The sequence below is a fragment of the Primulina tabacum genome, chromosome 1 (assembly GCF_025594145.1).
Source record: "Primulina tabacum isolate GXHZ01 chromosome 1, ASM2559414v2, whole genome shotgun sequence".
Lineage (NCBI taxonomy): Eukaryota > Viridiplantae > Streptophyta > Magnoliopsida > Lamiales > Gesneriaceae > Primulina > Primulina tabacum.
In genome coordinates this window covers 3,938,243-4,064,054 of record NC_134550.1, presented here as the reverse complement: position 1 = coordinate 4,064,054, position 125,812 = coordinate 3,938,243, and the positions used below count along the sequence as shown (strand labels likewise).

At 34.7% G+C, this 125,812-nt stretch overlaps 13 protein-coding genes across 23 annotated transcripts in view; 9 read left to right on the top strand and 4 right to left on the bottom strand.

The window, feature by feature from the left end:
- Positions 1–4,193: 4,193 nt before the first annotated feature.
- On the bottom strand, positions 4,194–7,329 carry LOC142526425 (WUSCHEL-related homeobox 8). Of its 2 annotated transcripts, none has more exons than XM_075630938.1 (3): positions 6,944–7,329; positions 5,247–5,648; positions 4,194–4,687 (listed from the first exon to the last, which is right to left on the bottom strand). In XM_075630938.1, the coding sequence occupies exons 1-3, from the start codon at positions 7,131–7,133 to the stop codon at positions 4,608–4,610; spliced, it is 672 nt and encodes a 223-aa protein (XP_075487053.1). In that variant the 5' UTR covers positions 7,134–7,329; the 3' UTR covers positions 4,194–4,607. The 2 variants fall into 2 exon arrangements, with proteins under 2 accessions (XP_075487053.1, XP_075486976.1); XM_075630861.1 differs by having other exon boundaries at positions 5,115–5,648; positions 6,944–7,327.
- Positions 7,330–8,221: 892 nt separating this feature from the next.
- LOC142516618 (uncharacterized) lies at positions 8,222–10,755 on the bottom strand. Of its 2 annotated transcripts, none has more exons than XM_075619872.1 (2): positions 10,308–10,755; positions 8,222–9,085 (listed from the first exon to the last, which is right to left on the bottom strand). In XM_075619872.1, exons 1-2 carry the CDS (start codon positions 10,369–10,371, stop codon positions 8,460–8,462), a joined length of 690 nt encoding a protein of 229 aa, XP_075475987.1. In that variant the 5' UTR covers positions 10,372–10,755; the 3' UTR covers positions 8,222–8,459. The 2 variants fall into 2 exon arrangements, with proteins under 2 accessions (XP_075475987.1, XP_075475988.1); XM_075619873.1 differs by having other exon boundaries at positions 10,365–10,755.
- A 3,067-nt stretch (positions 10,756–13,822) lies between these two features.
- LOC142526274 (uncharacterized) lies at positions 13,823–23,070 on the top strand. Of its 3 annotated transcripts, XM_075630742.1 has the most exons (25): positions 13,823–13,914; positions 13,995–14,066; positions 15,981–16,111; positions 16,491–16,575; positions 16,732–16,785; positions 16,901–16,992; positions 17,076–17,179; positions 17,353–17,425; positions 17,609–18,008; positions 18,373–18,690; positions 18,785–18,988; positions 19,177–19,272; positions 19,368–19,431; positions 19,601–19,728; positions 19,850–20,096; positions 20,212–20,327; positions 20,419–20,537; positions 20,714–20,837; positions 20,923–20,981; positions 21,390–21,486; positions 21,567–21,756; positions 22,000–22,101; positions 22,172–22,287; positions 22,505–22,564; positions 22,765–23,070. In XM_075630742.1, exons 2-25 carry the CDS (start codon positions 14,019–14,021, stop codon positions 22,876–22,878), a joined length of 3,141 nt encoding a protein of 1,046 aa, XP_075486857.1. In that variant the 5' UTR covers positions 13,823–13,914; positions 13,995–14,018; the 3' UTR covers positions 22,879–23,070. The 3 variants fall into 3 exon arrangements, with proteins under 3 accessions (XP_075486857.1, XP_075486703.1, XP_075486779.1); XM_075630588.1 differs by having other exon boundaries at positions 13,830–14,066; positions 17,076–17,176; XM_075630664.1 differs by lacking the exons at positions 13,823–13,914; positions 13,995–14,066; positions 15,981–16,111 and adding an exon at positions 16,182–16,335 and having other exon boundaries at positions 16,463–16,575.
- Positions 23,071–23,917: 847 nt separating this feature from the next.
- Positions 23,918–26,393, top strand: LOC142526130 (uncharacterized). 2 transcript variants are annotated; one of them, XM_075630472.1, is made up of 2 exons: positions 23,918–24,071; positions 25,540–26,393. In XM_075630472.1, exon 2 carries the CDS (start codon positions 25,674–25,676, stop codon positions 26,223–26,225), a length of 552 nt encoding a protein of 183 aa, XP_075486587.1. In that variant the 5' UTR covers positions 23,918–24,071; positions 25,540–25,673; the 3' UTR covers positions 26,226–26,393. The 2 variants fall into 2 exon arrangements, with proteins under 2 accessions (XP_075486587.1, XP_075486531.1); XM_075630416.1 differs by having other exon boundaries at positions 25,451–26,393.
- A 749-nt stretch (positions 26,394–27,142) lies between these two features.
- Positions 27,143–35,493, top strand: LOC142526058 (rab escort protein 1-like). Its single transcript, XM_075630352.1, has 8 exons — positions 27,143–27,901; positions 28,622–28,744; positions 31,276–31,375; positions 32,999–33,037; positions 33,244–33,484; positions 33,583–33,658; positions 34,623–34,709; positions 35,082–35,493. Exons 1-7 carry the CDS (start codon positions 27,237–27,239, stop codon positions 34,675–34,677), a joined length of 1,299 nt encoding a protein of 432 aa, XP_075486467.1. The 5' UTR covers positions 27,143–27,236; the 3' UTR covers positions 34,678–34,709; positions 35,082–35,493.
- Positions 35,494–39,465: 3,972 nt separating this feature from the next.
- LOC142525990 (putative serine/threonine-protein kinase PIX13) lies at positions 39,466–43,460 on the top strand. Its single transcript, XM_075630286.1, has 6 exons — positions 39,466–39,692; positions 40,157–40,482; positions 41,500–41,635; positions 41,723–41,865; positions 42,316–42,439; positions 42,820–43,460. Exons 1-6 carry the CDS (start codon positions 39,623–39,625, stop codon positions 43,236–43,238), a joined length of 1,218 nt encoding a protein of 405 aa, XP_075486401.1. The 5' UTR covers positions 39,466–39,622; the 3' UTR covers positions 43,239–43,460.
- A 1,383-nt stretch (positions 43,461–44,843) lies between these two features.
- LOC142525770 (phosphoinositide phosphatase SAC7-like) lies at positions 44,844–56,530 on the bottom strand. The gene is made up of 21 exons (XM_075630084.1): positions 56,371–56,530; positions 56,084–56,287; positions 55,906–55,989; positions 54,664–54,791; positions 54,490–54,581; positions 53,286–53,343; positions 53,051–53,107; positions 52,926–52,959; positions 52,751–52,831; positions 52,384–52,490; positions 50,385–50,471; positions 50,205–50,282; positions 50,039–50,109; positions 49,847–49,945; positions 49,347–49,446; positions 48,276–48,384; positions 48,070–48,142; positions 47,268–47,361; positions 46,766–46,858; positions 46,546–46,612; positions 44,844–45,209 (listed from the first exon to the last, which is right to left on the bottom strand). The coding sequence occupies exons 2-21, from the start codon at positions 56,226–56,228 to the stop codon at positions 45,079–45,081; spliced, it is 1,788 nt and encodes a 595-aa protein (XP_075486199.1). The 5' UTR covers positions 56,229–56,287; positions 56,371–56,530; the 3' UTR covers positions 44,844–45,078.
- A 2,588-nt stretch (positions 56,531–59,118) lies between these two features.
- Positions 59,119–63,646, bottom strand: LOC142525837 (uncharacterized). Of its 3 annotated transcripts, none has more exons than XM_075630227.1 (7): positions 63,480–63,646; positions 62,146–62,283; positions 61,941–62,040; positions 60,259–60,408; positions 59,642–59,711; positions 59,487–59,576; positions 59,119–59,447 (listed from the first exon to the last, which is right to left on the bottom strand). In XM_075630227.1, exons 1-7 carry the CDS (start codon positions 63,500–63,502, stop codon positions 59,335–59,337), a joined length of 684 nt encoding a protein of 227 aa, XP_075486342.1. In that variant the 5' UTR covers positions 63,503–63,646; the 3' UTR covers positions 59,119–59,334. The 3 variants fall into 3 exon arrangements, with proteins under 3 accessions (XP_075486342.1, XP_075486305.1, XP_075486256.1); XM_075630190.1 differs by adding an exon at positions 63,376–63,395 and having other exon boundaries at positions 59,119–59,576; positions 63,500–63,641; XM_075630141.1 differs by having other exon boundaries at positions 59,119–59,576; positions 63,480–63,644.
- A 388-nt stretch (positions 63,647–64,034) lies between these two features.
- On the top strand, positions 64,035–67,885 carry LOC142525604 (uncharacterized). 2 transcript variants are annotated; one of them, XM_075630035.1, is made up of 8 exons: positions 64,035–64,278; positions 64,358–64,490; positions 65,954–66,057; positions 66,153–66,324; positions 66,457–66,597; positions 66,718–66,806; positions 66,942–67,077; positions 67,156–67,885. In XM_075630035.1, the coding sequence occupies exons 1-8, from the start codon at positions 64,193–64,195 to the stop codon at positions 67,624–67,626; spliced, it is 1,332 nt and encodes a 443-aa protein (XP_075486150.1). In that variant the 5' UTR covers positions 64,035–64,192; the 3' UTR covers positions 67,627–67,885. The 2 variants fall into 2 exon arrangements, with proteins under 2 accessions (XP_075486150.1, XP_075486080.1); XM_075629965.1 differs by having other exon boundaries at positions 64,036–64,278; positions 66,942–67,885.
- Positions 67,886–68,190: 305 nt separating this feature from the next.
- Positions 68,191–69,998, top strand: LOC142556478 (thiol-disulfide oxidoreductase LTO1-like). The gene is made up of 4 exons (XM_075667937.1): positions 68,191–68,268; positions 68,354–68,466; positions 69,239–69,386; positions 69,894–69,998. The coding sequence occupies exons 3-4, from the start codon at positions 69,249–69,251 to the stop codon at positions 69,996–69,998; spliced, it is 243 nt and encodes an 80-aa protein (XP_075524052.1). The 5' UTR covers positions 68,191–68,268; positions 68,354–68,466; positions 69,239–69,248.
- Positions 69,999–82,134: 12,136 nt separating this feature from the next.
- On the top strand, positions 82,135–85,230 carry LOC142516592 (uncharacterized). 2 transcript variants are annotated; one of them, XM_075619871.1, is made up of 6 exons: positions 82,135–82,279; positions 82,357–82,435; positions 82,541–82,665; positions 82,736–82,783; positions 83,096–83,161; positions 84,017–85,230. In XM_075619871.1, the coding sequence occupies exons 1-6, from the start codon at positions 82,157–82,159 to the stop codon at positions 85,124–85,126; spliced, it is 1,551 nt and encodes a 516-aa protein (XP_075475986.1). In that variant the 5' UTR covers positions 82,135–82,156; the 3' UTR covers positions 85,127–85,230. The 2 variants fall into 2 exon arrangements, with proteins under 2 accessions (XP_075475986.1, XP_075475985.1); XM_075619870.1 differs by having other exon boundaries at positions 83,075–83,161.
- Positions 85,231–102,520: 17,290 nt separating this feature from the next.
- Positions 102,521–105,617, top strand: LOC142516566 (uncharacterized). Of its 2 annotated transcripts, none has more exons than XM_075619868.1 (6): positions 102,521–102,665; positions 102,743–102,821; positions 102,927–103,051; positions 103,122–103,169; positions 103,482–103,547; positions 104,404–105,617. In XM_075619868.1, exons 1-6 carry the CDS (start codon positions 102,543–102,545, stop codon positions 105,511–105,513), a joined length of 1,551 nt encoding a protein of 516 aa, XP_075475983.1. In that variant the 5' UTR covers positions 102,521–102,542; the 3' UTR covers positions 105,514–105,617. The 2 variants fall into 2 exon arrangements, with proteins under 2 accessions (XP_075475983.1, XP_075475982.1); XM_075619867.1 differs by having other exon boundaries at positions 103,461–103,547.
- Positions 105,618–122,904: 17,287 nt separating this feature from the next.
- Positions 122,905–125,812, top strand: part of LOC142520744 (uncharacterized) — a 2,990-nt gene continuing 82 nt past the window's right edge. The window contains exons 1-7 of the mRNA XM_075623855.1: positions 122,905–123,055; positions 123,132–123,210; positions 123,313–123,437; positions 123,508–123,555; positions 123,847–123,933; positions 124,787–125,271; positions 125,390–125,812. The exon at positions 125,390–125,812 is cut by the window's right edge and continues 82 nt beyond it. Of these exons, the coding sequence (XP_075479970.1) occupies positions 122,933–123,055; positions 123,132–123,210; positions 123,313–123,437; positions 123,508–123,555; positions 123,847–123,933; positions 124,787–125,271; positions 125,390–125,812 (1,370 nt within the window). The 5' untranslated portion in view covers positions 122,905–122,932. The remainder of the gene's footprint in view (positions 123,056–123,131; positions 123,211–123,312; positions 123,438–123,507; positions 123,556–123,846; positions 123,934–124,786; positions 125,272–125,389) is intronic.

Genomic DNA, 125,812 nt, shown 5'->3' with positions numbered 1-125,812 from the left:
ATTCATGTGGGAGGGACCTATTGATCATGTCTTCTTCATTTAAAAAAAAAAAAAATTGGAACACATAAATTAATATCCACATAGTTTTCTATCCTATTGTCCCAAAGTTATGTTGATTGTGGACAACAACACAATTATAATATATTAATGTTTGGCATTTAATTTTGGGACCAAAATTGCAATCGAAAATTTTCTGGACCAATTGCAGTTTTACATCTTGCAAGTTGGCCACTTATGTTTGATTATTAGTATTAAATATTGCATTATAAGAGAGAGAAGTCTAGCAATTATTGTTTCATGTGTTTAATTTATCTACTATATGTGGATTCTTCCATATCATGTATATCAGAACAAATCGAATTTAAACTTTCTGTCGAATTTTCTTTGCATCGATTTTCAAAGTTACATTTAGTTTTATATACTTCTGATCTTTTTGAATTCTTATGTCATGTATATAAGACGAATAGATTTACCATGCAGCGAAGGTCGGAGATCCGTATCACAAAATTGACTCGTGAAACAATTTGATATGAATTTTTTTGATATAGGATAATCTCGTTAAATTTTGCGGAGATGTTCGTAAGAGTATGAGTAAAATCTAAATAGATGGAATGACATCGTAAAAAATGAAAGTGATTATAAATATTCGAATATCTAAACCATAAATCTAAAAAAAAAATTATGGTAAAATGCTTTGAAAGAACCAAATATTTATAAGCCAAACAATCGTAAGAGTTAATTAAGCTTGAGATTAATCATGCGTTAGCTAATCAATTATCAAGAAAGTCTTCAAAATCGAACAATTTATTTATGACAAATCGACGTGTAGTCTTTTTTTTCCTCACATAAATAAATATAGAATACAATCGATAATGCGTCAAAAGATATTTTAACAATTTAATATAATAAATGCTCTTAGGCATGTCATTTTCTTACAAAAATAATTGACCAAACTTTTAAAAAAATACCCTTGATTATAACATGCGAGATCAAATCCAATATAAAATAAGATAAGCGGGAATTAATTATTCTAACACTTTCAAAGTCATATTTTTTAAAATTACTTTATTTATTATTAGGATCAAGTGTTTATCATCGAACCAAAATCTATAATTATAAGTTGTTAAGATGCAAATTATTTTTTTATAGTTATGGCAGTGCAGATAACACCTACTTTAGTACTAATGAGACAGACTATTATGTTCATGAGTCCGGAGAGGTATGTGTCTATCTGCTAATGTTGTCTTATATTTCTTATAGATCAGTCTTACTATTTCTCTACCGTCGGTCCTGTCCCAAGCAGATATAATATTAAATGTAAAGATACGACGCCCTTCTTTTACGACTCACTTAGTCAATCAGATCAAGCGGCGCAACGCCAACAACTTGACGTACGAGAACTTCAAAAGAGTATACTCATTTCAATATTACCCTCGTTCATACACGTGACATTTACTAAACATTTTTGCATTTTAATGCAAAAATCCTAAAATACTTTTTTTTATTCTAAAAAAAATTCAACTCCAAATAATTTCATAATTCAAAAAACTTCGAAATTATTGGAGAAATCATACTAATAATGAAGCCAAATAGATAAACATTGAAAAAATCAAAATTACACCAAATAATTGGAGACGATATATTCAACGATAGGACGGGAATAAAAATGGTAATATCACTAATATAAACATTAAGTAATCATTATTTGTTTAAAAATAGGATCGACCTTTTTCAAGGCTCATCATTTGGTACGAAATCATTGAGATAATAAAACAGGGAATTTGCTATGGAGAGATTGCTGGTGAAATCTTTGTTATTTGACATAACAAAAAGACTATTTAATAAATCATCTTAATTGGAAGATAAAATTGATTATAATAATTTGATAATAAATTAGTTGTCTTTGTTTACATATTACAAACTATCGTATTAAACTTTTTTTGTGGTTTGATACTTTGTCTCTACACGATTTTAGTTTTCTATATTATCAAATTGTAATTTTAGCCATTTATCTTTTTAATTTGTTTACAATTGTAGTCATTTTTCCCCAAGAATGTTGATATAACGTTACATACGTCAAAGACACATTAACGCTGCATTGATGTCACATCTCACTTCGGAAAAAAAGACTAAAATTGCTAAAAAAAACAAATATAACAAACTAAATTAAAATTTGAAAATATAGATGACCGAAATCATAAATAGAAAAAATACAAAATACAAAAATAATTTTCTTATTTATTTATTTTTTTAGAGGGAATATAGATATTTATTTCGAGAGAGAAAATGGCAAATGACATGACATTTTAGAAATTTTAGGGAGTAATGTGTAATTTATTTCGTTGAAATTAAATAATAGTGAAATTATTTATTTTTAAAATGATAAACTAATATCATCCCTTTACAGAGTGCTCATGATTTTTGACAATTCATGTGACTAAGGTAACCATCGCCATTCCGATTTGACACATAACAATAAATTTCAAAATCTACAAAATCACAAAATATTTAATATTTCTCGATTACTAAAAATCTCTCTTTTTTTTTTCTGTTTCGAAATTAAGCGCTTGCGTTCGTGATAATTCAAGATTTTATATCACATGCATTAGAGTGTGAGAGTGTGTTTGTTTTTAGTTAAACATTGGAATTTTATTAAACCAAATCAGCAATTACAACTCGGGAAATAAAAGTAGGAGAACCAGTGATTCTTCCTACACAACAAATCATACAAACATTTTTAGCTAGAGTATAGAAAGTCTGATTCGCTGATCGATGCTCAAAAATAAAAAAAATTATAATATGATATATCTACGGACGGAGCTACACTCTTATATACCCGGGCTATCAATTTTTTTTAAAAAAAATTTATATGTAAATTTTGTATAATAATATGATATTAGCCCTGATAGATTAATTTAAAATATTAAAAGATTGTAGAGTTTAAAATTCTAGTCCGGACAGAGCCATATTTCTGGCTCAGTCACTGAATATATCCGAATCCAAGATATTACACGTGACACACGTCTATCAGCTAAACACTCGGAGGACCCCGAGTGTATATAGTCATTGCATCGATCCGAGAGACGAGCCGAGATACGTTGAAGTCAGTATAATAATCCCAGTAGTGCGAGCATCATCTACAGGAATCCAAAGCCACACAGACTATGATCATAACTCATCTCATCATAAATCACAATCGACTTGACACTCAGTAAAATCCAGACAACAATAAAAATAGGTGCATAGGACCTAGAGCGATCAATATGATGTATAACCTCAAATAGTCTGAACTATCTAGAAAATCGTCGAGAGTTGCCCAATACTGTAATCACGCATTAAAAACATTCAACTTCTGCGTACTCGTACCCATGTGATTCATAGAAAAAAAATGGCAAAAACTTGTGTGAGACGGTCTCACGGATCGTATTTTGTGAGACTATATTTCTTATTTGGGTCATTCATGGAAAAATATTACTTCTTATGCTAAAATCAATATCGATAGGGTTGACCCGTCTCACAGATAAAGAATCGTGAGACCTGTCTCACAAAAGACCTACTCAAAAAATAGAGAGAAATGATTTTTTTTCAACCTTTGAAATTGAAATCATAAGAGAGAGAATGGGAAAAAGATTTGTAAAATATGGAATTTGAGTGGATGAAGAATACTTTTGAAATTATGAAAAAATTTACAGCATACTGAAAATTTGGTTGGTATAAGTTTCACTTTAATAAATAGCTAGCTAGTATAGTTATGCCGACGAGTCTTTGTCGATGTTGCGGTGGTTTTTTGCACACCAAAACAAAGTTTATTCTTTCATATGCTTTTATTATTACAAAATTTAAAATTTTCTGGTTAATGACGTAATTAATTTACGTGGATGAAAAATTTAAACGAAGTCATAAATAATGTTAGAGTTACAGAGAATTAGATTAGTTACGATGAATTATGTGAGATTATTAGACAAAATAAATGAATTTAAAATATAACAAATTAATTGATTTTTTTTTTGTGATGTGGAGATTATTTTTTAAAAGAAAATGATAATAAGATATTGATATTATTATCTCTTTAAAATTTTAAAGAGAGCAAAATGGATTTTAAAAGATGGAACAAAACCAGACATAATAAGTTTTCCGCTTTTCTATCGTCCTACAAACAGAAATGTATATGCAATCAACGAGGCAACACTTCGTTTTACTGTAGCTAGATATGCTAAAATGGTGACTCTAGTAAGCACTGTTATAATAACGTTCTTATGAACGCATTACGACACCTGAAAATCAAAGATGTTTGACGAGAAGTAATATAAAGACCGAAAAAAAACACGAAGATGTGTGAACACGGTTTACTAAACAACAAGATGGGGAGCGTAGACCGAAAAAAAACACGAAGATGTGTGAACACGGTTTACTAAACAACAAGATGGGGAGCGTGGAAGAGGGATGTTCAGAAACAAACTAATCTCCTAAACAATACCGAGTAGAAGTATCACAGCAGATTCGAATATCATTTGCAGCTTTGGTTGGATATTTACATGAAGACCAAGTATTACTCAACCTTTGGGGTCGACTCGAATTTGAATGTAGCAAAGAAATGCATGTGGATGTCAAGCCATGAAGTCATCTTGGTGTAAGTAAGGATCATAGTTTCCAGGAAGTTCCATCTTTCCTATCAAGCTGTCGATTCCTGTGTGAAGCAAATTTCATGCCAAAAAGTAAGTGCTTGAACAAAGTACACAAGTCAAAGGCGAGTAGCTATGATCTAAGAAATATCTGCTCAAAACATATATGATACACGTGCATGTATATGATACACGTGCACGCATGATAATGAACTTTTTTGCTCTGTTTTTTTTTTTCTAATCTCAAATGCCCTGCATCAGAAAGATAGTGCTTGGCCAAAATCTATTCTTAGATATACTTGGAAGAAATTACTTAAATTTTTTAGACCTAAAAACATAGGTTGGTAAGAGCCACCTAATGCGATCCACCGATAAAAGAATGGAACATAAAGATTGCTACGAGTTTACTTGTCAGATATGGCATTCTAAAACGTGGGAAACTGTTTCTCCTATTGCAGGAGCAGGCGAGCAGAAATGTAGAAAAGTACGTACTTGAATTCGGTAACATATTTCCATAAAAGCATGATTGCCCAAAACTACCACCAAGAGTCGAGCTACTTTCAGGTGGCAGCATCGTTTCAGATTTACTGACATGTGAATCCAGTGTATGAATTGCAGAAGTACCCTGAGAACTTTGAAAGCATAGATCCTCAGTCCTCGAACATAAAATGTGTGGAGGCTGGGATTCCTCTGGCTTCTTAGTCTTCTCATTGGGTGACTCAACCTCTGTCTCGACTTCCGAGTCAATGTTGTTTGCTGTTGGTGCAGCCTGTTGCTTCCTTTTTGAGCGAGCACGTCTATTTTGAAACCAATTATAGACATTTGTTTCCGAAATCTGCCCGTGTTGTGCCAACTCTGTGGTTATTTCTTTGATCTTCTGCTTGCTTGGAGTACCATTTCCTTGATCAAATAAGTGCTCTAGATACTGAAGCTGCATAGGTGTCGGTGTCCAACGTTGTCTGCCAGTGATTTTATGGGCTCCAGATGTTATCAAGGGGTCGCAATATGGGTTTCCATACCTCATTCCTGATGCAATAACACAAAATTCGTCAACATTAATAGTCCTTTGTCTGATCAACTGGTCAAGTGGATGTGCATCTCATCGCTTTTATTTACTCATTAGAAAATAAAGAATACTATGAAGCAACAGCTAGGCAGTAGATATAACGAGAACTCGACATTCTGCGGTGGTTGTTTCCTATGATCACAATTCACAGCTAAGTTTTACTGTAAAAAAAGTACCAACACATGTTACTATTTAGAGCCAGTGGAGTCAGGAATTTATCTTTGGAGGGCAAAAGTAAAACCTTAAAGATTTTATCAAATAAAGAGAGCTAAAGTACGTCGGAAAATTTCGATCTGGAATGGTTGGCGCCTGCTGGCTAGCATTGGCTCCACCATTTGGCCGATCAAAACTCCAACTATAGGAGTCAAATAAAAGTTTGAAGTAACATAAAAAGACCTCAAAAAATCTCTAAATTGTACTAAATAACTAAATTATCAGTGCTAATAATTACTAGCCCCATATAGTGATGAATTTACATTTAACTAGGCAACTATTATGCACCAATTTTGAAGTTATCCAACAAGTTTTATAATATGCAGAGAACTGTATAAACAGAGAGCATCAATGAAATAAGAAAAATAGCAAGAAAAAAAGAGTGAAAAGGTAACACCAACACTTAAATTCCAGAAGATTGAAACTATTACAAACAAGCACAGTACGAAATCAGAAGCACAGGCATTACCTACTAGCCTGTATATTTCAAAAGAAAATCGACAAGAACTCATCTATTGATGCAACAAAGTGACAAACAAATCCAACCTAATTATAATTCCGGATCAGTTAATTAACTAATCTTTTGTTTTCTTTTCCAACAAATTAAGTTAAAAGCAAGTTAAAAGCCCACAATATGCGCCTGACTCAACGCTTGTCTATGCTACATCCGTCCCAAGACACAAGATAAGGCGCAGTCGTTCAATGAAAACAGTCCACCAAACCAATCCAAGTGCTCAATGCCACTTCTCAACTAGCTTTCAATGTAGAGATTAAATCGACAAGATGACAAACATTCGTTATCCCTTATAAACTAATAATATTTGTTTTATGTTATTTGATAAATTGTGTTATTTATGATGTCAATTTCTCTTGATTTTAGCATATCATTTCAGGCCATTTCACTTGGATGAAACGCAAGCCTCGAGGCCTATGTTCTTCGATATCTAATAGCCATAGACCGATAAGACGCAACGAACATCACATTCAAATGATAAATTTAACAATCAGGCAAGAGATCAACTGTACAAATTCAGTTCGATACCTGCAAGATCGTTCTGGGAAGTGAGGGATTTGTGCAATTCAACGAGCTGTTCGCAAATCGTGGCGTAAACTGCAATCTGCTTGCGTAGGTCTTCCATTTGCTCATCAGTCATGACCTTCACAAACATCCCCCCGCCTCCGCCGTTGAAATCCTCGCCCTGTTGCGGCGGCGGCGGTTTGTCCCACTCCATTGTTCAAATATTCACAATGTTGTGTGTGGGAATTCGGCAAAGAAAAAGACAGGAGAAGTGGGTCAGAAAAGGGGTAACGAGAAAGTAAAGCAAAATGGTCGAAGATTATACTATAAAGACAGACAGTCATGTGTGCTGTCCGCAATTAGCGCCGATATTCTCTTTCTTTTCGTGTGGGCGTATGGGTTTGTCCAAATACTAGATAAATTAATATGTCAAAAATGTACGTGATACGGTTTTATAGATCATATTTTGTGAGACAAATTTCTTATTTAGGTCATTCATGAAAAAATATTATTTTTTATGCCAAGAGTATTATTTTTTATTGTGAATATCGGTAGAATTGACTCGTCTCACAGATAAAGATTCGTGAGACCGTATATTACTCTTAGAAAAAAGTTAAAACAAGAACCTAACAAACCATTAAACCTTGAAACCATAACTAACCATTTGTTTATAGTCTCGATTTTACTTTGGCTGCAAATGGAACCGATTTAAACTAAAATATGTTCTGTACTAAATTTTAACGAGCAAGAGAAAAATAGCATAATAATATGTGAGAATCGAACTAATAAAAATATTTATTTAACAAGACTATTAAAAATACGAAAATTATTATTTTTTTATAGAAATAAATAAATAATAAGTGTTAAATTTGATTTAAATAAATTAAGCAGTTTAATTGTATAAATTTAGTTGTGTTTGTATATTACAAAAGCTTAAAATTTAACATTCGCATAGCTCATTTCCAGTTTCTTATTTTTTAGGAATTAAAACCATAACAAAGTCCACGGTTGCAATTCCCATTTTGGAACCAAAAACAAAAATTAGTTTCACATTTTGTTTTCGATTGACGCTGTCACGAAAACCATGGTCGAATCCATATCAACTGAAGGATGTTAGATCGACGAAACCGATCAACGAGATTTGTACTTCAAACCTGCATTTTGCATACTACTTTTCCCGTTCATGGCAACAAGATTTTGGCACGAGACAGAGAGTAAATGAAGTTATCTAAAATAGGACATTTTGCGCCAAAAAAAAAAAAAAAACACAAGACAAATCACCAATGTACACAGCCTCTCCTATCCATACAATGCTAAACATGCATACTCTATCTTATGCAAGTCCCCTTTGTCAAACTACTCACACACAATTACCCCTCATTATTAGAAACAGTTTCTTGCGAAAATCCCTTATCAGCGCAAGATTTCTTCGTCGATCCTACTTATGTTCCACCATTATCCAATCTTATCTCCTAACAATCCAATCTGTATGGAATGAAGATAACTAGGGAACCGGTACCAATTCAATTTTTTCATGAAGTCATTGGTCAATATCCTCGACCATTTCTTGGATCTGTTCTTTCATGATCTGAGATTCAATATCTCGACCAATAGAGTTTATATCATCATCGATCAAATGGGACCATGTACTCAACTTCCAATCTCGGGTTAGCAGACTATCAAGAGCATAATATGATTTATCGGATGGCGGGTTCACGTACAGCCGGATAAATTCCCAAACGTGAAACAGAAGCTTTTTTCCTAATGGAGGCTTATGTACATAACCAAAAGCCTTTTCTATATATGTCGACTGGTTTAAGGGTGGCCTTAGTATGTTTGGAAGTACTTCATTTAACAAGTCAAGAATCATATTGTGATTTAGTTTTCCTCCATGATATTTTGAACAAATATCATCAACCTTAGTTGTTGTTCTGTAAGAATCTTCAACTTCTTCAAAGACATGATTGCTAATAGGCTTACCCAGTGGGTCCCATTTCAACAAAGAACGATTGTACGAACCATCATACAAACCTGCCACAACGAGCAACTCTTTGATGTAGGCTTCATCTTGATTCTCTATGTCCACTTCTACTTCACTTGGCTGCTGTTCATTTATATCCTCCTCTGGATCAGTATATTCAAGTTGGTTTAGTTTCTTCCGCCACTCTGAATTATCAGAAACCAAAACAAAAAACAAAAAACAAAAAACAACAGCTGAAGCGCTTTGTAAAATATAACAGGAAAAAAATGCAATATGTGGATGGATCGTATGTCACAGTATCGAAGAATGCATCTCACAATCTAGTTGTGTTGCTTGCTTCAATTTCCTACTATAAAACAAATTCAACTTATCAGTGAGACTAAACTGAAGTTAAGAAGACTACGGGGAATCAAGAGAATTAGATTTTTTCATTATCATAATTTCATAACCTGCAAAGCATTTTAGTTATAGTTATTTGTCTCTGAATATCATTCCAATATTGGCTACCGACTTTAATCTCCGGACTTACTTGGAATGCCAATTTATTTTCTCAATTTCATACAATAGACAAAGGTAAAGATATCCAGAAAATCAGTCGAAAACCGAAAGCTCGTGTTAAATATGAGAAGAAACAGTTTGATATCCATAAACTGACCATTCAAATTTGAGTTATTTCCCTGAATACGCAAGACATATCACCATCTTCCAGTTTATGTACACATGAGAATGATGATGGGAAACAAGTGGCGTGAGATCAAAATGTAGAAAGGTTTTGAAATCCGACAAAATAAAATCATGGGCTCAATTCAAAATGATGAAAATTTGAGCATTACAATTTACAACCCACCATTCCCTCGTGGAATCTACGTTCTTGAACAAGAACTGACCGTTTCAATAATAATATTACGTAGATTGATCAAAACTGAAATGTGTTCATAAATAAATGGAACAAATAAATCACAAAACTTTCTACATCAAATAATCATTCTAGAAAACTTTAAATCATTTGAAGCCATTTCAACTCTTGCAGTGATTACCAAAGGAAATTCTCCGATATGAGAGATTTCTTTGGTCAAATGCAACATGGCGTTGCCAATAAAACTAATTAACTGAATGGATCTCTGCGATAAGAATTAAAGGGTAGATGAAAGATCACAAAGAAGACCAAAGAATGAATCTGCACGCCACTCCTAAATATCTGACCATTCACATTGCTCTTTATTCAACCACTTACAATAAAAAATAAACACTTCAAACAGATAACTGTCGAGCTAAAATCCAAGCACCAAAAACCGTAATGAGCAAACATTAAAAGTGAAAAACAATGATAACTAGAGAACCGAGCACCCCGAAGATCCCGAATAACATGATTAAAGAACCGAAACTTTGTTATCAAGAGAACCGGACCATCATAAATGCATTCGAAACTTTGCACAAAGAAGCTCTGATCCAGGCCAATCAAACCTTGCATAATCTAGCAAGTTCCCATGATTCCGGACTTTCCAGAAACAGCTCGAGTATCTCAGTATTGCGAGAAAGCCAAATCTTTCAATCAAATTTCCGGGAAAAACTAAATGGGATGGATAGTAGGACTATAAAAATACGAGTTTTAAGAGGTCGAACGTTGTTGACATAAGAATGACAATGTCAAGGAAAGAAGAGAAGAATATTGCTTTAAGCATGACACCCCATTGCTGAAAATCACAGCACCAGAAATCCACAAACCAAAAAGCAACTCAAAATTCGTCTCTCTCTCTCTCTGTTTCTTTCAATTCGTTATTATGAATGAATGAAGGGAATGATGATGACGATCGTGACGCGAAGATGCAGATGGGGTGAGAACAGAGTGCAAAATGGAGCAATGGACCATGGAATAGTCACCTTCAATTAGCTTTCGCAAATCGAAAATGAGGAGTACAAGCAATTTCGTTGATCGTGATTGGCTCGGTGCAGGATGAGTGATGTATCTGATTCCATCCCAATAATAATGTAAGGATCATTCTCTGAACCGGCGTGGGGAGACAACGGGCCGCAGTCTTTTTCACGTACCTAAATGACGATTTTGCCCTCCTCCGAACTCCATGGTTATGAATGACTGTGGTTGGTTTTGGGTAGAATTCCACATTTTCTCTCAATTTTCATTTATTATATTCATTTTTACTTTTATCATGTATTTAATTTCATCTACGTCGTTTTACTCATAGGAAAATTAAATACTAATACTCTATCTAAATATATTGTTACCGCATATAATCATATTTTCTCGAATGTTAATTATTTCGAGAAAACTATAGATATTTATTAAATTGTTGAAATAATAAAAAAATTTAAATATAAAAATTAATAAATTAAACATTATAAAATAAATAAAAAAATATTATAAACAATTTATCGTAACATCATTATTCTACCAAAATAACATCAAGTTTATACTAATAATTTTCTGCATGTCAGCCAACTAATATCATTCAATAAAAGCATAATATAACTAACATCGTAATCGAAAAATTATATATATATATTAATATAGATTAATTTAATCAGATATTCGGGACGGATATTAGTAGGATTTTTTTATGATCCGCCTATATCCTTAAACTCGATAATACACATATTTTATTATTCATTTATTTGATCGGAAAAAAATCCACTTCATACCATTTTCAATTCGAGTCAATAATCGGATTTCAGTCGAGTTAGGAGGAAACTGCATCCTTATTAGTAACGCTTATTTGCATAACTTTAAAATTGGATCGAACCGGTGGTTGTTTGTTTAAACCCGTGAATTAATTACTAAAAAGTGAAAACCCACCGATTTATTATTATAAATTTTTGAAATATCAACAAATATAATAATACTATAGTCTCTATCACTTACAAAATAATAATAATAATAAATAAATAAATAAATACATTAGTTTTCACAATATTTTTATTCCTTGGGTTCGAGCATTCCAAACTCACAAAGAATTCAGGAAATATTGTGTGAGGCTTGTCGCTAAGTTCTCTAATTATTCACTATAAATTATAGCGATTTATCCATTGAGAATTAATAAAACACATATAATTGTTTTTATATTGTTTTGGTTGAATGCATTATTATTTTTGAGAATTTTTATATATTTTTGTCGTTGCGATCTCTTACTCATTCCGTCTGATATATATATTTATTTATTTTTTCATACAGAATTAAAAAAATAATTGGAAAAACAAATATAAATACAACTTTCTATTTATCTCTATTTAATTCATTGAAAAAAATAGTTGTACATTTTTCAAGACTTGGTCAATAGGCTTGTATTAACAAAATCAAGAAAAATACAACTAAACTTATAAAATAGACATATATTTGAGACAAATCGAAAAATTCATAGTCCAACACTTTATTCCTTCACAAAATACCCCTCCCTTTATTTAAATATAATTTCTAATGTCCACACATTTTTCATTTCTTTTCAAGATGAAAATTTAAAACACACATTGTCTTATTGAACATATGTAAACGTTGATGTTGTTGAATTTTTACATGATCTATATCAACAATTATGATTATGTTTTTAGATACTAAAATATTTAATTTTGTATCTGACTAGAATTGATCTGGTTAATTGTTTAACAACATTACGTTCATCACACAGATGAAATATTAGTTTATATAATATCAGTTTTACAACTGACACATAATAATGGTTCAGATCTGATTAAAATCTATTCAATTTTAAATTTTAATATTTTATGTATTGATATTGATGGTTGAACTATTTTAGTTAACTGAAACATGGTTCGTTCGATCCTGAGTGTGGGGGCAATGCCCACACCCCATATGAATGGTTGGGATTCCACTTCATGGAAAAAAAAATTAAAAAAAAAAATTGGGCCAGAAAAAATTCCGGCCCTTGAATGTATACCTGCAGACAGTGCCTGCAGTGGTAGGATGGAATAATCCCTAAAACATCGACTATTAGTCCAATAATTAAAACATTTGTGTACGTGTAATATGGAAGATGGATCCGCTCGCTTGCGAGGTGCAGACTATTCTTTATTTATTTTGCCTTTTTTTTTTTATTTTTCCAAAAAAAACTAAACAAGTGCTTACTTTAACTAAAGTTTAAGATTGACTTTTTCAAAATTAATACAACATTCCCTCAAAAAAGTGATAATTATATATTTTTTATTTCAAAATATCTTTATTGTATTAAAATATCCAATGAAAAAAGGGCTCATAAATTATATAAACTATATTAATGACTGTTAAAAATAATATTTTAAATAGATTGTCAATCAATATTTAATTGATAATTCAATAGTTCATGTGTACTTAGTGTATGATTTAAAATCTTTATGCTTTTTAAAGTTGACATCTTTTAGTCTTTAAGCGACATATGATTATTGCACCTTTTCTTAGTAATTGCATCTATGATTAATGTGAATCGAATATATGATTTTGATTTTTGATGTCGATTGTATGATCAAATACTTGTCATTTTATCAAAATTTATTGATGATTTAATGATACAACTCAAACTTGATAATTTGATAACTTTACCCAGCAAAAACAGCTATTGTAATTCAAAACAAAAGAGAGTGAATTTCATACAACACTGCAGAAGGGTTATTTATTTTTGGACAAGTGGATTTGATTCGGTCGGTGGTATTGGTTGAAGATTTGGTAATCAAGAGACGAGAATCACTCTCACACCCCGACAAAAACAAAGGCCGTGTGTCTTGCGATTTATGGGAACAAACGTTGTCAACTTACACGTGTACACATTCAAACAAAAAATGGAGCAAATAAATAATAAAAAAATACCCACCGGCCAAGTCACCTGCCCCACGGCCCCACTCCCGATTAACTGCAAGCAAATCCAACCGTTACGATATTTATATTCAATTCCTGTGATTCTTTCTTTGGTGTCATTCGTTTATTTATTTCATCGGTGTGTCCGCAAACCAACCCATTGGCGATTCTATCCAAGAAACATCACCTTGCTTTCCTTCTACTTCACTGAATACTGTATAGCTTTTTTTTATTATCATTATTATGATTATTTTCTTGGGTTTGTCTATTTTTAGTAACACTTTACTGATCTGAAGGAGAGACGGACCCTTTTAACGTCCATGGCCACTTTCGTCAAGAAACTTGTTGAAAAGGCTTCTTTGAAGAAGGTAATGTGTGTTATCCATGTTTCTGCCTAAATCTCTATCTTTTTCTCCGAACCCGTCTTTGTATTAGTCCAGAATCTTGTTGCTTTGTGGGTGTACAGTATGCTGTTCTTGGTTTGTAATTTCGTGCCTTTTGGAGTACTTTGTTTAGAGAGTGTGTGTGTGTGTGTTTTTTTTTTTTTCATTATTTTGTCCGTCAAAATCCTTCTTTTTCTTGTGATCGAAGTTGGGAAAAGCATAGAGGCATACATGTTAAATTGTTAGGACATTGTGGATTTGTAATTACCCTTTTTCAAGTGTTACAATTTCGGTTGAGCGGTTGACATCTATATATTGTTTTTCTTTTGAAAATAGTGATTTCATCCCGGGAATTTTTTACTCTAAGATCATCTGTATGTTTGAATTTTTTTCCGGCTATTTGGATTTACAATTTTTATGTTTGATGATTGTGCTAATTGCAGTTTATGACAATTAGCCTGGAAAATTCGCATGTATTTTTGGCAATGAGGAGAATATAATGTAATATTTTAAAAGTGGCTACACTGAAATCAGAAAAAAATTAGCATGGAAATGGTAGAAAGCAGTAACACTGGATTTTGTTGGGCGTTGTTGCAACAGCAGTTTCTCTTTTATTTAAAAAATACTATTTTTAGACAAAAGAATAAAGAAATAAATCAAGTATGGAAAAAGTTGAGGATAAATATTGTATGAATCCATATAATGCAGTTAAGTTTATGAGAAATGACGAATTTGGAAAATATGCTAAATTTGGAAGATGTTAAGAAATATATTGTTCACATTTTTTCTGTAAGTAGAGATTTTAGGATAGCACCAAAAAGAAAGAATTTTAATGTTAGTTAAAGATCTATCCTAAAATTGCTTCTTATTCATTAATTGTTTGGGAAAATAGACAATAGGGAATGAATTTTCCAAAACGATGTTTTACAACCTTTTTCATCACTTTCCCTATTTTTTGACAAAAGAAGATTTTTTTTTTCAGTTTGATTGAGTCTAAGAATCGATACTTATATGGCTCGAATGTGATTTTATCAGTATTAACCAAGCGAAGAAAACAAGAGGTAACAAAAGATTATTGCTTAGTTAAGGGATAAAGTGCATTTTATCCTACTTTAGAAATAGAACAGTCCAAAGTTTCATTTGGAATGTTAGTTGTGAGTTGGATATTTTAATAGGGAAACATATATTTCTGATGGTTTGTAATCAAGCATGTATTCAAATGATAAAAACCATTGAGAATCAAATGTCTTGATTAGTTTTTGGAGTGCGGCACACATAGTTTACATGCGTAGAGGATGAAGTCCTGAAACTTGTAACTTTGTACCTTTCATCATTCAAAAAAATGTCTTCACCCAACTTAGAATTTATCCTAATAAAAAACATATGCATTACGTTGGCTTCAGAGCTGACAAAAAATGTATAGGCCTAAATTCTGAAATTACTGAATTGTGTTGATAATCTTTTACGCGAGAATACGTATACAATTTCGTTGGGGTGTTGGCCGAGTTATAAACAACTCAACATGTTTTGAACAGAATACAGGTTTAAATAATAGTAGTGAATGGCTTCAATCAGCATCTCAAGGTCAACATCCGGGCAAATATTTTATACAGTTTTGGAGATCGTAATTTAAATTTGGATTCAAAAGAAGATGATTATTTTAGACAATGTTGGCCAAACATAATAAAATGAGAATATATAAAAGAATTATGAAGAGTTATGTAACTTATCCTACAAAGAAAAGCAGCCTATAAAGGCACGTAGGAAATTTCAATTTAAATTTTTTGAGTGAAGTTTTAAAAAATATTCTCAGACTTGTCGAAAGATTTAATGAGATATTCATCAAATAATTTGGTTATTTATTTTTATTGCTCTAAACTTAGTACATTGTCTTTGCAGCCTGGAGGGCTTTCAGATACTTTGAAACCTGATGATGTAGACCCCCGCTTGGTTTTCCATTATGGGGTTCCACCCGGATCTTTGTTGCTGAAGTATAACTCGATTCGACAAATCCTTGCTATTGCAACTAAGTGAGTTTCTGTTTCAGATTTTGGTCTAAATAATATTGCTATTTCTTCTTTAGAGTTTATTCAATATTTCTTACCAAATACTAGAATGTCTTTGTGTTATTCATGCACCGATACCATGTTTATGGAAGTTATTCATAACTCTGTTTCGCATAATCATTCACTGGTTGTCAAGTTTTTCTTCATAATAAATGAAGGAATTGTTATGGTGGTTTCTATGACCCCTAGTATCCTTTCTCATCAAGTAATTTCTCATCACCTTACACGATGAAATTGAATGCGGAAAGTCTTCAAAATTTTGATATACTTTGTAAGAAGGTTTTGTCAACTCTACAAGGTTTAACTTTTACGTAGATAATAATCTTACCCACCCTTCTCTCAGAGATGGACGAATCAAATTGTATGGCAAAGGTGGATCACAAGCTCTGCTGGAATCACCAGAAATAGTACCGAGCAAGATTTTGCTGGTAAACTACTCACATATCTTCCTCCGACTTATGTGATGTGTATGCTTATAAGAAAGATTTAGTGCTTCAGCTCCATGTACTGGGAATGAGGCATCCTAAAAATTTCCCACTTTTCAATGTTGGTTACTGATGTCAAGTAAAAATATTTGTTGACAGTTTATGGAGAACCAAGGTGTCCTTGTGAATGTAAATGTCAATAACCATATCGAGGCAAGTTAGTCGACTTACCACTATATTTATTTGATTGTAAAATATCTCTTGATCAACATATGTGGCTTGAGGTAATTTATTTCTTATATCTAATATTTTAAAAGAATCATTATAGGTATGGGATATAGATACCAAGTGCTTGTCCACTGTCCATCGGTATGAAAAGGAAATCACCTCAATTCGTGCCATAGAGCATTCACCTTACCTGTAATGTCATCAAACACGGTCAGGATTCAGTTTACACATATATCAAGTTCTATTTTTTTATATACATTTCTTGTTTTCTGTAGGTATGTTGGAGATTCTGCTGGTTATATATCAGTTCTGAGGGTCGATCAAGAGCAACGGCACATTGAACAAATGATATACCATATCCCTCTTTCAGCTTCTCGTGGTAGGATTGAATCCCGTTGAGCCCTCTATGAATTTTTATCTCTTGAAATTGAACAGCACATATTTTTCTCCCATTTATTTAATAAATACTTTGTCTGACGCAGTCATTTCTTTTACTATGTGTACTGTTTTCTGAACATTTTGCATGTTACCTGATGATCAATCCATATACAGGCAAAAACAATGAAGTTGAAAGTGAGATTGCTGTAAAATATATACTGCCCCAACCTACAGCAGAAACTAAAAGGTAATCTCCCACCACATAAATAATCTCGCTTAATTTTCATGCTTCTCTTTTATAAAAATGCTTAATGACCGTTAAGCTAAAATAAGTTGAATTTGTTTCGTGTGGCTTAATCTCTATGAAAGGAGTATAGATCTTGTTGCATGATTTCAATAATCAATACGATTTTCTTTCATATCATTTCAGGGTACTTATTATCCATTGTGATGGAGTTATTACATTATGGGCAATTCAAGAAAGTACAGTCGTTTTTACTAGTGTCAGTACCACATTGCAATCTCTATATCAAGAAACAAAGAAGGTAACGGCAGCTTGTTGGGTATCCACGGCTGGAACTAAAGTCGCTGTTGGTTACAGCAATGGAGATATACTCCTGTGGAGTGTTCCATGTCCATCTGATTCTAAGACCGAACAAGTATCAATAAATGAAACAAATGGTGGTCAAATAACACCTGTTTGTAAGCTGAATCTTGGATATAAAGTGGACAAAATTCCAATATCGAAGTTAAAATGGATTGATGTAGATGGAAAATCAAGTCGACTATATGTTTTAGGATTGTCCGAAAATTTTTCTACCAACTTACAGGTATCATATTGCCCTTAACACACTGTTTATGTTCTTAGAAATCGAACGATCAAATTTTTTTAGAATTGTCTTAATTTTTACCTCATGTTATTTTTTTAAAATCGTCTTAATTTTTACCTCATGTTACTACTGGAAAATAAAGAACTTGATAACGTATTCAGCCTATACTTTCTCTAGCAATACTGAGATAGAGAGGCCATGTTTTCTGGTTATATAAAATAAAATATTTTAAATATCTAAAATTCCAGGTGTTAGCTATAATCAATTTACAAAAGTATCACAGACCAGATTCCATAGAGAAAGGACTTTACTGCATGGATTTACTTTTTACTTTTCTAATTTGCATAAGAATGTCATGTTACAGGTAGTTCTACTAAATGAACACACTGAATCTCGCACAATTAAACTGACGCTTAGTCCCCCCGAGTCTCTAGTTGACTTGGAGATTATTACAAGCTCCTTCGAACATAAAAGACACGATTCTCTTCTTTTGCTGGGGAAGTCAAGTCATATCTACTACTATGATGATTGTTTGATTGAAAGGTACCTGGTACAGTGCCAAAACAAATCATCACCTTCACTTCCGAAGGAGCAAATGATAAAGTTACCTTATGGAGATTCAAGCATCACTGTATCAAAATTTATGACATGTATTCCATCCATGCCGTATTCGTCAGATGAGGTATGTGCATAGGCCTTGGCAAATATGATAATAATGTTGATATGAGAAAAATCATAGTCTCAATATTTGTTGATATATTATATTTGTGCTGCAGGAATTCAATATTGTGGCAAAAAACAGTTTGCCACTTTTTCCATTTGAAAGAAGGCTAAAAGACGGAAGTAATCCAAATTCAATGGCTTTTAGTCCACTTACCAGGGATAAAAACCTGTTTATAACTGGGCATGATAATGGAACAATTAACTTCTGGGATGCTTCTTGCCCTCTTTTCATTCAAGTAGCATCTATAACTCAACAGGTAATGAAGAAGTTTTGAGACAACTTAGGTATTTGTAATTTAGCTTCATCTCTTGTTTCTTTTGATAAATCCATCGATCGATTCCAGTTCTCTTACTGTTGAAACATGTAGATCATGTATATGGATAAATGAAAATGAGTATTTTCTTCCTGGAAGCAATCCTGTTTTATTTTGATTTGATTGTGCAGAGTGATGATAATTTTTCTGTGAGTGGCTGCGCATTGACAGCATTGCACTTTGACTTCGAGTCTCATACTCTTGTATCTGGAGATAAAAGTGGAATGGTAATACAGTCCTGTCAATAAACTTGTAAAAAGCAGTTTGTGCTCCATGTTATGATCTACAGTGTACTAACATTTAACGCTAATCTTTCATTCAGGTTCGCATATACGTATTCAAATCTGAAACATTTGCTCCACAGAGCTCTTTTGTATCTTTTCAAGGTACTAAATTTGCCCTCTAATTTGCATCAAATTACATTACCAGTCTCTGTAGATATTAATTGAGCAAATACAGTTGTGATGTTGGATTCTGGTCTATCAATATCATGTTCCGAGAACAAAAGCTTTGATGCTTCATTTGGATTTTTGAAAGATTTATGATGGTTACCAGGAATTTCAAAGAAAGGAAGCAACCACATTATTAACAGAATCAAACTTGTCAAGGTTAATGGTGCCGTACTATCCATAAACATGACAAAAAATCTAAAACAACTTGCTGTTGGGACAGACCAAGGATATGTAAGATTTCCTGTTCTCTTTTGTCTAAATTCCCTGTTCAATTCAGTCAGTTTTTTAATTATTGTGGAGTCAAACATCCTACAAGAAAGATTCTTAATTTATTTCTGTATTATAACTACAGGTTTCGTTGGTTGATGTGGAAGGGCCTACCATCTTGTATCAAAGACTCATTGCCAGTGAATTTTCAAAGGGGATCATTTCAACACATTTTGAGACCTGCAGCTTCCATGGTTTTGAAAAAAATATTTTGCTTGTGGCAACAAAAGATTCATCAGTTTTGGCACTCGAGTGTGACTCGGGGAACACAGTAAGCTCCAGTTCGGTTCGTCCAAAGAAACCATCTAGAGCTTTATATACACGGATTTTGGGTGAGTATCGTTTCTTTTTAGATTTTCTTTTTCTTGCGATTTGGAAGATGGTGCTTGTGTCTCATGGCTTGTACCATGAAATATCTAAAATGTAAGCGTCCATACTTCTTGACAGATGTACAAGGAATATCGGATAACATCAATTCCAACAACACCATGACAAAGCAATCATTGGTATTGCTTTGTTCTGAAAAAGCGGTTTATGTATATTCCTTATCGCATGTAGTCCAGGTATGAGCTCTACTATCATGTATAGGTTACTGTAACTTTGCAGAAAAAACCAATTGATTTTTTCCATTCCATTTTTATGATATCGTGTCAGGGTGTCAGGAAAGTACTCTATAAAAAGAAGTTCAATTCCTCTTGTTTCTGGGCATCAACTTTTGGATCTTCTGATGATGGACTTTTTCTTCTTTTCACCAGTGGAAAATTTGAGATTAGGTGATGATTCCTTACATGCTAGTACCTATTTGATTATCTAAACTGGAAGCATCGGTAGTTTGAGTTGGGGGCGAGCATGAAAATGCATATTTTTTCATCTAGAAAATATGCGTCACTCTCCCAGAATTTACCTTGTTGTTTGTCACCATCTTATCACTGTTGATTTAAAATTTCAGGTCGCTGCCTGAATTGTCTCTTGCAAAGGAAAGTTCAGTTAGAGGCTTCTCATTTTCAACTTTGAAGTCACCCTCAACATCGAACATTATAGTTTCATCATCCCAGGATGGTGAACTCATTATTGTAAGTTTCCATTTTTCACTTTTCTGCCAAGATATCTCACAAGGTCTGTTAGCTGATAAGCTTTATATTCTCCTTGTATAATCAGGTCAATGGCAATCAAGAACTACTTTTTGTGTCAACTTTGCTACACAAGGAGGCTTACAGGTAATAAGATCTATCAAAAAAGACTTACATGCGATTTTGGGTATAGAAATATTTAGGATGGTTTTTTAAGAATTAAAAAAAAAACAGCTTTATGTTTGGGCAGGACAGTAGAGAAGGGTTTGTTTTTAGTCTGCGAAGCAGATACCATAGAATCCACATTTTTGGCTTTTGGTTTTCAGATTTTAAATATCTTTTGGAAAAAAATATTCCAACTAAACACCATTTTTTCAGAAAAATGTTTTTTCTGGGTCTAATTTTTCTTGCTGACTTCTTCAAACTTTGCCCACAAACAATTAAACTAATCACTATTTTTTTTTTTATGCTATGCAATTGGGCAAAACAGAGCGAGTTTATGCTTATTTTTACGTGTGTTTTGCATGCTATTGTTGCCTACTCCATCCATCCAAGGCTTCTGGACTCCGTCACCCAAGTTTTTAACAAAGACCTTGTCCATGCCCAAGGGTGCATCAGTATCTCTTCGGCTCCCCTCAAGGAAAAGAAAAAGGTGTTAATGAGCTCGTCTAAAAGATGTGTGGTGTGTAGATATTTTTTGGAAATTTTTTTCTGACTGATTTGGATTGATAGGGTATATTTGGATCATTGGTGAAAGACAATAATACTACAAAATCAAAGACAGGGCTTGAGGTGGAAAGCCATGATTCTAGAAGAAGTATTGAAGAACTATCAACCATATTTTCAAAAGCTAACTTCGCAATTCAAAATGAAAATGAGGCAAAGGTTACTATGAGTGAGGAAGACGTGGAGCTGGATATAGGTATTTTTGTGACAAATTTTAAACATCTTTTTGTATATGTCTTATTTTTTAAGAAACTTAAAGAAAATCCAATCAAAAAAGTGAAAATCGCCATAATAAGTGAGCAAGAACAAGTGAACTAAAAAAATGAAAAAGAAACGGGCATAATCTGGAACATGTATTTATTTTTTGTTTTTTTACTTTCTAAATTATTTTTCGAGTGTTCTTCCGGTTGCCAATTATCAATTCTTGTTTTTTTTCAAGATGATATCGACATTGAGGACGTGAAAGAGAAACCAAAAGGATATCCAGTTATTGCCGGATTGAATAAACAAAATATTACAAACAAATTTTGGGCAATAAAAGGTAAGTCCAGAATAGCTTATTACAAATGAAAAATTACCATCACATGCACTATTTTTTTTTCCTTTTGCAGGTAAGTTGAAATATGCGAAGGTTAAGAATGAGAAAGTACCGGTGCATGAGCTACAAGACGAGAAGACCGGTGCTATTGATCAAATAAAGAAAAAATATGGCTATTCTTCTTCTGGTGTGAGTACATAAATCCATGAGCCCAAGACAAATATAATTAATCCTCGTGAGGCTTAAATTTAACTTGATGACATGCTGCACTGATCAAATTACACCTGAACGGTTTTTTCCCCCCACTAAGTCCCTCTGAAAAATTATTATTTCATTTAGTTGCAAAAATTTGAAGAGTGAAACTTGGCCATATGTCTGATAAAGTTATTTGTGTGTTTGTATGAAGGAGTCGAGCGTTGCAAATATTGCTAGGTCCAAGCTCGGCGAAAATATGAGGAAATTGCAGGTATGACACCCCCCTCTTTACAGGCTTGGAGTTTCTTCTTGTGTAGCTATGATTAGTTGTCGAACCAAATTTGATAAAACCGAGTCGTCTCTATGGTTGTTGGCTTCCCAAACCAAGTCATGAAAGTTAAGTTTCATTCTGAATCATTTGTCTTGCATTCTTGAATTAAACTAAAACATAAAACGATTTGTTCTGGACAGGGACTCAACATTAAAACTACAGAGATGCACGATACTGCGCAATCATTTTATTCAATGGCCAGAGATGTGTTGCGGTTCGCTGAAAACGAGAAAAACGAGAAGGGAGGTTCCTGAGCCTCTCAAATCCTTGATATTCTCGAACTTTGGTAGTTTTAGTTGCAGAAACTTTGTATACAAACGGTTGTTTTCTGGTATTGGTATGCATGTGCATGCGAGTGCGCGTGAGTGTGCATGTGCAAGTGTAAATATGTTGTGTTTCGTGCTACGTTCAATCGTATATAATTTATAAGTTACACGATTTCGAGATTTCGTGTCTTGTATGAATGCATCTACTCGGTCATAACAAATAGCCTAAATTAGCTAGAAAATCCTAGAGATGTATCCAAACTGTATTCATAAACATAGTAGTCAATATTATAATATAGTTCAATATCCTTAACAGTCAACAATCCAACTTCTGCATTTACGTTAAAAATCGGAAATATGAGATTTCCACTTCAATAATATTTTTGGAATGTCTGCTACGACTAGATACAACTCTTAACAATGCTCGGGGAGAAAAATCAAAAAAGGAATACTTAAGTAATCACAAATATATACTGTTGAATTTCGACTAGCAGATTGGACATTTGGACTGGATGTGGCTTGAAATTTCGATTTCACTCCATTCTCCCTAGATTCTTGCATTAAAATGAAGAAGAGAGAGGGGAACTCGGTTGATATAATTAGCTTACATAAAAATGGAGGAAAAATTATTAAATGGTTTCCATAATCCTCATGCCAAAGTTTCATTTATTGGATTCTTGATGTGGTACCTTGACCCCATCTCTTAGCACTGAATAGTATTAATGGTTCGCACTTTATGTTTAGATAAAGTTTTCTCACGTTATGCCGTTGAATTTTTTTAAAAAATATTTTTTAAATATAGGAAACGAGAGTAAATGAAGAGTGTAGATGACCATTTCTATTCAAATTGGATAAAATGATCATTCTCATTATTTCAATGTCATATTAATTACAATTACAAAAAATTAGATGAGAATTCTTTCTACCGAATATGCTATTGTGTAGTTTGGTAATTTCAAGGGCATTTATGTAATTACAGCTCGAGCACCAATTGAATTATTTTTATCCGGTTTTCTAGCCTGCCCTATTATTTCATAATAATAATAAAATAATTTAGCTAGGGTTTCCTCGTCTTCTCCTCGCATCGGTCTCCACTTCTGTTGCGTTTGGGGCTTCGTACTCTGTGTACGACGTCGTTTTAAGATTCTCCTAGGCTGCGCAGACATGTACGGACAAAGAGGGTAAGTTAAACGAGCCTTGTTTGCTTTTACTGTCGTTGTTCCGGATCATTTCGAGTTGATAAATGCTTATTTTATTGGTTTTTTGGAAATCGGAGTTTGGTTATTTGATTTTTCGTTTTTAAGCCTTTTTGGCGTGTTTTTTTTTTTTAAATATATGTTAATTGGAAGGGATATCGATTTCTTGAATATGGGGAATTTTCAGAATTTTCCTTTTATTTTGTCTTCTTTGTGTTTGATTTGCGAAAACATCTCGGCTTAAGCCATGATCGATTCAGGGAGATGCTTATGTGAACTGATTATTTAGCCTGTCATAGAAATTAGGCTTATCTAGTGTACAAAATTACTCAGTGTGAATCTGTTCCTAGGGAATGGTATTAGAAGTAGTCAGGTTTGCCTGTCTTGTTCTAGGGACCTCAAGTAGGGTTGTCAATTCTGTAATCACAATTTTGCATTGTGGTAATAATTTAAAATTTTGTCATCCATATGTACCTTCTATCCATTTATACGAATTATGTTTATTTTAAAAGAAATCGGAAATTGTTGGGTGTAAATTTCTTTTTCTGATTGAATCATGGAATATTTACCATTTTTCCTACTATTTGCCTTCTATTTCGTCGTTCTTTGTGGAATTGAGTGAACTAATTAGGATATTTTGTATTGGTTGTCATTTTGTCAAAAGCTTTGGCAGATGATCTCAACCCCCTTGGTATTGTGAGCTCATTATCTAGAATTTAAGCTATCTCCATATCCAGTGGCTCTCAATTCAGCAACCTAAAAATTATTTAGTTTAGTTGCTTAATGTTGATAAGAAACGAGGTCTGCTTATTGTTTCGGACTTTAGCTTGCTTCAAAGTAATAAACAAATTTCTTGTCTCAATAATGATAGTATGTTTGCCTTGGGACTTCTTGTAAACTGGAAATGACATATCTTCCAAGAAAAAATCTTTTATGTATTTGTTCATTATTTCAATATTTATTTGTTGGTAATAAGGGATTCAACTATGGCAAATTCTTACCGATGTATTTACATGCTTGTTACGCTTATCTGAAATTCTGAAGTCATTAAAACCTCTTTAGAATAGCGATCCTAGATTGACTGCAGAAAACTGATGAGTGAAGCACCAAGTTATGCAGCTGTTACTCTTGATAAAGCATGAGTAATCATTTATTTCTGGATGTTTTTTGTATGTATGTACCGCTTTGGCCTTCATTAAAATGATGTGTGATTTAATCTGTCATTGAGTCCATGAGATATGGTTAAAATGCTTCAGATATAATTAGTAAAACTAGATTATAGGAGAAAAAATGGGTTGGGATTGGCTTTATTAACAAGGTTGAGCGGGGGGGATTTTCCCTTCCTTGGGTATGAATAATTGAAGGGCAATGTTTGGGAGCGGGGGGGTTTCAGACGGGTACGAGATCGGATCAAAGAGACCAAGAATGATGGAATCAAATCCCTACTTCGCAGTGAGAAGCAGTTCAGACAGCCATCAAAGGTATGGCTATGGCAGCAGATTCCAGCCGGCTCCTTTTCCAGTTGTTCGTTTAAGGGGTCTTCCCTTCAATTGCACAGATGTCGACATTTTCAAGTTCTTTGCTGGAATGGACATTGTGGACGTCTTCTTGGTGAATAAGGATGGTAGATTCTCTGGAGAAGCGTTCGTGGTCTTTGCTGGGAATATGCAGGCTGAACTTGCTCTTCAGAGAGATCGACAGAACATGGGAAGAAGATACGTGGAAGTCTTTCGGTGCAAAAAGCAGGAATATTACAATGCCATAGCCGCTGAGGTGAGTGAAGGAGCTTATGGTGGGGTAGATAAACGTGGATCCTCACCTCCAGCTCGACGGAAGAGATCTCCAGATAAAGATAACATGGAATACACGGAGATCTTGAAGATGCGTGGTCTCCCTTACTCCGTAAAAAAATTAGAAATCGTGGACTTTTTCGAAGAGTTCAATGTCGCCGAAGATAAGATTCAGATCGGGTGCCGCTCTGATGGGAAAGCTACTGGAGAAGCTTATGTTGAGTTTGCTTCTGCTGAAGAGGCTAAGAAAGCCATGTGCAAGGACAAGATGCTGATCGGATCTCGGTATGTGGAACTCTTTCCTTCAACACCAGACGATGCAAAACGATCTGCGTCAAGATCACGCTAGTGAACTGAAAGTGTTATTCCTACCAGTTGATGAAACAAGTTGGTTTGAAATGTTGGATCTTCTTCGTGTGATGCTATCTGGGTAAACATAATGTCATTCTGATTTGTTTATTTTTGTTTCCATTGCTGGAGGATTTGAGTTTGAGTTATGAACTTATACTTCGTCCTAGCTTCTGCTGTGTTAGATATTGCCCAAGTAAACCACGCATCATTTAATTCTTTTTTTAAAAAATTATCTTATTTTCTAAATAACAAGTAATAAACCTAACCATTTTTGTATTAATTAATGAAATCTTCACTTATAATTTCCTAAAGAAATATAACTTATAATATAAAATGATACAAAATATGTCCTCGATAATATAAAATCCAATGTATTCATGAATTATATAATTGAATTTTATATTATTTTGGATCAATAATTTAGTCTAGGTGATGACAAAAGTAAATTAATTTTGTGTGCATGATTTCTTTTATGTTTATGTTACCCAAATTAAATTCATTTTTAACGAACAATTTTTTTCTTTTATTTAAAATGGTTTTGTTTTGTTTTTTAATAAATTTTAATGTTTGTAATATCAATTTTATTATCGTTAGTTGTGTAATGTAAAAGATCATTTATGTCAAATAATAATAATTTCGAGCAACAATTCTGATGTTTTAACATAGTAAAAATTAATAAGTACTTAATAATTTATTTTTTCTAAATATTTTTTAATAACTTTAATTTAATTTAATATTATTTTATTTTATTTTGTATGTTTGATAATAATTTATGTTTTATTATTTTGGATTTATATACTTTGATTAAAATAATTTTATGAAAATATCGATGAAGATCAGTTACAATTTCATTTTTCATTTAATTTTACAAACAAATATTGGTGCGAGGATTTATCACTCTTCTTCTACCTTTGGCATAGAGGATCGCCGATGGAGGAAGAAACGACCTCGTATCCACCCATTGAACCTTTTATCACTCTTCTTCTACCTTTGGCATAGAGGATCGCCGATGGAGGAAGAAACGACCTCGTATCCACCCATTGAACCTTCCACTTTTGACCTCATAATCACCGGCACAGGTCTCCCTGAATCAATAATCGCCGCCGCCGCTTCAGCCGGGAAAACCGTCCTACACCTCGATACTAACCCCTTCTACGGCGCTCACTACGCCTCTCTTCCCCTAAACGATTTCGTAACCTTTCTCCAATCCCATTCGAAACCATCCAGAGTCCCTGATAGTGATGGCTCCATCCCTCTCGTCACTCGGTCTCTCTACTCCTCCCTGGAAATCAGCTCCCACTCCGAAGAACCTCTCAAAAATGCTAGGAGATTCAACCTCGATTTGGCGGCTCCCCGTGTTTTTCTCTGTTCTGATTCCATGATCGATTTGATCCTCAAAACGGGCATTAATCAGTACATGGAGTTCAAGAGCGTAGACGCCAGCTTTGTAGGCGATGTAGACGGGGGATTATTGAATGTGCCCGATTCTCGGAGCGCCATATTCAAAGACCGCAGCTTGTCCATAACCGAGAAGAATCGGTTGATGAAGTTCTTTAAGCTCGTGCAGGCTCATTTTTCGGAGGAAAGCGAGGAGGACCGGATATCCGAAGAGGATTTGGAGAGTCCCTTTGTCGAGTTCTTGAGCAAAATTGGGTTGTCGCAGAAGCAAAAATCGTACACATTTTTTCTCGCCCTCTATCTATCTACTTTTCTGTTGGTGATTGTTTTATTGTTTTTTCCCATTATATGCTTGTGTTACTAATTATATTATTATTATTTCAGTTTCGTCTGCTTCGCTGAGGCTTTTTAAAAAAAAGGAGATTTACATAGTTTAATACAGTATGGTTTACATTTAGTAAGATTGTTCGTGAACATTTTAATTGGGTATAAAATTCAGACGCTGTACGATCACATACCATCAGATTACCCCCTTGAGTTACACTTAGTTAATCGCTGTGCATTCTTAGTCATTTTCTTATTTGTAAAATGGTTATATTGCAAATAAGAGCATCTGAATTGTGGATTTGTCATGATTTTTTGGGATAGTTGTTGACATCTCTCAGATTTTGCTTCAATTCACTAACTAGTGTGTCTAATCCAAATTTCAAGTTTCTAGGGCTAATAATCACTTTGCTAGCCAGAGCAGTTATTGCACCACACCCCAACATTGTTCTTATAAACTCTTTTAACTGGATTTGTTTGGTTGACTCTCCGTTTTTTTACCTTAAAAACTATCAGTAATTGAGAGGAAAGTACTGCTAACTATCAAGTTCCATTTTTTTTTCACTGAGTGTTATGGTCATTCATGTTGAAACGGATTTGCAAAGGGATTCATAGCTTGTAGTTTCCTGGTTTGGTTTATCTTTAATTGACTGGCGTTAGTTTTTCCTCCAGGATTATTTTATATGCTCTAGTGAATGCCAATTATGATCAGGACAACCTTGGAGTATGTAAAGATGTTGTAAATACTAAAAGCGGGATTAGCCGTTTGGCACTCCACCACTCCTCCATTGGCAGGTCAGTTCTTTGCCTTACATTTTATTTTTTTCAGGAGCTATCTGGTGATCCTAAAAATGCTGTCGGCATTTCTGGAACTACTAGGATGAATATATAAAAAAGAAGTGTATATTAGGCACTAGCTTCGGCTTCATATGCATGCAGTGACATAATTTTATGTGACAGTAATTGGAAGGCAACAAATAGAAGTGCATACAGGAAAGATGTTCCAGTACATGAGGATTGTGTGATTGTAGGGTTTGAGGATTGATGTATCTACCAAGAATAACATATGCAGTATCTATTTCTATCTCTTAACGACGACCTTGAAATTGGATTCCTATTTCCGTTTTACAAAAAGCTATCCTTGTAAACATTTGTTTGTCCAGTTCATTAAGTTCATTAGATGCTTTAGATGATTTTGCCTCTAGATCTTGATATGCCTCCATTAAAACTTCAAAAGAATAGAACAAAGATGAAATTGAAAGATTTTATTTTGATGTGGATTCTTTATAAAAAAAAATTGAGATTTAGAGCATAATCACGAAGGAAATGAGAAGGCTTTAAAAAGTTAGATTTAGAATTGATAGATTGCCAGGAGATCTTAGATATTCAGTGTAGTTCGGAATTAAATTGGAGTTTCATGGGAGATAAGTATGGAACAAATTTAATGTGGGGTTGATGGAAGCAGGAGGTATTACACTCCCATCTCATTATTTTCAGGTTTTGCAGTATCATAGTATGTATTCAAATTAAACTAAGAAGGCTTAGAATTGAAATTTGGAATTCAGGAGAGATAAAGAATTTAAGTAGATCTCAGAGACAAAAAACACGAGGTTCGTACTTCTCGAGTTTCTTGCCAATCGCAAAAACTTGTAGTCTTACATCCAGTGCTCGGTCATACGCGAATTAGTTTAATAAATATCAAGTGTATTCTATCAAGAGAAAAAGTAGACTGAAATGAAGATCAAGACTTTATTAATATAAGGAGACTCAGCACAAGGAAATGGGTTCGATGTTTTGGTATTTAGCATACATATTGTGTTGTATCTCGACTAATTTTATCAATATATGGAGACTCACAAAAGGAAAATGGGGTCAAAATTTTGGTAATTGACGTACATATTTTGCTGTATCGTTCATAGTTTAGATGACGGGTAAACTGTTCCATCTTTTGTCTATGACAAACTATTATGCGTACAGTATGACTTTAGGAATTGTAAGTTAATGCTGAGTGAGATAAAATTTAAGAGAAAAATACCAGTGAACCTAATAACAAAGATTTATATCCAAAAGCCCTAGCAATTTTCATTTTATCTTAAAACCCATTACATTATTTTTAATACCAGAAAATTCAAAATATAAAAATCCTGTTTTTGTTTCCAGAAATATTTCTAGATTTAAGATCAGTTCAATTATGACACATTATATTAAAACAAAATTAAAATTTAAATCTATTATCTCAATATTAAAGAAAATCAAATTATAATCAATGAACCAACTTAATTTGATAATTGTTTTCTACTTCTCAAGGTATAATGATATACCAGGAAGCTCGACTAGAAATAATCAGCGGAAAAATTTATTTCTTAATACTAACTTATAATTTTTTTTCCAATTTTTTTAATCATTTCAGATTAGATTATATATTGTGTTAATCCTACATAAAATAAATCACATGCATCTAAAAGTGTGGATAAAATTGTTACAATTAGATAAAAAATTAAAATAAAGCATATTATTAACTTGATGAAAATTTGGAATAATCTTGTCAAAGGTAAAATATGATCAATAGTTTGTTTGACATCTAAGTAGGGGTGTTGCAGGGACAAAAATAAGGCATGTTATTATGTTAACAGTTTGGGTTTATTTTTTTGTGATTAAGAATTGTAAAATGGACTTTTCAAATGATTTATATTATCTTGCGTGAACCTCTGAGATTATTTTTGTAATTAATATCTTTTATTAATATAATTTTGTTTCCTATCAAAACAAAAAAAATTGGTAGGGTTTTTTGGATGTAAAAGTTTTTATATTGGGTTTTCAGTTGATTTTCCAAATTTTAATGATCTTTTTCAAGAAAAGTCATAGATTCAAATTGGAGGTCGCCAGTCGCCACGGACATTCATCTACTAATTGTTTAAACTTGTATCATAGAGTTGATATTGGAGTCATCTATTCGATTTATTGACTTATGGTCCAAATGTATGACTTTCAATCTATTTGTCTATTTTATGTCCTTGAAAATTTGATAACATCTCTTCTGGTCACCATATGCATCAATCACTATTCAGTTATTCTTTTCTCTCTATGTTTTTGGGCATTTTATTGTTCTCATTGACATTTTAAGAGTCTGGTTGATGAACAGTATCAGCTCATAAATGATAATTACAGTTTTTAGACAAGTAAACTGAACTGGTCACGTATTTTATATGCAATCGGATACTTGACTGTGTTTTAATCATTCTCGTAACGTATTATTAAAATAAAAAATAACTAGCTAAATTATCAAAAGCAATGGTCCTTCATGGCGTTTTGCTCAAACATTGTAGGTTTGCTAATGCAAATGGGGCTATGATATACCCCATTTACGGTCAAGGGGAACTTCCTCAAGCTTTTTGTCGTCGTGCTGCTGTAAAGGGTTGCATATATGTAAGCATATATTACATCTTTTGGATTACAGGATGACCCTGATGTTAATTGTGTATCTGATGCTTTCTGCATCATCTTGCGCTTTGTGGTTATTAATTTGTGATAAATACTGTTTCTCTCTCTTTCTTCCTTGGTCGATCTATTTTGTGGTTATTAATTTGTGATAAAATCTGTTTCTCTCTCTTTCTTCCATGGTCAATCTATTTTGTCCTTGAATTTATGTGGAACCGTTGAAACATTCTTCTGGTTTTGTGGTGTCTATGCTGAAATGTCTGGCAGCTGATTTAGCCGTTTAAGACATGCAATTTTTTTAATTTAGTAATTTTCAATGTTTATATTTTCTCGGTTAGTTATAGATTTCACCATTTTTCAGTTTGAAATTCAACAGTCAATAATAGAGACAGAATGACCTTTGTCTAACCTCTAGCACGCGTTTCTTCGTGGGAAGAAAGAAATATAAAAGAAATAAATGCTGCAAAAAAAAAAAAACTAATTAGAAGCTACACATAGACTATGAGGCATGGTTTCTGTGTTTGTGGATTTATTCCTGAACATTGTAGGTCATAGGATCATGATTGTTTTGTTTTCCGTTGAAAACGCCTTGAGATATCATCATTGTCAGATTGTACACGGTTTTTGTTTCCATGATTGTTTTGTTTTGCATTGAAAACGCCTTGAGCTTTTAGGCCTTAAATGTGATGTTATTGAATGTGGTTATTCTGTAATTGTATCTTGAGTCAACATGCATAATTGGAGAATGAAAGGCAGAACTTATATAATTGGCTTAAAGAAAGATACACCTTGAGGTAATTAATGAGACTGGGATGTTAGGAAGAGGGTAGAGTGATTATAATTTCTAATGTCGTGACATCTGAACTTTACCAGTGAGCTACCATCTGGTGAGTTTCCGATGATACTCAAGGAGCATTACGCCCTAAAACGTTTTGCCACTGGTAAATTATTTCATGGAATAACAGGAAATGATTAAATTTCAAAGCTCATGACAAAAACTATTGCACGAAACGAACAATGAAATCTGCAATTATGGAATCACCTCACTTACGAAGTTGAATCTTTTTCTGACTTTATTTCCATTTTATTTTGGCTTCCTGCTTTCGAAATAAAAACATTAATTGAAAACAGACTTCAAATAAAATTATATCACATATTTTTATGATCTAGGAAGGCGAAAACTATGCAATCAGAACTTGAAATAAAGAACCATTTCGAAAGAAAAGATCTTGACCAAAGAAATAAGTGATAGCAAATACTGCAAAATAACAAAACAAACTCCATGTTCATGAAGTGACTCAAGGAAGAAGCCTCTAAAAAAGGACAAAGTTTGGAGAGAATGGTGAATCATAAAGTTTATGTTTGATATATAGCTTTGCATCTTTTTGGTTCAAGCCATTCTTGTTTGTTTCTATAGATTTTAGAATATGCTCCCTTGCTTTCATGTGAGATTTTAAATGTGGAAAATTGGCACGACATATGGTGATATTTGATAAATATTTTTTCCAGCTCTCTATCTATCTGCAAGTAACTGATATTAGTTCTTTTTTTTTTTACCTTTTTTCTCTATAGCTTTCTCTAATGCTTTCCTACATCAATTATGCTGTACAGGTTTTGCGAATGCCCATAGTTTCTGTGCTCATGGATGAGGTTTGAAATGATTCTATACATATAATTTATCTTGAGAGTGCACGAATCTCAGACAAACTTACATGTGCATGTGGAAAGTTTGTTACATCATACATGGCATATCGTTTTCAGTTGTCATATTCGTGTACTTTGTGGAAGTTTGTTTTCATGGCGCAGAGAGTGTATTTTTATATGACTTCTCATATGCCAATATGGATTTCCCACAGGAAGATGGAACATATAAGGGTGTCACCTTATTTTCTGGTCAGAAGTTATTCAGCTCTCGGTTGATTCTTGCTCCCTCTTTGACAATTCCATCACCATCGATTCCTTCTTCTGCACAGGCATCAAATTCACGTGATGCTGGCCATATAGATGCCAAAGAGAAGGTTGCCCGGGGAATATGCATCGCGAATAACTCAATCAGATCTGAAGTTTCTAATTGTCTGGTGTTCTTCCCTCCCAGATGTAAATTTATAAATCTTAACATTATTTGATTTGCCTGAATTTCCAATTTTCTTTTATTTATATTTCATGTTTTTAATTTGTCAGTTCTTTATATGCAGCATTATACCCTGAACAGATAGCATCTGTCCGTGTATTTCAGTTGAGTAGCAATGTCACGGTTTGTCCCCCTGGGATGTAAGTTGTACTTCACCTAGAAGCTTAGTTGCATTCTTAGTTCCATGGACCTTGTCTTGAATGTTTTTTGTGCTGTTCTGTCTGAGCTCGTGATGTGATATTTTCATTCTTAATATTTTCTATTTCGTAAACATTCTGCTACCATTTATGCCATTTTCCCTTGTTCAAGTTTTCACATATTAGGTGGAACACTTGTCACAAATAAAGAAAAATTGGATTTAATTTAATTTTGGGAAATTAACATTTTTGCAAAGAAATGTAAGAGATAAATTTGTTAGTTATTCATTGCTAATGCCACTTTTCTACTAGTCTGATGACTGTGTTATTAGTTTTAAGCTCGAACGACAGTTATCCCTATCATTCAGCAATTTAATGTGTTGGGTAAATATGGTGAATGGTCAAATTCTGGATCTTTTTCGTCAACAAAAGAATGTCAGTTATTTCTAATTATTTTTCTTGGAGTAGTTGAATCTATCCCAATTTACTTACCTAATCTCAGTGAGAGATCGTTTAAGATGTGTTCAACTTGTTTTTAAGTTTCGTAGGAGTTTTTTTCTAAATTAGCGGATGTCTTATCCGCCTATTGTACTAAATTCCTTTTCATCATTAATATTATATGTTTCTTATAAAAAAAAAAAAGAGATCCTTTCCAAGGGCCATTCTTTTTTGTGTAAATGGAAGTTATATCACGTGCTACAGGCAATGGTTCACAGTAAAAACTGATGAAAAACACTAGTTCTCTACTTCTATCAAATTGTCAGATAGAAAGCAGCCTTTCTTTTTTAATCTTTTAGGTAAAATATACTCTATGTGGTCATGATCCTTTATGGTGCAAAGGATGCGTGCAGGCTCGTGAAATGGGGAATATCATTCCTTCCCAACTTGGAAGATCTACTCCTTTGTGTTTCTGATTCTTCTCGTCTGTTCTGTACTTGTAGTTTGATTTTTTGTACATCATTGTCAGTTTCCAGGAGCTTTGGATTCCATCAGCAACACACCGATGCCAGACGAACATCTAGATTATAATCATCTTCTGGACGCTTCAAAAAAGGTAAAAAAATTCCCAAATTCGGTTCCTCAATATTTGAAATTCTTGTGATCATACTACCATCTTTTTGTGAAATCTTTCCTGTTTCTTCCGCTGATTGTGTTCTATACTCTATGCTCCTGTGTGTTCTATACTCTATGCTCCTGGATTGAAATAGAACACACAGGCTTCATAATATGATCGCATCTGAACCCATACGCACCTGGATATTCAATTTGAAATAGTGGTTAGAAATAGCTAAATTTCAGAACATTTTTGAGGCAATACACATATAATCTGAATCAGGGGCATGAAATATAGTTATCTTAGCTCCTTTCCGCTGCATATTATGGTTAAATTCTGACAACATGATAAATGTTTGCTGAATCCTGGCAGTTATTTCAAGAAATATACCCTGGTGAAGAATTCCTTGCAGCGACAAGCTTGTCGGATAAGCATCCGAGTTATGCTGACTCTGAGCTTGATTTATGAAGAAGTATTCGTAAGACTGCTGGAAAAGTTCCGCTGCCTTCCAATATTCTAGGGTGGATTGAATGGCAGAGTATGCGAATGTTTTTATTTGAGAATCTGAGTCATTTTGCCATTTTTTCACATGTAAGGTTAATCATGTAAATGATAGGTGAAAATTAAGTTAAAATTATGGGGGCAGGACAACTAATTTGGTCTGATTTATTGATAATTTCCATGTGTACTGTAGGATTGATCTGTGAAAATTTATTTAATTTACACAATGTATCAAATATCTCGGATTCTTTGACGTGCAATTCTATGCTTTAATTTGTTTGCAGCCTTGTGTTGAATCGGTAGTCAATCAAATTTGGGACTGTTTCAATGCAAAATCTGTTGCAATATCCTTCCATGGAATCGTTCTTTATTTGTGTTTTGTAACATGGACTTAACTTTGAGAATAATGAGATCTGACTGGATTCTGGAATTTGTCTCCGACTCTAATAAAATAATTTTGGATTTAGGGAAATTTGCTAAACGATCTTGTCTAAATTCCAATTGTAAAGTATAACCGTTTTATGTATTTTAGACATTGTCAACTGCGATGAACCTGTCTTCACAGTTTCTAAGAATTACTATTTTAGACGTGATATTATGTCTAAGTCATAGATCAAAAAACATGGCAAGAAGATTACAACCCAAAACAAAATTTTGATCAGGATTATTTCTTAAGCTTCCCCTTCAGGGAAAATTGTATTTTTTTTCTCGTTTTTTATGTTATCAAATTTCAATATTATATTTGATTTTTGACAATTTTGGTAATCATCTTTTGATTTTTGAATATTTTGGTAAATTTTCATTAAAAGTATTGATGTAATTTTGAAATTGACATTATAAAATATAAAAATCACAAAAGAAACACACAAAATAAAAAAAATACAGTTTTCTCAATTATTTATAATATTGTATTTTCCCAGAGCAATGGAAGATAAACTCATAAATGAACAACTTTTAAGGTAATGACTTCGAATAAAGCCAAATTGAGCAATGGAAGATAAACTCATAAATGAGCAACTTCTAAGGTAATGACATTGAATAAAACCAAATTAAATTTTTTGGCAGTGAAATTTCCTATCTTATTCTCCTTGGGTTCCCTGAACCTTCTTGGAATTGTGATAATAAATTAATTTTAAAAATGCGAAAATTCAACGAAATTTAATGGCCGGAGAAACCGAGTAATTGAAACAAAAATTGACAGATTGGACTATTATTGAAACCGTCTTTCACACTAAGTCAAAGTCTATGCATAAAATCCATTTATTTTAAACACATTTCTCATCAATAATTATCACAAATGACGGGTGGACCAAATTAAATATTATACTATATATGCTGCACACCTATCGTGCACACCTATGTGAGCACCGATGAGGTGTCACTCAACTATTGGATGTGATGAAATATACATATATATAATCTATATATATATATATATATATATATATATATATAAAAGCAGAGTTTTTACCAAAAATAGTAATTTCCCGCCAAAATGTCATTTCTAAAAAAGAAAAAATTTATCATGACTATGGACATATGTGTACTGCAATAAATGATCACTTCAATTATTGTTTGCATTGATTATATCAATTCATTTAATTCAATTTTGATTTTAATTAATTTTTATATTAATTCAAATGTAATTTATGTATTATATGTTTTTTATTTTTTTTACTCAAATTAAAATTAAAGTTTATTGAAAACGTAAACTATATTAAAATTTTTGATTTGATTATATCAATCAGTTTAATTAAAAACTGTATAAATAAATTTAAATTAATCATTCAAAAACAAATTTTGCTATTTTAAGTAATTTCCTTCCCAAATCTATATCTACATATAAATAAAAGTAGAGTTTTTGCAGAAAAATAGTAATTTTTCGCCAAAATGTCATTTCTAAAAAAGAAAAGATATATAATGAATATTGAAATATATGTACTACAATAAATGATAATTTCATTTATTATTTGCATTGATTATATCAATTCATTTAGTTCAAATTTGAATTTAATTCATTTTTTATTAATTCAAATATAATTTATGTATTATATGTCTTTTATTATTTTTTATTCAAAATGAAACTAAACTCTATTAAAAACATAAACTACATTAAAATTTTTGCATGGATTATATCAATCAATTTAATTTGTGATATGATTTGAAAAAAAGTATTTCTCATTAGTTTTATTAAATTTGATTTAAAAATATTTATTTATCACATGTTAAAAAATAATAATATATATAGTTTCTAAGAAATTAAAGAATTAAATATGTATTTAGGTTGGTGATCGACGTTAATATTTTAAACATGTCATTGCCTTAGGGTAACACAATTAGTCGACATACATTTATATTTAAGAATTTTTTTCAAAATTAGAGAAAAAATAGTTTCTTATTTTATTTTTTTATAATTATATTATTTTTTTACAATTTAAATATCTTTTATTTTTTATAATAATTATTTTTAATAATATCATCCCGTGCATCGCAGGGGTTAAATACTAGTGTAATCTAATACTTTAGTTTCTTTAGTTGTATTCTAATAGAAATCCCTCCATTAGGTTCAATTCAAATAATGATAACAATCATTTTTTTATTTTTGTAATTTTAGATAGAAAATCATCTGACACAAGAATATATATACATTGTGGGTGCTTAAATAAAATGGAAAATAGCCAAAATATTAATATAAATTGGTCTATTTTGTATTTCAATCCATAAATATTTAAATTTGGGTTTTGATCACGTAAGTTAGGTTATATTTCGACTTTTTTTAAAAAAAAAAATTTATTGACATATTCTATTTTTTTATTTTTTTTATTCATGACAACAATCGTCGACAAAAAAAAATATTAAAAAAAATTTATTGACATATTTTATTTTTTTATTTTTTTTATTCATGACAACAATCGTCGACAAAAAAAAATATCGTTCTTCGTGTATCGGGCAAATTTCAATAAACCATATAAATATACAATCTTAATAATTGGACTGTATTTTTAAAAAATCATGTGGTTTTTTTTTTTTAATGAAATCTGTGGGGAACTTTTTTCTCATATGAATTGTATTTTCTAGCTCTTTTATCAAGGACAAGGATAGTTGGACTGGTATGTAAAAGTTGAAGTACATCAATCTAATAGGACAATCCACGAAATAGGGACAAAATGTAATTTGTAAAGCTGGAGGGACCACAAAATACTTAGGAATTTAAAATTAAATGAAGAATAAAACTTGTTGATGTTATAATAATGATCGAAACATGACACTTCGACTATTATGTGTTTTTAAAAAAATTGAATCACGTCAACGTTTGGTAAAACGAAGAATTTCAAGTCATACAATATGTATCAATAAAAAAAATTATTTGCTAATAGTTTCAAAATATTGAATTTAAAAATAAGAAATAATGGAATGTTTTAGATAAATTTGAAAGTTCTTTATTAATAATAATGGAATGTTTTAGATAAATTTGAAAATTCTTTATTAATTACTCTGTTTTTTTAAAAAATATTCCTCTGCTTTGAATTAGAACATTTTTTTTGGGATAATTGAAAAAATCTTGACCAAGAGTACGAGTGTGTGTATGCTTATGCAACTACAAATGCCTAGTTATATTATATAGCATAGACAAGCTACAAATGATTTGGTCTGAATCATTGTCTTTTATGTTGTTAATTCAGTCAAATTGGCTTAATTTTTTTTAAAAAATAGCATTATAATATATAAAAAAATTTAAATATTAAAAAATGAAATATAGATTATTTTGATTCTAGTTAATGACAAAAACTTGTGTGAGACAGTCTAACGGGTCGTAGTTTGTGAGATAAATATCTTATTTGAGTCATCCATGAAAAAATATTAATTTTTATGCTAAGAATATTACTTTTCATTATGAATACCGGTAGGGTTGACCCGTCTCACAGTTAAAGATTCGTGAGACCATATCATAAGATAGTTATTCCTAATTAATATATTGCTATATTGCACACACTGGGGTCAAAAGAAAACTCTGCGCTTGTTTTAGTGGTGTGATAGTGACAAAGAGACTTTTGATCTAATGGGGAGAAAAAGAAAATAGTAGAAAATCAAGAATGGTTAAAGTTCAATGAAAATTAGTCCATCATTATCTTAAGTGGGTGTGCAACCTTATACTAAAAAAATAAATTTTTTTTTTTAAAAATTAAAAAAACATTGCTCAACATCACGGAACCAATAATATCTGCAATAATGGATTTGAAGTTCTAAAAAGCTTGCACCTTCACTGATTCACATATATGTCACACACACACACACACATATAGTGTTTTTTTTAAAGCAATTATCTGTTTCTTTGTTTTAGCTGCAAATGATTCTTGTTTTCTGATTCCCATTGAAGAAAATTTGTGGGATTTGGTTGGGAGGAGTTTCTGATGGGAAACTGCTTTGGATCTCAGTCTGCTGTTGACCATAACCCGAGCTCCACTATCCCCTCCACACAAGGTGATTTTAGGACTCAGTAAATGCGTTCTTTCTTTTTTCTGGGTTTTTGGGAAGTTGTTCGGTCTTTAGTTGTATTTTAGCTTTGAAAAAGGAGAACTTTTTCTTGTTTTTTTTAACTTTAAATCGATTCTTTTAGTGACATGTTTTCTATTAAGTGCTCATCCCATTTTTGGTTTGTCTTTACATGTCTTTATCTTTTTTAAGATGTCCGGTCTTGATTCCTTGAATATAGACTGTCTCTCTCGACAAAGGGAGTCGACCATGTAGTAAATAGTTATCAGGCCTGCAATTGAACGTATTTTTGGTGAATTTCATTTGTTTCGAGAAATTGAATGTGAAGTTGGAAATCTTAAAGTGGAGTTCCAAGCTTGCTCTCGGGCTCATGATCTTGGTATTTTTGCTTTATTCTGATCAAATTGAAATATTATGGCGAATTGATATTTCCTGTGCGATGTGTTATTTAGGGACAACTCGTAATTATAGTAATGGCGGAGGTTTTTTTGCCACGAGTAGCAATGCTGGCCAGTTTTCTGACGCTTTGAGTGATGATTTGCATATGGCTGGAGAGATATTACCCGCTGCCCATATGAAAATTTACAGCTATTCTGATTTGAGGAGCGCCACAAGGAATTTCAAGCCTGATATGGTGTTGGGAGTTGGAGGTTTTGGGACTGTGTATAAGGGATGGGTAGATGAGAAGACCCTGGAGCCTTCTAAACTTGGAACTGGAGTTATAGTTGCTGTCAAGAAACTGAACTCGGCGAGTGTCCAAGGTTTTGATGAATGGCAGGTAATATGAATGCCAATGGTAGATTGAAACATCTACTTACTATAGTTCCCTTGTGTGTCTAGTTGTGATCATCGCCAGAATCAATGGTGAGAAAAGCTGCGATGATGAATTCATCTTCAATCGAACTTTGAAAAAGTTGCAATGGTGATAAATGTTGGTTTGTTTTGGTCTGTTTGGATAGTCATTAAATGCGGGTATTAATTATGAGAGAGGCCTCAAGGCTGGTCCACTCTTTGCCTTAAGATCTTTTGTTGATTGCTTCTCAAGTTAGCTAAATTTCAGATATATTTTGCAATTGCCTAATTAAACTTATGAACTGGGATTTATGTAACATTGTCCATTTGGAGTTACTTTCATTCATTGACCAGTCACTGTATGAAATACGTAACTGAGCTGCTTTCAAACCCAATGGAACAGAACTTATACTTAAGGTCCATCCAGGTCTCTTTTCTTCGGGTCAATTTTAATCTGTTCTCGAAGTTCTGTTAAAATTAGCATTCAGGTGCCCATCCATGAATGGATAGAAAATCTATTGGAAATCTTTTATTTGATTGTTGTACTAATGAGTTTATTGGGTTGAGATAGCAAATATGTAAACCAGTGAAAAAGACTTGCATTTCTATTCAATTCTTTTTTCAATGGTAATAAATTAGAAAATCATAACATTCGACATAATTTCTCTTCAAATGCCATTGTTTATATCTATTAAAACATGTTGAGCTGGATGTGATGGCATTATTTTATGTATTGAAATTTCTAATCTTCATTTTCATGCAAACCCAAGTACGTGAATATAATTTGGCATTAGTACATGGTGTGTTGCTTTGTGAGTGTATGTTTTGAGTGATATCAACAGTCATGTCTGTCTTATTTCAAATTTTTTGTCACTTTTTTTTTGTTGATTAGAAATATAGATGAAATTTATGTATAAATAGTATTTTCTTTTACATTCTTTCTCCATGTTATTGAATTCAGATGTTTTAGTTGATTCTTCCGTCCCTTAATTTGAAAGCGCAGGCAGAAGTTAACTTTTTGGGACGGTTGTCACATCCTAACCTGGTAAAGCTCTTGGGATATTGTTGGGAAGATAAAGAGCTGCTACTTGTCTACGAGTTCATGCTAAGGGGAAGCCTGGAAAACCATCTTTTTAGAAGTAAGAACTTGTCTCTTTAACTAAGAGAAACAAAGACCAGATAAGAAGCATTGCTTAAACCGGAATCTGTCTTTTTTGAAAATGCAGGAAATGCTGCCACAGAGCCATTATCCTGGGATTTACGGCTCAAGATAGCCATAGGAGCAGCAAGGGGCCTGGCTTTTTTGCATACCTCTGATATGAAAGTCATTTACAGAGACTTCAAGACCTCAAATATTCTTCTGGATGGGGTAAGATTCTAGTTAAGGTTTTTCTTCTATTTCTATATGGTCTTTTACCAGATGAAACTAGTATTGTGAATTAACAAGTGTACTGAGTTGGGGTAGAGTGGGAAAAATGCTTCCTTTCATGATACTCTGACGAAAAAAATAAGTGGATGTGTTTGCTTCTCTTAAGAATTTCGCTGAAAATGATTAATTTAGGGTGACAAATCTTCTTTGCGCCATGCTATGAAAATAATTTATTTATGTTTATATTACCAGGGTGAAGACTCGTGTTATGAATTTTGCCCATTGGGCCAATTCATGTCACTGTTTTCACTTTTGCACTAAATTCAATTCATCAACATTAAGGATCAATTAGTTTTTGCTTTTCCTATACCCCTCTGCCCTACGGTATCACAAGGTTTTTCTGTGAGGAAGTTTCTAAGTTCTCCTATGGCATTTTTCTTGCTTTTATAGGGTTATAATGCCAAAATATCAGATTTTGGCTTAGCAAAACTCGGACCCTCTGGAGGAGATTCTCATGTAACAACTCGAATTATGGGAACACGTGGATATGCTGCTCCTGAATACGTTGCAACGGGTAAGTGCCTGACTTGATCTCATGTCAAATGTGTTGGGGATCTCAAGCTATGGTCACTTGTTAATAGATTATTACACCGAGCAGATTTGTGACAAAAATTGAACGTGCTCGAAATTCCAGGCTATAATCTTGCGAATATCTAGGTTACATGCAAAAATGAAATTACCATGCTTTTAACATCATTCGTGTTCCTTTTGAGTTGCAGTCACTGCTTCGTCATGAAATGTGCAGTTTGAGAGTTGGTAATGCTGTTGATGTTTTTACACATGCATCTCGTGGGACTAGAAAAAGTATTTGCATGGTCTATTTGCTTTATTTGCATATTTTTATCGCTATCGGACTCGAAAGTCCTGAATACGTTTCCTTGATTTTAAAACCAGGGCATCTATACGTGAAGAGTGATGTGTATGGCTTTGGTGTGGTGCTACTCGAGATGTTGACGGGCTTAAGAGCCCTTGACACGAGACGGCCTGGTGACCAGAAAAATTTGGTCGAATGGTTGAAACCCTCTCTCTCTAGTAGACGAAAAACACTGTCCATCATGGATCCAAAAATGGAAGGGCAGTATTCATCTAAGGCCGCATTACAAGCCGCTCAGCTCACTCTTAAATGCTTGGAACAAGAACATAGACAACGGCCCGCGATGAAAGAAGTTGTAGAGGGTTTAGAACAAATTGCAGCCATGGAAAAACAGAGAGAATCCAAGAAGAGATCGACTCCTTCTTCTCATCAACCCCGGAAATCGGAAAGAAATCATCTTTCGCCATATCATGGCACTGGAGTAGGAGCTAGAAGATGACAGTTCTTGATTTTAACAATTTATATATGATCAGATGAGTTCTCTTTTTAAATTTTGTTATTTGTACAATCAATCATTGTTTTATTTTGAAAAGTGTTCAATTCTTTTGTGAAGGAAACTTATTCTAAAATGATTGTGGTCAAAGTAGGAAAAATAATGCTTGATTGTACTTTTGGAAATTTTAATTATGGAATACACACTGAATTCTCCGAGTTTTGTTCATACTTTACTTGAATTTCTGACTGGATAATATGAGATCGACCTGTTAGATTTTAGAAAGGCTTGTACTCATTCCTACCCGTTAAAATCTACACCCGAACCCGCCCCGACAAATACCCGAAGTTAATAGGTCCGACTTACTATATCCGTTGAATGATTATGTTTATAATATTTTTTGACATATCTAATTTTTAACTAGTAAATTTATAACACGAATTAAACAAGATAACTCAAAAAAGATTAAACAATATTGTTCAAATTAAAGTTTTTACGGATCTGATGAAGAAAGTTGATAGAATCGAACAAACACAATGAAGAACTAGAGTCATTAGTTTGAAAATGAATTTTTAGACAAACAAAATTGTTGTAAGAAATCTACAAAAAGATTAACACAAGAGGCGATTAAGAAAATTACTTCGGAAATTTGTTGTTTCCGCCATCGTGTATTTTAACAAGAATAAAAAAAAATTTACGTAACAATTTTTACAACGCAAAAAATTCAATACAAAAATTCTATTTATCAAAATCTAATGAGATAATAACAAAATCTCACGATAAAATAATTGTAAATATCATTATACGATATATTTGTTGTACTTTTAGCGTTATTTTTTATTAAGTAATCTATATTGACCGATCACATTAGTATTATTAGATATATTGCAATCTTTGTGGTTTGGTGTATTTAATATACAACAATGTAAGATTATTTGTATCAAATATATCTCATAATATATTATTTGATATGGAAATATTGTCATATCAAATAAGTGCATCCAAAATTGAGGTGAAATAAGATTCTCGTTGGTCAAGCTGAAAAACATATAATATAAATATACGTAGTTTTTAGTTGTCACAAAAACAACAAAGACTACAAAAAATATACACCATAGGTTTTTAAGGTTTATTGAGATAAATAATTCTTAAGGTTTGCCGCAAAGTTGATAGATAGATGGTGGGTTCACGTTAGTATTCCACAATACGAATTTGAGTTCGAGGTAAGTGAACTTATAGTATTAAAAGTGTGTAGATGTTTTAAATCGGTTGAGAAAAATAAAATTAAGTAAAATCGTTAATATAATGATCGTATGATCGACTCCTTCTTTTAGAATAATATTGAAACAAAAAGTAAAATTAAGTAGATTATTGAACATGAAATATAATGAAAGAGATGAGGTTAATGAGCCCAACTCCTTGATTAAATAAATATTAATACGAAAAATAAAATGAAAGAGCCTTGGTTTTATTTTGGAAAATATTAAAACAAGTTAGATGACTCGTTATTTCAAATAATGATCATATGATCGACTCCTTCTTTGTTTTGATTGATGCTTGTTGAGTATGCGTTAGCAAGTGCAGCGTCATCTTAAATAGGAGTGCAAATAATAATAGTAAAGTACCGCTGGAGGATTAATTTTTTCAAGACGACAGTTCGACATAAAATACTACTTGTTCAATAAAAGCATTGAAATATAATAATAATAAAAAAAGCCTACTATATATCGGATAACAACTAAAATGATAAGTGACATATTTGAAACACAAAAACTAACCATTGAATTACCATGAACATCATAGTTAGCATTTAGTGTTGCAATTTTGCACGGCATTGGACTCAGGATCAACGCCTAGGTTGGTGTAAACGAGGACGATTACAGAAAGTGCGGCCATTGGCCCTCACAAATGCTGCAATACCCAAACTCATGCTTGCCCACATGATTGAAAACAGTAAGTTCCATATGTTATATTGAACTGCAGACAGATACGCAAATAAATGAATTCGTATCAACTTCCAAGAGGATATTTAATAAATCACAACTTCAATCATAATTGGCGAATGGTTTTCAGACACGTAGCCTTATCATTTTTACTCAACATATGCATAAAGTCGTGCCTTTACATGCAACACATCTGTATGATAGTAACTATAAAATTTAACAATCGCCCATAATCTAGGAGGAGCTAGATGTAATTATAATTGTTAGCTACATGTGAAAACAAAATCTTAGAATTGTAAACTGCTGTATTTTCTTCGCAGTTTGTTCTCAGCCAAGTCAAGAGACTGAAGCTAAGCAAGGATTCTAGCTTAGACGATCAATTTCAGATAAGATAGAATCGGCAGAGTAAAGAACAAGAATGATATTTAGCAACACGAATTTCGAAAAACACGAGCAGTTCAAGAATCGATTGTAGCAATTGAAGAAGTAAAGTCGGGATATGATATTCGAAGTTCAGCAAAGGTATTTTTCAATACTGACATAAGACAGCGAAGAGTCTGACCGGCAAAGGCATTTCAACACAAGTAAAGCTGAAGAGTTAAACTACTTAGAGAAGCTGTCTTTCAACAAAGACAAGTATGCCAAACGGATAATTAAATCGGCATAGACAATGTTTTTCTCCTCACAAGACTTACGGTTTCATCAGAAAGAATTTCAGCAAGGATGTGAGTCCAGAAATTCCGATCAATAACGTAACGAAATTTTTGGAAAAAATTAACTTAAAAATTTTTATGCTGAATCGAGCTGTAGGAAAAAAACTGTTGACTAACTCTGCAAGTTAGTATAGTCATCATTACCGGTATAATACACAGTCGCAGAATTTGTCTATTCAATTAGATGATGTCAAATGGATATTTGAACCATGTAGAATAAACCTTATCCACATCTATAAACAGCCAAAGAAATTCAGAGTTGAAAGCTATTGAAAAACCAAATTAGTGAATGATTCGAGAGCAAACATGAATTATTCGAGTATCCAAAAGATATTGTCTCTAAGCTGTGAAACCCGGTATCGAGCTTAATTGTTGTAAGACTCAGAGATTCACTCCTCGCTGATTATTGCTTGATTAATTGTTGTAAGACTGAGAGATTTCACCCCTTGTTGATTATTGTATAAGAAGTTTAAAATTGAACATTTCCAAAAATAGGGTTATTGGAAACCCGGTATCGAACTTGTATGCTCGGTGTTTCGTTCAAAATTGAACATTTCCAAAAATAGAGTTATTGCAACTCACATTTCTCAAAGCAACTAAGAGAACAAGTGTAAAATTAATAGTGAAAAGAAATACTCGATACGATTGCCTTCTTACCTCGTCTTAGTGAAATTGTAGCAAAGAAGAAGCCAGTCATAATCACCGATAAAGCTAGTGGAAACGACTGCAGAATGGAATAGCATAATGCATACTTGTTATAAAATGGTATCATAAGAAAACTAGAGTAGAGTACCATCACAATCAGAAGGAAACTAATTTTTTATCAATGCCTGTGGAAGAAAATGGGGTTAAGGTGGTAACTGGATGGATAGCTTACAGCTATAGCCTCAATGCCACCTTTCTGCATTGTAGGAGGGATGCTTCGCGAAACAGAAACAATATAATGTCCTTGTAATAAATCTATTGCATCCTTCAGAAAAATGAAGAAAAGAAAATTATCAGCATTTCAGATGAAAATTAAGTAAGTCGAAAAAGGAATTTCAGTGCCTAATAATATTAAGCCGAGGTACATTTACGTTAAAAATGTAGGCATAATTTTCTCTGAGCCATCATATTTATCCTAAAAAATGAAGCACAAATCAATACATATTTAATCTTCCAAGAAAATTTGAAACAGAATCATTAACTTCATGGCAGCAAAATTTGTACACAAACGAAGCAAGAACATCATCTAGAGAAATCCATCAAGAACCATGATTCAGCAAGATAAGAAATCACTAGTATGCTATTAGATAATAAAACCAAAGAATGATAGCTGAGCACTTGTACAAGTTCAACGATCTGCTAGCCACAAATAACAGAGAGGCAAGTATGTAAACCTGCTTTGTGCCATCACAGAAGTTGTTTAAGTAGTAACGCATGAGAGCATTCCAACCGTCTTTCATAATACCTTGCATTGTCCTATGCCCAAACCTGAAGGTAAAGGAAAACATCGACTAGAAAAATAAATTTCACATTGCTGCCACATTAATTTTAATGGTGAGTCATCAAAAAATATAGCAAATCGATTTTTGGTCTAAAAAGAACATAAAATAAAGGGAGATGGGAATAAATGAGAAAGGGTTCTGAAATGAACTTATTTGTTTCTTGTATTCCCAAAACAAGTGCAAAACTCAAGCTGATTACAGGTTGAGATGTATTGCGCACAAATAGCTTTAGAACTAGCTTGGTCAATTGATCCATAAATACATATCTACAATTGCTGCTAAAGTGAAAAGAAAGTGAATAAGCATATTGGGAGGTAGCCCCGCAGCCAGAGTTTTGATACTGTTTGCAAGATTCATATTCATGTATGTCTTGGCACTCATTAATCTAAGGGTGGGAGTCATGGAGCAAATTCATTTTTTAAAATATTCAGACTCTTTAGTTAGAAGCACCAAAATATTTCAGGAAGATAATAAAAGCCAAGATATATTGATTGATTGTTAATTTTTATGAAATGGTTCCATAGATCAACAAGAAATGGAACATAATTAATAGTTCACAGCTTCTCTGCCAATTTAGTCGTCACATATGACAAGTAAACATCAATGCTTATCGGAAATGCAGTAAAAAATCAAGTCAAATTATCGAGTTTACAGAATAAAATTTAAATAGAAAATAACTAGGTAAAACTGGTACCTGACAAAATCTCCTTTTAAGGCTGGAGTACCAGAGTACTGGATGCTTATGTCATCCCCATGGTTAGCCCACACTGAAAAATAAATGTGAGGTAAGAGAATGTGCGAGAAGAATAAGCAATTTATATTGTGAGAAAAACATCAATATCAAATCATCATAATTGACAGTGAAGCTAATAAAAATTAGCGAGTAAAAGTAGTACTGACAAATTTTGAAGCTTTCATCGAAATTGGGATGTGTGGCAATAGTTTCCTCGGCACTAAAAACACCAAGTCTGCGGAGTTGAAACTCAAGCATTTTACGCGCTATCATGCTCTGCAAACAATAAAAAATGATGAAAAAAGATTTGTTGAAAGCTATTGAACAAATGAATTTTATTCCTAGGTTTTAACTATGTCAGATAACAAATGACATCCTCACCAGAGACGAAGTAAAAGTGATGTTTAAGCTAAGATATTCCACTAGATTAATCAGAAAAAATATTTAATCAATTAATAAATGCATAAATAATGTAGTAGAGTGCAAACTGCAGCCTAGTTAAAATTTGTCATTGGTTGTTGTTAAGAGTATAACTGGCACCAATAATGATTTTTCTTTCGAGCCATATAAGAACCTACAACAAATCTCTATTCATTTAAAAAGCAGGGGGATATGATATAATCTCACCATAGGTATTGAACGTGTTAAATGCACTCCATCCATTGAAAATTTGAAATACAACTTGGTTCAATTGTCGTACTTGACTTCGTATTCCATAGATGCACTACAGTTCATACCTTTGCAGGCAGTGCCCCCCCAAACAATCAAAATCAGAACTTGTCCCGAGTCCAGCAGGGAGTTCTCAGAAATAACTAATATGGAGCTTGTTCCAATTCTACAAATATTACCTCTCAAACTAGTAGAACTCAACGAATTTGCAACCTCAAACATAGAATGTTTATGACATGCTTAGACCCTCACATTATTTTCTCCAGCATGACATTCTTTTTCTTACAAAGAAGGTAAATCATGAATGACAGTTTCCGGATAAACAATGATATCAACTGTTTACATTTCTTTTTGAAACAAAAAGAACATGTTAGAAAACATCTTAGAGAAATTGGGATTTTATTTTCAGTTTTCATGGAAAGAATTTCAGGTTTATGCAGATATTTTTCACATTTCTCTTCAAAGAAGTGGTAAAAGAAAGAGGAAAAGACAAGTGATTTCCTACTGTGCAGGATTTGTATAAGCTCAGGTATTAGATTGCAAGTCAAAAAGAAAAAAAGAAATTATACCTGGGTGACATTTGTACGGTCCAAGCAGTCAATGCAATTTGTCCTCACAATTCCAACTTGCCCCTCAACTTTATCCCCCTTTTCATTTAACAAAAGGTACCTATGATTTCCAGATTTCAAAGAATTTAATAAGAACTATCCATAACATGATAAACAAATTAATATGGTGATCATCTTTTTGAAGGAGTTCATGTATAAACTAATATCCAAAAATTGGACAGTATATATTGTAAGTAAAGCAAAGTTTATTTGTGTTGGAAACAAAAATATGACATATAATTTTGTTTAATGAAATCCTTGATTATATGGAGTACCTATGTTTGTTTTTCCTATTTTGATGTATTGATTAATTTACGTTTGCTATCTGGTTATGGGAGAGTGCTATGCACAGTGCTGTTTTATTTCATACCTTCTCAAAATTCTTAAATCACAATTTGACATAAAGTATACAAACTCTATATGAAGCAACAATCATACGTCCCTCTGGAATGGAGAAATACCTGTTCTTGATGAGAAAATCCTCGATTTGATCATAAAGAATGGAAAGGCGTTCAAAATGAACATGGCCACATACTTTATGAAAATCGAAGTGAAGATATCTGAAAAACATTATAAAGTTTTGAAAAAAGTCAGATTGCATTAATGTGATCATTGGATGGTAAAATTGACTAGATTGGGTGAGTACATCTTACCTTATATCATCACTAACAATATTTTGCATAGCATCGCCAAACTTTTCACATAAGCGTCCCTCACCTCCATGCTGTTAAAAAGCAGAAGAAAGGGACAATCTACCGAGAATACCAGCACATAAATATGTTTCATGGGAAGTTTAAAGGACATGGAATTTTTAGGTACCTTGTTGACAAGATCAACTGCTAGAACATTTCCATATTTCTTTCTTAGATCCAAAAAGTGTCGCTCAACTACTCTAGGCTACAGATATTGAGGAGCGGAAGAAATTAACTAAACAGAAATAATATACTACTAATATGCATGGGTACGATTTCAGAACATTAAAATCTGGAGACTACTCACTGCTTCCTCGGGTCTCACAATTTCAAATTTAGGCTTGTATCTCAAATCAACAATTTGATCCCAAAGTAATGGGATTGACCCTCGGACCTACAAGAACAAATTACCAGCAAAAATGATGTAATGCATTAGTAAAGGACAACAAAATCTAAAAAAATGGATGGACTTAAAAATTGGCCAAACTACCATTCATACACACAAAATGATAATCACCATTCACCTCATATATGATCACAGGAGTCAACTTCTACCAACAGGATGAACCAATGTACTAGCCAAAGGATCTTTATATCAGATCTTGAATATTTAATCCACACAAAATCTATAGGGTGCACTTAGATCAAGGGATTTGAAGCCATGTATTTCAAATTCACTCATTTGTTAAGTTATGTAGATGTAATGGTAATTGTGATGGATTTGAAATGCACCTAACAAGGATGTCCTTTTAAATTCATTCTTCAACTCTCTCCTCAAATCAAATACTTTCATCCGAGCACAACCTTACATAATCAAGGGTAGCAAATGGACGCCCAATAGGGTCAGATAGAGGTTGTCAAATCATTGAGTCACCCAAATGCATGCTTTTGTCACACTGTACTCTTCAAAATAAGTCCCACTTTTGGAAAGCATGCAGAAAAACAATATGTTCTTTGTAGGAAGCAGATTGCACTACTTGTAATTTAATTAATCATACTACGAATTTCTGACAAGCATTGGATCTTCATCTGATCATAGTTTATTTGAAACGAACATGGGTTCTAGTCATCCACCATCGCACGCGAGTCATAAGCAACCTACTCACTCGTGATCGTTTCAAATAAGCTATGATAAGATCCAATGCTTGCCAGCTATTTTCACTCTAAAATGTGGGTCTGACTATGGTTCCAAGCCGACGATTCTGATTCTAGAACAAACGGTCCCAATTCCAATTAAATGTGGAACCAGAACCAAATAGCTTAGATATGGTTTTAGTTCACAATTCGATTTGGTTACATTTTGAACTGAAAATTATTATTCAAGTTTTATTCGTTCAAGGAAAAAACAGCAATACAACTCATAAGTTAATCAAACTAATTAAATTTAATTATTCGATAATTATATTATAAAATAATTATATTATAAAATATCACGGATATTTAATGTTTTGCTTACCGTGTATAAAAATAAAGGTCAAATTGAAGTATATAAATCAACTATTTGATTATATATTAATTAAATTGTGTGCATATACCACATGATTTTAAAATTTAATATTGATTTTATGTTACGGTTTCAGTTTTGATTTTCTTATTTTTAAGAATCGGAATCGAACCGTAAGACCTTAGTTCCGGTTCCAGTTTTGGAACCGAACAGAAAAATGTTTTAGCTTCAGTTTTCAAGAAATAGATCCAGTTTCGGATTATGATTCCAAGAAAAAAAATACACGGTCGGGTCTACTACAAAGTGTATCTTCATCCATATATTTAGGTATTGGATACAACTTAGTAGATGGTTGTTGATTCGTATTACCACCCTTGTGATGGTTTCTATAATGATGTTAATTGAATTCCATCTAATAAATAGGGTTAATATGAATGACCCTCAATTTCTATTCCAGATGTGCAGCATAAAGTAACTTATCTTATCAGAATCTACAGGTCTGACACCCAATACTGATGCCTTCCTTTAAAGGCACTAAGCCATTGCTATATTTTCATTTACAGCATGAGGCTCATCCTGGTGATAGTTGAAACATAAGCTTATGCTCAGCAATTCATGCAATTAATGATTATGGAACAAAATAATTATCCCAGGATTAAGTTTGTTCAACTCAGAAATTAACATTTCAATAAAGAAAAAAAATCAAAGTCAGAAGTATAAATGATATAATGTAAAAATGAAGCACAGTAAAGATACTCAAAATCCCAGCTCTAAAAAGGTTAATTTAAGCTGCTAAATTTACCAATATAAAAATGAACCTATTCGAGACCATAAATTGATTGCAGAACTATAGGGAGATCACCTGAATAAATGATGCGGTGTACCCATTAAGTTGCATGATTTGTTCAGTTTCCACAAAGTTTGCAACAAAACCATCAGAATCAGACCCTCTTCTCCACATGCGGGTGCCTTTAGGGAGGCAAAATTTGAACCAACGGGAAATATAAGACATCATGTAAACTAAACAAAAGTCTGAACAATGTGTATGTAAGACAAATCACACAATGTGCCACAAATAGGCATTTAAAGGAATTTTAAATACAACTAACAAAATATCCACAGCACCTTGGTGAATGTCTAAAGGGCAATAAACAACAAAAACATCAAGTGAGAAGGAAGAGGACAGAGGTGAAGGGACAAGACTATGAAAACTACAGTTGTCTCAATACCTGTTCTCCTTGTGCATCTTCGTGCAATCAGTGTAACATCAAGGATATCTTTCACAATGGCAGCCTGAAAGTTTTGAAAACCTGATGACCAGTTAAGACTCAACTTCATATTGAGCAAAGATTAATGGAGCATACTGCTGAAAGAAGGTAAAATGAGGTGCACTTCAAAGGATACTGCCTTGCATAATAGGAAGTAAGTATGGGTCAAGCTGCATAAGGTAATAGCATTCAGTTATTATGATATCAAAAGAATGTTTCCTGTGAAAATATCAATAATTAATTTAATTCAGTCGGGAAGACCTTGTTATCTATAAGCACTTCCAACATATAGCTGTTCCAGAGAAATCTAGGATCTGCCTGTAGAAAAATTTTAAGTTGTGACATGTCTGAGATCCTAAATGTCACACAGGTAGTAACAGTGAAATAAGGTCATTAAACAAAGATATGTGAGGAGTAGAAGCTAATGAGTGTAATCTACATTTTTATAAACAGTCCATGGAACACAAGCATGTCATAATGTTGAGATAAAATTTACTTGTCTCCAGAGAGGAAGCAACTTTGATTCGTCGCCTAAATCATGCAACCGCTGTGCGCTGCAAGAAGATCCAAAATTTATTAAATCAAATTGATTGCTAAAAGTATCAACACATGTTTAAGATATTATCAACGAAAATTTTTAGCGCCCTCTACTCACAAAAAAACTTTAAATATACCAGATATATACTAGAAACATACCTCAGCAGAAACAAAGAAAATGATTATGCATAAGAGGAAATAGGCGATAATTAACCAAGTAGCAAATTTGAATTCACAAGAAAGAGATATCTTCTATATAAAAAGAAAGAAAGGAAAACTTTAATCCCATCAACCCATTTCAATAAGACATCATGTAAGAAAAGCAGGGAGGATTATAATTTTGCACCAGTTGTATTAGATACGTTGTATTAGTAGAGTAAACAAATATAATTATTTGCAGCTACCACGTTCTTCACAACATACACACTTGATGACCCAAAGTAAACAAAAAGAAATTGCATCATCAATGATGAGTAATAGGTTCTTGTTTTCTATATCTTACCAATGAATAGTTTAAAAATTGCTTTGTCTAGGGAAATTCGTAGGAAAAATTTGGCTAACCTTTTCTCTGTCAGTTGAATTGTAAGCTTAGAGAATGGATCGAGAGATAGAAAGTGCTTTGATCTTAAATCTGAAAAACTTATACAAACTATCCCAAAAACTGAAAAATGGTACTGCCAATACAAAATAAAGATTTAACAGCATATACTTCTTAATATTAGCTTTTTACAAACACTTGTTCATTAAACAGGTTGCAGATTTAGCCATTCAAGTAGGAAACACGGATAACTGTCAAGAAGATAATAAATTCATGAAAATAAACAGCTAGAATTTCCAAACAAGAATCGATAAGTGAATGAAATATTTTCACACAATTTATGAATCATACATATTTTGGATAGATGGTGGCAAATGCCAAGTTGTTTATCCATATGAAGAGTAAATCTTGTTATATACTGTTTAGTCGTGCATAATATCCTTTTGTTTTGGTAATCAATGAAATTTAGATTTTTCACCCAAAAATTCATAAATAGACATGCGTTATCAGTTGCAATCCTAGTCTAAGCCACATTTTGTGCATGCTATTAGGCTTTTTGCTATGTGCCAATGATGAAGAAATCGCTCACAGGAAACTTGTTGGCAATACATTTATGATATAATACCTCAATGTTATATTCACATCATAGGAAAAATATAGACCAATAGTCCGCTCTGCAACATTTAGCAAGTGTGAAAACTCGCTCTCCATCTTTTTCTGGACAACAAAAGGTTTTCAGTATGGAAACATCATACTTAAGCTACAAACATGAATGAAAAAAAACTTGGGAGGTATAAACCTGTTCTTCCGGAGAATTCTTGAGAGAATGATCACAAGGAAAAACCTTCATTGATTTAATTTTAAAGATAGGATAACCCAAATAAGATCCTACACATTCACGTTCATTAATCACGAACAAATATGACCCTGAAAAGGTAAGAGATATTAGCACTGAGATCGTGGAAACAAATAAACCATGAAACGAAATTACAAAGTTTTGGAATTGTTATTTATTATTTACAGAAAATCCTATCTTTGTGATTGTCACACAAGAAAGGAGAAAAAATATCACACGTACTTCTACACAACTTGCCAAGGTGGTTTTATTAAAATTCGATACAGTTCCCATATAATCCTCAAACTTACTATGTTAAACTATGATTTTTGGGCAAACACAATTCTTTGCAAACACACTAGCCAGGTAAGCCGCATTAGGCAAAATTTGTGCAACATGCTCGCCCGAAAAAGTGTTGTAAGGAGAATCGAACTCCTGACAATTGGTCCAGGGATCACCTACTTCACCAACTCGGACACCAACCAAAAATCAAAAAGAAAAAAAGGAAAATAAGACCAGCAACAAGTTCCCTCAAATCTCAAAGCCATTTCTTACACCTCCTGGCAATTAAATGAAAAACTTGAGGTCCTACTATTGACCCAATAATTAGCCTCCACATCCATCCTCAATTCTGAAGCAGGCTTAATCTATGTCATTCTCAGCATGTCCTAGCAGCAATGGTGGCAATGATTACAATAATGGTTAGATGAAATTTCCAACTGGTGACTTTCCAGCTCACTCAGATTTACCACATCAATAGAAAGCCCATAGATGAAATAGATCCACATGATGATAAAAAAAATCACTTAAAAGGCTTGAAGACCTCCCAGAACAAAACCATCCTTGCAAAAATCTGATGATATAGACTCACTGACCAAGCAATTGGTATATTTTCCTCACATAATAGGAGATTACATTCTTTACATCATCATGGGGTAAAAAGAAAATCATTTACCCATCTTGATCTAAAAACATTCACCCTTTAAGTACCTAACTCAAGTTTTCAGTAAAATTCATGCAACAATATATGATATCCAAAAGGAAAAAGGACCATCATCAATAATAACCTATGCAGCACGGCTCGTGCAACATACAGGGAAACAAACCATTTGAACATCTATCAAGATGATACAAGAGGACAGAGGAAACGACCTCAAAACCCACAAAATCATTCATTGCAAAAAATTAGTAAAGTTAAAAACATGCCAGCCACCAGCTTGAGCATCCCAATCACGCCAAATATGGTCCGAATTTGAGGAACGCGAAGCGAGCTGCACTGAGGTATTTCATCTGAATAATAAACCATCGGAAAATAAAATTTAATCAGTATACAATAACAAACAACAAAAGAAATAGAAAATGTCGTAGAAAATCAATACATTACCAATAAGATTCATGGAGCCGTCAACGCAACTGATTGCCAAAAGGGAGGCGGAAGATCCATCAGTAGGCTCGATCACGTATTGATCCGGGAATTCCCACAGCCGCATTCTGTTGTACAGCTTCTGTGCAGGATCAGCCTTCTCCATCAATATCAGTATTAACACTGAAAACCCACTTCAGTAAAAATTCAGATCGATTTGATCTCCTGCCATAAAACAAATCTTGGAACATAAAAAACAGAAACCATTAAAACGAATGAAATTCGAGGATTTCAGAGGAGGCGCTTGCCTAACAGAGAGGGAGGCACGTAGAAGGGGATTCGAAGGAATAGAGAAGTATGGAATTGAATGGTGAACGAGTCAAATGAAGAAATTGAAAATGGCGGAATGAAAACTGAATTAACAGAAACGCCGCACTCTTTGCTATTATTGCTGTTCTCCGATATATTGTTAAGGGTATATATTGTTAAGGGTATGGTACCAGATAAAACGGTCTCATAAATATTTATTTGTTAGACGTGTCAATTTTAATAATTTTTACAATAAAATTAATATTCTTGACATAAAAAGAATATTTTTTCATGGATGACTCAAATAAGAGATCTGTCTCAGAAGATATATGAGACTGTTTCATACAATATTTTGTCATATTTTCTTATTTCCTTTCCACTAGTAAATTAAATTTGCCCATTTCTTCATTGATAAATTGCAATTTTGGTACACCTTTTGTTGAGACGGGTCATCATGATCCCTTGTAATATCAAAATTTAGTTTCTGTTCATTATATTTATTTATTTTATTATTTTTGTAAATTTTAGTTCTTTTACCAATTTAACATTGATATAATGCGTCAATATGGTGTCGAATCAAAGAAAAACAGTTCGAAAATTAGATTACATATTTCTAAAACAAAAAAACGAAAAAAACAATGTATCATGGATAAATCACATAATATTCTCGAGCGATGACTAGAGCTACGCGCGCAACACGCGCGTCTCCAGAGGCAATGCCCCGGGTTGCCTTAGACAATCCAGTTTCAATTCGGGCTATGGAAAGTTTGTATCAGATATCGCGAATTTATCATTCAATTTTTTATAAAATGATAATGTTCGAATCTACATGATCTCTTTCTTCGTTTTACTATTATTTTTATTAATATTCTAATATTTGTATTTTTTTAAATTCAACTTTTCTATTTTCCATATATTCTAATTTTAAAATGTATTATATTATTTTTATTCAATTTGAAAATAACATGCACTAAAAAAAATAAATATTCTTATCAATTTTAGTATTTCAGTCATCTTTTAATGATAAACATCTATTTTCGACAATTTATGTATATCAAATAAATGTTTTACTGTAGAACATTATTTTTAATTAGATATATCTTATAAATGACTAATTTTTTATGCATCAAAAAATTAATGATTGTTTATGATATCATCATAAATATGAAACAAAATACGAAAAACAAATAATTGCTCCCAGAAAGACTCATATAAAATGCATCTCTCGTCTTTCCAAAAAAAAAAAAACTCTCATTCAATAAATAAATAAATTTTAATATCGTATTTGTCTATCTACGATTGTGGTAATCTATATATGTTATAAAATCTCAGTTGTACGCTGACTAACTTTGTTTTCCAATATGGCACAAACTCAGCATACTATATTTACATCATCCACTTAATATATGAATTGATTCATAAGCTCGGATCATATATATTATCTAGTTTTCATTCACTTAAAATGTAAAGTATGTCTCTTGTGAGACGGTCTCACGAATCTTTATCTCTGAGATGGGTTAACTCTACCGATATTTACAATAAAAAATAATACTCTTAGCATAAAAAATAATATTTTTTCATGGATGACCCAAATAAGATACCCGTCTCACAAAATACGACCCGTGAGACCGTCTCATACAAGTTTTCGCCTAAAATGTAAATCCCGAACATTCCCCATATCCATCAACGTGTTCAAAGCCGAGTTCTATCATCATCTCTTTTTTCAAGCCTTGTCACAAAGATTAGGAGGTTAAGTTCAAACCAAACATTCATGGTACCACACCAGTTAAAGAGTATGACACTCGTTTCTTCACCCTGATGGAAGTTCACACCGCACATTGCTGCGAATGAAAAGGCTAAGACACATCATTTTGTGAAGGGACAAAAGGAACTAAAATATGGTATTTGGAGATGAGGGGGTATTCCTTTTCTTCCCCTACACCTTTGAAAAGAGAATTTGTCACAATTCCAGGTTGTTTAGGATTCTTTTTTATAGAATAAGAGGATTATATTTTGAAACTTGACCTTATTACCTTACCGACCTGTATGAATTTGATCTCATTTTGGGGATTGACAAGGAATATCCAGCTACTGTGGATTAATTTCTATTAATGGAATTTTTTCTACGGAAATTTGATTGTAAAAGAAATGTTAGCCTAAAAAAATTGAGATTAAACATTTAGACTGAGTTACATCTGTTTATATTAATATTTTATTATTTTATAACTTTTAGTAAATCTTTACAAATAATCGAATGACAAAAAGTTCGAAAAATGTATTTTAAAAGTTTAGTAGGAAATGTCGAGAGAGTGAGCTTTATGGTTCTTTTTATGGTATTTTATAAACTCATATGCTTTTGGAAATTCTTACTGCCGTTGACACTGCTTCGTCTACCACACTGAACGATTTTTGCCATGTGTCTTGTAAGATGGGACACAGGATTGCCCATATCATATGAAAAAAATATCGCATATTGTTATTATTATTATTATTGTAAAATATACGAAAACATGTACAATTTTCACATAAAACAAATACGAGATTCATAAATCTAGTAGCATATAACACAGGAGAACTCCAAATGTAGGAAAAATAAAGTAAAATTTGAACCAAACCTAAGCTGCAATGATACAACAGCAACCGTAGGAAAATATTTTAACTGATCAAGAATTGGCCTAAGAAAACTTGGCCGATTCAATGCTCCATCCGCATTTCATCAAAAAGATTCAGAAGAAAAACACAAATCATGAACTCAAACAAGTAATAGCATTCTTAGAGAGCTTGATATCCATAAGTCTGTAACAGAAAAAAGCATCAAAACATAATAGGAGACAATCTAACTTAATTCAAACAAACATTCACCAAGAACTCTTTGAAGTAAAAAGTCTAGTCCTAGAAAACAAACATGATTGATATGTTCGTCCTTTCAACTGAAGCCAAGCACATAGACAATTTTGAAGTTGTCATGGCGAATATGACCTGTCTCTTCTTGATCTTCTGCCAGCAGGTGAACGCCTCGGAGAGTAATCACGTCCACCCCCATATGGAGATCGCCTCGGAGAGTAATCGCGTCCACCTCGATAAGGAGAACGCCTTGGAGAGTAATCGCGTCCACCTCTATAAGGAGAACGCCTAGATGACCTCTGGTATCCATAATCATCCTGGCTCGAACCTCCATGATATGATGCACGATCACCTCGATAACCTTACATTCAAATGATGAGAAAGTTTTCATGATATCTAAAGACAAAGTTACACTAAATAACTTACCATCACCCCGGGTGCTTTTGAGTCCAAGGTAATGACCAGGGGTGGGAGTCCTAGCACGTTTCCTCCGGGACTGCATGAAAATAAATGGCCTCACTTCATGTACTCTAGTGAAGCAGTGTCTACAACTAAATAAGTTGAAATACAAACAATGCATATCTCACAGAAAGAGGGCAAAGAAATAAAACCTCAAAAAATTAATGTAAATAACTTGTTCCAATCTAGGAAAAGAGACATAGCAGAAAGATTTACTAAGAAACTGATCATCTCTTTCTCATTTTCCTGAATTAGAATCCAATAAAAAGGGTAAAACTAAAAAAATGCCAGGTATGAAATACCATAAATGCTCGATTACAATGTTGATAAAGACCGTTGTTTATTTGAGAGTATTTGCTGAGGTTGTAAAACTGTTGGACAATATAGTTGATATTTAGTTGATCAGATGCAAGTGAAAAGCTGTTTTAGCTTGTTCCAATGGATAGACTCATCATCTTTGATTTCTGCCAACATAGCTGGCGCAATGACTTCTGAATATAACCAGAAAACCTTCACGTCAAACAGACTATCATAGAATTAAATAGTCCATGTTACAGTTTCTAAACAGACGACAGACAGCTTACCCTCTCCACAGTAATGTACCGGCCTTCAAGAACTGATTGATCTAGGTATTTGATACAGCGGTTGGCATCCTCAGCAGAATCCATTGTCACAAAAGCAAAACCACGAGAAACACGGGAACGTGGTTCAACAACCAAAAAAACCGATTTCACCTATAATAAAATAGGGTGTGACAACAAATATTAACATGATATAACAAGTCTAAGCTAAATAAAGAAGGCAATGTTGTGACCCTCACTATGATTAACAAGCATTTCAATTAAGACATTTCAAGTGCTAAACTAGAAGGAACATGCCTGTATGTCCAAACTGGATCAACTTAATTCAAATCTAAAATTAAGTTTTTTTGTTATGGGCAATATTTATTTAACAAAAAAATATATCAGGAGCCTAATTACATCTGTTTCCGGACTCTAGACTTGTTCATGTCCTTTAGTTTCCATATCATTTTATTAGGCATTCTTATGGGCTAAACTAAACCTTAGCTTAAGCCCACATCACATCGCTAGTTTAGGACCGATTTTCATATATAATAAGGCAAACATGCTTGGAATATATCATTCATTATTATCAACAAAATTGTAAGTATTCTGTTGTGTTTTACTGAACAAATCAATATAACTTATCAAGATTCATTCTTGTCATCTCGTGATGTTTAATTTGGATTCATCATCCTCAAATCTTCAAATGAACGGTACAGTTGGTTTTCCAACTTAAACCAAGATCTAGGCTTTTGTGATCATGGTTTGGTATTGTAGAGTTCGTGTAATTGAAGACATCCTACAAAGTATTTGGATTATCGACACAGGTCTTTTATCATGGTTGTAGTCAGACACAATATATCTATCAAATACACTTGACCGGAATAAGTTACTTATGACCAGTTTGAATGTGGAACCACTAAGCTTAAAAAAATCTTCATGAAGCAAAGTATTTTAGGTGCTTTTCTGGTTAAGCAAAGTCATTTTTTATTTGGAGGCATATTGCTTTTTCAAGTGATTTTGTTTAAAAAATGCCTATTCAACCATACATTTCAGTAAAATCGTTTTTTTGAAAAAAAAATAAAAAACGCGTTCACTCCAAAAGCTTCTGTATCCAAACATGAACTTATGGCTTGAATTAGTAATTTATAAGGTGTTCGCAAATATTTGTTAAAATCATTTTGAAAATATAATGTTTTTAAAACAAGTTATTCACATTTTTAAAAGGCGTAAGATCACGCCAACTTTAAAAAAAAAATCAGGAAAGATATATTCAAAATAACCTTGATATTTACCTTACAGATCCCAAACTATCGTCCAATCCTTTTTTCTCACTTTTTTTCCTTCCTCCGACTCACTTGATTTGTTCCTCTTCTCTCTTGATTTTTCTCTCCAACTCTTATTTTATCCAAATATTTAAGAGCTTAATTTTAAAAATAAATTTAAGAATATATAAGTAAAATCTTACTAAGTTCCAAACGCTTATATTATGCTTCGAATAAACTCAGCTACAAGGGATCTTAAACACTTTTCGAGCAAATAAAATTGACCCAATTTTTTTTAAAAAAAACCAAAAGTGCTTCATTCAATTGCATCATTAAGATATTCTGATGATAAAGGTTCCACACAAACTCAAAACATGTCATACCTAATTTGTTAGTCTAAAATTTTCACAAAAGTGAAAAAATAAAGTAGCAATTCACCTTTCCTTCTTTTGAGAAATGATCCTCAAGGTCTCGCTCAGTAACTCTTGTAGAGAGTCCTGTAACATAGAGTGTGTCTCCTTTGTTGACTGCTTCAGTTCTGCAGGACAGATCGAGGACAATGTCACCTATGATTGATACATCAAATGACAATCTTTGACATGAGAAAACTGGAAAACTGAACATAAAACAAATTGCAACTTGCCTGCCACGATCTCTAGACCCAGATCTGGACCTAGACTTGGGCCTTGGTCTTGACCATGATCTAGATCGAGATCGAGAATTAGACCTCGACCTTGACCTCAATTTCATATTTTCTTCCCAAGGAGGAGAGTGTGCATAGCTAAAGCAATTATGAGATAGAACGGAAGGTCAAATACTTAAACATGAAAAGTAGCAGTAAATACAGCGACTGAAAACGCTAAAAGCCTAAATCCATCTTTTCGTAGCATAAAGAACCATGTCAAGACTCAAGAAGGATCTTGAAATGAAAACAAAAGACTATCCATAGCTACCAGATCAAATCTAAACAGAGAAATTTAATGTAAGGCTTATTAACCATCACATTGGCTGTTGAAAAAACTAAAGCTGCATAGAAGCTGAAATTGATATGACTGAAAACTAGATTCAAAGAATAAAAATCCTTCGCAAAAGCTCAGAGTATTGCCATGTTTTACCAACAGCAGACTGTGATAAATAAGAGGGCTTTCCTATGTAATTTCTTCCAAAGCACTGTGAGATGCAAATGATTCGTGGCTTGGTGCATTATATTTACATAAATAAGAATTGAAACCAGTCTTGGTTCGACCACTCAATTTTCTTAATTCTGAAGTAGGAGGGCAAGACAAATTAAACATACAATCAATTAGCAATTATATCACAAAAGTGACTGGTTTGTCTCTTTTCCATGACCAAAATTGCAGAGGATCTCATCCCATTTTTCAAAACGGGGAAATCCACTTTAATATGCCAATATACAAAAGGATGCAGAACTCAGGTGAAATCCCAAATGTTCTACTCTCCATATATAAAAAGCTTGAATTTATTTCATTCAAGCTAACACGAGACACAACAAATTACAATTTCTAGCCATTAAATATTCTCACCTTGAGCAACATATGAACGCCTTCTATGACCATATGAACGCCTCATTCAGGGGCGGATATGGCACCTACCCATCCCAAAAATAAGAAAATTCCATAATTTCACATGTTATATTTCCATAAAAATGAGTTTTTTTTTTTTTGGCAATGTGGACGACAACAGCAGACAACATAACAATGACAATTTAACTATGTTTTTCACATAATCGAATAGAAAACCCTAAATATAAAGCCCCTTCGACTGAAAGAAACGGGTCAGAAAATCCTAAAGTAAAAAAAAAAGATCGAAAAGGATTTCAAGGAAGCCAAAACTAGCAATCAGAAAATTTTACCGTGCACGAGGAGAGTCAGCCTACAGAATGAAAAACAATCAGTTAACACTAATTGAATACAGCACAAACCACCGATATTTAGCTGAATTTTATGCAAAACAAACATAAGAGACGGAGATCTTGCCATGATGGGAGCGGATACGAGGTCAAAACCCTAATTGGGGGAGTGCTCAAAGGGCTTCGAGCAGTTTGAACTTTCTTCGCAAAGAAAATAAACCCGGTTCAAATGTGCAATGGAATTAGGTTCTCTTTAAGTGGAAAGAGGAGTCTGTGGTTCAGTCTCAAACGCCATATATATTTCTCAGAGGTCAAAAGGAGAGAATTTATTTATTTTAATTCATATTATAGAAGAAGTCGAATAGATTGTTTTTTAAATTTTACTTAAATTCGAAAATTGTTTTGACCCAACACACGCAAATTGATTATGAGCTGCTAAGTTTCGACTGAAAAATTAAGTTTTGAGATTTTAAAAGAAAAATGCATAAATAAATATGAGTTAAAAACGATGAATTAAAGAATCAATTTAGGCAGAAAGTAAAATATATATTTTTTAAAATAGAATATGATATGATATAGATGATTTAGGACATATATTTGGAAGTTGTAGGAAAAATGAGAGAAACAAATGGCAATAATTAGATCTCACCCATTCGCTTGGTGAGAGAATACAACGGCTCTTTCCCCAAAAAAGCATATTTCCTTCCTGTCTCCAGGCCACGTTACCACCTTATGTTCGACCGTTGAAATTCGCCAAAATAAAACCCTTCTCTATCTCTCTCACGCTGCGTACACTTTTTCTCCTCTCTTCAGCAAGAAAATGGTGGTGGGAGGCGGCGGCAACTGGAAGAAGGCGAAGAGGATGGCTCTCATGTTGATTCGCTCTGCTTTCAACTCATCCAAATGGTACGAAATTTTCCTCTTTTTTACTTCGTAAGCTTTTGTTTATTTCAATTAATTATACTTGTAAAACCTAAAATCGTAGCAAAACAACGGCGAAGATGGCGGTGGCGAGGATAAAGCTGCTAAGAAACAAGAGGGACGTGGTAATAAGGCAGATGCGGCGTGACATTGCTATGCTCCTCGAGTCTCGTCAAGATGCCACTGCCCGTATTCGAGTAAAATATCATTTATCTGCCTTTTCCTCATTTTTTTTTCCGGATTTTTTTCATGGTTTCTTCATTTTTCCAAATTATTGAGAGACTGAATTTTATGGGCTAGTTAGGGCTTATTGCCGAAGAACCGTGAATAGAAGCATAAGAATTGGAACTGTGAGTCTGTGACTTCTGCATTTCAATTTAATAGAATTCTTTGTCAGTTGCTATTTTAGGAGCTTGGTTAAGTGAAGGCAAGCAATGGGATTTTCATATCCTCGTCTCCTATGTAATTGTTGGTGTTCCTCGGAACTTGGGGATAAGACAACGATCATGTTTTGTATGCCGATTACAACAATGTTTGATTTGTCAACTATCTGGTCTACAAACCGTGGATCTGTCTTAGATAAATGAGACTAGATAAATATTTTGATTATTCTATTAATAGTAAGTGTAAAAGGCACGAAACCTGAGAAAATCGATAGCAAGATAAAGTCTATGGTTTTGGTATGTTTTGTTAAGCAAGGGTGGCAGCGCGAAAAAGGAAGGTCCTGAAAAATTTGCAGATTTTTTTTAAAAAACTGTTGATTTTTATGTCTTTTTGTTTGTATATGGTGTATCTTGCCATTACGGATCAATTTTATAATTATTGATGGTGTCTTGGTATGTGTGTGTATATATATTCATATACCATTGTCGATTGTACCAAGACACAACCCATAATTTTCAGACATGAAACCGAAAAAATATTTTGAAATCATTTTCACAGTTAGTCTAATGAGCTCGTTAGTTAGTATCATATCATGATTTATACATTCAAGGTCTGTTAGATCATGTCCTCTTCCAGTACATCTTAGGTTATGCTGTCAGCATCTTTTTTATAAGAAACTTTTTGCTGCTTTTGAAATGCGAACCAAGCATCTGTATCTTAATAAATCAACTTTTTGCTTGATTAAGTCGTGGTCGCCAAAAGTTTTTTCCATCGGAAGGAAGTGTATCTTTAGAGCAGTTTTATCATAAAGTGGATGAAATTTCCAGATCAAAGTGTTTTTGTTCATTAAAGATAACTTTGTTCTCGCTTTGCTTTAATATTATTTTGTGCCGAATTGGAATTCTTATGTTCCAGCTTGACAGGGTTGGTTGCATTTCATGATTTTATTATGTAGGCATTTCTTATTCTGAAACTGAGATGTCCTCTTATTCTAGTAGGAAAACGCTGTTGTGTGACAATTTTTCTGTCCACCATTGTTTGTTCCATACTGTTAACTTTTACTATGCTATGACACATTTTGTAGTTCACTTAATCTTTAATTGACTAAAATATGATGAATATCTGACATCTGTTTCTTGAATTAATTCTATCACACACCCGTTTAGTCAATTTTTACATAATTATGTTTGAAGCTTTTTTTTTCTTTTTTGTTTTACCATATGGTTTGTCATCTCTTGTCGATGTTTTCATGTTGTGTTTCTGTGGTGCTTCACAGGTTGAACACGTGATAAGGGAACAAAATATTATGGCTGCAAATGAGTTGATTGAGCTTTTCTGTGAGCTTGTGGTGGCTAGACTTTCTATTATTGCAAAACAAAGGTGTCTCATCAAAGCTTAAGTTTGAAATCCTTATAACTGATGTTTTGTGTATAATAAATTAAAATATAATCCGGCTGTTTAAATATCTTTTACAGGGAATGCCCAGCTGATCTCAAGGAAGGGATATCAAGTTTAATATTTGCGGCCCCTCGGTGCTCGGAGATTCCAGAACTGTTGTCCATCCGTGATGTTTTTCAGAAGAAGTATGGGAAGGATTTTGTATCTGCGGCTACCGATTTAAGATCCAACGCCGGCGTGAATCGCATGGTATAATTTCCTATCTGTTAAATTTTAGCTTCCGTGAAGCAGATATAACTTACTCATACGTATCAAGGAACAATTTTGCTGGACCTTTTGCAAATGAGAAGGCTTGCTTAGTATTGTTGCTTTCGGCTGCAGCTTATTGAAAAGCTTTCTGTTAAGACCCCAGCTGGTGAAATAAAATTGAAAGTTTTGAAGGAAATTGCCAAGGAATACCAGGTTGAGTGGGACACAACGGAATCCGAGACGGAGTTATTGAAGCCTCCGGAAGAGCGTATCGTATATCTCTCTCTCTCTCTCTTTACACACGCTCTCTTACCGTCTATGTGAGACCTATTATATCTTTGATGATAATTGTATAATAAGGTGACCGCATTTTTACCTCTTGCTTTTTATTAGGAAGGACCTGTTAATTTTGCGAGTGCTACCAGTTTACCTGTAAAATCAGTTTCGAAGCAAGCTCCCGAAACAAATCATACAGCTAGCTGGTAATTACTTAAATTTGGTTTTTTAACCAAGAAATAAATTTGCTGCAACTTATGTTATATTGAAAGTGTTTTTTAGAAAAAGATCTGGCAGATTATTCTTCCATTTTCACCATAAAAATCTATATTCTTGTACAGTGAACCAATCAATGTCAAATGTTTTCAAGACTTGGCATCGGCTGCTGAAGCGGCTGCAGAAAAAGCACTGGCTGCTGCTGAAGCGGCTGCCGACCTAGCCTACAGAGGAGCACAGATGACTGGAACTCATAAGAATGCGAATGAGGCTAATTTTAACATTAAATCTTATAATTCCACTGGGAACTTTCTGCCAAATGGTTTGCCTGCTTCGCAGGGTTTGTCTGATCGGTTTGATGATCAGAGAAGGAACAAGAAGGCAAGTGATTCTGAGTATTCTCGTTCTGTCAGTGTACAAGACGAGCGAACTGGTGACGATGCTAGAAAGATCCTCAGAAGACAAAGCTATAACTGTCAGACAGCACCACGTTCTGATATCAAGTTTGATGGAGCAGACTCTGATGATGAAGATATCGAGATGGAAAATGCAGCAAGAGATGTTGACACAAGGAAAATCTACAGAAGGCACAGCTACAATGTTCGATCTACTGCACGTTCTGATATCAAATTTGATGAATCTGATTATGAAGACGACTCAGAGGAGATGGACGTGCCTACTAGAGGATATAAACAACCACCACCTAACCGTCAAGCTCCTGTTGCTGCTCGAGTTCATCCAAAACTGCCTGATTACGACACCCTTGCTGCTCGTTTTGAAGCCCTGAAACATCAAAAGTCACAAACCTGAACAGCCGGTGGATGATTCTTTTTGTAGTCTCCATACATATATGGTACATCCAGAGCTGCTTGTTTTGAATCCCTGAAACGTCACAAGTCACAAACCTGAGCAGCTGTTTTTGATGATGCCTTTTGTACACACATATATATACTTTTATGATATCGTTTTTCCCTCTAAATATTGTATACATCATGATGTCAATCCATGTTAAAATAATTGCAGTATGCAAATATGTCGAGTCTATTATAAATTTTGTTGGGATTTCGAAGAAATTAGAGTTGGTTAAATATACGTACTCCTTCCTGCCTTTGGTAACATCACAAATAGAATCGGGGTATCTCAAATCATTTTTGTATGACATTAATATGTCCTTTTTCTTTGTTGACCCAAATAAATGAGATGTGTTTTTAGTGTCAGAAAATGTAATTTTTTTCTTTTTCTCTTATTTTCTTTTTTATGTTTGGAGATGAGTTTACTAGTACTTGTTGCCAAAAAAATTCACGTTATTCAAATAATAATTATAAATCTTACAAACCAATTACACGTTATAATAAAATAATTGCAGATATTTTATGGAGAATTGTGTATATATTGTTTGACATCAGCAATTCTATCCTTCAGCTTGTTCTTCATCACCCAGTCACCCTAAAGGTTTTTCCAGGGATAAAAGATCAGCCTTGCACTTATAAGCACTTCATGATGTAGCAACGACGGTAAAGCTTTTGTTTAATTGCAGAGTTTTGAGACACGACATATTCAAAAAAGGCTGGGTTCACTTGTATCCATATCTATTTTGGTGATTATTGCCTTGACTGCATCATATAATACTACCCAACCTGTCTCTTCAAGGTAACACGCAATGTATCTGTGATATGGAATAACCTTGAGCAAGACTTCTACTGGATAACTTGATATGTACTTTTTGTGATAGCATTTGATGCTACTGTCTAGATAAAGTTATTCTCTCTGGACAACTCATCAACATGCCTTGCCAAGTTGCAGAGTGCAGGCCACATATTTTTCCTGAAACAAATTCTCTCTTCCATTTATTCTTCTGTTATTCAAATAGTTTGAATAACACTTTCAAGAAATTTTTATTTATTAGAGCTGATATAGTTTATAAATATTCAATGAAACTTCTTAGATTGCATCTGAGTTGAATTTTCTTTCTAAATTTGCTAATTGGAATGAATATATCATCAATTGCATTTTCATGATGCTGTGATCTATGCTTGAATCAAAGCATTGCTTGATATTAGGTGGATTATTGAGTGTAACAAAATGCATAGTATTCAATAGTTTTATAACTGTTATATATAGTGAAAGTATACACAGATAGAATGTCATACACAAAAGTATGTTTAGATTGAGTCTTACGGAAGAGTGACCGAAAGAAGATTTCTTTGACAAAACGCGGTCTGTGACTACGAATCAGTACATTGACTAAAATGTTTAAGGAACCCTTTTGGCTTGCATGAAAAATTTGTTCTTGAATGTAAATAATGAGACTTTGTTTTGGGAGCTCAAAATATGTGTTGTTATTGAGACTGTTATAACCTTTTTTCCAAAATGATATATCACTTGATCTTGCATTATATTCCTTACTTTTTATTTAACACAGCTTGACCGGTATGGAACTACCATATGTCGAAACCAAGGTCACAAAAATGTCAAGTCTTGTGGCCCTTTCACTTGCAAGACATCTACGTTCAATTGGAGCGAAATTATATGGAGCTTTCTGGTGTTCACATTGTCAGGATCAGAAAGAAGTAATCTATTTTGCTAGAACTTCCAGGAAAACTATTTTTGTTAGTCTGCTGCAGAGTTAAATGAAGCAAAGGATCAGAGTTGTGGTAAATTGATCAGGAAAACTATTTTTGTTATTTACAAGAAAAATCAAACTCTAATTAGATTGTTTGGTGTATTAAATGTAATATAAATGTTCCAGTCAACCTTCGTTATAAAAATATCACGGGTCTACCCTGCCTATGCTGAACATTTTTTTTAATATTTATACTTCCATGCCTGCGTTGAACTAGTTTTCTATGATAAATAGTTTTAGGGGGATGATCGTTGAATTCTGGCAGAAATTACTATATTTTTCATTTTTCACTCATCACACTAGATATGCTTAGAGGCAGTGAATAAGAGATTTTTGAGGTTAGGGATATCAACTTTTGGAGTTAATGTTGCAGAATGCTGGTGAACTATCATCATCTTCCAAATTGGACTAACTATTTTTTCTTTGTGCTTGTATTTGATTTATGCGTGGACAGATGTTTGGGCGTGAAGCGGCCAAATTGTTGAACTATGTGGAGTGCTTTCCTGATGGTATAAAGAAAGGAAATAAAGTGGACGAGGCTTGTTTATGTTGGGAATAGTGCCCTAAAAGCATTGTAATTAGACTATGTTTTAATATTATTAATAAAAGTGACATTTATTATTGAACATATTTACATGAAATTTATTGTCTTAAATATCATAGAAAAATCCCTAGTTTAATGGATGTAACCATGATTTTAGTATATATAAAAGTTATATATACAAGAGGATTAAAATTATGGATAATAAACTTAAATTAAGTCTGTGATGAAATTAATTAAATTATGGGAAAGCATCACTAATACGGCCCATGAGCATTAAGAATGTGACCGTCTTATCCGGACTGTCGATGTAGAGACATCTAGATGGGGGCATTTATATATAATGAGATTATGTAGGTCTTAGACTGATTTAATTAGACATTTCATAATAAATTCCGTTGTTAATATGAAATTTAAATTAAATCATAAAGATGATCAAATATGAATAAATCTGAATCCTTATGTGATTATAGACTCATGTTCATTTCAACGTGATTCTTGATTTGCTTGTTTAAAGTTTGCAATTATGCATTCTTAATACTTGTATTTTAGATTTACATTTGAAATTAATGGCTAGGAATATGAATTCAGACATGGAATCGATTCCTTCTTGCGAGAAGCAGAAATATAATTCTCTCATTTGTTAATTTTAGAACTGAGTGTGGGCCCAATTAATTTACAATTAAATTATAAATTGAACCACTCACTAGTGAATTAATGGTAAATGAGGATAATAAGTAATTGAAGAGGTAAACGAAAAATTCCTAGCTTCAATTATGAATTGTCTATATATGGAGGATTAATTCATATGTAATGATTATATCAATGGACTACTCGTTTTGTAGAGTAAATATTTCATAATGAAGAAGAGTGCAATTTCATATTTTTAGTGGAGCAATTATGGAATTAATAAGTTGGGTAAATAATTTAAAGAGTTTAATTATTTATCTAACTTATTGAAGCTTCTAATTATGAGTCCATGGTCCCCAGTACGTTTTTCAAATTAATGACGGATAAAAATGCAATTTAGAAATCACTCGAGATAATGGAAATTTGTTTTCATATCATCAAAGGCTTAGATATAAATATAATTAAATATGAGTTATTAATTATATTTAAATTATAATTATGAATAATTATAAATTTAGTTATCGTGATAGTATCATAAAAGGACATACAGATTTTTTCAAATACGATAGGCTATTGATTTTTAAAAAGTAGTCAACATTGATCAACTTGTATATTATTATTATTTTATAAAATAAAAAATTGAATTAAACATGTGAAAATTGTTTTCATTGTTTTAAAAATCAAGGCAATTAATTGGCATTGAAACTTAAGAAGAAAATTTTTTTTCTATAACGATCAATTTGCAACTGTTGAATGTCAATTATTTATATAGAACATTACAGGCAATTCAAGATATAAGAAAATTGAAGAAAGGACATCTTGAAAAAATATTTTCATTTGATGAAAATATATTCGAGCATAATATATTCTCTAAGAGATTAAAAAAAAAAATTGATTTCTAAGGTTGTATATTTCTGAGTACCCACACACTACCGTATCGATAGAAAGGATTGTACTGGAAGGCTTTGGTTTCTACAGATCTCGGATTCACAAAAAGAAAGAAAACTACAAGAGATTAGTTTTTCTAGAAAATAATTTTATTTAAATTCATCATTAATTTATATTCATATGTTCGATTATAATTTATGAAATTATGTAATCGCTTCTGCTGTGTTTCTCTGATTTGATCAAAATAATTTTTATAGCTGGAATCGTTCCGAAGACTCTATAAATTTCCAACAGTTTGTATGTTAAAATTGAAGGATTCCCAACCTGGGTAATCAGTGGTCAGGTATGATACCTCTTCAATTGAATATGAAACCATGGTTCCCGCATATTTTTTTCACTCTATTTCACATTCACAAAAACTTTCCTAAAACTGATGATGATTGATTGCCCTACCACCCACTTCATTTGATACGTTTTGACTGCTTATTTCTGTAATTCTGTTAGATATTAGCATATAGAACTACTATTTCTTTCACTTCATCGTCTTGGGGTTGCCGTAAGACTCGTGCCTTTTTATACACCTTTTGTGATGCTTCATTATCTAAAAGATACTTGTTCCAGGTCTTAGTGGGGAGGAGGAGTTCGCTGAGCTTGCTGAATTAACTGGTATCAAACTTGAAGATTTAAACCAACCAAAGTAGGTGGTCACCCAGCCCCTGAGAAACTAGGCTGCACCATGTTGTTTAGTAGCCTAAAGCAACATGATTGCACCTTTCTCTATATTTCTACAGTTACCATAGATCAACTAGCCTTAAACAATGTTCATGCAGGTGTTCTTTCGATTGAGCACAAGGAACAGAGAGAACGAAAAAGGGGAGAAAGGTGCGCCAATTCCTGAATTTTCCTGTGAAACATATGTTCCGAAGACATTTCTTGTTGCCCAATGAATTTGCTTTGCATGATGGTGCATCGTCAAAAAATTGTAAATGGTAGCAGTGACTGATCTTGTATAAGTTCATAAGTAAGATTATCATGAATCTTGGACATCATGATGGGTAGAGTGCTGTTCCTTGAGATAATTGGATATTGAGCACGTAATTAATAGAATTACGGATTGTGGAAATATTTTGCTGCGAAGCAAATAAATCTCTCTTGTAAATTGTCCTAAGCTCAAGCTTTGTGTATATTGGTTTCTTTTCAATAGGTCTATATATGCTGGTTAGAACCAAATTGTCTCTTGAATTCCCATCTCCCTTCATTTTCTTTTTATTATTACAGTTGTTTGGCTAGTCAATTCTAGAAAATCTTTGTCATCCAACTAATTTGTGTTCTTTGTGTTAGTGGAAATGTGTTTCTTCTGGTCACGAGTCTCATAGGTTGTTCGGAAACATGTGGAAATAAGTTGTTTGTTTAGTTATTTTACATTTGTTGGTCTTAGTTCACCGAATTGTGATGTTTTAAGAATCAATGATGTTAGATGTGCTTAATCTAGGAGGAGTTAAACAACCATTAGGCGGTCTTTATTTACCAAAATAGCGAAAACATCCAGGTTTGTGTACCTGTTATTTTCAACCAATTAATGATAAGATTAAGACAATTAACGAATTTAAACTTGATGATACAATTTGAATAGTTATCGTGCATTTTAAAGATTAAAGTTAAAAGTATATGTTCGTGTACATTTTAGTATTCTCGTTAATATTATTGTATCTAGGGATTAGGGATGGTATATTATTGTCAAAAACCGTCGCTATATTAATCGACGGTTTTTTTAAAAAACCGTCGTTTAATGAAGCGACGGTTTGTATATAAACACTGCCATAAAATTCACAAATAAACTATTACGCAAAAATTAAAATCATGTATTAAATTTTCTGTAAAAAAAAAAACTTTAAAACCTGATATGCGCGAGATATGCAGTTCCACGTAACGCTGGAAGATCGTACCGACTAGCAAATCTATGAAATAAATACGAAAAAATGTCAGTACAAAATATAAAACCGAAACTTCGAAAAATTTATAGAGTTTCGCTACTACCAGAGGTGGGCGAAACTTCAAAAACCGTCGAAAGATATTTAACCGTCGCCAATAGCGACAGCTTTTCCAAAAACCGTCGCCGATATGCATAACCGTCGCTTTTCGCGACGGTTCAGAAAAAACCGTCGTTAATAGCGACGGTTGTGGACAACTGTCGATATTGGCGACGGGCATCAAAAACTGTCGCTATGAGCGACGGCTCCAAAAACCGTCGTCGTTTATTGCGACGAGCTTGTATTATACCGTCTCACATGGCGACAGGTACAAACCCGTCGCCTAATATGGCAGCGACGGGCTTCAATGGGTAAAAAACCCGTCGCACAACTTTGCGACGGTTTAGTCAAACCGTCGCAATATTAGCGACGGTTTAGTCAAACCGTCGCAATATTAGCGACAGTTTATTAAAAACTGTCACTGCACCGTCGCAATTTTAACGACAGTTTATCAAAAACTGTCGCTACAATAGCGACGGTTGACGATAAACCGTTGCTAAAAAAGCGACGGTTGAAGGAAAACCGTCGCTATAATAGCGACGGATTGAGTAAAACCTTCGCTAATTCATCCGTTTTTTTGTAGTTATCGTACCGAAAATTACGGTATAAACAAATTCATACCGATATTGTACCGAAATTTCGGTACATACAACTAACATATCGATTATACCGAAATTGTACGTATGTAAATCCGGATTCAATCACAATCTATACGCATTCGAAGCCAAATCAACAACTTCGTACCTTCCAGAAGAAATTCTATCTTTCAAGATGTTGAATGCGTGTTATCCTCGTACTACTTTTACCACTGCTTCATGTCCGTGAGGCAAGAGAAATCTTATTTTGGGTTATCATGATAATCACTTGAAGGACAGAAAGTGATTAGGTTATGTAATTGTGTTGAGGTTTAAACCACATTGAAATTCCATTTAATTTACACAAGACAACATGGCAAATTAATCTCTTAAGAGGAGGAGCATCTGTACGCAAAATTTCTTAACATCTTCGTACCTTCTAAGATGCAAAGCATCTTTGCATGAAATATTGCATTTGCTGCATGAAAATTAAGGATCAAATCCTAAAGAAAATGGCCGGACACAGAGTGTCGCACAATTTTGCTTTACCAAAATAACATTGGAATGAAAAAGTCGCTCACTGAAAAAATGTTTTCATCCATGGCTAGTACTATTGGTTAATCATCGACGAATCAACCGAACTTTTTGACATAAATGAATTTTATCAAACTAGTTCTGTCTACCTTATCAGTGTGCACACTTCTTCACTAGCCTTATCTTCTCTTTAATTTAATTATTTGTTTGTGCTTGAGCATTCCAGTGCATCTAGTTTAGCATGAATGAAATCCCGAAGGTGCCATCTCCCCTTAATTTTTTCTTATATATGTTTGTTTACTTAATTCTGGCGAATCTTAGTCGTGCAACATGCATGGTTCGTCGTCGTGTCTGCGAAATGGCATGATAGAGGTGATCTGGAGGAGTGCATCACATTGTGTTGTAACGAAACAGATATAAACTATTACTGCAAACCGTGAAACAACGCAATACATAACATATATAAATAAATGAACAAAATCCCCAACCACTGTGGTATGATTTGGGACAACGATTGATAACTGGAATGGAGTTGAAACCTAAACATGAAGAGGAAATGTATGCTCCAGATCACAAACGAAATCTAAAAAGTCGACATACTAGACATAATAAATTCATCAGGGATCCCTTCCGTGCATGGCACACTTCTTGGCCTATTGTATATTAATGAAATTCCAGCAATGAAATCCAATCATGTGATGAAAATTCTAGTTGGATGGTGGCGGAGTCGATATGAATGGGATGTAAGGGATAAAGCTAGTGGGAATGGAATACAATGGAGGCAAAGTGTGTTGGTCCCACATGCGGAATTTGAGATAATAAATCCCGAAAATAAAGAATAAACTGGACACCGAGATTTACGTGAAAAACCCCTAAAAATTATTAGGGTAAAAACCATGGGCAAGATGAAAAGAATTCCACTATAATATTTTGTGGTGTACAACTCACTCACTGTGTTTCCAAAGAGAACACACACTCTCTTAATACAGGAGAACAAAACACCTCACAAATATTATAGAACTAAGCACTCAAATGCTTATAAGATGAGAGAAAACTCGAAGAAGGGATGATTTCAGAATGAAGGGGAGATCTCTATTTATAGAGCCTCCTGTCAGTGTGAAGACGCGTATAAAACGCGTCTTCTGAAATTTCCACAAAATTCTGGAATTTTGTGCGGCCCACGTTTTTCTTTCACAATTCATTGAATGCAATGTTGGACAAATCTCCCGACATGCATTAATGCTCCTGCCTACATTTCTCCCACTTGGAGATTTGAATGAGAATCAAACACATCTCCACACATCTTTTCAATCTTGCCATTCCCTGCTGCTTACGTTTCTGCTAGGCCACTTGAAAATCTACATCACTCAAACTTATCAGTGTTCACTGGTTTGGTCAGAAAATCAGCTATGTTTTCTTTTGTATGGATTTTCTGCATATCCACGCTTCCTTCTTCTACTACTTCCCGTACAAAGTGAAATAGCACTCCAATGTGTTTAGTCCTGGAATGAAAGGCTGGATTCCTTGCGATGTGCAAGGCACTCTGACTATCACAAAACAAAGGAACATTATCTTGTTTGTGCCCGATCTCCTCCAATAACCTTTTAATCCATATTGCCTTCTTGCAAGCTTGAGTAGCTGCCATATATTCTGCTTCTGTTGTAGATAACGCCACAACTGTCTGCTGTTTTGAAACCCAGCTTACTGCTCCCCCTGCAAGTGTAAACACATAACAGTAGTAGATTTTCTCTTATCAGAATCACCTACATAATCTGAATCGACATAGCCCCTGAGTGTAAAATCCGATCCTCTGTAACATAATGCAGCATTCGAGATACCCTTAATGTATCTAAGGATCCTCTTAACAGTGCTCCAATGCTCTCTTTCAGGATTCGCCATATACCGACTAACTGCTCCCACTGCTTGAGCAACGTCCGGTCTTGTACAGATTATAGCGAACATCAAACTTCCCACTGCTGATGCATATGGTACTCGAGACATCTCCATCCTCTCTGCTTCACTGCTAGGACACATCTCGGAGGATAACTTGAAGTTAACAAGAAAAGGGGTCGAAATTGGCTTACTATCTTGCATGTTGAAGCGTTGCAAGACTTTCTTCAAATAATTTCTCTGTGAAAGCCAAATCTTTCTGTTACTTCTATCTCGGTGAACTTGCATCCCTAGAATCTTGTGTGCTGGTCCCAAGTCCTTCATATCAAATTTCCTAGCCAACTGTGCCTTCAATCCTTGGACCTGATCTTTGTTGGGGCCTGCTACCAACATGTCGTCCACATACAACACAGCAAAATGATATAATCATCACTAGACCTCTTGAAATACGTACAAGGGTCCGCACTTAATCTATTGTATCCAAGGCTCATGATATAGGAATCAAATCTCTTGTACCAATACCTCGGCGCCTGTTTGAGACCGTACAGAGATTTTTTCAACCTGCAAACCAAGTTCTCTTTGCCTTTTTCCGCAAAACCTTCTGGCTGGAGCATATAGATTTCTTCTTCAAGATCTCCATGAAGAAATGCTGTTTTCACATCTAGCTGTTCTAAATGTAGGTCAAACACTGCACACAATGCCAACACTACTCTGACTGTTGTGAGTCGAACCACATGAGAAAATATCTCATTGAATTCAATGCCTTCTTTCTGAGCATATCCTTTTACCACAAATCTAGCACGATACCGCTCCACTTGGTTATTGCCATCACGCTTGATCTTATAGACCCATCTGTTTCCAATGGCTTTCCTCCCTCGTGGTAGTGTAACAAGATCCCAAGTTTTATTTCTGTCTAATGCCTCCAACTATTCTTGCATTGCTATCATCCACAAGGATACATCCGAGCTTTGAGGAGCCTCGTGGAAACTCGATGGCTCACCATCCTCTGATAATAGACAATATGCAATATTGCTTTCAGTGACATAATCTGAAAGCCAACCTGGTGGGTCTTCTGTCTCGAGTTGACTGCCTCACATTGGAAACCTCAGACTCAACATGTTCTTGTTCTTCGTGCTCTGGTACTGCTTCACAAGAAACTTGACCTTCGTCCGTCTTATTTTCCACCTGAAAAATAGTAGTTTCTGAATTCGGTGTGCCTTTGTCTCCCTTTACTTTATCTTCCTCGAAGATAACATCCCTGCTGATGACAAGCTTGTGAACAGTTGGATCCCACAAGCGAAACCCCTTTACTCCATCAGCATAACCCAAGAAGATACATTTTCTGGATTTCGAATCCAACTTTGATCTTTCTTGCTCATTGTACAGGACGTACACAGGACTTTCAAATGTATGCAAATGAGAATAATCTGTCGGCTTCCCAGTCCACATCTCCATCGGAGTCTTCAGATCAATCGTCACTGAAGGAGAACGATTGATAATATAACAAGCGGTTTTGACTGCTTCTGCCCAAAATGACTTTTCTAGACCTGCAGTCCTCAACATAGCTCTTGTTCTTTCCAACAAGGTCCTGTTCATCCGCTCCGCCACTCTATTCTGTTGAGGGGTGTAAGCCGTCGTGAATTGCCTTTTGATGCCCTCATGTTGACAATATGCATCAAATTCGTCACTGGTATATTCTCCTCCATTGTCAGTCCTTAGACACTTGATTTTCTTTTCAGAATCAAGTTCAACCCGCGCTTTGAAATCTTTGAAGATCTGGAAAACATCTGATTTCTTCTTGATTGGATACACCCAACATCTTCTAGAGAAATCATCAATGAACGAGACAAAGTATCTCGCTCCTCCTAGGGATACAACTGGTGCTTGCCAAACATCTGAATGAATCAGCTTCAATATGATTTTGCTCCTGACAGTAGAAGTGCCAAACTTTAATCTGTGTTGTTTACTGGTAACACAGTGCTCACAAAAGGGTAATGACACTTTTGTAAGTCCCGGCAGCAGCTTCCGTTCTGAGAGAATTTTCAACTCTCGTTCTGACATATGCCCGAGCTTTCTATGCCATAACACTGTTAATTCTTCTCCTGAACCAATTAATGCAACAGCTAGTTCTGCCTCTTTGTGTGTTTCTCCCAAAAGTACATACAGATTTGCAGCAACTTTTTCCGCCTTCATAACCACAAGCGCGCCCTTCACAATTTTCATGATCCCGTTCTCGATACGAGTTTTGCACCCGATGTCATCCAATTGCCCCAAGGACAAAAGATTTTTCGTCAGTCCTTTCACATGTCGTACCTCCTGTATGGTGCGAATGGTGCCGTCAAACATTTTAATTTTGATAGTACCGACCCCAACGATTTCCAAGGCATGATCATTTCTCATGAATACAGATCCTCCTGAGACTGGTTCATAATGATCAAACCATTCTCTCCGAGACGTCATGTACCACGTCGCACCTGAATCCATAATCCACGTGTCACAAAATTTCCTTGAGAGCTTTTATCGATACTCGTACACTCTTTCTAGAAGTGCCCTTTACCGCCACATTTAAAACAGTAAATATTTTTCTTCTTACTTCTTGACTTTGATCTACCTCGTCTTTGGCTCCCACTGGAGTCACGGTCCATAAATCTTCCTCTTATCATCGGTAAAGCCTCTGCCTGCTTCGAAGTTACCAACCTATCTTCCTTATTCTTGCGCTGACTTTCTTCTCCGAGAACCACAGTTAAGACATCGTCGAATCTTAGAAAGCCCATAAGAATATTGTTGGTAATGTTGATGATAAGTTGATCGTATGAATCTGGTAAACTTTGAAGTAGAAGCTCCGCACGTTCATTTTTCCCTATTTTATGCCCCATGGAAGTAAGTTGGGCAAATAGAGTATTTAGTGTATTGATATGGTCGGTCATTGATGAGGATTCCGCCATCCGAAGAGTATAAAGCCTTCTCTTTAGGAAAATCATGTTGTGTAGCGACTTGATCTCGTACATATTTGTCAGAGTATCCCAGATAACTTTGGCTGTTTTTATCTCAGAGATACTTGACAAAACTTCGTCAGCTATAACCAAGTGTAAATTGGCAACAGCATTATCGTTCATCTCGTTCCAGTTTCCATCATCTGTAATATCCACCGGTCTATCTCCAATAGCCGCCAAGCAATTTTCATTTCTTAAAACTGCTTGTATCTTTATTTTCCATAGCATAAAATTGCTTCCATTGAACTTTGCTATCTCGTACCTTCCTGCCATTATGTCTACAGCAATTTTAGTAGACTAAACAAAATAATCCCGCCTTAAATAAAAAATCTCAAAAAATCTTTTCTGATGTGAAAGATCAGTCTAGGCTGCAACCACAGAGCATACTCAGAATTTTAAGAAATTTTAAACCAAGGCTCTGATACCACTTGTTGGTCCCACATGCGGAATTTGAGATAATAAATCCCGAAAATAAAGAATAAACTGGACACCGAGATTTACGTGGAAAACCCCTAAAAATTATTAGGGTAAAAACCACGGGCAAGATGAAAAGAATTCCACTATAATATTTTGTGGTGTACAACTCATTCACTGTGTTTCCAAAGAGAACACACACTCTCTTAATACAGGAGAACAAAACACCTCACAAATATTATAGAACTAAGCACTTAAATGCTTATAAGATGAGAGAAAACTCGAAGAAGGGATGATTTCAGAATGAATGGGGGAGCTCTATTTATAGAGCCTCCTGTCAGTGTGAAGACGCGTTCTTCTGAAATTTCCACGAAATTTCATTTTGTGCAGCCCACGTTTTTCTTTCAATGAATGCAATGTTGGACAAATCTCCCGACATGCATTAATGCTCCTGCCTACAAAGTGGATTTAGGTACACCGGGGATAGATGGAATAGCTGGAATGGTGGGGATTGATGCGGTAGGTGGCACACTTGGTTTCGGCAGTGCGGATGGAATAGTTGGGTTCGTAGAAACTGATGGCATTGGTGGCAAGCTTGGTTTTTGCAATGCCGCGAGGATAGTTGGGTTGGTAGGCATAGATGGTAATGGTGGCAACTGGCAATGTTGACGGAATTCTGGGCAACCCCGGTCCAGATTGCAACAGATGACGTGAAGCGTCACATTTTTCGCTGTTGTGTGTGATGAATGTCATCACGGAAAGAACCATGAGACAGGTGTAAATGGTTCTGGCCATGATATATTTCGCTTCGAATTTGAAATAGGTTATGGAAAATTATCGAAACTTGGGATTTGGATTTGATGATGGAAAACAAGTGGGATTTTGGCTGTCTACATCTTGATCTTGTCCGGAAAAATCAACTTCATGTGTAAAAGTCGTACGCATTCTCACATGATCAAAATCGCTTTCATACAAAATAAGTTGGTTGTATGCATTTATTCGAAAAATCACTCGATCCCAACAGCACGTAGATGCCCAGCTCAATCAAATTCAGACCACCTTGATAGCCTGTTGCAAGAAATTCTTGATCATATACGTTATCAAAAAAGAGGAAGTAGTAAAGGAGAAGAAGAGGTGGCAGCGATTAGATATGTTTTATTTTTTGCTTTTTAGGTGTATTAGGATGTAAGGACCTCTGCTAATTATATGTAAAGCCAAAGTCTTTTAGGTGTATTAGGATGTAAGGACCCGTGCTTTTTAGGTATATACTATTAAAGTTGAATGACTTATAGCAATTAAGTTTGGTGTCTTGATGTGTTTTTTGATAAATAAAAAATACTCTATTTCATATTACAAAAACATTCTATATTTATATAACAAAAATCATAAAAACCTATTTAATAAATATGTATCTTATCTTATCTTATCTATAATTTTTTAATTTAAAAATAATAATATCAGCACAAAATAAAATTTATCATCAATAACATTTTTAAAAGTTTTTATTTATTTTAGACAAAAAGTATTTGTTTAAAAAAAATACGTACGTATGCATCACATGCATAGAACTCTTAAGTATATTAATAAGATTAAGAAGTATAGAGTAATTAACTTATTTATAATTTATCTATAATTACAATATTTTATCTACTTTTAAAAATTTTGAAATTACTAAATATTCTTTTACGTGTATCTAAAGTGTTGAATAATTAATTCATAGTATATTTGTAATTTATCAAAAGTTACCATATCTGATCTATTTTTTAATAAATCATATAATTTAATCATTATTTAAACTTTTGAATATTTATTTCATTATTTAATGTCATATACTTTTTTTTTAAATAATAATCGCAAAAAATATGCATTAGAAATCATTAGTAAGATCAAAATAATGATATCGATGTTAGCGCAAGAATTTAGCTTTATCGAGAAAATAATTGTTAAAGAAAATTCAGTTTAATTTTGACTTTTATCATTAACACTCGTTAGGGCTTAAATTTTGGCAAATAAGATGTTTCCTTATTATGTTTACAATAATAAAAGGAAATATTTTTAATTTAAAATAATAGAAGGAAAACCGATATTTAGTTTTTTCAACGAATTTGGTGAGTATCTATGTGTGTGTGTGTATATATATATAGAATTTTGAAATATAATATAAATACACAAAAAGATGTTTAAATTTGGAATTTAAAGATTCGCCCGAAGAACGAGCTTTGATGGAACTCGAAGCTTATCATAGAATTTGCATCATGGATGATATGTCTAGCGATTTCGATCGTCTCGAGCACGCTCGCAGAACCGCCGAAGCTACCTACGCAAAATTTCCCCTCGATGCTGATGTGAGGACGCATACAAAACAATCTATGTTCTTCTAAATATGTATTCTAACTTTTTTTTTTTTGCTTGATGGGTTCAGAATTTGACTAGATGGGGCAGGGTGTTACTGGAGTTAGCGCAGTTTCACAGATGCCCGGAGTGCAAGAAGATGGTTCTAGGTTCAAAGTTCTTTTTTTTTTTATGATTTTAAACCTGTGTGTGTTTTTACGTTAGAAACGAACTTATTTATGTAATCAAACTTTATTTATTTAACGGTTTTGCAGATGATGCTATATCCAAGTTAGAGGAGGCACTGGAGGTTGACCGAAGAAAGCATGACGCTCTTTGGGCCCTTGGGAATGGATATACATCTAAGGCAGCTCAATACTATGAGCAAGCAGCGCAACTGGTATATTCTACTGCATTAGAATTTTTTGTTGTGCATTAGTTTCCTGCTTAAGACGGCATTGTGGCTGCAGGAACCATCGAACGAACTTTATAAGAAATCTTCAGAAGTGGCAGCAAAGGTACAATCTTAATTTCAATGCAACTGCCTTCAAGGGTGTGTGCTTTGGGGATTCGATGTTTTATGGATTCTTGAATCTTATGATTGGAATATTTGTTTGTTACTCCTCTCGGGCTGCGTCAATTCATTTTATGAATTGCTCGATTTTGTTATTTATGTAAATCGTATTTTTCTGTTCAATAATATGCCCTTTTAATATGTTAATATCATTTTACAAATATGCAATAATTATGATGTTTTCTTCATCTATGCTGATGTATGCATATGTATCGTGATCTCTGTTCCTAATAAGGTTCCTGAGTTGCATTTGGAGTTCCACAAGCATGGTTTCTCTCAGCAGGCTCTGGGACCAGACCCTTCTGCACCTACAAGTACAAAGGTAAACATCACACTGCATTCCAATGTTTGACGTATCTTCTCCTTTTGTTTTGGAATTTTAGTGAGAAAAACAAATTAATAACCCCATGGCAGAGGCTCATCTGTTCGTTCATCAGAATGAATACTTGTTCCTGTGCTCAAGATTGTTTGTCTATTGTGTTCATTGAAGAGATCCCCCCTATATCTTATAACTCTAGTTATGAAAGATAATCAAGTTGTTTTATTCATCACCAATAAGCCCTCTTTGTACATTTAAAACATAGTAGATGGACTCCATAAAACGAAACTAGATAAGACCAATCCGCAACAATCAAAGATAAACCAAATCCCTAAAATTCAAACATAACAGAAGCAGTACTACTTGACACTGAGACTTCTTGTTGGTCTCCTTAAACTTCCCATGTGTGTGTGCCTTGTAGACTATATCTTTATGGGGTGAACCTCCCAAGAACATCAAATCCCACACAAAACAACATCAGTTTAGCTTTTTGGTTGTGTTGTTGTTGCTTTGACTACTTATTTTGTGCTTCATATTTCATTTCTTTTGTTTTTAAATTAAAACGTGATTTCTTTTCATCAGCAGCAGACAAAAAGGGCTAAAACTAGTGATCTCGTGTACCATATTTTCTAATGGCAATACATATATATGCATTCAGCATTTTCTTGCCGAATTTTAAATCCTTTTCTTCAAATTTTATGTAATATCATCAATTGTTCAGTTATTATTTTGTTGCGTTTTTTGTTTGTTTGTTTGTTTTAAGAGCTTAATTTTGTCAATTTTTTGTTGAATTAGTGGGACAGAGTAGAATTTTTTGTTGAACTCAGCAACATTCATTTCTTCTGCATAACTACACAGGGGTCCCCCGACCGTTACATTTACCGTTGCTGCAAGAGTTGTGCGAGGAAGAGGCAAACCATATATCTTCCTCAAGAAATGGTTTTCGAATTTCTTTCTCATCTTCCGGCTCAGGTCTTACTTGATGTGATGATGCATGTTTCCAATGATTGGAACCTTGTCGTCCATTCCCGAGCTTTCACCCAGCACCATCTTCGGAATTCAACTAGTGGAATCCTAATCCAGGAATGGATGTCGCCCTACAATGCGATTTATGTGGAAATGCGAAGGGGTTGTCTGGAGATATCTAAGCTTGACTACATGTTTAAAGATGTAGCGCGGACTAGCTGTAACGGTTTAGTATTGCTCCCTGATCCCGTAGAGCATCCTCCTATTCTTCATGTTGTTAATCCCTTAACAAAGCAGCAGACCGTTCTTCCTCGATATTTGCATGATACAAAAGACCATGTAGTTTTTGGTTTAGCATTTGTTGAAGCTTCCATGGAGTATAAAGTGGTATGTGTGTATCCTGAAGAATCCTTTTGTCTGAGGACGCATATTTATGTGCTAACTGTTGGAGTCGATAAAGCTTGGAGAAGCATTGACATAAAACAATTACTTCACAGAAATGAGAGAGATGGTGTCCATTGTGGTCCGTTGGTTACTGGAGGCTATGTAAGCTGGATAGGGGAAAGTTTTGTTTTGACGTTGAATGTTGAGACTGAAGCCGTTTGCCGTTTCCTTGCTCCTCAATTGTCAGGTAAAATCGGAAAATTTTTGGCGATGGGAAGTAAGCTATCCTTTGTTTCTCGGAACCGCAAGTGTATGAGGGATGTTTGGGAAATGAATCCCAAAACTGGGGAAGTAACTATGATTCTTAGATTTGATTTGAAACCAGTGAGACGTAGATTTGCGGACTCGTTCAAGGTCAAGGATATGAGATCAGTAGTTCCCATTTGTTGGTTAGTCGTTAGGGAGGTGTTGCTCTACTCTCATGGGTTCGCCACGAGGCATTACGTAGCTTATAATGTTAAAACAGGAGAGATTCAGTCGATTGAGCTGGGCAGCTGTGCAAAAAAGCACCATTTTGAAGCCCATGTGAACAGCTTGGTCTCGTTGGAAGGATTTTAAGACCCTGACATGGAATTTTAAATGGGTAATTAATTTTAATGTCAGTGTGAATGAATTGTTATTTGATGGACTTGTTATCCTCGATTCATACATAAAACACATTCAAGTGACGTAACATCAAAAGCCATTTTTCTTTTTAAAAATAACAACACACCAAATGTATTACAAAAAAGAAGCCATTTTATTTTATTGCTTATGAAGTACTAAGACAAGAAGCTGGATGGATTCTTCCATCAGTCATTCTCAGCAACACACATAAGGATCAGCAATGGAAACTGATGACACAATTGTGCCTTTAGAACCTGCCCCAGCTTCCCAACTGGAAGTTTTAAATGTAAAATCTTGAGTCATAAAAGCGCTGTCCAGGATCCGAGCAACACGGGCAAAGATTTGGATAACTCGACCTCTCCATGACAAAAAAGTTTTCAAAAAATGTTATCACCTAATAGGACTTCAATAATAACACTAATTACCAATAATTTGTTTAGATATCACTTATCAGCCGTCAACATCAAAGCATCATTGCAACTAAATTTCCAGTGCTTCCTCATTAATATACAGGGACGTGATAAATGTGAACTAAAACAGAACTAAAATTTTCATATGCTGAAGCCACAAAACGCTCTTCGAAAAGACCAAACCTAAGTCACATGTTATTCTAGATAAAGCAAATTTTAAGCAAAGGGACGTAAGACCCTAACACCGATGCTTTCAGGCCAGAAAAACTTATTCCTCAAAATACTCTATAAAGTATTAAAATTATATTTCAATGTTGGACTGACGGGAAAAAAATTTAATCAGCACAAGCTCCCACTAGAGAGTGCATTTACAAGTGTTGGAATATTTACGTTCTATCTCCTCCCGGAGATACTGTATCCAGAACTCATGTACCTTCACCAGCTATTGCTGTTCAACCTCAGCAATCTTCCTCTCTGCTTTTAGCAAAAGACTTGATTTTTTCAACTGTTGATGATGTGGTTGACGCAATAGCTCAAGTAACCATTTCCATCGAAGCTATGACTATTGATCCTTCAATTGTTGAGCAAGTGTCTGCACCTCATCCGCCTCCTTCTCCTTAACCAATTCACGTAGAAGCTTCAGAGACTAGAGTTGTTCCCGTTGTCTCTCATACTCAATTGCAAAAAGAAGTCATTACCACTTATACCATCTCTACTTAAACTTCCGTTCAGTATACTGCACCAAATGATGACATGCCATGGCTGAGGGCACCCCAAACATTGACTATTTTTGCTAGCGTTCCTCAGACAGATCTTGAAATTTATGTGCCAAATGAAGAGTTCATTGCTGAATCAGATATTTTCGTTCATCCAGATGACAAAGCAGAAGCCAGAGCAGCTAGATTTCAGGAAACCGTGGACCTCTTTGCCAAAATCAAAGGAATAAAACTCTTACACCAGAATCTGATGATGTTACTCGTGTGGAATCCAAACCGGAAGATCTTACTGCCATGAGCAGATCTCTTGAATCCTTGATTAAAGATACTCAGTACAGTGTTACTGATTCAAAGAGCAACTTGGAGCTTTTCAATACGAGAATCATGGGACATGTGGAGCTTATTCAGACCGATCTACTTTCTCTCCGCAGTTCTTTTGTTCAATTTTGTGGGAAATCAGATAATAGTGAAAATTTTTTTTTTTGTATTTCATTTTTTTTGAATTGATATAATACACGGTATTATATAGGAGATTACAAGGAGAAAAATAAGGAAACTAACTCAATCCTAAATCTGGAAACTACCTAACTAATTCCCTCAATCTCAGGGTCTCAGGGATTACAAATTAATTCTCCCAACCTATTTACAGAGCTATTTATAGCTCAACGACACCTCGACACTCCCCCTCAAGCTGAGGAATAGATGTCTTCCATTCCCAGCTTGGATACAAGATCATGGAAACTCGAACTGTTCAGCCCCTTTGTTAGAACATCGGCTAATTGTCTCTCTGATGGAACATAGGACATACACACTAACCCTTCCTCCAGTTTTTCTTTGATGAAATGTCTATCAATTTCAATATGCTTTGTCCTATCATGTTGTATGGGATTATGAGCCATATTAATAGCGGACTTGTTGTCACAGTAGAGCTTCATAGGACCCTCCCATTGGACTCTCAAATCATCCAAAATGATTCTCAGCCAAAGTAATTCGCATAATCTTTGAGCAATAGCCCTGAATTCTGATTCCGCAGATGACCTTGCCACTACATTCTGCTTCTTGCTCCTCCATGTCACTAGGTTACCTCCAAGAAAAGTACAATATCCTGTAGTTGATCTTCTATCCACTAGGGAGCCAGCATAGTCAGCGTCAGTGTAGGCTTCCAGAGTAAGAGTGCCATTCCTTTTGAACAAGATTCCTTTCCCCGGATTGCCTTTCAAGTAATGCAGTACCCTGTAAGCAGCCTGAAGATGAGGTTCTCTTGGATCATGCATGAATTGACTGATCATACTTACAGAATATGTTATGTCTGGTCGAGTGTGAGTAAGGTATATGAGTCTGCCAACCAACCTTTGGTACATTCTTTTATCCACAGCTGGTTCTTCTTTAGCTTCTCCCAACTTATAGTTTGGATCTATTGGAGTAGAGATCGGTTTACACCCAGTCTTCCCTGTTTCTGCCAATAAATCAATTACGTACTTTTTCAGCTTGCACACATTGTTACCTGTGTCCCCTTCAAATCCCGGTGGGATGTTCATGTAGATTTCCTCATTTAGGTCACCATGGAAGAATGCATTCTTAACATCATATTGTAGCAGTTGCCAATTGAAGTGAGCAGCCAATGCTAACAGGATTCTCACAGTGTTCATTTTTGCAACTGGAGCAAAGGTTTCCTGATAATCCACCCCATAAGTCTGAGTGTACCATTTGGCTACTAACCTTGCTTTATATCTTTCAAGGGATCCATCAGCCTTGTACTTCAATGTAAAAATCCACTTGCAATCAACAATGTTTTTTCCCTTCGGTTTATCAACGATCTCCCATGTTTTATTCTTTTCTAATGCACTCATTTCCTCTCTCATAGCATCCCTCCATTCCCTTTTTGACAATGCCTCAGCCATATTGTTAGGGATGGCAATGGTGTTCAAACTCACAATGAATCTTTTATGGGTTGGTGATAGGCGCTTGAGAGAGACATAGTGAGATAGTGGATAGAGTGGATGTTTAGTACATTCTCTGGTTCCTTTTCTAACAGCAATGGGAAGATCTAGAACGGTTGTTGAATTAGTGGTTTGTTCAACAGGTTGTGTGTGTAAAGGTGGATCTGATCTTACCGTAATTTCATTTCCAGAATTTGGATTGGATTCTTGGACTTGTGTCAGTTCAGGAACGGTCTTTCTCCTTGAATACACCTGAGGAAATCTTGGGAAATTGTGAGTAGGAGATGATACGGGTTCAGTGACAGGATCGGGTGACTCAGATGTGACTGGTTCAGAGGACTCGGGTTCAACAACACGGGTTGGCACATACGGAAGGTCAAGGGTTTTAAGTGGTTCAAAGGACTCACAAGTACTATCTTCCATCATTGAAATCTCCCCCTGAAGAGAGGACTTGAAAAAAAAAGGTTTATTTTCTGTGAAAGTGACATCTGCAGAGATGTAAAATTTTCTGTTAGAGGGGTCGTAACACTTGTATCCCTTTTGAGTGGATGAGTAACCGAGGAAAACACATTTGATGGCTCTGGGGTCTAGTTTCCCTCTATGTTGTTTGTGGACATGAACAAATGCAGTACACCCAAATACCCTAGGTGTGATGCCATTTGAGCAAGACTTCTACTGGATAACTTGATATGTACTTTTTGTGATAGCATTTGATGCTACTGTCTAGATAAAGTTATTCTCTCTGGACAACTCATCAACATGCCTTGCCAAGTTGCAGAGTGCAGGCCACATATTTTTCCTGAAACAAATTCTCCCTTCCATTTATTCTTCTGTTATTCAAATTGTTTGAATTACACTTCAAAGAAATTTTTATTTATTAGAGCTGATATATTTTATAAATATTCAATGAAACTTCTTAGATTGCAGCTGAGTTGAATTTTCTTTCTAAATTTGCTAATTGGAATGAATATATTATCAATTGCATTTTCATGATGCTGTGATCTATGCATGAATCAAAGCATTGTTTGATATTAGGTGGATTATTGAGTGTAACAAAATGCATAGTATTCAATAGTTTTATAACTGTTATATATAGTGAAAGTATACACAGATAGAATGTCATACACAAAATTATGTTTAGATTGAGTCTTACGGAAGAGTGACCAAAAGAAGATTTCTTTGACAAAACGCGGTCTGTGACTACGAATCAGTACATTGACTAAAATGTTTTGGCTTGCATGAAAAATTTGTTCTTGAATGTAAATAATGAGACTTTGTTTTGGGAGCTCAAAATATGTGTTGTTATTGAGACTGTTATAACCTTTTTTCCAAAATGATATATCACTTGATCTTGCATCATATTCCTTACTTTTTATTTAACACAGCTTGACCGGTATGGAACTACCATATGTCGAAACCAAGGTCACAAAAATGTCAAGTCTTGTGGCCCTTTCACTTGCAAGACATCTACGTTCAATTGGAGCGAAATTATATGGAGCTTTCTGGTGTTCACATTGTCAGGATCAGAAAGAAGTAATCTATTTTGCTAGAACTTCCAGGAAAACTATTTTTGTTAGTCTGCTGCAGAGTTAAATGAAGCAAAGGATCAGAGTTGTGGTAAATTGATCAGGAAAACTATTTTTGTTATTTACAAGAAAAATCAAACTCTAATTAGATTGTTTGGTGTATTAAATGTAATATAAATGTTCCAGTCAACCTTCGTTATAAAAATATCACGGGTCTACCCTGCCTATGCTGAACATTTTTTTAAATATTTATACTTCCATGCCTACGTTGAACTAGTTTTCTATGATAAATAGTTTTAGGGGGATGATCGTTGAATTCTGGCAGAAATTACTATATTTTTCATTTTTCACTCATCACACTAGATATGCTTAGAGGCAGTGAATAAGAGGTTTTTGAGGTTAGGGATATCAACTTTTGGAGTTAATGTTGCAGAATGCTGGTGAACTATCATCATCTTCCAAATTGGACTAACTATTTTTTCTTTGTGCTTGTATTTGATTTATGCGTGGACAGATGTTTGGGCGTGAAGCGGCCAAATTGTTGAACTATGTGGAGTGCTTTCCTGATGGTATAAAGAAAGGAAATAAAGTGGACGAGGCTTGTTTATGTTGGGAATAGTGCCCTAAAAGCATTGTAATTAGACTATGTTTTAATATTATTAATAAAAGTGACATTTATTATTGAACATATTTACATGAAATTTATTGTCTTAAATATCATAGAAAAATCCCTACTTTATTGGATGTAACCATGATTTTAGTATATATAAAAGTTATATATACAAGAGGATTAAAATTATGGATAATAAACTTAAATTAAGTCTGTGATGAAATTAATTAAATTATGGGAAAGCATCACTAATGCGGCCCATGAGCATTAAGAATGTGACCGTCTTATCCGGACTGTCGATGTAGAGACATCTAGATGGGGGCATTTATATATAATGAGATTATGTAGGTCTTAGACTGATTTAATTAGACATTTCATAATAAATTCCGTTGTTAATATGAAATTTAAATTAAATCATAAAGATGATCAAATATGAATAAATCTGAATCCTTATGTGATTATAGACTCATGTTCATTTCAACGTGATTCTTGATTTGCTTGTTTAAAGTTTGCAATTATGCATTCTTAATACTTGTATTTTAGATTTACATTTGAAATTAATGGCTAGGAATATGAATTCAGACATGGAATCGATTCCTTCTTGCGAGAAGCAGAAATATAATTCTCTCATTTGTTAATTTTAGAACTGAGTGTGGGCCCAATTAATTTACAATTAAATTATAAATTGAACCACTCACTAGTGAATTAATGGTAAATGAGGATAATAAGTAATTGAAGAGGTAAACGAAAAATTCCTAGCTTCAATTATGAATTGTCTATATATGGAGGATTAATTCATATGTAATGATTATATCAATGGACTACTCGTTTTGTAGAGTAAATATTTCATAATGAAGAAGAGTGCAATTTCATATTTTTAGTGGAGCAATTATGGAATTAATAAGTTGGGTAAATAATTTAAAGAGTTTAATTATTTATCTAACTTATTGAAGCTTCTAATTATGAGTCCATGGTCCCCAGTACGTTTTTCAAATTAATGACGGATAAAAATGCAATTTAGAAATCACTCGAGATAATGGAAATTTGTTTTCATATCATCAAAGGCTTAGATATAAATATAATTAAATATGAGTTATTAATTATATTTAAATTATAATTATGAATAATTATAAATTTAGTTATCGTGATAGTATCATAAAAGGACATACAGATTTTTTCAAATACGATAGGCTATTGATTTTTAAAAAGTAGTCAACATTGATCAACTTGTATATTATTATTATTTTATAAAATAAAAAATTGAATTAAACATGTGAAAATTGTTTTCATTGTTTTAAAAATCAAGGCAATTAATTGGCATTGAAACTTAAGAAGAAAATTTTTTTTCTATAACGATCAATTTGCAACTGTTGAATGTCAATTATTTATATAGAACATTACAGGCAATTCAAGATATAAGAAAATTGAAGAAAGGACATCTTGAAAAAATATTTTCATTTGATGAAAATATATTCGAGCATAATATATTCTCTAAGAGATTAAAAAAAAAATTGATTTCTAAGGTTGTATATTTCTGAGTACCCACACACTACCGTATCGATAGAAAGGATTGTACTGGAAGGCTTTGGTTTCTACAGATCTCGGATTCACAAAAAGAAAGAAAACTACAAGAGATTAGTTTTTCTAGAAAATAATTTTATTTAAATTCATCATTAATTTATATTCATATGTTCGATTATAATTTATGAAATTATGTAATCGCTTCTGCTGTGTTTCTCTGATTTGATCAAAATAATTTTTATAGCTGGAATCGTTCCGAAGACTCTATAAATTTCCAACAGTTTGTATGTTAAAATTGAAGGATTCCCAACCTGGGTAATCAGTGGTCAGGTATGATACCTCTTCAATTGAATATGAAACCATGGTTCCCGCATATTTTTTTCACTCTATTTCACATTCACAAAAACTTTCCTAAAACTGATGATGATTGATTGCCCTACCACCCACTTCATTTGATACGTTTTGACTGCTTATTTCTGTAATTCTGTTAGATATTAGCATATAGAACTACTATTTCTTTCACTTCATCGTCTTGGGGTTGCCGTAAGACTCGTGCCTTTTTATACACCTTTTGTGATGCTTCATTATCTAAAAGATACTTGTTCCAGGTCTTAGTGGGGAGGAGGAGTTCGCTGAGCTTGCTGAATTAACTGGTATCAAACTTGAAGATTTAAACCAACCAAAGTAGGTGGTCACCCAGCCCCTGAGAAACTAGGCTGCACCATGTTGTTTAGTAGCCTAAAGCAACATGATTGCACCTTTCTCTATATTTCTACAGTTACCATAGATCAACTAGCCTTAAACAATGTTCATGCAGGTGTTCTTTCGATTGAGCACAAGGAACAGAGAGAACGAAAAAGGGGAGAAAGGTGCGCCAATTCCTGAATTTTCCTGTGAAACATATGTTCCGAAGACATTTCTTGTTGCCCAATGAATTTGCTTTGCATGATGGTGCATCGTCAAAAAATTGTAAATGGTAGCAGTGACTGATCTTGTATAAGTTCATAAGTAAGATTATCATGAATCTTGGACATCATGATGGGTAGAGTGCTGTTCCTTGAGATAATTGGATATTGAGCACGTAATTAATAGAATTACGGATTGTGGAAATATTTTGCTGCGAAGCAAATAAATCTCTCTTGTAAATTGTCCTAAGCTCAAGCTTTGTGTATATTGGTTTCTTTTCAATAGGTCTATATATGCTGGTTAGAACCAAATTGTCTCTTGAATTCCCATCTCCCTTCATTTTCTTTTTATTATTACAGTTGTTTGGCTAGTCAATTCTAGAAAATCTTTGTCATCCAACTAATTTGTGTTCTTTGTGTTAGTGGAAATGTGTTTCTTCTGGTCACGAGTCTCATAGGTTGTTCGGAAACATGTGGAAATAAGTTGTTTGTTTAGTTATTTTACATTTGTTGGTCTTAGTTCACCGAATTGTGATGTTTTAAGAATCAATGATGTTAGATGTGCTTAATCTAGGAGGAGTTAAACAACCATTAGGCGGTCTTTATTTACCAAAATAGCGAAAACATCCAGGTTTGTGTACCTGTTATTTTCAACCAATTAATGATAAGATTAAGACAATTAACGAATTTAAACTTGATGATACAATTTGAATAGTTATCGTGCATTTTAAAGATTAAAGTTAAAAGTATATGTTCGTGTACATTTTAGTATTCTCGTTAATATTATTGTATCTAGGGATTAGGGATGGTATATTATTGTCAAAAACCGTCGCTATATTAATCGACGGTTTTTTTAAAAAACCGTCGTTTAATGAAGCGACGGTTTGTATATAAACACTGCCATAAAATTCACAAATAAACTATTACGCAAAAATTAAAATCATGTATTAAATTTTCTGTAAAAAAAAAACTTTAAAACCTGATATGCGCGAGATATGCAGTTCCACGTAACGCTGGAAGATCGTACCGACTAGCAAATCTATGAAATAAATACGAAAAAATGTCAGTACAAAATATAAAACCGAAACTTCGAAAAATTTATAGAGTTTCGCTACTACCAGAGGTGGGCGAAACTTCAAAAACCGTCGAAAGATATTTAACCGTCGCCAATAGCGACAGCTTTTCCAAAAACCGTCGCCGATATGCATAACCGTCGCTTTTCGCGACGGTTCAGAAAAAAACCGTCGTTAATAGCGACGGTTGTGGACAACTGTCGATATTGGCGACGGGCATCAAAAACTGTCGCTATGAGCGACGGCTCCAAAAACCGTCGTCGTTTATTGCGACGAGCTTGTATTATACCGTCTCACATGGCGACAGGTACAAACCCGTCGCCTAATATGGCAGCGACGGGCTTCAATGGGTAAAAAACCCGTCGCACAACTTTGCGACGGTTTAGTCAAACCGTCGCAATATTAGCGACGGTTTAGTCAAACCGTCGCAATATTAGCGACAGTTTATTAAAAACTGTCACTGCACCGTCGCAATTTTAACGACAGTTTATCAAAAACTGTCGCTACAATAGCGACGGTTGACGATAAACCGTTGCTAAAAAAGCGACGGTTGAAGGAAAACCGTCGCTATAATAGCGACGGATTGAGTAAAACCTTCGCTAATTCATCCGTTTTTTTGTAGTTATCGTACCGAAAATTACGGTATAAACAAATTCATACCGATATTGTACCGAAATTTCGGTACATACAACTAACATATCGATTATACCGAAATTGTACGTATGTAAATCCGGATTCAATCACAATCTATACGCATTCGAAGCCAAATCAACAACTTCGTACCTTCCAGAAGAAATTCTATCTTTCAAGATGTTGAATGCGTGTTATCCTCGTACTACTTTTACCACTGCTTCATGTCCGTGAGGCAAGAGAAATCTTATTTTGGGTTATCATGATAATCACTTGAAGGACAGAAAGTGATTAGGTTATGTAATTGTGTTGAGGTTTAAACCACATTGAAATTCCATTTAATTTACACAAGACAACATGGCAAATTAATCTCTTAAGAGGAGGAGCATCTGTACGCAAAATTTCTTAACATCTTCGTACCTTCTAAGATGCAAAGCATCTTTGCATGAAATATTGCATTTGCTGCATGAAAATTAAGGATCAAATCCTAAAGAAAATGGCCGGACACAGAGTGTCGCACAATTTTGCTTTACCAAAATAACATTGGAATGAAAAAGTCGCTCACTGAAAAAATGTTTTCATCCATGGCTAGTACTATTGGTTAATCATCGACGAATCAACCGAACTTTTTGACATAAATGAATTTTATCAAACTAGTTCTGTCTACCTTATCAGTGTGCACACTTCTTCACTAGCCTTATCTTCTCTTTAATTTAATTATTTGTTTGTGCTTGAGCATTCCAGTGCATCTAGTTTAGCATGAATGAAATCCCGAAGGTGCCATCTCCCCTTAATTTTTTCTTATATATGTTTGTTTACTTAATTCTGGCGAATCTTAGTCGTGCAACATGCATGGTTCGTCGTCGTGTCTGCGAAATGGCATGATAGAGGTGATCTGGAGGAGTGCATCACATTGTGTTGTAACGAAACAGATATAAACTATTACTGCAAACCGTGAAACAACGCAATACATAACATATATAAATAAATGAACAAAATCCCCAACCACTGTGGTATGATTTGGGACAACGATTGATAACTGGAATGGAGTTGAAACCTAAACATGAAGAGGAAATGTATGCTCCAGATCACAAACGAAATCTAAAAAGTCGACATACTAGACATAATAAATTCATCAGGGATCCCTTCCGTGCATGGCACACTTCTTGGCCTATTGTATATTAATGAAATTCCAGCAATGAAATCCAATCATGTGATGAAAATTCTAGTTGGATGGTGGCGGAGTCGATATGAATGGGATGTAAGGGATAAAGCTAGTGGGAATGGAATACAATGGAGGCAAAGTGTGTTGGTCCCACATGCGGAATTTGAGATAATAAATCCCGAAAATAAAGAATAAACTGGACACCGAGATTTACGTGAAAAACCCCTAAAAATTATTAGGGTAAAAACCATGGGCAAGATGAAAAGAATTCCACTATAATATTTTGTGGTGTACAACTCACTCACTGTGTTTCCAAAGAGAACACACACTCTCTTAATACAGGAGAACAAAACACCTCACAAATATTATAGAACTAAGCACTCAAATGCTTATAAGATGAGAGAAAACTCGAAGAAGGGATGATTTCAGAATGAAGGGGAGATCTCTATTTATAGAGCCTCCTGTCAGTGTGAAGACGCGTATAAAACGCGTCTTCTGAAATTTCCACAAAATTCTGGAATTTTGTGCGGCCCACGTTTTTCTTTCACAATTCATTGAATGCAATGTTGGACAAATCTCCCGACATGCATTAATGCTCCTGCCTACATTTCTCCCACTTGGAGATTTGAATGAGAATCAAACACATCTCCACACATCTTTTCAATCTTGCCATTCCCTGCTGCTTACGTTTCTGCTAGGCCACTTGAAAATCTACATCACTCAAACTTATCAGTGTTCACTGGTTTGGTCAGAAAATCAGCTATGTTTTCTTTTGTATGGATTTTCTGCATATCCACGCTTCCTTCTTCTACTACTTCCCGTACAAAGTGAAATAGCACTCCAATGTGTTTAGTCCTGGAATGAAAGGCTGGATTCCTTGCGATGTGCAAGGCACTCTGACTATCACAAAACAAAGGAACATTATCTTGTTTGTGCCCGATCTCCTCCAATAACCTTTTAATCCATATTGCCTTCTTGCAAGCTTGAGTAGCTGCCATATATTCTGTTTCTGTTGTAGATAACGCCACAACTGTCTGCTGTTTTGAAACCCAGCTTACTGCTCCCCCTGCAAGTGTAAACACATAACAGTAGTAGATTTTCTCTTATCAGAATCACCTACATAATCTGAATCGACATAGCCCCTGAGTGTAAAATCCGATCCTCTGTAACATAATGCAGCATTCGAGATACCCTTAATGTATCTAAGGATCCTCTTAACAGTGCTCCAATGCTCTCTTTCAGGATTCGCCATATACCGACTAACTGCTCCCACTGCTTGAGCAACGTCCGGTCTTGTACAGATTATAGCGAACATCAAACTTCCCACTGCTGATGCATATGGTACTCGAGACATCTCCATCCTCTCTGCTTCACTGCTAGGACACATCTCGGAGGATAACTTGAAGTTAACAAGAAAAGGGGTCGAAATTGGCTTACTATCTTGCATGTTGAAGCGTTGCAAGACTTTCTTCAAATAATTTCTCTGTGAAAGCCAAATCTTTCTGTTACTTCTATCTCGGTGAACTTGCATCCCTAGAATCTTGTGTGCTGGTCCCAAGTCCTTCATATCAAATTTCCTAGCCAACTGTGCCTTCAATCCTTGGACCTGATCTTTGTTGGGGCCTGCTACCAACATGTCGTCCACATACAACACAGCAAAATGATATAATCATCACTAGACCTCTTGAAATACGTACAAGGGTCCGCACTTAATCTATTGTATCCAAGGCTCATGATATAGGAATCAAATCTCTTGTACCAATACCTCGGCGCCTGTTTGAGACCGTACAGAGATTTGTTCAACCTGCAAACCAAGTTCTCTTTGCCTTTTTCCGCAAAACCTTCTGGCTGGAGCATATAGATTTCTTCTTCAAGATCTCCATGAAGAAATGCTGTTTTCACATCTAGCTGTTCTAAATGTAGGTCAAACACTGCACACAATGCCAACACTACTCTGACTGTTGTGAGTCGAACCACATGAGAAAATATCTCATTGAATTCAATGCCTTCTTTCTGAGCATATCCTTTTACCACAAATCTAGCACGATACCGCTCCACTTGGTTATTGCCATCACGCTTGATCTTATAGACCCATCTGTTTCCAATGGCTTTCCTCCCTCGTGGTAGTGTAACAAGATCCCAAGTTTTATTTCTGTCTAATGCCTCCAACTATTCTTGCATTGCTATCATCCACAAGGATACATCCGAGCTTTGAGGAGCCTCGTGGAAACTCGATGGCTCACCATCCTCTGATAATAGACAATATGCAATATTGCTTTCAGTGACATAATCTGAAAGCCAACCTGGTGGGTCTTCTGTCTCGAGTTGACTGCCTCACATTGGAAACCTCAGACTCAACATGTTCTTGTTCTTCGTGCTCTGGTACTGCTTCACAAGAAACTTGACCTTCGTCCGTCTTATTTTCCACCTGAAAAATAGTAGTTTCTGAATTCGGTGTGCCTTTGTCTCCCTTTACTTTATCTTCCTCGAAGATAACATCCCTGCTGATGACAAGCTTGTGAACAGTTGGATCCCACAAGCGAAACCCCTTTACTCCATCAGCATAACCCAAGAAGATACATTTTCTGGATTTCGAATCCAACTTTGATCTTTCTTGCTCATTGTACAGGACGTACACAGGACTTTCAAATGTATGCAAATGAGAATAATCTGTCGGCTTCCCAGTCCACATCTCCATCGGAGTCTTCAGATCAATCGTCACTGAAGGAGAACGATTGATAATATAACAAGCGGTTTTGACTGCTTCTGCCCAAAATGACTTTTCTAGACCTGCAGTCCTCAACATAGCTCTTGTTCTTTCCAACAAGGTCCTGTTCATCCGCTCCGCCACTCTATTCTGTTGAGGGGTGTAAGCCGTCGTGAATTGCCTTTTGATGCCCTCATGTTGACAATATGCATCAAATTCGTCACTGGTATATTCTCCTCCATTGTCAGTCCTTAGACACTTGATTTTCTTTTCAGAATCAAGTTCAACCCGCGCTTTGAAATCTTTGAAGATCTGGAAAACATCTGATTTCTTCTTGATTGGATACACCCAACATCTTCTAGAGAAATCATCAATGAACGAGACAAAGTATCTCGCTCCTCCTAGGGATACAACTGGTGCTTGCCAAACATCTGAATGAATCAGCTTCAATATGATTTTGCTCCTGACAGTAGAAGTGCCAAACTTTAATCTGTGTTGTTTACTGGTAACACAGTGCTCACAAAAGGGTAATGACACTTTTGTAAGTCCCGGCAGCAGCTTCCGTTCTGAGAGAATTTTCAACTCTCGTTCTGACATATGCCCGAGCTTTCTATGCCATAACACTGTTAATTCTTCTCCTGAACCAATTAATGCAACAGCTAGTTCTGCCTCTTTGTGTGTTTCTCCCAAAAGTACATACAGATTTGCAGCAACTTTTTCCGCCTTCATAACCACAAGCGCGCCCTTCACAATTTTCATGATCCCGTTCTCGATACGAGTTTTGCACCCGATGTCATCCAATTGCCCCAAGGACAAAAGATTTTTCGTCAGTCCTTTCACATGTCGTACCTCCTGTATGGTGCGAATGGTGCCGTCAAACATTTTAATTTTGATAGTACCGACCCCAACGATTTCCAAGGCATGATCATTTCTCATGAATACAGATCCTCCTGAGACTGGTTCATAATGATCAAACCATTCTCTCCGAGACGTCATGTACCACGTCGCACCTGAATCCATAATCCACGTGTCACAAAATTTCCTTGAGAGCTTTTATCGATACTCGTACACTCTTTCTAGAAGTGCCCTTTACCGCCACATTTAAAACAGTAAATATTTTTCTTCTTACTTCTTGACTTTGATCTACCTCGTCTTTGGCTCCCACTGGAGTCACGGTCCATAAATCTTCCTCTTATCATCGGTAAAGCCTCTGCCTGCTTCGAAGTTACCAACCTATCTTCCTTATTCTTGCGCTGACTTTCTTCTCCGAGAACCACAGTTAAGACATCGTCGAATCTTAGAAAGCCCATAAGAATATTGTTGGTAATGTTGATGATAAGTTGATCGTATGAATCTGGTAAACTTTGAAGTAGAAGCTCCGCACGTTCATTTTTCCCTATTTTATGCCCCATGGAAGTAAGTTGGGCAAATAGAGTATTTAGTGTATTGATATGGTCGGTCATTGATGAGGATTCCGCCATCCGAAGAGTATAAAGCCTTCTCTTTAGGAAAATCATGTTGTGTAGCGACTTGATCTCGTACATATTTGTCAGAGTATCCCAGATAACTTTGGCTGTTTTTATCTCAGAGATACTTGACAAAACTTCGTCAGCTATAACCAAGTGTAAATTGGCAACAGCATTATCGTTCATCTCGTTCCAGTTTCCATCATCTGTAATATCCACCGGTCTATCTCCAATAGCCGCCAAGCAATTTTCATTTCTTAAAACTGCTTGTATCTTTATTTTCCATAGCATAAAATTGCTTCCATTGAACTTTGCTATCTCGTACCTTCCTGCCATTATGTCTACAGCAATTTTAGTAGACTAAACAAAATAATCCCGCCTTAAATAAAAAATCTCAAAAAATCTTTTCTGATGTGAAAGATCAGTCTAGGCTGCAACCACAGAGCATACTCAGAATTTTAAGAAATTTTAAACCAAGGCTCTGATACCACTTGTTGGTCCCACATGCGGAATTTGAGATAATAAATCCCGAAAATAAAGAATAAACTGGACACCGAGATTTACGTGGAAAACCCCTAAAAATTATTAGGGTAAAAACCACGGGCAAGATGAAAAGAATTCCACTATAATATTTTGTGGTGTACAACTCATTCACTGTGTTTCCAAAGAGAACACACACTCTCTTAATACAGGAGAACAAAACACCTCACAAATATTATAGAACTAAGCACTTAAATGCTTATAAGATGAGAGAAAACTCGAAGAAGGGATGATTTCAGAATGAATGGGGGAGCTCTATTTATAGAGCCTCCTGTCAGTGTGAAGACGCGTTCTTCTGAAATTTCCACGAAATTTCATTTTGTGCAGCCCACGTTTTTCTTTCAATGAATGCAATGTTGGACAAATCTCCCGACATGCATTAATGCTCCTGCCTACAAAGTGGATTTAGGTACACCGGGGATAGATGGAATAGCTGGAATGGTGGGGATTGATGCGGTAGGTGGCACACTTGGTTTCGGCAGTGCGGATGGAATAGTTGGGTTCGTAGAAACTGATGGCATTGGTGGCAAGCTTGGTTTTTGCAATGCCGCGAGGATAGTTGGGTTGGTAGGCATAGATGGTAATGGTGGCAACTGGCAATGTTGACGGAATTCTGGGCAACCCCGGTCCAGATTGCAACAGATGACGTGAAGCGTCACATTTTTCGCTGTTGTGTGTGATGAATGTCATCACGGAAAGAACCATGAGACAGGTGTAAATGGTTCTGGCCATGATATATTTCGCTTCGAATTTGAAATAGGTTATGGAAAATTATCGAAACTTGGGATTTGGATTTGATGATGGAAAACAAGTGGGATTTTGGCTGTCTACATCTTGATCTTGTCCGGAAAAATCAACTTCATGTGTAAAAGTCGTACGCATTCTCACATGATCAAAATCGCTTTCATACAAAATAAGTTGGTTGTATGCATTTATTCGAAAAATCACTCGATCCCAACAGCACGTAGATGCCCAGCTCAATCAAATTCAGACCACCTTGATAGCCTGTTGCAAGAAATTCTTGATCATATACGTTATCAAAAAAGAGGAAGTAGTAAAGGAGAAGAAGAGGTGGCAGCGATTAGATATGTTTTATTTTTTGCTTTTTAGGTGTATTAGGATGTAAGGACCTCTGCTAATTATATGTAAAGCCAAAGTCTTTTAGGTGTATTAGGATGTAAGGACCCGTGCTTTTTAGGTATATACTATTAAAGTTGAATGACTTATAGCAATTAAGTTTGGTGTCTTGATGTGTTTTTTGATAAATAAAAAATACTCTATTTCATATTACAAAAACATTCTATATTTATATAACAAAAATCATAAAAACCTATTTAATAAATATGTATCTTATCTTATCTTATCTATAATTTTTTAATTTAAAAATAATAATATCAGCACAAAATAAAATTTATCATCAATAACATTTTTAAAAGTTTTTATTTATTTTAGACAAAAAGTATTTGTTTAAAAAAAATACGTACGTATGCATCACATGCATAGAACTCTTAAGTATATTAATAAGATTAAGAAGTATAGAGTAATTAACTTATTTATAATTTATCTATAATTACAATATTTTATCTACTTTTAAAAATTTTGAAATTACTAAATATTCTTTTACGTGTATCTAAAGTGTTGAATAATTAATTCATAGTATATTTGTAATTTATCAAAAGTTACCATATCTGATCTATTTTTTAATAAATCATATAATTTAATCATTATTTAAACTTTTGAATATTTATTTCATTATTTAATGTCATATACTTTTTTTTTAAATAATAATCGCAAAAAATATGCATTAGAAATCATTAGTAAGATCAAAATAATGATATCGATGTTAGCGCAAGAATTTAGCTTTATCGAGAAAATAATTGTTAAAGAAAATTCAGTTTAATTTTGACTTTTATCATTAACACTCGTTAGGGCTTAAATTTTGGCAAATAAGATGTTTCCTTATTATGTTTACAATAATAAAAGGAAATATTTTTAATTTAAAATAATAGAAGGAAAACCGATATTTAGTTTTTTCAACGAATTTGGTGAGTATCTATGTGTGTGTGTGTATATATATATAGAATTTTGAAATATAATATAAATACACAAAAAGATGTTTAAATTTGGAATTTAAAGATTCGCCCGAAGAACGAGCTTTGATGGAACTCGAAGCTTATCATAGAATTTGCATCATGGATGATATGTCTAGCGATTTCGATCGTCTCGAGCACGCTCGCAGAACCGCCGAAGCTACCTACGCAAAATTTCCCCTCGATGCTGATGTGAGGACGCATACAAAACAATCTATGTTCTTCTAAATATGTATTCTAACTTTTTTTTTTTTGCTTGATGGGTTCAGAATTTGACTAGATGGGGCAGGGTGTTACTGGAGTTAGCGCAGTTTCACAGATGCCCGGAGTGCAAGAAGATGGTTCTAGGTTCAAAGTTCTTTTTTTTTTTATGATTTTAAACCTGTGTGTGTTTTTACGTTAGAAACGAACTTATTTATGTAATCAAACTTTATTTATTTAACGGTTTTGCAGATGATGCTATATCCAAGTTAGAGGAGGCACTGGAGGTTGACCGAAGAAAGCATGACGCTCTTTGGGCCCTTGGGAATGGATATACATCTAAGGCAGCTCAATACTATGAGCAAGCAGCGCAACTGGTATATTCTACTGCATTAGAATTTTTTGTTGTGCATTAGTTTCCTGCTTAAGACGGCATTGTGGCTGCAGGAACCATCGAACGAACTTTATAAGAAATCTTCAGAAGTGGCAGCAAAGGTACAATCTTAATTTCAATGCAACTGCCTTCAAGGGTGTGTGCTTTGGGGATTCGATGTTTTATGGATTCTTGAATCTTATGATTGGAATATTTGTTTGTTACTCCTCTCGGGCTGCGTCAATTCATTTTATGAATTGCTCGATTTTGTTATTTATGTAAATCGTATTTTTCTGTTCAATAATATGCCCTTTTAATATGTTAATATCATTTTACAAATATGCAATAATTATGATGTTTTCTTCATCTATGCTGATGTATGCATATGTATCGTGATCTCTGTTCCTAATAAGGTTCCTGAGTTGCATTTGGAGTTCCACAAGCATGGTTTCTCTCAGCAGGCTCTGGGACCAGACCCTTCTGCACCTACAAGTACAAAGGTAAACATCACACTGCATTCCAATGTTTGACGTATCTTCTCCTTTTGTTTTGGAATTTTAGTGAGAAAAACAAATTAATAACCCCATGGCAGAGGCTCATCTGTTCGTTCATCAGAATGAATACTTGTTCCTGTGCTCAAGATTGTTTGTCTATTGTGTTCATTGAAGAGATCCCCCCTATATCTTATAACTCTAGTTATGAAAGATAATCAAGTTGTTTTATTCATCACCAATAAGCCCTCTTTGTACATTTAAAACATAGTAGATGGACTCCATAAAACGAAACTAGATAAGACCAATCCGCAACAATCAAAGATAAACCAAATCCCTAAAATTCAAACATAACAGAAGCAGTACTACTTGACACTGAGACTTCTTGTTGGTCTCCTTAAACTTCCCATGTGTGTGTGCCTTGTAGACTATATCTTTATGGGGTGAACCTCCCAAGAACATCAAATCCCACACAAAACAACATCAGTTTAGCTTTTTGGTTGTGTTGTTGTTGCTTTGACTACTTATTTTGTGCTTCATATTTCATTTCTTTTGTTTTTAAATTAAAACGTGATTTCTTTTCATCAGCAGCAGACAAAAAGGGCTAAAACTAGTGATCTCGTGTACCATATTTTCTAATGGCAATACATATATATGCATTCAGCATTTTCTTGCCGAATTTTAAATCCTTTTCTTCAAATTTTATGTAATATCATCAATTGTTCAGTTATTATTTTGTTGCGTTTTTTGTTTGTTTGTTTGTTTTAAGAGCTTAATTTTGTCAATTTTTTGTTGAATTAGTGGGACAGAGTAGAATTTTTTTGTTGAACTCAGCAACATTCATTTCTTCTGCATAACTACACAGGGGTCCCCCGACCGTTACATTTACCGTTGCTGCAAGAGTTGTGCGAGGAAGAGGCAAACCATATATCTTCCTCAAGAAATGGTTTTCGAATTTCTTTCTCATCTTCCGGCTCAGGTCTTACTTGATGTGATGATGCATGTTTCCAATGATTGGAACCTTGTCGTCCATTCCCGAGCTTTCACCCAGCACCATCTTCGGAATTCAACTAGTGGAATCCTAATCCAGGAATGGATGTCGCCCTACAATGCGATTTATGTGGAAATGCGAAGGGGTTGTCTGGAGATATCTAAGCTTGACTACATGTTTAAAGATGTAGCGCGGACTAGCTGTAACGGTTTAGTATTGCTCCCTGATCCCGTAGAGCATCCTCCTATTCTTCATGTTGTTAATCCCTTAACAAAGCAGCAGACCGTTCTTCCTCGATATTTGCATGATACAAAAGACCATGTAGTTTTTGGTTTAGCATTTGTTGAAGCTTCCATGGAGTATAAAGTGGTATGTGTGTATCCTGAAGAATCCTTTTGTCTGAGGACGCATATTTATGTGCTAACTGTTGGAGTCGATAAAGCTTGGAGAAGCATTGACATAAAACAATTACTTCACAGAAATGAGAGAGATGGTGTCCATTGTGGTCCGTTGGTTACTGGAGGCTATGTAAGCTGGATAGGGGAAAGTTTTGTTTTGACGTTGAATGTTGAGACTGAAGCCGTTTGCCGTTTCCTTGCTCCTCAATTGTCAGGTAAAATCGGAAAATTTTTGGCGATGGGAAGTAAGCTATCCTTTGTTTCTCGGAACCGCAAGTGTATGAGGGATGTTTGGGAAATGAATCCCAAAACTGGGGAAGTAACTATGATTCTTAGATTTGATTTGAAACCAGTGAGACGTAGATTTGCGGACTCGTTCAAGGTCAAGGATATGAGATCAGTAGTTCCCATTTGTTGGTTAGTCGTTAGGGAGGTGTTGCTCTACTCTCATGGGTTCGCCACGAGGCATTACGTAGCTTATAATGTTAAAACAGGAGAGATTCAGTCGATTGAGCTGGGCAGCTGTGCAAAAAAGCACCATTTTGAAGCCCATGTGAACAGCTTGGTCTCGTTGGAAGGATTTTAAGACCCTGACATGGAATTTTAAATGGGTAATTAATTTTAATGTCAGTGTGAATGAATTGTTATTTGATGGACTTGTTATCCTCGATTCATACATAAAACACATTCAAGTGACGTAACATCAAAAGCCATTTTTCTTTTTAAAAATAACAACACACCAAATGTATTACAAAAAAGAAGCCATTTTATTTTATTGCTTATGAAGTACTAAGACAAGAAGCTGGATGGATTCTTCCATCAGTCATTCTCAGCAACACACATAAGGATCAGCAATGGAAACTGATGACACAATTGTGCCTTTAGAACCTGCCCCAGCTTCCCAACTGGAAGTTTTAAATGTAAAATCTTGAGTCATAAAAGCGCTGTCCAGGATCCGAGCAACACGGGCAAAGATTTGGATAACTCGACCTCTCCATGACAAAAAAGTTTTCAAAAAATGTTATCACCTAATAGGACTTCAATAATAACACTAATTACCAATAATTTGTTTAGATATCACTTATCAGCCGTCAACATCAAAGCATCATTGCAACTAAATTTCCAGTGCTTCCTCATTAATATACAGGGACGTGATAAATGTGAACTAAAACAGAACTAAAATTTTCATATGCTGAAGCCACAAAACGCTCTTCGAAAAGACCAAACCTAAGTCACATGTTATTCTAGATAAAGCAAATTTTAAGCAAAGGGACGTAAGACCCTAACACCGATGCTTTCAGGCCAGAAAAACTTATTCCTCAAAATACTCTATAAAGTATTAAAATTATATTTCAATGTTGGACTGACGGGAAAAAAATTTAATCAGCACAAGCTCCCACTAGAGAGTGCATTTACAAGTGTTGGAATATTTACGTTCTATCTCCTCCCGGAGATACTGTATCCAGAACTCATGTACCTTCACCAGCTATTGCTGTTCAACCTCAGCAATCTTCCTCTCTGCTTTTAGCAAAAGACTTGATTTTTTCAACTGTTGATGATGTGGTTGACGCAATAGCTCAAGTAACCATTTCCATCGAAGCTATGACTATTGATCCTTCAATTGTTGAGCAAGTGTCTGCACCTCATCCGCCTCCTTCTCCTTAACCAATTCACGTAGAAGCTTCAGAGACTAGAGTTGTTCCCGTTGTCTCTCATACTCAATTGCAAAAAGAAGTCATTACCACTTATACCATCTCTACTTAAACTTCCGTTCAGTATACTGCACCAAATGATGACATGCCATGGCTGAGGGCACCCCAAACATTGACTATTTTTGCTAGCGTTCCTCAGACAGATCTTGAAATTTATGTGCCAAATGAAGAGTTCATTGCTGAATCAGATATTTTCGTTCATCCAGATGACAAAGCAGAAGCCAGAGCAGCTAGATTTCAGGAAACCGTGGACCTCTTTGCCAAAATCAAAGGAATAAAACTCTTACACCAGAATCTGATGATGTTACTCGTGTGGAATCCAAACCGGAAGATCTTACTGCCATGAGCAGATCTCTTGAATCCTTGATTAAAGATACTCAGTACAGTGTTACTGATTCAAAGAGCAACTTGGAGCTTTTCAATACGAGAATCATGGGACATGTGGAGCTTATTCAGACCGATCTACTTTCTCTCCGCAGTTCTTTTGTTCAATTTTGTGGGAAATCAGATAATAGTGAAATTTTTTTTTTTTGTATTTCATTTTTTTTGAATTGATATAATACACGGTATTATATAGGAGATTACAAGGAGAAAAATAAGGAAACTAACTCAATCCTAAATCTGGAAACTACCTAACTAATTCCCTCAATCTCAGGGTCTCAGGGATTACAAATTAATTCTCCCAACCTATTTACAGAGCTATTTATAGCTCAACGACACCTCGACACTCCCCCTCAAGCTGAGGAATAGATGTCTTCCATTCCCAGCTTGGATACAAGATCATGGAAACTCGAACTGTTCAGCCCCTTTGTTAGAACATCGGCTAATTGTCTCTCTGATGGAACATAGGACATACACACTAACCCTTCCTCCAGTTTTTCTTTGATGAAATGTCTATCAATTTCAATATGCTTTGTCCTATCATGTTGTATGGGATTATGAGCCATATTAATAGCGGACTTGTTGTCACAGTAGAGCTTCATAGGACCCTCCCATTGGACTCTCAAATCATCCAAAATGATTCTCAGCCAAAGTAATTCGCATAATCTTTGAGCAATAGCCCTGAATTCTGATTCCGCAGATGACCTTGCCACTACATTCTGCTTCTTGCTCCTCCATGTCACTAGGTTACCTCCAAGAAAAGTACAATATCCTGTAGTTGATCTTCTATCCACTAGGGAGCCAGCATAGTCAGCGTCAGTGTAGGCTTCCAGAGTAAGAGTGCCATTCCTTTTGAACAAGATTCCTTTCCCCGGATTGCCTTTCAAGTAATGCAGTACCCTGTAAGCAGCCTGAAGATGAGGTTCTCTTGGATCATGCATGAATTGACTGATCATACTTACAGAATATGTTATGTCTGGTCGAGTGTGAGTAAGGTATATGAGTCTGCCAACCAACCTTTGGTACATTCTTTTATCCACAGCTGGTTCTTCTTTAGCTTCTCCCAACTTATAGTTTGGATCTATTGGAGTAGAGATCGGTTTACACCCAGTCTTCCCTGTTTCTGCCAATAAATCAATTACGTACTTTTTCAGCTTGCACACATTGTTACCTGTGTCCCCTTCAAATCCCGGTGGGATGTTCATGTAGATTTCCTCATTTAGGTCACCATGGAAGAATGCATTCTTAACATCATATTGTAGCAGTTGCCAATTGAAGTGAGCAGCCAATGCTAACAGGATTCTCACAGTGTTCATTTTTGCAACTGGAGCAAAGGTTTCCTGATAATCCACCCCATAAGTCTGAGTGTACCATTTGGCTACTAACCTTGCTTTATATCTTTCAAGGGATCCATCAGCCTTGTACTTCAATGTAAAAATCCACTTGCAATCAACAATGTTTTTTCCCTTCGGTTTATCAACGATCTCCCATGTTTTATTCTTTTCTAATGCACTCATTTCCTCTCTCATAGCATCCCTCCATTCCCTTTTTGACAATGCCTCAGCCATATTGTTAGGGATGGCAATGGTGTTCAAACTCACAATGAATCTTTTATGGGTTGGTGATAGGCGCTTGAGAGAGACATAGTGAGATAGTGGATAGAGTGGATGTTTAGTACATTCTCTGGTTCCTTTTCTAACAGCAATGGGAAGATCTAGAACGGTTGTTGAATTAGTGGTTTGTTCAACAGGTTGTGTGTGTAAAGGTGGATCTGATCTTACCGTAATTTCATTTCCAGAATTTGGATTGGATTCTTGGACTTGTGTCAGTTCAGGAACGGTCTTTCTCCTTGAATACACCTGAGGAAATCTTGGGAAATTGTGAGTAGGAGATGATACGGGTTCAGTGACAGGATCGGGTGACTCAGATGTGACTGGTTCAGAGGACTCGGGTTCAACAACACGGGTTGGCACATACGGAAGGTCAAGGGTTTTAAGTGGTTCAAAGGACTCACAAGTACTATCTTCCATCATTGAAATCTCCCCCTGAAGAGAGGACTTGAAAAAAAAAGGTTTATTTTCTGTGAAAGTGACATCTGCAGAGATGTAAAATTTTCTGTTAGAGGGGTCGTAACACTTGTATCCCTTTTGAGTGGATGAGTAACCGAGGAAAACACATTTGATGGCTCTGGGGTCTAGTTTCCCTCTATGTTGTTTGTGGACATGAACAAATGCAGTACACCCAAATACCCTAGGTGTGATGCCATTTGAGCAAGACTTCTACTGGATAACTTGATATGTACTTTTTGTGATAGCATTTGATGCTACTGTCTAGATAAAGTTATTCTCTCTGGACAACTCATCAACATGCCTTGCCAAGTTGCAGAGTGCAGGCCACATATTTTTCCTGAAACAAATTCTCCCTTCCATTTATTCTTCTGTTATTCAAATTGTTTGAATTACACTTCAAAGAAATTTTTATTTATTAGAGCTGATATATTTTATAAATATTCAATTAAACTTCTTAGATTGCAGCTGAGTTGAATTTTCTTTCTAAATTTGCTAATTGGAATGAATATATTATCAATTGCATTTTCATGATGCTGTGATCTATGCATGAATCAAAGCATTGTTTGATATTAGGTGGATTATTGAGTGTAACAAAATGCATAGTATTCAATAGTTTTATAACTGTTATATATAGTGAAAGTATACACAGATAGAATGTCATACACAAAATTATGTTTAGATTGAGTCTTACGGAAGAGTGACCAAAAGAAGATTTCTTTGACAAAACGCGGTCTGTGACTACGAATCAGTACATTGACTAAAATGTTTTGGCTTGCATGAAAAATTTGTTCTTGAATGTAAATAATGAGACTTTGTTTTGGGAGCTCAAAATATGTGTTGTTATTGAGACTGTTATAACCTTTTTTCCAAAATGATATATCACTTGATCTTGCATCATATTCCTTACTTTTTATTTAACACAGCTTGACCGGTATGGAACTACCATATGTCGAAACCAAGGTCACAAAAATGTCAAGTCTTGTGGCCCTTTCACTTGCAAGACATCTACGTTCAATTGGAGCGAAATTATATGGAGCTTTCTGGTGTTCACATTGTCAGGATCAGAAAGAAGTAATCTATTTTGCTAGAACTTCCAGGAAAACTATTTTTGTTAGTCTGCTGCAGAGTTAAATGAAGCAAAGGATCAGAGTTGTGGTAAATTGATCAGGAAAACTATTTTTGTTATTTACAAGAAAAATCAAACTCTAATTAGATTGTTTGGTGTATTAAATGTAATATAAATGTTCCAGTCAACCTTCGTTATAAAAATATCACGGGTCTACCCTGCCTATGCTGAACATTTTTTTAAATATTTATACTTCCATGCCTACGTTGAACTAGTTTTCTATGATAAATAGTTTTAGGGGGATGATCGTTGAATTCTGGCAGAAATTACTATATTTTTCATTTTTCACTCATCACACTAGATATGCTTAGAGGCAGTGAATAAGAGGTTTTTGAGGTTAGGGATATCAACTTTTGGAGTTAATGTTGCAGAATGCTGGTGAACTATCATCATCTTCCAAATTGGACTAACTATTTTTTCTTTGTGCTTGTATTTGATTTATGCGTGGACAGATGTTTGGGCGTGAAGCGGCCAAATTGTTGAACTATGTGGAGTGCTTTCCTGATGGTATAAAGAAAGGAAATAAAGTGGACGAGGCTTGTTTATGTTGGGAATAGTGCCCTAAAAGCATTGTAATTAGACTATGTTTTAATATTATTAATAAAAGTGACATTTATTATTGAACATATTTACATGAAATTTATTGTCTTAAATATCATAGAAAAATCCCTACTTTATTGGATGTAACCATGATTTTAGTATATATAAAAGTTATATATACAAGAGGATTAAAATTATGGATAATAAACTTAAATTAAGTCTGTGATGAAATTAATTAAATTATGGGAAAGCATCACTAATGCGGCCCATGAGCATTAAGAATGTGACCGTCTTATCCGGACTGTCGATGTAGAGACATCTAGATGGGGGCATTTATATATAATGAGATTATGTAGGTCTTAGACTGATTTAATTAGACATTTCATAATAAATTCCGTTGTTAATATGAAATTTAAATTAAATCATAAAGATGATCAAATATGAATAAATCTGAATCCTTATGTGATTATAGACTCATGTTCATTTCAATGTGATTCTTGATTTGCTTGTTTAAAGTTTGCAATTATGCATTCTTAATACTTGTATTTTAGATTTACATTTGAAATTAATGGCTAGGAATATGAATTCAGACATGGAATCGATTCCTTCTTGCGAGAAGCAGAAATATAATTCTCTCATTTGTTAATTTTAGAACTGAGTGTGGGCCCAATTAATTTACAATTAAATTATAAATTGAACCACTCACTAGTGAATTAATGGTAAATGAGGATAATAAGTAATTGAAGAGGTAAACGAAAAATTCCTAGCTTCAATTATGAATTGTCTATATATGGAGGATTAATTCATATGTAATGATTATATCAATGGACTACTCGTTTTGTAGAGTAAATATTTCATAATGAAGAAGAGTGCAATTTCATATTTTTAGTGGAGCAATTATGGAATTAATAAGTTGGGTAAATAATTTAAAGAGTTTAATTATTTATCTAACTTATTGAAGCTTCTAATTATGAGTCCATGGTCCCCAGTACGTTTTTCAAATTAATGACGGATAAAAATGCAATTTAGAAATCACTCGAGATAATGGAAATTTGTTTTCATATCATCAAAGGCTTAGATATAAATATAATTAAATATGAGTTATTAATTATATTTAAATTATAATTATGAATAATTATAAATTTAGTTATCGTGATAGTATCATAAAAGGACATACAGATTTTTTCAAATACGATAGGCTATTGATTTTTAAAAAGTAGTCAACATTGATCAACTTGTATATTATTATTATTTTATAAAATAAAAAATTGAATTAAACATGTGAAAATTGTTTTCATTGTTTTAAAAATCAAGGCAATTAATTGGCATTGAAACTTAAGAAGAAAATTTTTTTTCTATAACGATCAATTTGCAACTGTTGAATGTCAATTATTTATATAGAACATTACAGGCAATTCAAGATATAAGAAAATTGAAGAAAGGACATCTTGAAAAAATATTTTCATTTGATGAAAATATATTCGAGCATAATATATTCTCTAAGAGATTAAAAAAAAAATTGATTTCTAAGGTTGTATATTTCTGAGTACCCACACACTACCGTATCGATAGAAAGGATTGTACTGGAAGGCTTTGGTTTCTACAGATCTCGGATTCACAAAAAGAAAGAAAACTACAAGAGATTAGTTTTTCTAGAAAATAATTTTATTTAAATTCATCATTAATTTATATTCATATGTTCGATTATAATTTATGAAATTATGTAATCGCTTCTGCTGTGTTTCTCTGATTTGATCAAAATAATTTTTATAGCTGGAATCGTTCCGAAGACTCTATAAATTTCCAACAGTTTGTATGTTAAAATTGAAGGATTCCCAACCTGGGTAATCAGTGGTCAGGTATGATACCTCTTCAATTGAATATGAAACCATGGTTCCCGCATATTTTTTTCACTCTATTTCACATTCACAAAAACTTTCCTAAAACTGATGATGATTGATTGCCCTACCACCCACTTCATTTGATACGTTTTGACTGCTTATTTCTGTAATTCTGTTAGATATTAGCATATAGAACTACTATTTCTTTCACTTCATCGTCTTGGGGTTGCCGTAAGACTCGTGCCTTTTTATACACCTTTTGTGATGCTTCATTATCTAAAAGATACTTGTTCCAGGTCTTAGTGGGGAGGAGGAGTTCGCTGAGCTTGCTGAATTAACTGGTATCAAACTTGAAGATTTAAACCAACCAAAGTAGGTGGTCACCCAGCCCCTGAGAAACTAGGCTGCACCATGTTGTTTAGTAGCCTAAAGCAACATGATTGCACCTTTCTCTATATTTCTACAGTTACCATAGATCAACTAGCCTTAAACAATGTTCATGCAGGTGTTCTTTCGATTGAGCACAAGGAACAGAGAGAACGAAAAAGGGGAGAAAGGTGCGCCAATTCCTGAATTTTCCTGTGAAACATATGTTCCGAAGACATTTCTTGTTGCCCAATGAATTTGCTTTGCATGATGGTGCATCGTCAAAAAATTGTAAATGGTAGCAGTGACTGATCTTGTATAAGTTCATAAGTAAGATTATCATGAATCTTGGACATCATGATGGGTAGAGTGCTGTTCCTTGAGATAATTGGATATTGAGCACGTAATTAATAGAATTACGGATTGTGGAAATATTTTGCTGCGAAGCAAATAAATCTCTCTTGTAAATTGTCCTAAGCTCAAGCTTTGTGTATATTGGTTTCTTTTCAATAGGTCTATATATGCTGGTTAGAACCAAATTGTCTCTTGAATTCCCATCTCCCTTCATTTTCTTTTTATTATTACAGTTGTTTGGCTAGTCAATTCTAGAAAATCTTTGTCATCCAACTAATTTGTGTTCTTTGTGTTAGTGGAAATGTGTTTCTTCTGGTCACGAGTCTCATAGGTTGTTCGGAAACATGTGGAAATAAGTTGTTTGTTTAGTTATTTTACATTTGTTGGTCTTAGTTCACCGAATTGTGATGTTTTAAGAATCAATGATGTTAGATGTGCTTAATCTAGGAGGAGTTAAACAACCATTAGGCGGTCTTTATTTACCAAAATAGCGAAAACATCCAGGTTTGTGTACCTGTTATTTTCAACCAATTAATGATAAGATTAAGACAATTAACGAATTTAAACTTGATGATACAATTTGAATAGTTATCGTGCATTTTAAAGATTAAAGTTAAAAGTATATGTTCGTGTACATTTTAGTATTCTCGTTAATATTATTGTATCTAGGGATTAGGGATGGTATATTATTGTCAAAAACCGTCGCTATATTAATCGACGGTTTTTTTAAAAAACCGTCGTTTAATGAAGCGACGGTTTGTATATAAACACTGCCATAAAATTCACAAATAAACTATTACGCAAAAATTAAAATCATGTATTAAATTTTCTGTAAAAAAAAAAACTTTAAAACCTGATATGCGCGAGATATGCAGTTCCACGTAACGCTGGAAGATCGTACCGACTAGCAAATCTATGAAATAAATACGAAAAAATGTCAGTACAAAATATAAAACCGAAACTTCGAAAAATTTATAGAGTTTCGCTACTACCAGAGGTGGGCGAAACTTCAAAAACCGTCGAAAGATATTTAACCGTCGCCAATAGCGACAGCTTTTCCAAAAACCGTCGCCGATATGCATAACCGTCGCTTTTCGCGACGGTTCAGAAAAAACCGTCGTTAATAGCGACGGTTGTGGACAACTGTCGATATTGGCGACGGGCATCAAAAACTGTCGCTATGAGCGACGGCTCCAAAAACCGTCGTCGTTTATTGCGACGAGCTTGTATTATACCGTCTCACATGGCGACAGGTACAAACCCGTCGCCTAATATGGCAGCGACGGGCTTCAATGGGTAAAAAACCCGTCGCACAACTTTGCGACGGTTTAGTCAAACCGTCGCAATATTAGCGACGGTTTAGTCAAACCGTCGCAATATTAGCGACAGTTTATTAAAAACTGTCACTGCACCGTCGCAATTTTAACGACAGTTTATCAAAAACTGTCGCTACAATAGCGACGGTTGACGATAAACCGTTGCTAAAAAAGCGACGGTTGAAGGAAAACCGTCGCTATAATAGCGACGGATTGAGTAAAACCTTCGCTAATTCATCCGTTTTTTTGTAGTTATCGTACCGAAAATTACGGTATAAACAAATTCATACCGATATTGTACCGAAATTTCGGTACATACAACTAACATATCGATTATACCGAAATTGTACGTATGTAAATCCGGATTCAATCACAATCTATACGCATTCGAAGCCAAATCAACAACTTCGTACCTTCCAGAAGAAATTCTATCTTTCAAGATGTTGAATGCGTGTTATCCTCGTACTACTTTTACCACTGCTTCATGTCCGTGAGGCAAGAGAAATCTTATTTTGGGTTATCATGATAATCACTTGAAGGACAGAAAGTGATTAGGTTATGTAATTGTGTTGAGGTTTAAACCACATTGAAATTCCATTTAATTTACACAAGACAACATGGCAAATTAATCTCTTAAGAGGAGGAGCATCTGTACGCAAAATTTCTTAACATCTTCGTACCTTCTAAGATGCAAAGCATCTTTGCATGAAATATTGCATTTGCTGCATGAAAATTAAGGATCAAATCCTAAAGAAAATGGCCGGACACAGAGTGTCGCACAATTTTGCTTTACCAAAATAACATTGGAATGAAAAAGTCGCTCACTGAAAAAATGTTTTCATCCATGGCTAGTACTATTGGTTAATCATCGACGAATCAACCGAACTTTTTGACATAAATGAATTTTATCAAACTAGTTCTGTCTACCTTATCAGTGTGCACACTTCTTCACTAGCCTTATCTTCTCTTTAATTTAATTATTTGTTTGTGCTTGAGCATTCCAGTGCATCTAGTTTAGCATGAATGAAATCCCGAAGGTGCCATCTCCCCTTAATTTTTTCTTATATATGTTTGTTTACTTAATTCTGGCGAATCTTAGTCGTGCAACATGCATGGTTCGTCGTCGTGTCTGCGAAATGGCATGATAGAGGTGATCTGGAGGAGTGCATCACATTGTGTTGTAACGAAACAGATATAAACTATTACTGCAAACCGTGAAACAACGCAATACATAACATATATAAATAAATGAACAAAATCCCCAACCACTGTGGTATGATTTGGGACAACGATTGATAACTGGAATGGAGTTGAAACCTAAACATGAAGAGGAAATGTATGCTCCAGATCACAAACGAAATCTAAAAAGTCGACATACTAGACATAATAAATTCATCAGGGATCCCTTCCGTGCATGGCACACTTCTTGGCCTATTGTATATTAATGAAATTCCAGCAATGAAATCCAATCATGTGATGAAAATTCTAGTTGGATGGTGGCGGAGTCGATATGAATGGGATGTAAGGGATAAAGCTAGTGGGAATGGAATACAATGGAGGCAAAGTGTGTTGGTCCCACATGCGGAATTTGAGATAATAAATCCCGAAAATAAAGAATAAACTGGACACCGAGATTTACGTGAAAAACCCCTAAAAATTATTAGGGTAAAAACCATGGGCAAGATGAAAAGAATTCCACTATAATATTTTGTGGTGTACAACTCACTCACTGTGTTTCCAAAGAGAACACACACTCTCTTAATACAGGAGAACAAAACACCTCACAAATATTATAGAACTAAGCACTCAAATGCTTATAAGATGAGAGAAAACTCGAAGAAGGGATGATTTCAGAATGAAGGGGAGATCTCTATTTATAGAGCCTCCTGTCAGTGTGAAGACGCGTATAAAACGCGTCTTCTGAAATTTCCACAAAATTCTGGAATTTTGTGCGGCCCACGTTTTTCTTTCACAATTCATTGAATGCAATGTTGGACAAATCTCCCGACATGCATTAATGCTCCTGCCTACATTTCTCCCACTTGGAGATTTGAATGAGAATCAAACACATCTCCACACATCTTTTCAATCTTGCCATTCCCTGCTGCTTACGTTTCTGCTAGGCCACTTGAAAATCTACATCACTCAAACTTATCAGTGTTCACTGGTTTGGTCAGAAAATCAGCTATGTTTTCTTTTGTATGGATTTTCTGCATATCCACGCTTCCTTCTTCTACTACTTCCCGTACAAAGTGAAATAGCACTCCAATGTGTTTAGTCCTGGAATGAAAGGCTGGATTCCTTGCGATGTGCAAGGCACTCTGACTATCACAAAACAAAGGAACATTATCTTGTTTGTGCCCGATCTCCTCCAATAACCTTTTAATCCATATTGCCTTCTTGCAAGCTTGAGTAGCTGCCATATATTCTGCTTCTGTTGTAGATAACGCCACAACTGTCTGCTGTTTTGAAACCCAGCTTACTGCTCCCCCTGCAAGTGTAAACACATAACAGTAGTAGATTTTCTCTTATCAGAATCACCTACATAATCTGAATCGACATAGCCCCTGAGTGTAAAATCCGATCCTCTGTAACATAATGCAGCATTCGAGATACCCTTAATGTATCTAAGGATCCTCTTAACAGTGCTCCAATGCTCTCTTTCAGGATTCGCCATATACCGACTAACTGCTCCCACTGCTTGAGCAACGTCCGGTCTTGTACAGATTATAGCGAACATCAAACTTCCCACTGCTGATGCATATGGTACTCGAGACATCTCCATCCTCTCTGCTTCACTGCTAGGACACATCTCGGAGGATAACTTGAAGTTAACAAGAAAAGGGGTCGAAATTGGCTTACTATCTTGCATGTTGAAGCGTTGCAAGACTTTCTTCAAATAATTTCTCTGTGAAAGCCAAATCTTTCTGTTACTTCTATCTCGGTGAACTTGCATCCCTAGAATCTTGTGTGCTGGTCCCAAGTCCTTCATATCAAATTTCCTAGCCAACTGTGCCTTCAATCCTTGGACCTGATCTTTGTTGGGGCCTGCTACCAACATGTCGTCCACATACAACACAGCAAAATGATATAATCATCACTAGACCTCTTGAAATACGTACAAGGGTCCGCACTTAATCTATTGTATCCAAGGCTCATGATATAGGAATCAAATCTCTTGTACCAATACCTCGGCGCCTGTTTGAGACCGTACAGAGATTTGTTCAACCTGCAAACCAAGTTCTCTTTGCCTTTTTCCGCAAAACCTTCTGGCTGGAGCATATAGATTTCTTCTTCAAGATCTCCATGAAGAAATGCTGTTTTCACATCTAGCTGTTCTAAATGTAGGTCAAACACTGCACACAATGCCAACACTACTCTGACTGTTGTGAGTCGAACCACATGAGAAAATATCTCATTGAATTCAATGCCTTCTTTCTGAGCATATCCTTTTACCACAAATCTAGCACGATACCGCTCCACTTGGTTATTGCCATCACGCTTGATCTTATAGACCCATCTGTTTCCAATGGCTTTCCTCCCTCGTGGTAGTGTAACAAGATCCCAAGTTTTATTTCTGTCTAATGCCTCCAACTATTCTTGCATTGCTATCATCCACAAGGATACATCCGAGCTTTGAGGAGCCTCGTGGAAACTCGATGGCTCACCATCCTCTGATAATAGACAATATGCAATATTGCTTTCAGTGACATAATCTGAAAGCCAACCTGGTGGGTCTTCTGTCTCGAGTTGACTGCCTCACATTGGAAACCTCAGACTCAACATGTTCTGTTCTTCGTGCTCTGGTACTGCTTCACAAGAAACTTGACCTTCGTCCGTCTTATTTTCCACCTGAAAATAGTAGTTTCTGAATCGGTGTGCCTTTGTCTCCCTTTACTTTATCTTCCTCGAAGATAACATCCCTGCTGATGACAAGCTTGTGAACAGTTGGATCCCACAAGCGAAACCCCTTTACTCCATCAGCATAACCCAAGAAGATACATTTTCTGGATTTCGAATCCAACTTTGATCTTTCTTGCTCATTGTACAGGACGTACACAGGACTTTCAATGTATGCAAATGAGAATAATCTGTCGGCTTCCCAGTCCACATCTCCATCGGAGTCTTCAGATCAATCGTCACTGAAGGAGAACGATTGATAATATAACAAGCGGTTTTGACTGCTTCTGCCCAAAATGACTTTTCTAGACCTGCAGTCCTCAACATAGCTCTTGTTCTTTCCAACAAGGTCCTGTTCATCCGCTCCGCCACTCCATTCTGTTGAGGTGTGTAAGCCGTCGTGAATTGCCTTTTGATGCCCTCATGTTGACAATATGCATCAAATTCGTCACTGGTATATTCTCCTCCATTGTCAGTCCTTAGACACTTGATTTTCTTTTCAGAATCAAGTTCAACCCGCGCTTTGAAATCTTTGAAGATCTGGAAAACATCTGATTTCTTCTTGATTGGATACACCCAACATCTTCTAGAGAAATCATCAATGAACGAGACAAAGTATCTCGCTCCTCCTAGGGATACAACTGGTGCTTGCCAAACATCTGAATGAATCAGCTTCAATATGATTTTGCTCCTGACAGTAGAAGTGCCAAACTTTAATCTGTGTTGTTTACTGGTAACACAGTGCTCACAAAAGGGTAATGACACTTTTGTAAGTTCCCGGCAGCAGCTTCGTTCTGAGAGAATTTTCAACTCTCGTTCTGACATATGCCCGAGCTTTCTATGCCATAACACTGTTAATTCTTCTCCTGAACCAATTAATGCAACAGCTAGTTCTGCCTCTTTGTGTGTTTTCTCCCAAAAGTACATACAGATTTGCAGCAACTTTTTCCGCCTTCATAACCACAAGCGAGCCCTTCACAATTTTCATGATCCCGTTCTCGATACGAGTTTTGCACCCGATGTCATCCAATTGCCCCAAGGACAAAAGATTTTTTCGTCAGTCCTCTTCACATGGCGTACCTCCTGTATGGTGCGAATGGTGCCGTCAAACATTTAATTTTGATAGTACCGACCCCAACGATTTCCAAGGCATGATCATTTCTCATGAATACAGATCCTCCTGAGACTGGTTCATAATGATCAAACCATTCTCTCCGAGACGTTCATGTACCACGTCGCACCTGAATCCATAATCCACTGTCACAAAATTTCCTTGAGAGCTTTTATTCGATACTCGTACACTCTTTCTAGAAGTGCCCTTTACCGCCACATTTAAAACAGTAAATATTTGTTCTTCTTACTTCTGACTTTGATCTACCTCGTCTTTGGCTCCCACTGGAGTCACGGTCCATAAATCTTCCTCTTATCATCGGTAAAGCCCTCTGCCTGCTTCGAAGTTACCAACCTATCTTCCTTATTCTTGCGCTGACTTTCTTCTCACGAGAACCACAGTTAAGACATCGTCGAATCTTAGAAAGCCCATAAGAATATTGTTGGTAATGTTGATGATAAGTTGATCGTATGAATCTGGTAAACTTTGAAGTAGAAGCTCCGCACGTTCATTTTTCCCTATTTTATGCCCATGGAAGTAAGTTGGGCAAATAAGAGTATTTAGTGTATTGATATGGTCGGTCATTGATGAGGATTCCGCCATCCGAAGAGTATAAAGCCTTTCTCTTTAGGAAAATCATGTTGTGTAGCGACTTGATCTCGTACATATTTGTCAGAGTATCCCAGATAACTTTGGCTGTTTTTATCTCAGAGATACTTGACAAAACTTCGTCAGCTATAACAAGTGGTAAATTGGCAACAGCATATCGTTCATCTCGTTCCAGTTTCCATCATCTGTAATATCCACCGTCTATCTCCAATAGCCGCCAAGCAATTTTCATTTCTTAAAACTGCTTGTATCTTATTTTCCATAGCATAAAATTGCTCCATTGAACTTTGCTATCTCGTACCTTCCTGCCATTATGTCTACAGCAAATTTTAGTAGACTAAACAAAATAATCCCGCCTTAAATAAAAATCTCAAAAAATCTTTCTGATGTGAAAGATCAGTCTAGGCTGCAACCACAGAGCATACTCAGAATTTTAAGAAATTTTAAACCAAGGCTCTGATACCACTTGTTGGTCCCACATGCGGAATTTGAGATAATAAATCCCGAAATAAAGAAATAAACTGGACACCGAGATTTACGTGGAAAACCCCTAAAAATTATTAGGGTAAAAACCACGGGCAAGATGAAAAGAATTCCACTATAATATTTGTGGTGTACAACCTCATTCACTGTGTTTCCAAAGAGAACACACACTCTCTTAATACAGGAGAACAAAACACCTCACAAATATTATAGAACTAAGCACTTAATGCTTATAAGATGAGAGAAAACTGAAGAAGGGATGATTTCAGAATGAATGGGGGGAGCTCTATTTTATAGAGCCTCCTGTCAGTGTGAAGACGCGTAAAAACGCGTCTTCTGAAATTTCCACGAAATTTCATTTGTGCAGCCCCACGTTTTTCTTTCAATGAATGCAATGTTGGACAAATCTCCCGACATGCATTAATGCTCTGCCTACAAAGTGGATTTAGGTACACCGGGGATAGATGGAATAGCTGGAATGGTGGGGATTGATGCCGGTAGGTGGCCACCTTGGTTTCGACAGTGCGGATGGAATAGTTGGGTTCGTAGAACTGATGGCATTGGTGGCAAGCTTGGTTTTTGCAATGCCGCGAGGATAGTTGGGTTGGTAGGCATAGATGGTAATGGTGGCAACTGGCAATGTTGACGGGAATTCTGGGCAACCCCGGTCCAGATTGCAACAGATGACGTGAAGCGTCACATTTTTCGCTGTTGTGTGTGATGAATGTCATCCACGGAAAGAACCATGAGACAGGTGTAAATGGTTCTGGCCATGATATATTTCGCTTCGAATTTGAAATAGGTTATGGAAAATTATCGAAACTTGGGATTTGGATTTGATGAGTGGATAACAAGTGGGATTTTGGCTGTCTACATCTGATCTTGTCCGGAAAAATCAACTTCATGTGTAAAAGTCGTACGCATTCTCACATGATCAAAATCGCTTTCATACAAAATAAGTTGGTTGTATGCATTATTCGAAAAATCACTCGATCCCAACAGCACGTAGATGCCCAGCTCAATCAAATTCAGACCACCTTGATAGCTGTTGCAGAAATTCTTTATCAATTACGTTATCAAAAAAGAGGAAGTATAAAAGGTAGAAGAAGAAGGTGCAGCGATTAGAGTATGTTTTATTTTTTGCTTTTAGGTGTATTAGGATGTAAGGCACTCTGCTATTATATGGAAAGCACAAATTCTTTTAGGTGTATTAGGATGTAAGAGACCCGTGGCTTTTAGGTAATATACGATTAAAGTGGAAGGACTATAGCAATTAAGTTTGGTGTCTTGATGGGTTTTTTGACTAACTAAAAAATACTCTATTTCAATTTCACAAAAACATTCTAGATTTATATAACAAAATCATAAAAACCTATTTAAATATATGGTATCTATAGTCTTATCGTATCTATAATTGTTAATTTAAAAAATAATAATATCAGCACCAAAATAAAGATGTATGCATCAATACATTTTTAAAAGTTTTTATTATTTTAGACAAAAGTATTTGTTTAAAAAAAATACGTACGTATGCATCACATGCATAGAACTCTTAAGTATATTAATAAGATTAAGAAGTATAGAGTAATTAACTTATTTATAATTTATCTATAATTACATATTTTATCTACTTTTAAAAATTTTGAAATTACTAAATATTCTTTTACGTGTATCTAAAGTGTTGAATAATTAATTCATAGTATTTGTAATTTATCAAAAGTTACCATATCTGATCTATTTTTTAATAAATCATATAATTTAATCATTATTTAAACTTTTGAATATTTATTTCATTATTTAATGTCATATACTTTTTTTTTAAATAATAATCGCAAAAAATATGCATTAGAAATCATTAGTAAGATCAAAATAATGATATCGATGTTAGCGCAAGAATTTAGCTTTATCGAGAAAATAATTGTTAAAGAAAATTCAGTTTAATTTTGACTTTTATCATTAACACTCGTTAGGGCTTAAATTTTGGCAAATAAGATGTTTCCTTATTATGTTTACAATAATAAAAGGAAATATTTTTAATTTAAAATAATAGAAGGAAAACCGATATTTAGTTTTTTCAACGAATTTGGTGAGTATCTATGTGTGTGTGTGTATATATATATGAATTTTGAAATATAATAAATACACAAAAAGATGTTTAAATTTGGAATTTAAAGATTCGCCCGAAGAACGAGCTTTGATGGAACTCGAAGCTTATCATAGAATTTGCATCATGGATGATATGTCTAGCGATTTCGATCGTCTCGAGCACGCTCGCAGAACCGCCGAAGCTACCTACGCAAAATTTCCCCTCGATGCTGATGTGAGGACGCATACAAAACAATCTATGTTCTTCTAAATATGTATTCTAACTTTTTTTTTTTGCTTGATGGGTTCAGAATTTGACTAGATGGGGCAGGGTGTTACTGGAGTTAGCGCAGTTTCACAGATGCCCGGAGTGCAAGAAGATGGTTCTAGGTTCAAAGTTCTTTTTTTTTTATGATTTTAAACCTGTGTGTGTTTTTACGTTAGAAACGAATATTTATGTAATCAAACTTTATTTATTTAACGGTTTTGCAGATGATGCTATATCCAAGTTAGAGGAGGCACTGGAGGTTGACCGAAGAAAGCATGACGCTCTTTGGGCCCTTGGGAATGGATATACATCTAAGGCAGCTCAATACTATGAGCAAGCAGCGCAACTGGTATATTCTACTGCATTAGAATTTTTTGTTGTGCATTAGTTTCCTGCTTAAGACGGCATTGTGGCTGCAGGAACCATCGAACGAACTTTATAAGAAATCTTCAGAAGTGGCAGCAAAGGTACAATCTTAATTTCAATGCAACTGCCTTCAAGGGTGTGTGCTTTGGGGATTCGATGTTTTATGGATTCTTGAATCTTATGATTGGAATATTTGTTTGTTACTCCTCTCGGGCTGCGTCAATTCATTTTATGAATTGCTCGATTTTGTTATTTATGTAAATCGTATTTTTCTGTTCAATAATATGCCCTTTTAATATGTTAATATCATTTTACAAATATGCAATAATTATGATGTTTTCTTCATCTATGCTGATGTATGCATATGTATCGTGATCTCTGTTCCTAATAAGGTTCCTGAGTTGCATTTGGAGTTCCACAAGCATGGTTTCTCTCAGCAGGCTCTGGGACCAGACCCTTCTGCACCTACAAGTACAAAGGTAAACATCACACTGCATTCCAATGTTTGACGTATCTTCTCCTTTTGTTTTGGAATTTTAGTGTGAAAAACAAATTAATAACCCCATGGCAGAGGCTCATCTGTTCGTTCATCAGAATGAATACTTGTTCCTGTGCTCAAGATTGTTTGTCTATTGTGTTCATTGAAGAGATCCCCCCTATATCTTATAACTCTAGTTATGAAGATAATCAAGTTGTTTTATTCATCACCAATAAGCCCTCTTTGTACATTTAAAACATAGTAGATGGACTCCATAAAACGAAACTAGATAAGACCAATCCGCAACAATCAAAGATAAACCAAATCCCTAAAATTCAAACATAACAGAAGCAGTACTACTTGACACTGAGACTTCTTGTTGGTCTCCTTAAACTTCCCATGTGTGTGTGCCTTGTAGACTATATCTTTATGGGGTGAACCTCCCAAGAACATCAAATCCCACACAAAACAACATCAGTTTAGCTTTTTGGTTGTGTTGTTGTTGCTTTGACTACTTATTTTGTGCTTCATATTTCATTTCTTTTGTTTTTAAATTAAAACGTGATTTCTTTTCATCAGCAGCAGACAAAAAGGGCTAAAACTAGTGATCTCGTGTACCATATTTTCTAATGGCAATACATATATGCATTCAGCATTTTCTTGCCGAATTTTAAATCCTTTTCTTCAAATTTTATGTAATATCATCAATTGTTCAGTTATTATTTTGTTGCGTTTTTTGTTTGTTTGTTTGTTTTAAGAGCTTAATTTTGTCAATTTTTTGTTGAATTAGTGGGACAGAGTAGAATTTTTTTGTTGAACTCAGCAACATTCATTTCTTCTGCATAACTACACAGGGGTCCCCCGACCGTTACATTTACCGTTGCTGCAAGAGTTGTGCGAGGAAGAGGCAAACCATATATCTTCCTCAAGAAATGGTTTTCGAATTTCTTTCTCATCTTCCGGCTCAGGTCTTACTTGATGTGATGATGCATGTTTCCAATGATTGGAACCTTGTCGTCCATTCCCGAGCTTTCACCCAGCACCATCTTCGGAATTCAACTAGTGGAATCCTAATCCAGGAATGGATGTCGCCCTACAATGCGATTTATGTGGAAATGCGAAGGGGTTGTCTGGAGATATCTAAGCTTGACTACATGTTTAAAGATGTAGCGCGGACTAGCTGTAACGGTTTAGTATTGCTCCCTGATCCCGTAGAGCATCCTCCTATTCTTCATGTTGTTAATCCCTTAACAAAGCAGCAGACCGTTCTTCCTCGATATTTGCATGATACAAAAGACCATGTAGTTTTTGGTTTAGCATTTGTTGAAGCTTCCATGGAGTAAAGTGGTATGTGTGTATCCTGAAGAATCCTTTTGTCTGAGGACGCATATTTATGTGCTAACTGTTGGAGTCGATAAAGCTTGGAGAAGCATTGACATAAAACAATTATTTCACAGAAATGAGAGAGATGGTGTCCATTGTGGTCCGTTGGTTACTGGAGGCTATGTAAGCTGGATAGGGGAAAGTTTTGTTTTGACGTTGAATGTTGAGACTGAAGCCGTTTGCCGTTTCCTTGCTCCTCAATTGTCAGGTAAAATCGGAAAATTTTTGGCGATGGGAAGTAAGCTATCCTTTGTTTCTCGGAACCGCAAGTGTATGAGGGATGTTTGGGAAATGAATCCCAAAACTGGGGAAGTAACTATGATTCTTAGATTTGATTTGAAACCAGTGAGACGTAGATTTGCGGACTCGTTCAAGGTCAAGGATATGAGATCAGTAGTTCCCATTTGTTGGTTAGTCGTTAGGGAGGTGTTGCTCTACTCTCATGGGTTCGCCACGAGGCATTACGTAGCTTATAATGTTAAAACAGGAGAGATTCA

Excerpts from the sequence above, each read along its gene's own strand:
- LOC142526425 (XM_075630861.1), bottom strand. The coding sequence starts at position 7,133 with ATGGAGTGGGACAAACCGCCGCCGCCGCAACAGGGCGAGGATTTCAAC. Across the intron at positions 5,649-6,943 it reads TTCCCAGAACGATCTTGCAG|GAATGAGGTATGGAAACCCA; the intron begins GTATCGAACTGA and ends TTATTGCATCAG. Across the intron at positions 4,688-5,114 it reads AAATATGTTACCGAATTCAA|GAATCGACAGCTTGATAGGA; the intron begins GTACGTACTTTT and ends TGCTTCACACAG.
- LOC142516618 (XM_075619872.1), bottom strand. The coding sequence starts at position 10,371 with ATGCAAGGTTTGATTGGCCTGGATCAGAGCTTCTTTGTGCAAAGTTTC. Across the intron at positions 9,086-10,307 it reads TTTCGAATGCATTTATGATG|AGTGGCGGAAGAAACTAAAC; the intron begins GTCCGGTTCTCT and ends CTGATAATTCAG.
- LOC142526274 (XM_075630742.1), top strand. The coding sequence starts at position 14,019 with ATGGCCACTTTCGTCAAGAAACTTGTTGAAAAGGCTTCTTTGAAGAAG. Across the intron at positions 18,009-18,372 it reads ATTTTTCTACCAACTTACAG|GTAGTTCTACTAAATGAACA; the intron begins GTATCATATTGC and ends GTCATGTTACAG. Across the intron at positions 19,729-19,849 it reads TTGGGACAGACCAAGGATAT|GTTTCGTTGGTTGATGTGGA; the intron begins GTAAGATTTCCT and ends TTATAACTACAG.
- LOC142526058 (XM_075630352.1), top strand. The coding sequence starts at position 27,237 with ATGGAGGAAGAAACGACCTCGTATCCACCCATTGAACCTTCCACTTTT. Across the intron at positions 27,902-28,621 it reads TTGTCGCAGAAGCAAAAATC|GATTATTTTATATGCTCTAG; the intron begins GTACACATTTTT and ends TTTTTCCTCCAG. Across the intron at positions 33,659-34,622 it reads ACGGTTTGTCCCCCTGGGAT|TTTCCAGGAGCTTTGGATTC; the intron begins GTAAGTTGTACT and ends CATCATTGTCAG.
- LOC142525990 (XM_075630286.1), top strand. The coding sequence starts at position 39,623 with ATGGGAAACTGCTTTGGATCTCAGTCTGCTGTTGACCATAACCCGAGC. Across the intron at positions 39,693-40,156 it reads CACTATCCCCTCCACACAAG|GGACAACTCGTAATTATAGT; the intron begins GTGATTTTAGGA and ends TGTGTTATTTAG. Across the intron at positions 41,866-42,315 it reads CAAATATTCTTCTGGATGGG|GGTTATAATGCCAAAATATC; the intron begins GTAAGATTCTAG and ends TTGCTTTTATAG.
- LOC142525770 (XM_075630084.1), bottom strand. The coding sequence starts at position 56,228 with ATGGAGAAGGCTGATCCTGCACAGAAGCTGTACAACAGAATGCGGCTG. Across the intron at positions 50,472-52,383 it reads ACACCGCATCATTTATTCAG|GTCCGAGGGTCAATCCCATT; the intron begins GTGATCTCCCTA and ends TTGTTCTTGTAG. Across the intron at positions 48,143-48,275 it reads CGATGAAAGCTTCAAAATTT|TGTGGGCTAACCATGGGGAT; the intron begins GTCAGTACTACT and ends TTTATTTTTCAG.
- LOC142525837 (XM_075630141.1), bottom strand. The coding sequence starts at position 63,502 with ATGGCAAGATCTCCGTCTCTTAT. Across the intron at positions 62,041-62,145 it reads GGGTCTAGAGATCGTGGCAG|AACTGAAGCAGTCAACAAAG; the intron begins GCAAGTTGCAAT and ends TCTGTCCTGCAG. Across the intron at positions 59,712-60,258 it reads GGTACATTACTGTGGAGAGG|TCCCGGAGGAAACGTGCTAG; the intron begins GTAAGCTGTCTG and ends ATTTTCATGCAG.
- LOC142525604 (XM_075629965.1), top strand. The coding sequence starts at position 64,193 with ATGGTGGTGGGAGGCGGCGGCAACTGGAAGAAGGCGAAGAGGATGGCT. Across the intron at positions 64,491-65,953 it reads ATGCCACTGCCCGTATTCGA|GTTGAACACGTGATAAGGGA; the intron begins GTAAAATATCAT and ends GGTGCTTCACAG. Across the intron at positions 66,598-66,717 it reads AGCCTCCGGAAGAGCGTATC|GAAGGACCTGTTAATTTTGC; the intron begins GTATATCTCTCT and ends GCTTTTTATTAG.
- LOC142556478 (XM_075667937.1), top strand. The coding sequence starts at position 69,249 with ATGGAACTACCATATGTCGAAACCAAGGTCACAAAAATGTCAAGTCTT. Across the intron at positions 69,387-69,893 it reads ATTGTCAGGATCAGAAAGAA|ATGTTTGGGCGTGAAGCGGC; the intron begins GTAATCTATTTT and ends ATGCGTGGACAG.
- LOC142516592 (XM_075619870.1), top strand. The coding sequence starts at position 82,157 with ATGGAACTCGAAGCTTATCATAGAATTTGCATCATGGATGATATGTCT. Across the intron at positions 82,784-83,074 it reads CTTCAGAAGTGGCAGCAAAG|GTTCCTGAGTTGCATTTGGA; the intron begins GTACAATCTTAA and ends GTTCCTAATAAG. Across the intron at positions 83,162-84,016 it reads CTGCACCTACAAGTACAAAG|GGGTCCCCCGACCGTTACAT; the intron begins GTAAACATCACA and ends ATAACTACACAG.
- LOC142516566 (XM_075619867.1), top strand. The coding sequence starts at position 102,543 with ATGGAACTCGAAGCTTATCATAGAATTTGCATCATGGATGATATGTCT. Across the intron at positions 103,052-103,121 it reads ATGAGCAAGCAGCGCAACTG|GAACCATCGAACGAACTTTA; the intron begins GTATATTCTACT and ends TTGTGGCTGCAG. Across the intron at positions 103,548-104,403 it reads CTGCACCTACAAGTACAAAG|GGGTCCCCCGACCGTTACAT; the intron begins GTAAACATCACA and ends ATAACTACACAG.